The 144,179-nt window shown below is 40.0% G+C and overlaps 3 protein-coding genes across 4 annotated transcripts; 2 read left to right on the forward strand and 1 right to left on the reverse strand.

Annotated features, from left to right (window-relative positions):
* The first annotated feature begins 845 nt into the window (after positions 1-845).
* On the forward strand, positions 846-20,538 carry LOC134043769 (ankyrin repeat domain-containing protein 26-like). The gene is made up of 21 exons (XM_062492501.1): positions 846-1,093; positions 1,258-1,372; positions 1,625-1,798; positions 1,887-1,993; positions 2,708-2,885; positions 3,794-3,969; positions 4,157-4,250; positions 4,685-4,825; positions 5,670-5,845; positions 6,033-6,126; positions 6,561-6,701; positions 7,546-7,712; positions 7,919-8,012; positions 8,447-8,587; positions 9,433-9,599; positions 9,806-9,899; positions 10,350-10,582; positions 11,313-11,559; positions 13,283-13,384; positions 14,347-14,392; positions 20,321-20,538. The coding sequence occupies exons 1-21, from the start codon at positions 846-848 to the stop codon at positions 20,536-20,538; spliced, it is 3,153 nt and encodes a 1,050-aa protein (XP_062348485.1).
* Positions 20,539-20,916: 378 nt separating this feature from the next.
* Positions 20,917-69,654, forward strand: LOC134043054 (ankyrin repeat domain-containing protein 26-like). Its single transcript, XM_062491069.1, is given in 39 exon segments — positions 20,917-21,119; positions 22,846-22,960; positions 23,203-23,376; positions 23,495-23,601; positions 24,106-24,243; positions 24,983-25,134; positions 28,101-28,151; positions 30,865-30,898; positions 30,978-31,050; positions 32,325-32,385; positions 32,764-33,779; positions 34,301-34,469; positions 35,977-36,038; positions 37,168-37,270; positions 38,851-38,879; positions 38,976-39,042; positions 39,127-39,171; positions 41,278-41,363; positions 43,044-44,024; positions 44,856-45,121; positions 45,628-45,777; positions 46,707-46,740; positions 46,894-47,032; positions 47,461-47,674; positions 49,918-50,101; positions 50,482-50,628; positions 51,824-52,777; positions 54,302-54,454; positions 55,427-55,602; positions 55,806-55,899; positions 56,987-57,061; positions 58,213-58,347; positions 59,269-59,381; positions 59,809-59,950; positions 61,160-61,441; positions 62,133-62,365; positions 63,096-63,342; positions 67,788-67,833; positions 68,910-69,654. Coding segments are annotated over 39 exon segments (7,572 nt in total). The 3' UTR covers positions 69,032-69,654.
* Positions 69,655-78,292: 8,638 nt separating this feature from the next.
* LSM8 (LSM8 homolog, U6 small nuclear RNA associated) lies at positions 78,293-82,546 on the reverse strand. 2 transcript variants are annotated; one of them, XM_062491072.1, is made up of 4 exons: positions 82,487-82,546; positions 81,618-81,658; positions 80,141-80,268; positions 78,293-78,547 (listed from the first exon to the last, which is right to left on the reverse strand). In XM_062491072.1, the coding sequence occupies exons 1-4, from the start codon at positions 82,515-82,517 to the stop codon at positions 78,457-78,459; spliced, it is 291 nt and encodes a 96-aa protein (XP_062347056.1). In that variant the 5' UTR covers positions 82,518-82,546; the 3' UTR covers positions 78,293-78,456. The 2 variants fall into 2 exon arrangements, with proteins under 2 accessions (XP_062347056.1, XP_062347054.1); XM_062491070.1 differs by lacking the exon at positions 82,487-82,546 and having other exon boundaries at positions 81,618-82,173.
* Between the last annotated feature and the right edge of the window lie 61,633 nt (positions 82,547-144,179).

The following is a 144,179-nucleotide window of genomic DNA, read 5'->3' on the forward strand; positions in this document are numbered from 1 at the left end:
GTATCCATGCCCGTGCCCGTGCCCGTATGTGTGTCAGTATCCATGCCCGTGCCCGTGCCGTATGTGTGTCAGTATCCACGCCCGTGCCCGTGCCGTATGTGTGTCAGTATCCATGCCCGTGCCCGTGCCGTAAGTGTGTCAGTATCCACGCCCGTGCCCGTGCCGTATGTTTAGGCCCCGGTCAGTCCCCGCGCGTGCCGCCGGCCATCGTGTCGCCGCAGGCGGGCGGTGCCGCGGTTCCGTTGTTGCCCGGAGCCGGAGCTCTGAGCTGCCCAGCCCGTTCCGGGAGCACTGCGCGTCCCTGCCGCCGTCTCGGAGGCTTCTGGCCGCAGCCGCTGCGCGGGGCGACTTCGTCTGCCTCGTGTCTAGTGCCTGTCCTCGTCCTCTTTGTTTCCCTGTCCCTCATTCCCATCCACACCCGGAGCCAAGCAGCCCGCGGGGTGTTTCCTGCTTCTGGATCGCCCCCAGCAGGGCCATGTCGTGGCACGCCCTGCAGAAGAGAGTCAGGGGGCTCTTCAGCCGCAGGCGACAGCCGTCGCCGTCTAGTAGCCCGTCTGGGCAGCCCCGTGCCGCCGCCACCGGTGCCTCCGAGCTCAGTGAGAAGGTCCAGCACAGGTTGCACCGAGCGGCTGCCCGCGGCGACCTGGCCTGGCTGAGACGGTGGCGCTGGTATTTCAAGAGAGTCGGCATGGACCTGCCAGACCGGCAGAGGCGGTCAGTTCTATGGGCCACTGAGGGGACACCGTGGCTGCTTCTGGACAGGCGCTGCCGCGGCATTTTCCGAGCCAAGCTCCACTAGCCCTCGGCAGCTCCTCGCAAGGAAAAGGCGGAACGAGAGCATAAGCATGGTGCGACCAACCCCCCTGGCAGCTCTGGATGCCATGTGGAAGCACCGCTCTTCAGGTCGTGTGTGGGATCGCGTTCAAGCTAATGGCTTGAAAAGCGAGATTTGTCCTGTCAGCTGGACAGGAGTGAACTCCAGAGCTTTTCGCGGCTTTGGAGCTGCCTGGTTGGCTCAAGCACTGTTGGCTCGAGCATTCCAGCCTGCCGCTTTGCCGTGGTCTCTCTGCAACGCTGTTTCACAGCTGCTCAGGCATGCCTCACCCATTCTCTTCTGCCCTGTGGCTGATCAGCACAGGATTGCAGCAGCAGCAGCAAGTGGGAGAAAGAGAGGCCGGGCAGGGTCCCCAAGGCTGTGTAAAGACATAGATTTTATCATCTTTTTTTCTGTATTGAGACCATCTGTTTCATGTTTAGGACGCCTCTGCATCTTGCTTCTGCAAATGGCCATGCAGATGTCATTAGATATCTAGCAGGAAAGAACTGCAAGCTGAATCTGGCTGATGACTTAAAAAGAACTCCACTGATGAGGGTGAGCAGACTGCTTTTCTGATCTTGAAAGGGGAGCTTATTGACAGTGCATTACAGGAGAGGTGTCTGGCATGATTCCTTACACACAAGGACCATAGAAGCATACATGTTGCTACCAGCATGGCTTAGGCCTCTGTTAGCTAAATCTTTGAAGATGTCCCTCAATTCCAACATTCAGGAGATGAGCGAGTTGTGACAAGAGTGACACAAAAATGTTGAAAGTCTTCCCCCCTTCTCTGTGTGTTGTTCCCAGGCAGTACAGTGCCAGCAAGAAGAATGTGTGGCTATTCTGCTAGAACATGGTGCCGACCCAAATCTGGCAGATGCTGACGGCAACACTGCCCTTCACCTGGCTGTCCTGTCTGGTAATGCTACTGTAGCAGGGCTGTTACTTGAGCATAATGCCAGTATTGATGCTCAGAACCAGGTAACTTTAGCATGTGGGTAAAGCTTCTCTTTTGAAGAGGTGCCGAGCTTGCCTCTGTTTTTCTAATGGAGATTCTCTCTTCTTTCAGGGGGGATATACCCCCTTAAATCTTGCAATCTCCAAACAGCACAAAGAGATGCTGGAGTGTCTCCTAAAAAAAGCAGCTGGTGGGAATGCTGCAGAGCAGTGTGAAAGGTGAGGGACTGTCTAAACAGCACACAGGCCTCCTCAGTTGTCAGCAAGTGTGACTGAGGAGAGGTGTGGGAATGAGCTTAGAAGAAGAAGGAAGAGCCACATGGAAGGAGTTACCCGTGTGACTGGTGTATGCAGGTCTGCTCTTGGCTGCTCTCCAACCTTCAGGACTCTTGTACTTTGTCCACTGAAGACTGTCAGAAAATGTCTGTGGTATGCTCTCCCCACAGATAACCAGAACTCACTGGGAAGCTTGCCATTAGCTCAGCAGCAAGGCTGCTCTGCAGGAGAGGGGGATTTAAGCAAAGGAACAGTTGGTGCATTAAGTGGTATGAATGGGAGTATTGGGAGAAAGAGAAGCAACTTGCCCAAGGGGAAATGATGGCTTTCAGCCACATAAAAAGACAAAACATCTTGCTGTGTAGATGGTCAGGCAGTTGAACAGCTTGCCCCAGGAGTTTGTGCAGGTGCATTGGGGGGATTTTGAAGAGCAGCAGAAGAAGCCCTAAACAGCATGGCCTTACATCATAGTCAAGGCTGCACTGCCAAGGCAGTGGGACCAGAGACATCCTGAGGCCCCTTCTAAGATGAATTCTCCAAACTTGCATGTAGTTGGCTATCCCTTCCCTGTGCTTATAGGAAAGGAGGAAAGAGTTGATTTTGGAGCAAGCAGGGAAAAACTATGCCAAACTGGACATGTTTCCTATCAAATTTTAGATGCTTTAGGACTGCTCTTGCGGTTACTACAAGCCACGAGGCTGATGTAGAGCAAGACAAACTGTGCTTGAAGGAAGAGTGGGAGAAGGTTAAAGCGCAGGTATGGAAAACCTGTCCCTACACAAGTAAATCGGGGGTGCGGGCTGTTTCCCTGTTCATCGTGAAAATGGACAAAAGAGTATGCTCGGAGCCAGAAGGAGAGAGACCTAAGGAAGTGGTGGTTATATCTGGCTTTGATCTGCCTCTGTCCCTTCTGCCTCTGTGGTTGTCTTTCTCCCCCCTCCACCCCCCCCCCCCCCCCCCCCCATGCTGAGGTAGAGCAGCCTCTCCTCAGGGATTCCCCACTTCATGGTCAGGTTCCCCACTTCACGGTGGGATTCCTCTCTCTACTCTACATTCGAGGTCTTTCTAGTTTAAGAACACTCCCCAGGCAGCCCAGTGTGATTCCCAACTCCAGAGTAGGTCTGACAGCACAGTTCACCTGGGAGACTTTGTTGAAATGGTGCTCACTGGGATACAACTGCTGCTGTCCCTTCTGGCCCCACTACGCTGAGGCAAAGCTGCCATTCCCCAGGGATCCACCACTTCCCACTCAGTGGGGAGCTGGGCACCTCTCAGCGCTGCATTTGATGTCTCTGCCACTTGAGAAAACTCCCCATGCTCCCCTGGCACCATGCTATGCGCCAGAGCAGGTCCACTGGAGCAGTTTCCCTCTGACACTTCCAAGACTCCTTCCTTCGTTAGGAATAAAAGCATGTCCGTTCATGCTTTCATGCAGTAGCAAATAAAGTGAATACAAAGACCATCATCACAGGTCCCCAAAAGGCTTGGAGCAGCAGTGTCAGTGCTTAGAACCGTGCTCTAGGAAATCTGTGGAGGGATGGGAGAGGCTGCTGTAGAACAATAGCAAGTAACACAGCCTGTGTTCATTTGCTCGTAGAAGCAAACCTTTGAAGGTACTTGAGACAATTCCAGTTCTTTGGGCAGAGCGTATGGGCAGATATCTGTAGCTTCTGAATCCTTGGGCAGTAGATGACTCTGTATTAAAGCTCACCTGACAACTGAATTCTTTCTGTGACTTTACAGTTGCGGGAGGTGGAAGAAAAATACCTAAATGCTGAGAAGTACGTTCAGAACTTGATGGCTTCCATGGATGAGAAGGACAGAGAAGAGCTAGCTGCTGCTGAGGAACTGCAGGACCAGCTGTTGGCATATTTTAAGAACCACACTACTGTGAAACAACTGGAAGAACATGTGCAACGGTGAGAGGACAACACAGTGAGACGAGGTGTCTCTTGCTTTCAGGAATTGGGTGGAAATGGCAGCACAGATAGTCTGATTTTGAGTGACACTCTTGCTTTTGGTTCTGTTTGTTCACACTACTGGAAATCTGGAATTGGTGCTCTCCCTGGAGAATTTTGTTTAATAAGACCTGTATTTCTTTTTAAGGCTTGAAATTCAAAATACCAAATTGGAAGCCACTGTCCACCAACAAAGTGACAGAATTGAAGCTCTGCTGAGAGACCTGCAAGCCTCTGCCTCAGTAAGATGCTCATAAATTTCACTTTTCATGACTCCTGAGCCTAGTTATGAGTTTCTGTGGGCACATTTTATGATGAGGTTTTTCCAGGAAAGCCAAGGGGAACTTGGATCCTGCATTCTCCTGAATACAGGCTTCTCAGAAATTAGCTGAGGACTTGCCTGGCTTTCATAGCAAATGGCCTTTGAGTGGCATTTCTAGTCTTCAATATAAGCAGTGAAGTGAAGGTTTCCCTGCTTCCCCCGGCAGCATGGGGCTGCTTAGCTGGAAAACGAGGAGAGGGAGTTCATTGGGTTTTTGGCTACCTGTTGGTAGCCAGCAGCATTTCTTAGTTTGAATTCACTCTCAAGACAGGCATCATTCTGCAACTGAAGAAGTAAAAGCACCCATAGTATGCTCAGCAAAAACTTCATGCCTGTGGAACACCGTTTCCCTAGCACTCAGTGCCACAGCTGCAGCAGAAGGTTGCCAATGCCATTGTAGAGCAATCCACATCCAAAGCTTCACTGGCAGTTACTACGAGCCACAAGGCTGACCTTGAGAAAGTCAACCTGTACTTCCATAAGGAGTTAGCTAGGGTTTGAGCAGAAGGAGAGGGACCTAAGGAAGTGGTGGTTATATCTGGCTTTGATCTGCCTCTGTCCCTTCTGCCTCTGCCTACCCCACCATGCTGAGGCAGAGCTGCCTCAGGGGTTCCCCACTTCACGGTGGGATTCCTCTCTCTACTCTACATTCGAGGTCTTTCTAGTTTAAGAACACTCCCCAGGCAGCCCAGTGTGATTCCCAACTCCAGAGTAGGTCTGACAGCACAGTTCACCTGGGAGACTTTGTTGAAATGGTGCTCACTGGGATACAACTGCTGCTGTCCCTTCTGGCCCCACTACGCTGAGGCAAAGCTGCCATTCCCCAGGGATCCACTGCTTCCCACTCAGTGGGGAGCTGGGCACATCTCAGTGCTGCATTTGATGTCTCTGCCACTTGAGAAAACTCCCCATGCTCCCCTGGCACCATGCTATGCACCCGAGCAGGTCCACTGGAGCAGTTTCCCTCTGACACTTCCAAGACTCCTTCCTTCGTTAGGAATAAAAGCATGTCCGTTCATGCTTTCATGCAGTAGCAAATAAAGTGAATACGAAGACCATCATCACAGGTCCCCAAAAGGCTTGGAGCAGCAGTGTCAGTGCTTAGAACCGTGCTCTAGGAAATCTGTGGAGGGATGGGAGAGGCTGCTGTAGATCAATAGCAAGTAACACAGCCTGTGTTCATTTGCTCGTAGAAGCAAACCTTTGAAGGTACTTGAGACAATTCCAGTTCTTTGGGCAGAGCGTATGGGCAGATATCTGTAGCTTCTGAATCCTTGGGCAGTAGATGACTCTGTATTAAAGCTCACCTGACAACTGAATTCTTTCTGTGACTTTACAGTTGCGGGAGGTGGAAGAAAAATACCTAAATGCTGAGAAGTACGTTCAGAACTTGATGGCTTCCATGGATGAGAAGGACAGAGAAGAGCTAGCTGCTGCTGAGGAACTGCAGGACCAGCTGTTGGCATATTTTAAGAACCACACTACTGTGAAACAACTGGAAGAACATGTGCAACGGTGAGAGGACAACACAGTGAGACGAGGTGTCTCTTGCTTTCAGGAATTGGGTGGAAATGGCAGCACAGATAGTCTGATTTTGAGTGACACTCTTGCTTTTGGTTCTGTTTGTTCACACTACTGGAAATCTGGAATTGGTGCTCTCCCTGGAGAATTTTGTTTAATAAGACCTGTATTTCTTTTTAAGGCTTGAAATTCAAAATACCAAATTGGAAGCCACTGTCCACCAACAAAGTGACAGAATTGAAGCTCTGCTGAGAGACCTGCAAGCCTCTGCCTCAGTAAGATGCTCATAAATTTCACTTTTCATGACTCCTGAGCCTAGTTATGAGTTTCTGTGGGCACATTTTATGATGAGGTTTTTCCAGGAAAGCCAAGGGGAACTTGGATCCTGCATTCTCCTGAATACAGGCTTCTCAGAAATTAGCTGAGGACTTGCCTGGCTTTCATAGCAAATGGCCTTTGAGTGGCATTTCTAGTCTTCAATATAAGCAGTGAAGTGAAGGTTTCCCTGCTTCCCCCGGCAGCATGGGGCTGCTTAGCTGGAAAACGAGGAGAGGGAGTTCATTGGGTTTTTGGCTACCTGTTGGTAGCCAGCAGCCTTTCTTAGTTTGAATTCACTCTCAAGACAGGCATCATTCTGCAACTGAAGAAGTAAAAGCACCCATAGTATGCTCAGCAAAAACTTCATGCCTGTGGAACACCGTTTCCCTAGCACTCAGTGCCACAGCTGCAGCAGAAGGTTGCCAATGCCATTGTAGAGCAATCCACATCCAAAGCTTCACTGGCAGTTACTACGAGCCACAAGGCTGACCTTGAGAAAGTCAACCTGTACTTCCATAAGGAGTTAGCTAGGGTTTGAGCAGAAGGAGAGGGACCTAAGGAAGTGGTGGTTATATCTGGCTTTGATCTGCCTCTGTCCCTTCTGCCTCTGCCTACCCCACCATGCTGAGGCAGAGCTGCCTCAGGGGTTCCCCACTTCACGGTGGGATTCCTCTCTCTACTCTACATTCGAGGTCTTTCTAGTTTAAGAACACTCCCCAGGCAGCCCAGTGTGATTCCCAACTCCAGAGTAGGTCTGACAGCACAGTTCACCTGGGAGACTTTGTTGAAATGGTGCTCACTGGGATACAACTGCTGCTGTCCCTTCTGGCCCCACTACGCTGAGGCAAAGCTGCCATTCCCCAGGGATCCACCGCTTCCCACTCAGTGGGGAGCTGGGCACCTCTCAGCGCTGCATTTGATGTCTCTGCCACTTGAGAAAACTCCCCATGCTCCCCTGGCACCATGCTATGCACCCGAGCAGGTCCACTGGAGCAGTTTCCCTCTGACACTTCCAAGACTCCTTCCTTCGTTAGGAATAAAAGCATGTCCGTTCATGCTTTCATGCAGTAGCAAATAAAGTGAATACGAAGACCATCATCACAGGTCCCCAAAAGGCTTGGAGCAGCAGTGTCAGTGCTTAGAACCGTGCTCTAGGAAATCTGTGGAGGGATGGGAGAGGCTGCTGTAGATCAATAGCAAGTAACACAGCCTGTGTTCATTTGCTCGTAGAAGCAAACCTTTGAAGGTACTTGAGACGATTCCAGTTCTTTGGGCAGAGCGTATGGGCAGATATCTGTAGCTTCTGAATCCTTGGGCAGTAGATGACTCTGTATTAAAGCTCACCTGACAACTGAATTCTTTCTGTGACTTTTCAGTTCCAGGAGGTGGAAAAAAAATACCTAAATTCTGAGCGTTGTGTTCAGAACTTAATTGCTGCCTTGGATGAGAAGGAAAGAGAAACAACAGCTCTTGCTCTGAAACTGCAGGACCAGGTGTCGGAATATTTGGAGACTGTGAAACAATTGGAAGAACACGTTCAACGGTAAGAGAACAACACAGTGGGACCAACCGTCTGTTGCTTGCCAAGGCTGGTTGGAAGGCACACCACTGATCGGTAGATAGCCTTGTTGTATCACATCAAATCTTTATGGTTTCTAATGATGCTTTTGGTTTTGAATGTTTTGCACTGTTCTTTTGGAAATGGTGCTCTAGCAGATTTTTGTAATAAAACCTGTATTTTTTCTTAAGCCTTGGATTTGAAAAGACCTGTTTGGAGGCAACTGTCCAGCAACAAAGCAACAGGATTGAAACCCTGCAGAGAGACCTGCAAGCCTCTGCCTCAGTAAGATGCTCATAAATTTCACTTTTCATGACTCCTGAGCCTAGTTATGAGTTTCTGTGGGCACATTTTATGATGAGGTTTTTCCAGGAAAGCCAAGGGGAACTTGGATCCTGCATTCTCCTGAATACAGGCTTCTCAGAAATTAGCTGAGGACTTGCCTGGCTTTCATAGCAAATGGCCTTTGAGTGGCATTTCTAGTCTTCAATATAAGCAGTGAAGTGAAGGTTTCCCTGCTTCCCCCGGCAGCATGGGGCTGCTTAGCTGGAAAACGAGGAGAGGGAGTTCATTGGGTTTTTGGCTACCTGTTGGTAGCCAGCAGCATTTCTTAGTTTGAATTCACTCTCAAGACAGGCATCATTCTGCAACTGAAGAAGTAAAAGCACCCATAGTATGCTCAGCAAAAACTTCATGCCTGTGGAACACCGTTTCCCTAGCACTCAGTGCCACAGCTGCAGCAGAAGGTTGCCAATGCCATTGTAGAGCAATCCACATCCAAAGCTTCACTGGCAGTTACTACGAGCCACAAGGCTGACCTTGAGAAAGTCAACCTGTACTTCCATAAGGAGTTAGCTAGGGTTTGAGCAGAAGGAGAGGGACCTAAGGAAGTGGTGGTTATATCTGGCTTTGATCTGCCTCTGTCCCTTCTGCCTCTGCCTACCCCACCATGCTGAGGCAGAGCTGCCTCAGGGGTTCCCCACTTCACGGTGGGATTCCTCTCTCTACTCTACATTCGAGGTCTTTCTAGTTTAAGAACACTCCCCAGGCAGCCCAGTGTGATTCCCAACTCCAGAGTAGGTCTGACAGCACAGTTCACCTGGGAGACTTTGTTGAAATGGTGCTCACTGGGATACAACTGCTGCTGTCCCTTCTGGCCCCACTACGCTGAGGCAAAGCTGCCATTCCCCAGGGATCCACCGCTTCCCACTCAGTGGGGAGCTGGGCACCTCTCAGCGCTGCATTTGATGTCTCTGCCACTTGAGAAAACTCCCCATGCTCCCCTGGCACCATGCTATGCGCCAGAGCAGGTCCACTGGAGCAGTTTCCCTCTGACACTTCCAAGACTCCTTCCTTCGTTAGGAATAAAAGCATGTCCGTTCATGCTTTCATGCAGTAGCAAATAAAGTGAATACGAAGACCATCATCACAGGTCCCCAAAAGGCTTGGAGCAGCAGTGTCAGTGCTTAGAACTGTGCTCTAGGAAATCTGTGGAGGGATGGGAGAGGCTGCTGTAGAACAATAGCAAGTAACACAGCCTGTGTTCATTTGCTCGTAGAAGCAAACCTTTGAAGGTACTTGAGACGATTCCAGTTCTTTGGGCAGAGCGTATGGGCAGATATCTGTAGCTTCTGAATCCTTTGGCAGTAAGATGACTCTGTATTAAAGCTCACCTGACAACTGAATTCTTTCTGTGACTTTTCAGTTGCAGGAGGTGGAAGAAAAATACCTAAATTCTGAGCGTTGTGTTCAGAACTTAATTGCTGCCTTGGATGAGAAGGAAAGAGAAACAACAGCTCTTGCTCTGAAACTGCAGGACCAGGTGTCGGAATATTTGGAGACTGTGAAACAATTGGAAGAACACGTTCAACGGTAAGAGAACAACACAGTGGGACCAACCGTCTGTTGCTTGCCAAGGCTGGTTGGAAGGCACACCACTGATCGGTAGATAGCCTTGTTGTATCACATCAAATCTTTATGGTTTCTAATGATGCTTTTGGTTTTGAATGTTTTGCACTGTTCTTTTGGAAATGGTGCTCTAGCAGATTTTTGTAATAAAACCTGTATTTTTTCTTAAGCCTTGGATTTGAAAAGACCTGTTTGGAGGCAACTGTCCAGCAACAAAGCAACAGGATTGAAACCCTGCAGAGAGACCTGCAAGCCTCTGCCTCAGTAAGATGCTCATAAATTTCACTTTTCATGACTCCTGAGCCTAGTTACCTATTTCTATAGGGAAATGTTATGGTATGGTTTTCCCAGAGAGCCGAGGGAAGATCAGTTCCTGCTCTATTCTGCTGAATTGATGCTGCTCAGAAAGCAACTAAGGACCTACCTGGCTTTCACAGCAAGTGGTCTTAGAGTTTTCTCCATGCCCTGTCCTACAGAGATAGTGCCCTTTCATTAGTAGCTTTGAATTGCAGTACTGATTTGGGCTTTGTCCTGAGTCAAAAGAATTACTTACAGTAGTAGCTCCAGGGTTCTGCCTTGATTGCTGATGGTAGTGAGGAGGCACAGCTGCCTCTCTGAGCCAAGCTTGGCCCTTGAACTTGGGTACATGGAATTGACAGGTGGAGAGAGTTCTCTTTTTCTTTGTGGTGGTTGAAGGTGCACTGTCTCTCTCAGGCACAGGCAGCCTCCCAGGACAGACTAGAACACATCAGAGCAAGTCATCATGCTTCTCTGAGAAACCAGCTAAAAGACAGAATTAGAGAACTTGAATGTGAGTTGGACAAGATAAAAAATACTCAAGACAGTACTTTTCCAAAAGAATGTACACAGGCAGAAATGGAAAAGTACAAGGAGCTGTATCTGGAGGAAGTGAAAACTAGAAGATGTCTAGCAAAGAAACTGGAAAGGTAAGTCTCTGCTTTGTTTGAACTAGTAATAAGAAACTCCTTTTTCCTCATGCATATTTCTTGTTAATTCCTGTTCTGCACCTAGCCAGCATTTGAAAGCCTATGTTGGCATGTTTGTGGGAAAAGATCCTTCCTGTTCAGCAGGCCTTCATTTCTCTTTAGTGTTTCAGCAGAAACACAACTGATAATGGCATTAACAGGATACTTTTCAAGTTGATGTTGGTTTAACTGGCAGCTTTATTTGCCAGTCTCTATAATATCATCCTCTGTGCAACAGAAAAAATTAATTTCATGTCCTTTATTGTTGAATAAGGGTAGACCTCTCAGAGAACAGGTTTCTGTTCTGTGAAGGAAAAATAGAAATCATCTTTTTTGGCTTCTGCTTAAGCAGTGGCTCTGAGCTTTGAGCTTCCCTTGGGAAGGGGGGCCAGCCCAGAGTTGTTACAGAGGTGACTTGCCTTCCAGAAAAAGCTATGTAAACACATGGCTTTCACAGAAGGCTTTGAAGCCCTCATGCTGAGCAGTCCTAAGCGTTGCTGACACTTGCTGCTCCTTGCATCTGGTGAGACATCTTAGAAACAGGCCCTCCACAAAAGCTCAAATCAAGTGATGTTCTATTTTTCAAGGCTCTTCACCTCAGAAGTCAAAATAATAGTCAACCACCTGGGGAGTAACTTTGAGAAAGTGTTACTACCAAAGGTAACTGTTTGTGTGCTTTGGAATGTTTCAGAGCTAACGAGAGACTTGAAGAAGCCAACACTAAGCTCCTCCGGGAGCGCCACAAAAGCAAATCGTTAATCACAAGCAGCATTGTCAGTGGAGGTCTGGCTGCAACTCCAGTTCTGTATTCAACTGCACTGGGACATTCTGGCAACCATTTGGGACTGAACAGAAGTCTCAGTCTAGGTGAGGGCTTCCTCAGACAATGTGAGAACGTCTTATCATCGAGAAAGAGGCTTGTAACCTCTGTAGTCAAGGTAAGCATTTGGAAATACCATTCTCAACTGCTACTGAAGAGTGGCTGTATGCAAGGTTCTCCCTCTTAGCCTGAAGTTAAAATCCATTTATTGTTGAATGCAATATTGTCTAATAGGCCAAAGCAACTGTTAATCCTCAGAACAGTGCACAGCTGTACTTTGTAAGGCTGAAGACATTTGGTCATCAGAGTTGTTAAAATTTTCAGGTCCGAGTCATACACAGGAATAACTGTTAGTGGTCTGTGTACCAGAATTTGAAAGATGGGTCTTTAATGCATAGCCCAAGGCAGGGGATGTCTGACTGCTGCATGCATTGCCAGAAGATTTTGGGACTCAAGGCAGCTTCTTTTATTTGCAAACTGTCAAGCTGCAATCCTAACAACTGTGCCACAGGCTTGTGCAAATGAATGTGGGCGTCTTGACATGGAAAATAACGTGAACTCTGCTAGCTGCAACCAGTGTGAATTGGTGGATTTATGAAACCAGTTTCCCTACAGAATGTGAGAAAGGGAATGTCGGCTCCCTACACTCTCTCTCAACTTCTGTTCCTTTCCTGGTTTCACTTTCCATCTGCCCTCTTGTATTTTAGTGGTCTTTCTAGTGTGAGCTTTTTTCCTTGCCTCATGTACAGGCAGGCCATGTTCTTGTGTCTCAGTGAAGATCTTTGAACTTCAGGCCCTTTTTCTTTCTTCTTCAGCTCCTTAATCAAAATTCTTCTCTCTCTTCTCTGCAGCCAGATATGTGACAAGGTTTGTAGCCTGTAGTGTTTAACCTTGAGTGCTACTGGAAATGTTTTGGTTTTTATGCTGCTAGGATTTGATTCAAACTTACTGATGCATTCATATGGGACTAAAGCTGGAAGTGCTTTGAAGTTGCTGGTTTCTCTGAGTGAAAGAGCGACTTGCTGCTGAGTAGTTCTGTGCTTTCTGTATTTGTGAAGTTATGGCTTCTGTGGTAGTTCCGCTTCTGTAAGATGGTACCGTATGTATGGATTTCATCTCTTCTCATGGAGCTTGTTTGAACTAGAGTAGAAGGCTCTTTACTGCCCTTGCCTGTTCTGGCAGTCAGAAAGTTCTGGGTTGCAACAGTGGTTGTGTGTACAGTAGCACTACTGCTCTGAAGTTGAGTTCCCAGACCGTGAGTATCATCTCATGGAGTCTTAGAGGATCCTGCTTACTCTGTGCACAAGAAGCTCTGTGGGTAAGTAGTTAAAGTCAACATCACTTCCTGAAACAGAATTACTGAGATGGTGTCTGCTGCAAGTGACCCAGTGTGTTAGTGCCTGAAGAGCTGAGCAGTGAGAGGTACCTGCTCAGGACACAGCCACCAACTTGAGGAATACTGGAATTTACTACAGGGAATTCTGGAAGGATATGCTAAGCTAAGCAAAGCATATAATCATTAGCAAAGAATTATAAAGGACAAACTAAGCAATGCACCTAATGATTGCTACAAAAGAATGCCTATAGTGATAACGAAAGATACATCACCAGTTATTCCAATACTTTGCCATCATCCAAGCCTGAGACACCTCAGCTGTGGGGGAAGGTGTCACAGTGAAGGACTGGAGAACCAAGGTAACTGGGAACTCCTGTGCTGTGTCCACCTTGAGGCCACCAGGCTCTCCCAGCTTTGCTGTGACAGTAGCCCAGCTTTTATACTGTTAAACAAACAAGCTGACATAATGTGTAATAATTTCATCCTCCTGTTGGCTTTTTCCCAGAGCCTGGCCAGGGCTCAAGGAGGAACCAAGGGACTTATCTTTGATCCTATACCACCCTGGTTAGGCCACATGTGGCCTCATCCAGTTTCTAGATGTGGAAAGGTAAATACATGTTCCACCAATAAATGCACACATGCTTTGTTCATGAGCAAATACATGTAGATAACATATAACATAGGTTGGAAGGTTCAACTATAGGTCAGCTTTGGCTCTGGGCCTCTTGTTCAGGCCTCAGGCAGGGGCTGTTGTTCAGGCCTTGGTACTTCATGCCTTCTCCAGAGGGGCAGGAGGACAATGGAGACTCTGTCAGAGTCCTCAAAGCCTTTCATCCAAAGGCCTTTTCATTCCTTTTCAGAGAAGTCCATGTGTTGGCTTTTTTTCCACCTATTTCTCTTTCCTCGGAAGGGGGTGAGAGTCACAAAAAGGTTACTGGGATAAATAAGAGGCAAACAAGACCTTTTTCTTCTCTTGATTCATCTGCACATGTTGCAGAGGGTCCTGTGGACCTTCTGCTTGTTGTGAAAGCTTCATAAACTGGGGAAAGTACTTTCTTCCAACAGCTCAACTACTGCAACTTTGCTTAGGATTAGTGCTGCTTTAGGTCATCTTTTGGTCTCAGCTTTAGATGTCCTGCTTTCTTCCACTACCCATGTCTCATTTTGTGTTCTAGGGGGGTCCCTTTTCCCCAGGATTTTACTGCTGCTTGTCCACACTTGAAAAGAACTTGATGCTTGGGGAGAGTTGTTCTTTTGGCACCACTGAGAAGAGTTTGGCTCCATCTCTTCTACTCCACCCTCCTGGTAGTTAATACACATAGACAAGGTCGCCTGAGCTTTGTCTACTCCAGGAAAGAAACAGCCACAGCTCTCTCAGCCTTTCCACATAGCTCATGTGGTCCAAGGCCTTGAGCATCTTCTTGGCCATCACTGACCATCATCTCCATTTGCCATGATATTTTTAGGTTTTATCACATTGTCTGTGAGCTGTAGGAATGTTTTAGGAGGTTTAGTAGTTATAGTTGTGTCATTTTATATCTTAACTGTGTATTTTATGTATAATTCTAGGTACGTCAGGAACTGGATGAAAAAATCACTAAGGAACTAAAAGAAGGTAATGTGCCATTACATTAGGAGTGTTTTTAAGAAAAAAGGTGACTGTTTCTATGTCTTGACAGCTTTCAAGCCATTATTTTCAACTCCCTCTGCTAAGCATAGATTTTTTTTTTTCTGCTAGCTCTCTATTTTAGACTTCAATGTGAAAAAATCCTGCTTCCCAAAATACTGCATAGAATGTTATGCACTTGCTAGGAAAAAAAAAAAGAAAATAAAAAGAAAATGCATCCACTGGCTCACATAGAAACACTTGGTTTCAGATGAAGTTGCCCTTCACTAGGGTTAATTTCCAGCAAAAACATCAAAGAAACCCCCAGAGTTGTATTGATTTTTATAGATCTTTATAGACTTCAGCCATCCCTTCCTTCCCTGAACATGGATTGCATTCAGTACTAAACCATACCATACATGTTCTCTGCTGTTAGATCTTGATTTTTCTTGCTGTGATTCATGGCTTGTCTTTGTAGCCTAGGTGTTGGCAGTCTTGTTTTGAATAAGTAAGAAGCACATGATCAGGGACAAAAGAAAACATTTCTTCAGGAAGAGATTGTACACTAGTGTTTAGGCAAACATGAGTTCAGTGCTTGCAACATGGAATATAAAACACGCTCTACAATTTGAGGCCTGGCATCCAAAGAGGAAACCCACCTGCTTCATGATAGCTGGTCCTCCAGAGTCACTGCTTTGCAGGGACTGCAGGTATGTAGTTGTAGTGCTCCAATAAAGCACAGCTTTGAGCATTTAAGGAAAGCAAAGACTTCAGGCTGAAGAGCTCTGCAGGGGCTATGTTAAGAAGCACTGTTAAGGGCCACTGGAGTTGTGTCGAGTTCTGGGAGATGTTCAGTGTCTAGCCTCCAGAATGTCTGCCACTAGCTTTACAAACGATGTTGACTGATAAGCAAATGTGCACAAAATGTGTTTCTTCCTTTTTGCCCAGCTCCTCCCTTGTTAGGTGTCCTTGGAAATTTTAAAGTCTCGTACATATCTCAAGTTATGTACGATCTTCTTACAGTGCTTTATTTCTTCCTGCATGCTGTAAAAGTAACATAAGAATCTTGCCACTTTTCCCCACAGCCACTGCTGAACTTGAAACTGGATGTGCTGGATCTTCAAAAAACCTTCATGTGGACCAGGATCCCCTTTGTAGAGCAATAGAGGAGTTTTTTTTTTAACCATGATGTTTTAACCAAAAATTATATATTTTGAATGAAATGCTGTGGAAAGGCTCTGGACATTTTTTTGCTTTAATACAGCATCTATGGTTTCCCTTCTCCCCACTTCAGATGTGAAAACTTGTTTATAAACTCTAAGTCTATTAAATGGATGTCACGCAGAGTGTTGCCAGGATTCAGAGATGGGACTTCAATATTGGAAAGGGGTGCAAAATTAATCCAAGCAAAAAAACAAAGCCTGAGCAAAAGGAGTCCAACTTGAAGTTTTATTGAAGTTAAAGCAGCTTGAAGTCCACAGTCAGAGCAGAAGTAGTTTACTGAAATTATTGCAGTCCTCACAGTTCAACCTTATATACTGTGAGAGTTCCAAGCAGTTACAGCTGTAAGCAGTTACATCTCTAAGCAGCATTTTTCCCACTAGTACAGCATCAGCCTCTTGACTGCATTACTGGGTAGCCTTACAAAACCACAGTTTCAAAGACCGCTCTAGCTGGTCTTTTCATATCTAACAGTTCCTGTTCCAGGCCTTATATCTTGTTCTGCTGTGCTCTGTTTCATCTTCCATTTGTTTTCCAACACAGTGCACTCATCTGTTGCGTTTTTTCTGCACACATAGCTTCTTTTGCACTCACATTAAGAGCCACATACATTTTTTTTGATCATCAGATTGACTGATCTGTATTCTTGAGCTTGATACAACCATCAGAAATGTTTCCTATTACAATATCTTCATTACCTTGTGTCACTCATGTTCTGTGTTTTTACAGAAGTGTTCTCTTTATTTTTTCTCATCCTTTCACTTAATATGTTTGGAATGTTTCCATTCCTATTTTCATGCTTCGAGATGTTTGAGACCTCAAAGTAGACAGGAAACATTCCCAGGTCTTGCCCTCACTGCTGCCATAAATAAAAGTTTCTACTTCCTTGTTTGTGATTGTTCTGCCTAATTTAGCCCAGAGGTGTCCCAAATATCAGCTGAGTAGGCAGTCCAGGACTGTGCTCTTGGGACCTGACATTTTGTGGCTATCCCAGAGCAGGTGGCCCAGGACTGCACTCTTGAGACCCAACAGCACTGTTTAACAATAGCAAAAACACTTCTGTATTATCATCACTGTGTCCAGAACAAATAAAAACCAGCCCCATACGAGTCACTATGAAGAAAATTACTACAGCCCAAACCAGCACAATAACACACTTTGGCTGTTGCTGAGCAGTGCTTATCAGAAGTCATGGAGCTCTCCGTGTGTCATGTCTCAGCTAGTGGGAAAGAGGCACAAAAAAACTGGGAGGAGGCATAGTTGGGACAGCTTACCCAACTGGCCAAAGGGGTATTCCACACCACAGAAACTGGGTTGAGTTAGTGAGTCAGGGTGGGCATCAACCAGTGGGTGGTGAGAACTGTATTGTACTGTGGAACACTTGGTTCTTCTGGGTTTAATTTTTTTCTTTTTTAAAAATTAAAATTCTTACCTTTTTGTTCACATCAGTTATGAAACTTATCTGAATGCACAAGTCGGGGTTTTTTGTTACTATTGTCTTAATTCCCTTTCCCATCCCACTGGGGTGGGGGGATGCTGGTGAGTAAGGAGATAGTGATCACACAGCTGCGCAGTACCTCAGTTTCTGTCTGGGGTTGAACCACAGCATCTGGGAATTTAAATAATTTCTCAATGCACTGCAATTGCAGTCCTACTATCAGCAGACATTTCTCCCTTCCTTATGGTATAAATTTCCAAGTAGTTTAAAAAAAAAAAAGAAGGAAGACAAAGGTCTTATTTTGCATTTTTCTGAACTCAAATGAACCAAACCTAACAAATCCAATTGCAACCTACCTCACCCCATAACAACAGTTTATTTCCATGGCAACTGTACATTGGTAGCCCAGAAAGTGTGAGCCAGTGAATTTGTGTGGTTCTGAATATGCCAAGTAAGCCTCTTCTGAATCACAGTATCACAAAAGATTCTGAGTTGGAAGGGACACACAAGGATGGATCATCCAAGTCCAACTCCTAAGGAAATGGTCCATTAAGGGACTGAACCCATAATCTTGGTGGTGTTAGCACCAATCTCATGAAGTAAATCTTTCACTGTATTGAAAAGAAAATAACATTTCTCGTTCATCACTTAGAGGAAGCCAAAAGAAATCCCTTGTACGTTCTGAATGGAAAACTAGCTGTTAATCCTACTGTATGCATGGGATATGGTGTGTCAGGCTGGACTGGAGCAAGTAAAACTGCCCTCACTTGACTCAGCAACTACCCAAGGCTCCAGAGGCAGCGCACTTAAGCACCCCCACAGTTGCAGCACTCCACTTACAGCAAAAGCTGCTGAAGTCACTGTCTGCAGGATGTGTGCTAACTACCCTGTCCCCTTCAAAGCCTCACAGTCAGCACTATTGAGACATGTGATCCTCCCAGGCAGCTTTTCTAAGTTGTACCACTCCTATAAATACAGCAGTTGCAAAGCAGGTGTACCAAACCAGATACTTAGCAGCATCTTGTTATCAGTCTGAGTCTTTACTGGCACTTCTTCCTGGTAGACAAAATACACCAGGTGGTCTAATAGGGGAATTAGCCATATTGACAAAGGGGAATTTCAGACTCCCATTTTATACCTCACCTGTACAAAGACTGTGAGCTAAATTATCCAGCTACAGTGAATCGTTGAAGGAAAGGTATACCTATAGCAGACTAATCCAAATACCAGTGCTTATGCAACACTTAAGTCACACTTAAGCCCTGTTTGGAAATCTTCCTGTGGTACACAAGTCTTGTAATGAAACAAGTATTCAGGAACAGCAATGAAACATTTCATGCAGACAGGAAAAAAAACAGCTGCTATTAGATGATACTGAGAAAACTACAGATAAGCACAGGGAGCACTGAACAGAAAAAGCAACAGAATAGCAAATACCAAAATTATAAAAAAAAAACCAAAAAACAAGCCTAAATCCAAAAAGGAACTATAAAAATTAAATTTAAAATAGAAATGGATCAAAACTAAAACCAAACACTTTGATGTCTTCAACAGCACCCTGAGCCAACACAATTAAAGAAATAGTAGGAACAAAGACTGATACAAACAGCTGACAGTTGCTTTAGTGACAGCTGTTTCTTTTGCATCTTTTTTGACTGGTAAGGAATCAACAGCTCCTGTTGTACCCCTATGATTCTATGACCCCATCAGCATCCCCTTACCTTTAAAAGCATGAAGGTGAATTTTAGCCCATTCAGCTATCAAAGTCACTAACTAAAGCTGACACTGTAATCACAGAGGTTTTTATTAGTACCATTCTAAAACATTTGACATGGAATTAGGGTCTCATGGTCTTAGCTAGGGAGTGATCTGTAAAAACAAAACTATTTGTGGCTGAGCATGTGTTCACTTGAAAAGTTGAGATTAAATAGTTCCTCCTGAAGAGCATAGAAATGACTGATATTTACCCAATGTTGCCACATTGTAAATAAAAGCTTGCCTTTCCTCTAAGATGGCTGCAAAAAAACAAATATATCCAGTTAAAAATGCATTTTACTCTCAATTTTTCCATTAAATGGTCAGACAGACTACAGAGACACTCTCAAAATGGTTACTAATAGTAATTTCCTAATACTCACAGAAATTTAGGTTTTGCAACCTGCACCTACTTAGCTGTGGTTTCAGCAAGAGTATTTTTCCATCTTTCAAAATTATTATTATTTTGGCTCTTCTTTCTAGAGATCAAAAAAACAGAATACTGCTAATACACTGAGAATCACCTAATGAAAGTGACTGTACATCAGTCGCGTCAGTACAAGAGAGTACTGCCAGAAGCAAACATTTGCTAAAGCTGTGAAGATGTATTCTGGAAAGGAAAATAAAGACTTTATTACATGTACCATTCTTAGTGATGAAGGAAAAGAAAATATTTCAAAGGGCTGAATCACCTCCCTGAATGGTGGTACTATATTCCTGTCCCATTGCAATAAATGTTTTTACTGCTAGTCATAGTGAAATGCATTCCTCTGTTTGAATTAGGTGTTGTTTGCTGCCTGTTTTTCAGAAATTCATATGCAACAAGTAGTTTCTAAAAATAGGAAGAAGTGTTCTGGCAGGGTGTTCCATTAGCCTAATACCTTAGGGTATACTGTACCATGGCATCACTCCCAAATTACATGGTATCTGAACTACCCAGCGGCATCACTGTAGCAGCACAACATTGAGAATTATTCCAAACTTACCAAATGTTTTGCTTTCTATACTACGTTTTCATACAGGCCGTCCGCATGCATGTTTGTATTCCTCTGCATCGGTGCCAACTTAGCCCCATCTACCAGAAAGTAACTTTCTGAATCTGTCATGGGTGTTACAGAAACTTCCCAGGCTGACCATTCACAAAACTGACAGTCACACACTCAGGGCCAAAGGCTTTCCCTGCTGGAAGCGCAGCCCTCGCACGGCGGGCGGCTCCAGTGAGGGGAGGGGCGGCTGGCTTGGCACAGCTCCCCACACCCCCTACTCTCACACACGCACTCTGACCAGGCCTCCCTGCCGCTCCGACCCCGCCTTTCCCACAGCACAGTCTGAGAGATCGCGTTCCGTAATTCCTGTGCAGTAACCCAGAAACAGCTCGAGCTGGTGCCTCTGAGGAGAGCACCTACATAAAGAACCTCTGGCCTCCCAGTCGCCCGCTGAGCCAGTCTTACTCTTCCGCCCCCTCTCCATGTCCAACAACTTCGCCGGTATCACCGGTCTTTTCCTCCTTTGTTACCCAAAAGGTCGGCAGTTCCGGGCTCTCGCTGTGTCTCTCAGTCTGTTCACCAGACTGGCGTCACTCATCTTCACGTCCTTGGATATCCCGAAGGTTGGCAGTTCACGGCATCTCGTCTCGGGCTCCCGCCCAAAGCTTAACCTAGATCTCAGTCGGCAGCTTGCGAGCCCAGCTACCCGGACCAGACGTATTCCTCAGCATCTGGTCAAGCACCTAACCGGGTGATAGCTGAAGCTCCGCTCCATCCCCTTTACTCCTGTATTAATCCTTGCTGTCTGTTCTTGTCACCCATTCGCCCTAGCCTGACAACACCACGCACGCAGCACTAAATGCCCCGGGACGATAATTCCATCCCAGAGCTATTCCGTCCCCAGCTGCCCCGCGCCTGCGCGGGCCTGCCCGCCGCTGCCCTCCCGCGCCTGCGCGGGGTCGGGGCTGCCGGGGGCAGCGGGCGCGGGTCCTGCCCGGAGCTGCCGATGCTGCAGGAGCTGCATGGAGTTGAGGTCGCTGCCAGGGGCTCTCCTCCCCTGTCCCTTCGTGAGGCACGATACAGCCCGCCGTCGCTCTCCCTAGACGGGACTGTGCCCGAGGTCCGGCTGCGGGATGAAGCGGATCTTCGGGTTCGGGAGGAAGAAGAAGGGGCAGCCGCCGCCCGGCAGCGCCTCCCTTCCCTGCCCCGCTGGTGCCTACGAGCTTCGGCAGAAGGACCTGGGCAAACTACACCGTGCGGCCGCCAGCGGCGACTTGGCCCAGTTGCGACAGGGACTGAAGAAATACGGCATCGACGGGCGGGACAAGGCGGAGCGGTAAGGGCGGGAGCGCCGGGATGGCCCCGGGAGCCCCAGGTGCAGCTGTAGCAGCCCCGGAGCTCCCCGGCTCAGGAGTGGACTGGCAGCGTCGCTGTGAGGAGTGGGAGTGCGGGCGCCGCAGCCCTTGGCTGCCTATGGGAATCAGGCTTGTGCTGCCAAAAACCCCTTGAATTCGGCCAACTGTCGCCTTGCCATTTTTGTCCCGGCCTCCTCAGTGCCCTCATTCCCGGAGTTATATATCCTTGCCCAGGGGCTCCGGAGTGGAAGCGAGCTCTTAGCTTGGCAAAGGGGAGTTGCAAGAGGAGCCTTGTGGCCATTCTCCAGCCAGGGTTTGAAGTTTGAGTGTAATCAGACTCGAGGCTCAGCGTGGAGGTTCAGTGGTTGAGCCCGAAGGACGCAGTCTCAGCTGGGAGCAACTTCAAGAAAGGTGGACACTGCAGTTAGGAAGGATTTATAATGCAAAATAAACATGCTATGTATTGATGTTGCATGCATAGTTGCCCTTTGTGAGCGTAATGTGGCAGCCTAAGCCACAGTGTGGTTTTAGGTGGCAGTTTTTTGCTCTGAGGCTTTGGTACAGCTAATCAGTGCCTTGGACTAGAAGATCTGGTCAGTGACCTGGAAGGAGAAGCTGTTGCTTCTGATAGTTGTTGTTGTGTAGGGGTTGGAGTCAAACACAGCAAGCACATAACAGTTCTAACTTGAAGAGAAGCCCTGGGCTGCAGCATAGTTCCTAATGATCTGTCATAAACAAAAGGGAATCACCTTTTCTGAAAAGGGTCAGAGTCAAATCCTTTGTGGTATTCTGAAGAGATGCTGGCTTTAGCAGAGCAGCTCGGCTTCCTAGGCTGGCTGTCCAGAAGGGTGAACTTCTGGCAGCAATAAAACTCATCTGGTTCTAGTGCCCTAAAACCACCTAGATTTGTAGGAGGAAACACGTGCAAGGACTTCTCGGTGATAGTGTCTTTATGTACAAGTAAACTGTTAAGTGACATTAGACCTAACATGTGGTTTGAAGGACTGCTTTTCTTTCTGGCACGGCTTTAAATGGAAGAAAAAAGTTCCATTTTACTGTGCTGGTTATATATTGTGAAAAGACAGTATTAACCCCTTGGAGAGAACTTCCTCTGTAGTAGGCTTTTTAGGACTATTATATTTTAATATTACAGGAAAGTCAAAAACTACTTTCCTGTATTCAGGATGAGAGTGTTCTGCTCTCTGGTTTGCTACATGCTGTTTGAGGATCTTTGGTGCAAATGTGTTCTTGGTTTTGCTTCAGTAGTAAAAAAGCTAGAGGAAAAGGGAGAAATTCTCGAAGTGCAGGGAAACTAATATTCTTGCAATTAAACCCATCTCCTACATCTCCCATACACTTCTGACCCACAAATTATCAAAGAAAAACTTAGAAGCTGACTTGCCATATCCTCAGATTCCCTAGCTTTGGTCCCTTTGCTGTGCCATGGTTGTAGTCCCACTGAGGGCAGTACCCAACACCTGGGCACAGGAATCTCTCAAGATTCAGTTCTATGGTGAAGGAAATGTCCCCTTACTAAGCAGATGCTGGGAAGGACTTTTGCTAGCAAGTCCCAAGCATTTGGTGTGCAGCTTCTGGTAATGGAGTGGGTTCTTAAGCTTGAGATTTGCAAAGTGAAACTTGTGGTTGTTTAACAAAAAAGCCTGAAATTATCCCTGTGTGTGCTAATTCCGTTTATTTGATTTTTAGGACAGCTCTGCATCTTGCTTGTGCAAATGGCCATGTGGATATAGTCATGTGTCTGGTAGAAAACAAGTGTAAGCTAAATCTTCTTGACAATGATAACAGATCACCACTGATGAAGGTATGTTTTGGTTTTTTTATGGTCTATTCCTTCAAGTGAGACTTACTGATTTTGAACTAAATGATGCATTTTTCAGTATTCTTTATGTGGACCATTGTAAAACCATGCATATTGTGGTTGTGTGGAATGGACATATGTTAGCTAATCACTGGAGGCGCTCATAATTCCCAGTATTAGGAAGATGGGGGGATTGCAACAAAGTGAAATGTAAATGCTGGAAGTTTATTGTGTTTTGTTTCCAGGCAGTACAGTGCCAGCAAGAAAAATGTGTGGCTATTCTGCTGGAACATGGTGCTGACCCAAATCTGGCAGATGCTGATGGCAACACTGCCCTTCACCTGGCTGTCCTGTCTGGTAATGCTACTGTAGCAGGGCTGTTACTTGAGCATAATGCCAGTATTGATGCCCAAAATAAGGTAATTTTTAATATTTGTTTATGAAGTTCTTTCCAAAAGTTGCATTCATATTTTTCTTAAAGTTCTGTTTGTTTGGGTTTATTTTTAACTTTGATTTTTAACTTCATCTACCTTTTAGGAGGGATATACCCCTCTTATTCTTGCTGTCTCCGAACGTCATGAAGAAATAATGGAGTTTCTCCTTAAAAATGGAGCTGATGTGCATGCTCGAGATCAATGTGAAAGGTGAGGGGCTGTCAAAACTTTACATTGGTCTCTTTAACACTCGACATTTTGGCTTGAGAGGACCATGGGAATGAGCTCTGAAAATATACAAAACAAGGAGCCACACAGAAGCAGTTATTTCTTTGTGACTTGTGAAAGATAGTCATACCTCAGTGACTTGCTGTCATATCTCATTCAATGCTTTCTACACTGAAGATTGCAAAATGTTATTGTCTGTGATGGCCTTTCTGCCAGGAAGCCTGTCACTAGCTCAGTGGCATTCCCTCAAATTGAAAAGCGATCTCCTCCATAGTAGTAGAATTTGTAAGTGTTGTCTGTGTGGAAGCTTTGTTTTGAGACCCTCTCCCAGTTTATTGTTTATCTTAATGGAAAATGCTTTTTCTGTTTCATTTTTCGTTTTAAAGTAATGGAGAGAATACTTTTTTGAGGGCAAACAGAAACAATAAAATAATTACAGTGACTGTAAAACAATCGATTCCATATCATATTTCTTGGATCCTTCAGAACCCCACTTATGACTGCTGCTTCTGGTGGAGAGCTTAGTCTCATAAAGATTCTTCTTCGGTATGGTGCTGATGTTTCCCATAAAGACACTAATGGATGGACAGCTGAGGATTATGCTGTTATTCATGGATATTCTAGGTAAATTTTAAACCATATGATTAGAGTAAGTTGTCACTTATCAGTGTGGTTTTTGATAATTTTTGGTAACAGCCCCAAGGTTTAATACTATGCTGAGACTTGTGATGAAAGTGTGCTCAGTGATGTCTTCATAGAATCATTTAGATTGAAAAAGGCCTCTAAGAATCAACCTAGCACTGCAAGCCCACCACTAAACCACACCCCTGAGTGCCAGTCTACAATGTCTTTCAAATATCTCTGGAGCTGGTGACTCAACAGCTTCAATGGTCAGTCTGTTCTAATGCCTGACAACCCTTTCACTGAAGTAATTTTTCCTAATATCCAGTTTAACATTCCCTGGCACAACTTGCGGCCATTTCGTCTTCTGGTATGTATCATTGCAGTGTCTTGTGTGTATTTGGAAGTTGAGGAAAATTTTTACCCAGAGTTCTCTTGTTAGATTTCAGTTTTTATTGCTAAGCTCACATTTGCTCAATATAAACTCTAAAATATGTTTGTGTCCAGTTATCTAGAGGTGAAACTTGGCAGGTACCAAGCAGGAGTTAATACTTTTGTAGGTTTGAATATGACTATAGAGTGAACATGACTAGTGAATATTCAAATGTGTAATAGTCATGTAGTAAGGGTGTATATAAATCTATACAGCTAAGGATAGGATAAGAGTAGGCTGGATAAGAAGTGGCTGTTAACTCTTCTATTAAATAGTATATGCAGGTATTTCCTCTTTTTCTCTGTACAGTCTTAGTAAACAACTGGCAGAATATGCAGACTGGGAAAACACAGGAGAAGCTTCTACAGGTGGTGGTGCACGAGGCATCACAGCACTTGGCACTCCACACCGGGCTGCAGCTGCTGGCTTTACATTGGGTGCACCTGCTGTGGACAGAGGAGGTAAGACCCTTCATCATGGAGTAGCTCATGAGGAGAATCAGTGTGGCCTTCTCTTAGTGGGTTTGTGTTGTCAGCACTTACTGTGTTCACTGTTGGCTTTAGTGGAGGCATCAGATGGAGTAGCACAAGCTTTGTGAATGTGATTATTTGATGATAGTTGAAACTGTTGCTTGTCAGCCTATGAAAGCATTTGTTTTGCATTCTGTGTTCACTTCTTGGAGTTGTTATTTTCTGTCTGTGAGATTGCCCATCTATATGGATTTTCCTTGAGAGAGAGAGAGAGAATAGGGAAGGAACTAGGCAAAAGTGTTTTTACTTTTCAAGTGTGTACTTCTACCTCGAGATGGCAACTCAGATTGTGAAAATTCAATTACAAGAGCAGTGGGTTCCACCTGAGTAGTTGTTCCTCTTTCTGTAGTTGGGGAGCAACAGAGAAATGACAGAAAGGTACGTGTCTTGTTGATTTTCATGGAGTTTGTGTCTTCATTTTAATATTAATAGTTCAATTTGCACTGAGGTCCTTTTTGCATGTCCTGTTTCTCAGAATCAATTGTAACTGTTTCCATGTAGCAAATACTTTCCATACTTAGCAAATACTATATTGGAAAAGTAACTTTGTTGGCAATAACATTGCAGTGTCTAGTGTTTGCTAGAACATAGTTTGATTTACAATAAAGACAATGCTTTTCTTCCACATTCAGTAATTTCTATTAATTTTTTTTTAGAAAATAATTATTACCTTGTGATCACGAAAAACAATTAAATTGCCTTGTGATCAAAAAATTAGCTCCTTCAGTAAGTTTTAAAAATCCAAGTCCTAGAGGAATTTTAGAATTCCTAGAATGAGCTAAGAGTCCTACAGGGATCTTAGAAAATAAATACCATAGTATAAATGAAATAGTTTGCCTTGTACTTTACATCTCAAGCCCTACAAGGGGGATATTTTATTCCTTCCAAATTTTTAAGGGTGTTACTTTGGAACTATGTGGCAAATAGGCAAAAGACAGTGGTCAAACACAGTTAATTATTCCTTTTAAATACAGTTCCTTATTCCACTTTTAAATATGTCAAGAAAAGTTAGCAAAATATGGAATATTTTTCCTCACTGACTTTTCCTAGATACAGGAATTTAATTCAGAGTCAGAGTTTTTGCTTTGATGTAGGAACACTTAATTTGACCTAGTGAGTGATTTGGAAAGTTTATTGATAGATTGCAGTAATTTTTTCTTTTTTACAGGTTTTGGTACAGGTGGTTTAATCAGGAAAATGTTAATTTTGCCCAAACTGTGCACAGTTACTGTCTCAGAGAGATTACTGACATATAGGGAATATTTACCTGCATTAATTCTGCAGTCTCTGGCTTGCACACAGAAAGTACAGGTTCTGTATCATGAGAGTCCTTCTGATATGCTGCAGCAACAGACTTTGAAGCCTCCATTAGATGAGAATTTGGATTGATCTTGGGAGAACAGAAAAACACGTTTTGGAATTACCTTCATTTCTGTTGCTCTTCTGTGCAGTTTTTCTGGGATCTTCAGTGTTGTCCTTGTTTCTTTTGCTGCTTTTGCACTTGTTAAATATTTTTCAAAATACTCTCTTCTAATGAGCAATTCAGCCTACTTCAAAAGTTGGCTTTTGTTTATTTAAATATTTACTGTGTGATGCATTGTTCCTTTTGTGTTCCCGGGTCCCTATGGAAACTGTTAGGTTTCCATCATAGGGCTCTTAGAAAATAATTAAGTGCTTCAGTGATTTCTATCTCCCAAGGTCAGTAAAAAACTGTCCTGTATTATCTCTTCAGAAAACTCAGAAATGTAGAAGGGATGAAAAACCATAATGAGGTCCTTCCTTAACTTTTGAAATGTATTTTGTTTTGCTACAAGTAATTTTGCCATATTGATTCCATGTGGTAAAATCCATATAAGCAGGACTCTGTTCTATTCAGAGATAAATGTTACATCATGAAGACATTTGGAGTCAGCTGCAATAACAGAATGATTTGTTGCCTTAAAATACAGAATTTTACAAAGTGGAATGGGTAGAGCCGTTGCGTAGTGATTTATATTTTGGACTTATGTTCCACAGCACATAGATCAGTACCCACACAAACACATATGCACAATACACCAGTCAGAGCACCCATTTCAGTCCAGTTGTGGACTGCTCTATAGCCCTGGTGCAGCTTGCTGCCTTCTTGTCCTGTGCTCTGGCTGGTGACATACCTTTGTACATGAATGATGTAGCATCGTCAAATGAACGTAAGCAGGACTCTAAAAACTGAGGTAGAAGTGGCCTGTATTTGTATCAGGGACCAACCGACACAACTTTTAATATGAGCTGGCTTAAGGCAACAAGTTTCTGGGTTCCTTTTTTAGCCAGGGATAACTGAAAACGGTGCTAAAACTGTAACTTAAGATGAGTGTGTGTAAATAACATAATGTCTCAAAGTTGCATGCTGGTCTGAGTACAGAGAGCTAAGATTTCCTTGAAACCTCCGGATAGTCTCCAAAGTTTGGTTCTTGACACACACAGATTTTGAGATGCTTAGAATAAGGAATTTTGTGTGCTGTATGTGTAATGCACTCTACAACCATGAAGGAATTTAATTTGCATCTCTGCTAAACAAGAAGTAGTCGAGGGAAATAGAAAATTGTTACGAGAGTATATTTCTGATAATACCTTTCAGTGTTTCAAAATACTGAAATATGGATATTCTACGTGGAGCAAGTTAAGTTACATTAAGTTACTGTTTGACACAGTCCCTTCAGAACAGAGTTCTGTAGCTTGTGTTTGGGTTGTTTCCAGCACTTCTAACTGTAGAATAGGCTGATAGTCACACTACGTTCTCCCGTTGTTGTAGCTGTTTTGACGTACTGCTTATGTTTTCCAAATTTCTGGAAGTTCCAGTTTATTCTGATGTCATTATTCCATCTGTCCTTTACATGCCTTTTCCTAAATGGATATAGGAATGCAACAATCTCCTAACCAGACATCAAGAACAGAAAAATCAAGGAAAGGTATTTTATACAGTAGCATTTAAAATATGAAACGTTGTACAGTATACAAATAACAACACATCTATGATATTTATTATCCTGGAGGTCCCTGTTTTGATGGTACTGGTGTTACGAACTATATTTGAGGGCAGGCTTTGTGTGATTTTTGTTTGTTTGCATGTTCTGCCTTGGTTCTTTATTATTGAATTTAGTGTTCGCTTTATGTCATTGGTGATAGTAAATAATTTTTTAAATAAGCTCTTCTGTTACTCTGAAATTGAAATGGGCTTGAGTTAAGGTAAAAACAAGCAATCCCCAGAGACTGCGTTTCTAGATCCCATTTCTATTGTAATCAGAGTTCTGTCTGAAAGGTAGCTCATAAACTTTCTCTCTTGCCTTCTAAAGGATAATGTGACCTGGTCTTGATCATTGCTTAAAGTTATGATTCACAGATGGCTGAATATTCAGCGTTAGAAGGGGCCCACAAAGATCATCAGGTCCAGCTCTTAAGTGAATGGCCCATACAGGGATTGAACCCACAAACTTGGTATTATTAGCACCATGCTCTACCCAGCTGACCCAATCTATTCATTGGAATCAAAATGTCAAAAATTTACTCAGCTCTTTTGATTACTTATAACTGTACTAATTGAAAGTGTAACTGAAGTCACCCATCAGGAATGGTAACTGACTGCTCCACATTGGTGGAGAAATTTTTATTGGACTTGGGACATCAGCAGGTAGGTTAGACTGCTGGTACTGAATGAGTTTACAGGAAACTGTGGTATGTACAGCTAACTAATATTATTTAAATATTGTCTCTTTACAGTAGGAAACAAATTAGAGACTGTGTTGGTGTTTTAGCTGTTAGCTTGTCCTTGTTTCAGTTTCCAGGTTTTCTCTACGTTACATACACTCTATTTCATTGTCCAAAAGCCCAGTGCAGGTCAGGAGAGGTACTCACCAAAATTCCCATATGTACTCTGTCTTTAGAACAGACAAAATTTCCATGCTCTTATGTTTTTAATGCTAACAGAGGAGATGTCTTCAGGCATGTTATGCCTTTGTTTTCTTTTCCCTTTAATGATTCTGCCAAAGACCTTGGATTGGTTGTTCTGATAGTTAGCAAGAATTAGTTATCAAAAGCTTGAGGAATGCTGAAATAGCTGCTATGTAGAAGTTGTGTTTGTTTTCCCCTTCTGTTTTTGGAATTGAAGAGCCTTTTTATTTCATCTTAACTGTTGATAATTGAGAGGTTCTAGCACTTTTGAAACTGGATTCATAGAGTTCAGGTTTCTTTGGTAGATCAGCGATGTGCTAGAGTGCGCTCTCATCAAGTTTGCAAATAGCCTAAGGTGGGAGAATCAGTAGATGCACTTCAAGACAGTGCTGTCTTCCAGAGGCTTTTACTCTGACAAGCTGTGAAAATGAACTGTCAGGCCTGCCTAGCAAAATTCAGCCAGGGCAAATGCAAAGTCTGCACACAGAGGTACAACCCCTTGCTACAAAGCATGCTGGCACTGCCTGGCAGGAGAGATGCCTTGCTGAGAAAGCCTGATGGGTCTTGGCAGAGTGAGCTGAGAGTGAGCCAGCAGCAGGGTGCCCTCACAACAGTGTCCTGAGTTGTATTAAGAGCAGCATAGCCAAGAGATTGAGGAAAGTGATTATCCAGCTCTCCTTGGCACTCTCTGGACTGTGTCCTGTGCTCTGAGTGAAATTTGAGCCTCCAGTGCAAGAGATCCATCTTTCAATAGTGAGCAAGTTCAGCAGAAGGCCATCATATTCATCAAGGACAGGAATATTTGGCTTTTGAGGACAGGTGGAGAAAATTGGGATTTTTTTCAGCCTAGAGAAGTGAATTTGCAGGGGCCCTAGCAGCAGCTTCTAGTACATGTGAGAAGACAAAGCCAGGTGCTTTCCAGTGGTACATGATAGAAGGCAGAGATATAAGAGGCATAAATGGCAGCAAAGTAGTTTCTAATTGAATGTGGGAACAGTAAAACAGAGAGGTTGTACAGTCTCCCTCCTTGGAGGTGTTTAAGACCAGACTGGATAAATCCCTGAACAACCTTATCTGACCTCATAACTGAGCCCGCTTTGAGGAGGCTGGCTAAGATACTTCCTGAGGTTCCTTCTGTCATGATTTATCCTATTATCCTACATGCAAGTCACATTTGTAACACTGATGAAAACTTGGAGTGTGCTACAGAATGCCCTGGGTTTGCCACTTTTGTCTGCTGAATTCCCTTTTTGATGCAGTCTACAGAACTGTTGGTGATTCTTCTGCTTGAGCTTTAGAGCTTGATTATGCTTTTTAATTTTCATTACCTTGGCAAAATAATCTGCACCAAGTAGACCAGCAGATAGTGTAATGTTGTACATAATGCTGCATAAAATAATAAATCTCTGCACGTGATGTGTACTTGTGTGTAAGTTGAGTACTTTGGAAGTTCTTAATGTCTTGCTAAACCACCACCATTTTGTTAACTGTTTACTAGTGTAGGATATTAAGGATATATAGCTCTGATCTTATTATTTCCTTTTTTTTTTTTCTAAATTCAGTGTTGTTTGTTTTGGAAATGCGGTCATTTATGCCCCCTTGTACTGAATTTACTACCCAAAGCATCATTCTGTTATGGTGTGTAGAGTTGTCCATGTTCAATGTTTAATTTTTAAATGGTTAATTTTTAGCATGCTAAATTTAATTTCAACATGTTGATTAATGTTTGAACAGCAATAGATGACTTCTCCCAAGGAGACTCAATAAGGTGAGACTTTAAAAGTACCTAACATTTACCTGAGGAATGACTTGAGAGACATGGTATTCATTTTGCTTTGCTTTTAAAGAAGCTCTGAGAAAGAGGGGAACGATGACAGTTGGCATACCTCTGACGAAGAGGAACTTGATTTTACCCCCAAGGTATGGTGCATATACAGGAAAAATATCCTGCAAAAATAAGGGGTTTGAAGGCAGATTTTCTTTGGAGCAGAAAGAAACTGCAGCTCCAGCCAATGTTGTTTTCTGTTTAAAGCAATCTTTGGCCTACCAGCCTTCCTTCTGCTGTGAGTTTTTCCTAAAGAACCTGTAGCTATGACAGAGTATGCAGTAGATTTGTAATTTGGAGCCAAAAAGCAGTAGGTGACAAGATAACCACATAGTTTTATTTTTTCTTGTTCATGTGAGTCAGATTTGAAGACTTCAAAAATGTGCAAGTTCTTGAATAATAATAATATAATAATAGGTTATAATTAACCTATCCTGTTCTTCTCCAATCATTGCTATTGTTTTCTGTAAATTTGGAGATAGTCCTAAGTGATAAAGGACATTTATTTATCAAGATCTAAAAAAATCCTTCATCACCTAGTTCTCCTTTCCTCAGCAGGTTCTTCAAGAGTGCTCAATGAAGGGATGAGTTACTCAAATGGGTCATCTATTTTCTTCTATAAGATGACATTCAGTACTTGCATGTGATCTCACACTGCATGTTTTTCTTTTTTTTTGGGTTTTGCTTTATTTATTTTTTTTTTGTGTAATGCTTGGGTAGTACTCTTAGTTACAAGCTATCATGCCTACTTTTTTTACTAATGATCTGTAGGATTAACAGCTTCTGAGGGATGTCTGGAGCATCAGCTCTGTTGCACTGGCATTGTACAGTGATGTCGAACCTGAGTGTGGTAGTTCAACCCACTCTGTAATGCTGGACATGCAGGCATGTTTAGATTTGACTTGATTTCATTTTCTTGCACTGATTTAAATAGAAATGGTACATTTTTCTGCCATGATTTTGAAATATAGCGGTATTTTTTTTAGTGTACTTGCAGGGACTAAATTTATGCATTAAGTATGGGGATCTTAATAGTTACTTAGCTTGCACACATTTGCAAGTAAGCATCCTGAAAATGCGTTTTTTAAATATAATTGAATTTGACTTAAGTATTATAAGTGTTAGAAACAGATTTTTAGAACGGTTGTGCACATGAGCATTTTTGGAAACGATTTGCAGAAAGGTGCCTGCACATTGTGAAATGCTTACTGAATTGGATATGAGAGGAGTGTTTGTGTAGTAGTATAGGATAGAGCCAGCACTGTCATAAGGACAGTCTGATTATATTTACTGTTCAAGATTTGATGTGAACAAAGGATTTGTTGTTGTTACTGTAAAAAAAAAATCTTAAATAAATCTTTATTTACAGAAGCTGCAGAAGCCAAACCTGACACTATTAATGAACGCTTCACAGCAGTTCAGGAAAAACAGTAAGTTATTTGCAAAAGGTTGCGTGATATACTGATATATAAAGTAGACTCCAGGAGACTAAAGTTAGACTGCTAAGTAGGTTTTTTGGTTGGTTTCATGTTTTGTTTTTTTTTTAAATAGTAAATGAGAAAAGTAGCATTTTGTAAACATGGCACTTAATAATTCAGAATAAAATAAGTCATTCAAATGAAGATATTAATCCCCTCTTAAGCCCTTTTCCTTCATCAAGTCCATCCCCATCCTGCCCAACCTCACCTCTCCATTTCTAAATCTTCCCAAATGGCTCTTCTCCTGTACATTAATCTGATAACATGCCAGTTACTGTCTACATAATTCCTTCTGTTCACATGCATTTTTCTTTTTTTTTGTACTTTAAGATGATGGTGGTGGTTCTAGAATTGAAAGTCCTAAGTCGCCAAAGAAAAGTCTCAAACAAAGAATCCCATCAGGCACAAATGTGAACAAAGGAGACAGTGAAGAATTGTTTAATCAAGATGTCTTAGTTGCAGGCAACCTAGATGAAGAAGAATTGGAGGAGGAAGAGGAGGAGGAAGAGGATGAACATGACAGTGGAGATGGTGATGAAGATTATGAGGAGGAAGAGGAGGAGGAGGAGGAAGAGGAGGAGGATGAAGACTTTACTGAAGATGAAAAGGAGGAGGAAGAGCTGGAAGATGAAGAAACTCAGTCTAATGAAATACTGGAAGAAGAGCAAACAGAATCTAAAGGGGAAATAAATCAGAAATTAGAGTATTTCAGTAAAGTAAAGTATGAGGGGGATGCTCATTGTGGAACTGGAGATGTCTATGATGATGATGAAGTAACTAAAGAACATGATGAAAAAGTGATGGAATCTGTTGATACTCCTGTGTCTTTCATAGCTGGGTCCTGTGAAATGTTTCAAGAAAATAAAACAGCAGTGTCTCCTAAGATCATGAATAATGAAGTATCTTGCAGGTCAGTACCAAAACAACCTGTCTTTCAAAATCTAAATAATCTGCAGGATATGCAAGAAAGCTGGAACAGGAAAAGCATGATTGAGGAGACATTTCACAGAAAGGCTGAATCCTGTTTTGCAGACTCTGAAATGACAGACTGGAAAAAAGAGATACCTCAGCCTCTCTTAGATAGTTGTGGTGTTAAGGAGAAAAAGTCAAACTTCAGTGATAGCTTTGAAAGTTGCAATAATTCTTGGTTAGCAGAAAAAACTCCAGGACCTGAAAGTAAAAGACCAAGCTCTGTCATACTTGAACATGTGGAGAGTGAAGATACTGAAGAAGAATATGAAGGAGTAGATGACAAAGTCTGTAAACCACTGAAACAAGAAAGTGAAAACTTGCACTTAAATATGCAGGAAGAAAATTTGAGAGCAGCATTTCATTCAAGCACCGAAGTAAGTATATAAGGATGATTCAATCATAAGGGTATTTTCTAAGGGTCATATAAGTAAGAAACACATAGTAAACTGGATTTTTTTAACGCTTATCTTTCACATATTTCCATCTTTTCATCATCTGTTTTTGATGTTAGTGTCTTACTTGGAGTCAAAAGAGTTTCTTTTCTATGGTATGGTAATATAGTATGGAAAAAGAATAGGCAGTAGACTCTGGAATCTGTTAGATTTTTATCAGTTTTATGTTACAGTTTTTATCCATGAAGTTTTACTGCCATTTAGGAAAATTCATGGTGTGATAGCTGGAAGTGAGGAAACAAAAAGAATTTTGCCTAAGATTGAGAGCAGGAAGTTAATGATTTTCTGTGGAGCAAAGTAGAGGGGAAAAAAGAAATATGCTCTGGAATATTGTAACTTAACTGAAGCTGGAGTTAGAGTGACATGAGGAATTGCTTATGGAGGAACAGCAAAGATGATGTTTGTTACTATTCTTTTCAGCTGTTTTGGTTGATCTCTTTTAGGAAGAATCCTCTGACCACAAAGAAGAGGAGGAGAAGAGAGCTGGCAAAAAGCTACAAACTACAGTTGTTGAGGATGTGAAAAATTCTGTTTGTGATGATAGTCATGAAGTCCACAAAGCTTCAAAGGACAACTGTGGTGAGAGAAATTACTTTGTAAATCCTGAGCAAAGTTCTTCATCTACAAATATTAATGCATAGAAAATGAAATAGGAATCAATCACCATTTTATGATGGCAAAATTTTCTCTTGCCTGTGAGTCCTAATGAGCATTGGCAGAGCAGGAAAGCAGATTATATTGCTTTTCATTCATTCTTAAAAGAACTGAAATTGTAGCATTGTATACCAAACAATGCAATATGAAGCAAGAGCCATTCTTGATTTGTTGTTGCATTCTCCCTGAAGTGACCTGAACAAAATGCACAGATGAAAAAGGAGGACTAGAATGTCTCGAGTGACAACAGTATTCCCTTTTATGACAAGTACTGTCACGTCGAAAGGCTGTGATTGATCTTGGCTGAAGCCAGGGAAGGATTTGAGTCAAGCTGAGAGAAAGCTGTTTCAGTGCCTCACCTTGTCCAGTTTTAAAATGTAGGTGGTCTCTCCAGCCCCACATATGTGTGCTTGGAAACATTACCAGCCTAGTCAGAGTAGAGCACTTTGATACTTACCTGAGGTCTGACAGTAGGAAGAGAAAGCACCATTTCCATTGTCTGTCTCCAGAGAGCAGCTTTGTTGCAGTAGATGCTACTAAAGCATGTATAGCTGCTGCTCACATGCTGTGCAGGAGGCACTGGCAGAACCTGCTGTATCCTAGCGTTGTGCCTATACCTGCTCATCTGTGTGTATGTGCTTACCATAAATATGTATTTAGTATAGAGTAAGTAGTCACCGTTCAGATTGGAATGAGCAGTTGCCTCTTGTGGGGTGGGTGTCCTCACAGGCATTCGGCTCCTTCCCCCTTCTTTGTGTATCTGTCCACACAATTGAATACTGCATCATTTATTCCTAATGGAGTAGCTTAAAATAGAAATACGATAGTAAAATCTGACTAGGAGCCCTCTGAGAGTGAATCTTAAAATTGTCTGATAGAGAAGAAGTTTGAATTTTAAACACAACCCCTCTCCCCAAGGCAGAAATGGCTTTTCTGTGTTGGGGTTAAGTGTTTGAGCCCCTATTTTTAAATGGCAATACTTAGGTGTCTAGCATCTGGGAAGAGGCTGGGTAACAACTTTGTCAGGGAAGATCTTTCCTAGTAGTACAACAAAGGGAGCATTGTTTCTTGGTGACTTCGTGGTTGTTAGTGTGAAAAGGTTTTGGATAGTATTTCTGTGGTACCCCCTGTACAGTGGAAAGTGATAGTAAATGCCAAATTTTGGAGCTGTAGGCTGGGGAGACTTTAACTCTCTGTACAACAGAACTGCAGGATACTGGAGTATCTTCCTTAATGTTACCCAAGCATGTTGGATATTGCCTGTAGCTTTGTCAGCTGTTGTGCATAGCCATCTTCTGATAGAAAGGAAGCAGAAGGAGCTGGAAGTGTAAAGGAGATGATGTGATGTGTCTGGGTGGGAAGAAATGCTTGAATGAAACTTGCTTCTTAGTTTGTCCTCATCCATGGAACTTGCATCTTTGGATGTACAAATACTCAAGTATCTCACTTCTTACCTTATTTGTAGGTGCCCTTCCAGCAGTGGGAGCGGAGCAAGAGGAAGATGCTGAATCTCCCTGGGATTCAGAGGTACATTTTGTGAAGGACACAAGAGTTTCCACTGCAGGAAGTAGGAGTAAGATCCAGAATCACTTGAGAGCTACCTTTTGATTTGGATGCTGCTGTTGATAAGGCTTAGTTCCTCTTTTTTTCTTTTTGCCATATGTTTGTGACTGGGGGCCCTTTAAATACTTCTGCTCTAGCCAGCTGCTGGGTTAGGATTGGGATGAAGTTAAGATGAGCTAATGGCTTGGGTCTCAGCAATTGGCCTTTGAGTTTGGTTTCTAGTATAGTAGTGAAACAGTGAAGTTCCTTGCTGCTTAAAACTATTCTGACCTTTTCACAGAGACTGGCAGGATTGTTGCTTTTCCACCATACAGTCCTAGTCTGCTGACCTGATAAGCTGTTGCCCTTGGGGTCTACAACCTAGATGTAGTCTAGCTGCTTCTGCACAGATCCTCTCTGCCTTTTGTAGGTGTACTGTGGCCCTCTTTAAAGTCATGTTCAATAGAGACACTGCACATACTGGCCTTGTTTGCCTTTTTTGCTCTTTCTGTCTGTTGCGATCAGCAAAGTCTGTAGATAAGTTCCTCTGGTTCTTCTTTTGAGAAGAATTCTTCCCATCCTCTTCTTAAAAATACAAGGTTAAAATGTTGTTAGTTTTAAGGGTAGTTGTAAGCTCTGCCTTGCTAATCTTCGTTCAATCCAAATGGCTCTTGCAATTGGGAGCAGCAGTGTGTTCATTCACCACCACAGGTTATATGCCTAGGAAATATCAGTACCAACTCAAATGTCAGATACAAGATCAGTACAAATGTTGGACCACTGCAGACCAGCAGCTGTTGGTTCACAACCTGTATCTTGAGCTACCATTGAGTTAATTCTTGTTTGTGGTCATCTATTTTGTCAAGGTTTGTCAATGTGGAAGAATAGGGGTGTGAAGTTTTTGCCTAAGATCTGAAAGCAAGCATAATTGCTGTGATTTTCCAATACACTTGTGTTTTGATGGATTTTTGTCAAGGACCTTAAAAAACAATTTTGTCTCTTGAATATACTTGATACCATGCTACATGAATTGGTTTAGCAGCAACTTTTCGTATAGAAATGAGTTGAAAATGCATTTGTGCCAATTCTCATTAATGTGTTTTAGGTTACACAGGCAGATTCTGAAATGCCAAGAAGAGTATCATGTGGTGTGCTGCTGCCAGCTGCAGAGAGACATGGACCATGCTCCCAGCTTGTTTCAGGGGAAAGTGACAATGGTAACTTCCTGGTGGGCTAATGTTTGTAAACGTTTATAGGCTAAAGTAAACTTTCAGCAATGTCTGTCTTAGAAATGCTGTCATTGTGAGAGTACAAACCGTACCAATGAAGTGCTTACTGTTTGTTAATTAATGCCAGTAATCACAGCACTTGCTGGCCAGTTTGTAAAGGAAATTTTTTGCATTATTCGTGTTCTTCAGGTGAGTATCTAGTTTTTTTGATTCAGATTCTTGTTTCATAGCCAAGACAGCATATGTCTATTAGGGCTGACCTTTCTCAACATTTAACATTCTTAGATGATAATGCAGAAGAAGACAGCTATGATCTGGCCTAGCATTTTTGGCCCCCCTAGCTTAACTTTTGATAGCATTTTGATAGCTTTATGTTGTGCTTTGCCTAGGAGCTAAAATAGTACCCCTACAAATACAGGGATTTTTGGTACAGGATTTCTTCCTGTAGTTTGTGACTCTGTCTCTTGGGCATCTTGAGCAAAACTTTACAAGCTTCCAGGAGCTTCAAATGTAGTTGTTAACAATTTGTCATGGAATTCTGCTTAGACAAGAGTTCTACAAAGACAAGTTTAGGATCAGTGTGAAAAGACAGTAAAAGGTGGTTATAGTAGTCTTTCTAAGGTCTTTGCATACTGTTGGACCACCACATTTACTGAAATTGAATACTGCTTGTTTTTTAATGTTCTTTGACGTTCTTTTTAATATAAAAAACTGTATCTAAGTACAAAATTTTTGCCCTGGAGCCGTTCTTAGTAATTCTAAGCATTCTTTCTTAATATACTTATTCTATACTAATTATATAGTATTATTCTTAATATACTTATTTAATAAGAGGACTCAAACTGAAAGATTACTTAAGCAGAGAATTTGAGAAATGTAGGTGGGATTTGTGAGTTTTGAAGTGATTTGGTGTTGGACAAAATTTTTAAAAGTATTTGGAGCTGTCTTATAAATGTAGATTAAAAACCAAACAACATTTGTTTCTGTTGTTCCTGTGCCAGCTAAACCACAGCAATTTGATGAACACTGCCTAGATTTTACCTTGTTAGACATATATGAGGTTTCTGTGTCTGCACCCATGCTTTCTTAGCTCCATCAGTTGAAAGAAAAATGCTCCTCAATATTAAGCACTTGCAGAATAATCGCAGTCATAACGCTGTTTTATGATCATTCATTACACTAGACTAGCTTTGGCTTTTGAAATAATCCTGGATAAAAAATAAGCAGGATTCAGCTCCTCAGAAGGACTAAATATTTTAGTCTTGTTCTGTTAGCAAGCATGACCTTACTGCTTCATGACCTTACTACCTATATTGTTCTAGTTCTGTGATGATTATTTTTTAAATTTGAAGTGCATGGTGGGAAGTATGCATTGTTCTTTTGTTGGATACTATGACATATACTGCATGATGAGGTATATTGAATGTTCAGTATTGTACTCTTGATGAAGTAATGCTTGTGACTAATACTTAGTTGTAGAAACTACAACTTGATGTTGTATGTTGAATGGAGTAAAAGGTACCACAATTTTAAAAAGTAACATTTCCCAAAATATTTTTCACTTCTAGACTTTTTGGAGAAACTCAACAATTCACAGGTAAGTATTTGTGTCAGACTGACTACTTACTCTGCTCATTAAATAGTTTGTAGTTACTTTGAATTTGATGTTTTATCTTTGAATTTTCTTTCATAGCTGAAGCATCCCATATCTGCTTTGAAAGTGAATGAAACTTCTCCTAAAAACAGGCAGCAGAAATCAGGTAATATTTGCATTAAGTGGCTTTGAGTTTAGCTTCATAATCTTTTTGGAGTATTTGATAAGGCATCTGTTACATGTTTTGCAGATCTGTTGCAGAAATTTGATATGGAAGATGTCGAGGATATTGAAGGTATTCATGATCATCTCTTTGTCCTGTTCTTTCTTGGGCAAACACATTGTAATTGCAAATTTTTTCCTAATTTTAAATTAATGGTTCTAACAAAGTGTTCTGGAAACAGAAGGACTTCTGAAATATGCACCTGTACATGTTTGCTCCCTCCTGTCGTCTACCTTCCCATGATGTTGGCTTGCTCCAGAGTACATGTTGTGCTCTCCCCTTTTCAGGCAGTCCTGAAGATGGAAGAACATTGTTGCCTTGTTTCTTTTCTGCCTTTTCCCTTGTTCTCTGCCAGTTACACAGGAATTTCAAGATTGATTAAGCACTATGTGAAACAGATCTTACAGGCTCCAAAGATCTTAAATCTTACTTGAAGACTGAGACTTCAAACTCAGCATAGCTGCTGTTGAAAACTTCTCTGATGGGCAACACTAAACAGTTGCTTTTGATTACAGCAGTCTTGGTAGTGATGACTTTGGACACTCTGCAGTAATTTCTGTGATGCTTCTTGCAAGTGTTCCTCAACCACCAGCACGTCTGTCTGTTTTTACTGCTGGCTGGAGCTTTCATTTGCACCAGCAAAGGGCTTGGTATTGGGATATCTATAAGCATAAGTCTAAAGCTCCTTTTGTTGAAAAAAAAGGAAAAGGGAAAAATGTCTGTGTTCCTTGTAGAACATTATTCTTAGATAATCCCTAATTATTGCTGTTATTACTGTGTTTAGTATTTATCAGACTATCTGAAATGCATCAGAGTTATCAAAAGATCATCATAACAACCCTGTGAAATAAGTGCAGTCAATCCACTAATGACTGTTATTTGTTGTGAAATGCCTTGTGCTCAAATACCCACCAATCAAATCTATGAAAAAATCTCAGAAGTTTTACCCAGCAGTGAGGTGGGAGGAAAAGGTTGTTACTTCACACTGTGTAACTTGGGGTCAGAACTGACCTCTGGAGACCTTTATGACTGACTGAGGAGCTCAGACTCCAGTTCAGACATGAAGTTTTAACTCTTGAGTTTGTATCAAATGTTAAGAACCCTTCAAGGAATGAAGGCTTGCAAAAGTACTCACCTAAAGCAGAAAATGCCAAGTGTGAGGTTGTGCCCTTTTGTATTTTTATGATGGTACCTATCTATTTTTCTCAGTCTTGCTCATTTTTCTTGTAGGAAGGATATCGTGTCCCTCTTTAGCAGTGAAACTTGGCGCATAGAAAGGCTGTTGTGTAGAATCCATGGCATTATGGAGCAAGACAGGATGTGCAGAGTGATAAGGATGAAAAGCCTCCATCTCTTGTTTTTAGATTCCCCACTTGAGTTACTAAGACTTGTTTCTTTCTGAAAACTTGTCACTTGGGAGTGTACAACCTGTCTTCTACAAGATCAATGGTGACAAGACAGTGAGGTGCTGCTACTAGATTTTATCTGGGATTATCTAGAATCCAGTTCTCAGGTGTAACAGAGATTCAGGGTAGCTGCCGGTCTGAGTGAGTGCTTCTGAGAAGTTTGTGACCTGCCCATATTATATAGAAATTCTGAGAGAGGGAAGAGTGGAATCTGGTTTTCAACAGTATGAGTGAAGTGTTCAGATCATGGATTGTTTCTCAGCATTATACAAGTCTGTCTTGAAGTTCCCATCTGTGTCTTTTGCAACAGATAAGGTAGCAGTTTGAAATACTCAGTCCAGATCCATGTCTAGACACAGATTTGTTTCATACATAAAGCTGTGATTTTTTTTTTTCATGATTTTTTGTGCACTGCACATATGCACATAGCTCCAGCAACTGTAATTTCCCTATGTATCTAGTTACCGTATGGCACACGGCATTTCAAAGAGAGAGGTTGAGATAACACACCTTTAAGGCACAGGATTGTTTGATTTGTGACCACTTACAGCGATTTTCAGCAAATTTCCTTTAAATGCCCTGTAAGAAGTGTGCACAGCTGTATGTCCAGTCTGTTTTATGGTAGTTTTTGTATCTAAGACCTCACAAATTAGAGGGGATGCATTATTTTGTGTTAAAGTGTTTCTCACAAATATGATTCAAGATGCGCTCTAAATGTAAATAAGTAGTAATAGGTGTTGCTGGTTATCAAAATACAGTTTTCTCACTGTAGGTGAGCACTCAGTATCTTCGTTTCATATGTCATCAGCAGCTGAAAAAGAAGATGATAAGGATGCTATTGGAAACTATGGAGTATGGGTATGTAACACCTAAGATTTCGAATTAAGAATCTTAATCAGACTTAAAAACTGTATTATACACTGTAAAGTAAAGAATTATGTATTATACACGTGCTAAGTAAACTTAGCAGTCAGTGAATAATTCTGGAGAATCCTGTAGATAAAGGTTGTATAACAGCCTGAAGTAAAGTGGGATGCAGAGTTCTTATGGTGGGAAAAAATGCTTATCGTTTTATTGGATACTTGCTGTTACAGTAATTTGTTTCTGGCCTGTATGCTTAGACTTCGTTCAGAGTTTTTCCTTTTGCGTGGTACTGAGAAACAGTGCAGTCAAATTCATTTTTCCCTATGCAAAAAGCACATTCAGTAAAGAAGGAAACTTGTCTTCATAGTATACTGATCTATTCAATTAAGTATGCCTGGTCTTCCACTTCGTAAAAGAAGAAACAAAAAGTTAAATTTTTTTATCTTCTCAGTGCTTTCCCTCCCTCTGAAAAATATGTGCTTGTTTGGCCATGTTAGTAAGTGTTTGAAAAGGCTTTTTCAGAGGGCATTTTAGACAGGAATAAGGCAGGCATCCTGTTTGTGTTGGGCCTACAACAGGAGAGGGAGAGGCCTGGTTAGAGGGATCTGGAACCTTCTGTATCAGCTCAAGGAGCAGTGCAGCAAATTGTTTCTTCCCCACACCCAGATACGATGAAATATTAACAGAGCATGGAACTTAGGCCTACTGGAAGGTGATAGTGGTTGTGCAGTGCACTTAGGGAATGGAGAGGCTGAGACAGGTAGGCAGATGGTAGCTGGCTGAGGTACTCCTTCCCTGTTCTGAAAGCAGGAATTTCTGCAGAGAGAGGAGGGCTTGGCTAACAAGGAGAGAGAGGAGTTGGATGGGCTTAGCCCGTTGGGACTGAGGCTGCCGGCCTGTATGGAAGGCTCTAGGAAGCATATGGGGAAAGAGCATTTTGGGAGAAATGTAAACATGATGGAAGCTGCCAGAGCTGTTGAGGAACAGGGTGTGGGGTGAGGGATGCAGGAAGACTGGGGGGAGTAGAGTGAGGCATGGTATGGTTTTCACGTAAGTTTGGGTTCGTGACTTTTGGGATGAGGGAAGGAATGGACAGGTTTCCCTAATAAATGCTTTTTCTTTGGAGCTCAGGATGGAATTTAACATTTTGGCACCTTGGGTGAAGAAATAGGCCCAGTTCTCCATGTGGTGGACAATAAAAAGGTTGTCATGTTCATTAACACTGTATTAGCTTACCTGGCAGGGATTTGTGAAATGGTAGACAGTAGAATAATGGAGGAAGGAAGGTGAGGAAACATTGGCAGTTCCAAAGAAAAATTGTATTAAAGCAATAAAACATGAAAAAATAAATTGCTTTCTAACAAAGGCCACTGGTTGCAGGACACAGGCAGGCCTGAAGGGAAAAGTAACCCTTGTCTAGACAACTCTGATTCTAGAAAAACTGTTGTCTCTCAAAGTCCTAGTAGCTAGTAACTCCTTTATGTATAAGGAGAAGGTGAGTCAGTGAACCTTTAATTTAGTATCCCTTGATTTATATTATAAACATTGCTTTTAAAATATCTAGATGTTCTTATTTCTATTACATGATAGGATGAGTTTGCAATGGAAATTACCTAGATTAACTGTAACTTTCTTTTTCTTGGTAATCTTTTTGTCTGTACTTGTTTACTTAAGGCTAAATATATTTTAGAAACTGCCAACTTGATAGAACAAGCAGCACATGAAAATCAGACTGACAAAGCAGAAGTTTCATATCAGAAAGCCCTGACAAAAAATGAGGAATCGCACAGTCCTCACAAGGAGTTAAATCTAAAACCTTGGGAAGAAAGATATGAAAGAATGTGGGTTGAAAATGAGAAAAGGGAATTGAAAACAAATTTTAAAAACATTACAGCAGAGCTGAAGCAGTTGTTCGGTGAAAATGAAGCTGGGAAAACTGCTTCCCTTGTGGAAGAAATACCAGAAGATGGCTTTGGTGAAGAATTGAAGACTTCTCACATTATTTCATCTTCTGTGACTGAATCAAGTAATAAGTTAGAAAGCCAAGGTGAATTTGGAGATAGTAAACTTACACTGGGTGGAAAAGTACCCAAAATGGAAATTGTACTTCCAATTCTTCCTGATCATAATAGCTTAAAGACAAATGTAGAAGATACCTGGAATACAGATGAAGAAGCTGGCATTAACAGTGTAGATAACAGAAAGGTGTCTCTAGCAAAAGAAGAGAAAAAGAAAATGCCTACTATGGAAACAGAAGGGTATGGTAATGGAAGTAGTAAAAATGCAGAGGAAGGTCCTGCGTACTCCCTAAGACACAGCTTAAAATCAAGTATTTTGGGTGGAATTTCTAATATTTTTCCTAAAATAAGACCTGTTTGTACAAGTGATGAAAATGCACATTCTGTAACAGAAATTAAACTTAAAAAATACTCTGGATTTAATGATGATGTTCCCAAGGACTACCTTTTCAACAGTAATGCAGGAGAAACAGAAACTGAAAGTCCTTTCGCTAGTGCTCAGGAGTGGTGTGGCGTGCTGGAAAGGAGTCTTGATGAAGAGCTAAAACGAGATATGGAAAGATTTAAGAGTAAGGTTGGAATGCTGCAAACAGTATTCCTGGCTTTGGAGAAAGAGAAGGTACAGCTGCAAAAAGAGGTAGTTGACCTGCTACTCCCTATTCTTTAGTCTTTCTCCATATCAGTGGTCCTGTTCACTTCAGCTATTCATCATTAAATGAAGATGCTTTGTGCAAATTAGTTGTTTGAACGAAAATGCAATACTTATGAATAAAGAGAGCAGCGGAGAGTTGCCTTTTCCCCCTTTTTCAGAAAACACAGAATGCACTGTTTTTCCAGTTTAGCGCTATGTGGCACTCAGTTCCAGTGTAAGAAGTTATCTCTTTATTGACATAAAAAAAGTACACACAATTAAATCAGTTTTGATTCCGAAACAAAGAATGAAAATAGCTTTTGAACAGGGTCTTGACTGAACTTTCCATTTGCTGTGATTTCTGCATGGTGTGTCTTCACTGCCCTTCACTTGAATTCCTGTTAGCTGTGGGTGGAGTTGTTTCTGCTTGGGGGTTTGGAATCTTCCCTGCTACCCTACCTACCCTCCATGGGGGAAGCAGTAACCAAAGACACTTCCACTTGATTTTTTTTAATTTCTGTTTTTACAACTGACATTGTGCAGTCCTTCTAACTCTTTAATCCATCAGTAATGCTTCTGTATTTTTGTTGTTCATGTTTTGAGATACACTGTTGCTTTCTTTCTAAGGACTATACTTCTGTTATATAACAGAATCAAGAGTGAATTTGAAGTACTTTCAATGACAATATTCTTTGTATTTGTGAAAATACTTGTAAAATGAAAAAAAAAAATAGACACTTTTTCAGAGGTAAACCCTGAATTATTCAATCTTGGATATTGTGTTTCTCTTTTATGGAAATACTGATTAATACTTGAAACTTAACTTTCTTTTTGTAGGTTGAGAAGGAAAAAAGCAAGGAAAGGTGTTTCAGTATGCAGACAATGGCAAAAGAGGAAAATGTTGATAAAGTAAATACACCACCAGGCAGCATTACTAATCAGCAAATGAAGGAAAAGCTTATACGAAGCAAGGATGACTGTCTGAAAATGGAGGATGAAAACCTTACAGAGGAAAAAGTCAGAAAGAATTTTTCACCTGAGGAGAGGTCAGAAATTATTAAAATGAAAGTTTAAACTAAAGACATCATCTCTAATTCTGATTCGTAGGATTACTTAAGTATCTTTTAGGTTTTGTAGTATTTTACTAGTTGAAGTACTTTCTTTAATGCTGAAAGCAATACTGAGTAGTCCACTGCTTCATAAACATTTAAGAAAAATACATTTATTTTTTTTTAGGGAGAGGAAAAAGATATTACCAAATTAATCTCAAAAATTTGAAGGAGGCATTGATATTCTTATGAAGTCCTAAGCAGGAATGATTTTCTGTCTGTCCTTCAAAGGAATCTCTGCTCTTAATACTTCCATTCTAATGTGGACATAAGTTACTGCCTGAATCTAGTTCAGGTTCCACATTCCCCCATCATTCCTAGGGCAAGGTTTTTTAAATACTTTTAAATACTCTACAATCCTTGGAATTAAGTCTGTGTTTTATCAGAGATATTTTTCTTCTCAGTTGCTTCTGGGCATCATCTTAAGTATGTCTCTTTCAAATAAATATTTTCTGTAAACTTACTCAGTTGGTAATTTTTTTCCTTTCTGTTTAATGTAGTGAATTTGCCCTGAATCCTGACATTATAAAGAAAAATAAAGGATGGACTTCAAAGCAGAAGGCTAATCAGCAGAGGAGTTCTTCCAGTGGGAATAATTTTCAAGTACCAGATGACAGCACTTTCAGTGAAACATCTCAAGAGGAAGGAAGGTACTGAATATAAGGAATGTTATAACTAAAACTTACTTTATGATAAAAATTGACCTAAAACTACAGGTAAGATTTTGTAAACCTGATGTACACAGTGGTTCCTTCATGTGACAAAATGACCAGATGCCTTTTGTGTTCCAAAACACATCTTTTTTGCTTAATGTGCTTTGAACATCTTAGCCAAGTTCATCATAAAGACAATGCGCACAAGTACTGAAAAACTACCTGAAGGTCAGTGTATATGTAAACATAAATTTTATCTTTTTAAAAAGGGAGAGATTTATACAAGAACGAAGTTGCTATTTCATCATATGCATCTTAGGGTTTGAGCTTTTTCCTTTTAATTTTTTTTTCAGCTGTATGTTCTCTTGATTTCTTGCCTACCTGAAACTTAACTGTAGGGGGCAAAATGAGAAGCAGAAATTGCTGACAGGGTACAAGCTGTACTGTTCAGCAGTAGGTAAAACACTGGTGTGTTGTCAACACTGTTTTGGTCAGAAATCTAACACACAGCATTGTGTGGGCTGCTCTGAAGAAAATTAGTTCCATTCCAGTCAGCCTAAGTGCAATAGAGAATCCAAAATTATGGTTATTTGACCTGTAATGGAAGGAGTCTAAATTCTGAAGATAACTAAACCTCTAGTATTAAACAGGGAGTGCACATAACTATGTATATCTCCATGTCTGTAGCTGTATGATTCCTATCACTTTGAGTGAAGAGTTATTTCAACTATTTGCTTAATATCTTGTGGAAAAAATCATCTTCTGATAATGGTAATTTTTTTCCAGTATTCACATACATCTAAAAAAAATACTGTATTAAATTTTACTTTAATTCCCTACTGAAATTAGATTTTCAGAGTAACTTCAGATATTGTTCTTAATGCAAGATAAATATTCCAGAACTGAAATTTATTTCTGTTTTCCAGACCTGCAGCAAAAACAGCGAGTAAAAAGAATAAGGTACTGTAAAACTAGTTTCTTGACAAGTAGTTTTATCAGTTTTTAATCACTCAGATGGGATCTATCAGACAGGGACTGTGAATGGAAGAATGAGTCATTTATGCATCTGTAATATTACATACTTGTATACAGAAAATACTGTATTGTTTCCAGGTCAGCATACAGATGGATGTAACTGATGATCTTGATTTAACTCATTCATCTGAAACAACGTCAGAGGATGTCAAATTACCAACGTCCACCTACAAAGAGGCTCTGTTGCTCTTAGAACAGCTTACTGTGGATCATACAGGTATGCTCTAAAGTCACTTTTTCCTCAGACGTTACAAGTTTCTCTTTTAAAACATGGTTTCCTTGTGTGCACTCCTAGGTGTCTTGGTTCATTCATATTTAAGATACCTTCCCACCATGCCCTTTGTCACTGACCTGTGTTTACACAGAGCAGCTGTTCTTACTATTTATTTCCTTTTCCTTTGCCAGAGTGGTGGTTTTGTCTTCTCCTAAATACATTTTTTCTGAGGTGCCCACCAGCATGGCTGAAAGGCTGAGCTGTGCCCTGCAGTGGGTCCATTGCCTCTGTCTGGCACGGTGCAACCCCTGGCCTCTTCTCAGAGAGAACTCCCACTATCTAAACTTTATCACCTGCACCAAATGAAATAATTTACACATTTGAAAGTATTTATGCATATGTGCATCTTTGTCTTTTCTATCTCAAAACAGGTTCTGCTATTTTACTGAAAATTCAAAACATACTTCTTAAATATGAACAAATAATAGAACATGAAAAAAATCGGTACGCAGCGGTTTGGAGAGAAGTAAGAAAGTTAGAAAGTGAAAAGGAGGAATCAAAACTAATAGCAGAAGAGACTCAAGATTTGAAATCCATATTGGCTCATCAAGAAGTGGAATGGAAGAGTGATATCCAAAGCCTTAAGTATGTAATTTTGTGTTCTGATAATATGTTACCTTGTCAGTGTTAATGTGCCAGAAGGTGCTGATTGTACATGTGATGGATGAGAAGCTTTGTAGTCTTTTGATTTTCTGTATTTTGAATCCCATGGGCAAGTTATGCTATAAAGGAAGGATGTAATGTCAAGAAAAAACACCTGGATGATATTAGTGCCATCTAAAATTGTCTGGATGTTTTCACTTTGTTTTTTTAATAGCGAGAGAAGAGAACAGGAGAGTTGGTATAGGAAAATTAGATTTATGAGAGAGGAAATATATATGAAATGTGTGTGTTTTCGTCTTTGCGGTTTCTGTTAATGTGTATTAGAAATCCGGTCAGGCAGCAGGAACACCAGCCCTGTGAGGAGAGGCTGAGAGGACTGAGCTTTGAGTTGTGCCTCCTGGTATGTGAAAGAGGATTATGAGGAACACAGAGCCAGTCCCAGCTTTGCCTGAATTGGACTCTAGCAGTTTATCATGGTTTAAACCCAGCTGGCAACTACAGCCCATGCAACTGCTCACTCACTTCCCCACCAGTGGGATAGCAAGAAGAGAATCAGAATGGTAAAATTGAGAAAGCTTGTGGGTTGAGATAAAGACAGTGTAATAAAGAAGTCAAAAGCCGTGCACACAAGCAAAGCAAAACAAGGAATCCATTCGCCACTACCCATGGACAGGCAGGTATTCATCCATCCCTAGGAGAGCAGGGTTCCATCACAGGTAACAGTTACTTAGGAAGACAAATTCCATCACTCTTAATATCCCTGCCTTCCTCTTTCTTCTGTCCACTATATATACTGAGCATGATGTCATATGGTTTGGAAAATCCCTTTGTCAGTTGGGTCACCTGTCCCAGCTGCCTCCCCTCCCAGCGTCTTGTGCACCCACAGCCCCCTCGCTAGTAGGGCAGTAGGAGAAGCAGAAAATGCCTTCATGTGCAGAAGTTGCTCAGCAATAACAAAACCATCTATATTATCAGCTGTTTTCAGCACAAATTCAAAACACAGCCCTATGTGAAGAAAATTAACTTTACCCTAGCTGCTATTTTTCAAAATTCCAAAGTATCTAACAAGTGTGAATAATTATTATTATTATTAATTATTATTATTAATCTTAATAAATTATGAAAGCAATTGCATTGTTTGCCTTACACTTATACAAGCTTTATTCACAGAAGCTTTATTTTTTTGTTCAATTACCCTAAAATGTATATGTAAATCTTTCTTTCTTTCTTGCAATATAAACCATTGAAACACAAATCTTACTGTCAGTCTTTCAAACAATTTCTTAATGGCTGCTGCCACTTTTTTTTAATAATTTCTAAAGTAGATTTGCACTTGCCTGCTCTGTCCTTATGTTAATACTATTTTTTTCTTGTTGACTGTTGCAAGAATATGAGAAAAATACTCAAAATAATTTTGAAACACAAAACTGTTTTTTTGTTTGAGTACCATGGGCATGCTGTGGACCACTTCTTACCATGTTGATGCTTACTGCTATTTGTTTCAGTTAGTAAAGAAGTTAATATTCCTCAAGGGTTTCTCTGTAGATTGTCTTCAAAATCAAATTGCCATTGTTTCTTCCAGATGTGGATCCTTAGGGATTTAAAATTATTTCTAATCACATGAAACTTAAACCCTCTGCATTTCTAAATAAGTTTTTGAAAATTGATCTCATTCCTGAGCAAATACAAACTGTGTGCTTTTCCTATGGTGAGCTGTTGTTTAAGCCTTAGGCTTGTTAGAGAACTGGTGTGTGGGTCAGAGAGAAGTGATGTACTGTTTCATCAGCATTACTTGCACTCACTAAATCCATAGTATGCAGGCAGTGCTCACCATGTTAAGAAAATGTATATTAATCATAGCCAAAAGTTGATGTTGCTTTGATTGCTGAGACGACAAACTCCTCTTGATTGAAGTGTCTGTAATATGAAGATGACTTCTTCAAAAGTAACAGAAATATATATAGTATATTTACAGAAATATATTCAGTATATTTCCCTCGATAAACTTACAAGTGATTAAACAGTCAATGGTGTATTTCCATATATTGTAAAACTGATACCATGGATAAAGGAATAACGTACGAACTCTTTAAATAAAGTGAAAATACAAAGTCTGAAAATATTTAACATTCTTATGTTTTGAATTGTTTCTGCAAATTCATAGTGTAGAATATCTAATTTTAATATCATTGCTTTAGTTTCTCAATTATACTGTTAAATCCCAGGTTTACTTTGAAACAACAAGAAGAAGAGAGGCTCAGAGTAGAAACACTATATGAGAAAACAAGAGAAAAACTCAGAAGGAAAGAAGAGCAATATTGTAAAGAGATGGAGGAGAAACAGCAGCTTGAGTTACAATCAAGGAATTTAGAAATGGAGTTAGTAGCACTGAGAAAGCTCCTCAAACAGGTATATTAGATAATGACTTAAACACCTTCTTTTCTGCTTCTTTCTAATTGGTGTTGTATTCCAGTATGCCTGAAGAAGAGGTACTTTGTTCATGGAAGAGGCATTGGGTAACTATTGCCGGAGTTTTCAAACAGCTGGTTTCCAAGTAGTCTGTTCCTTTTTTTCTGTTTGTACATCAAAGTCTGACTTTGAGTTATTTTTCTCAGTTATTACAAAACATTCTGTATTTTGTCTTATTTTTTTCAGAAGAAAATTAAAATTTATAGATGAATTATCGTAGTGGAAAGCAAAAATACTTACAAGAATAAAAGGGAGAGTGGGACAATATTGCTAGCTTTGACTTTTCTGAATGTGCAAGTAGTGTAATTTTATTACTGTAGGTTGAAGACGAGCGTGATGAAACACAGAGACAGCTATCTCAGGAAAAGAGTGCCAGAGCCCTGCAAGAAGGCATTTTGAACAACCACCTTTGGAGACAAAAGGAACTAGAAGAAGAAACAAGAAGAACTATAGGAAAAAGTTCAGATGTAAGCAGATTTTTTTTCCTAATTAATTACATTTCACCATGTTTGTTCTAAAGTTGCAATAAAACGTACATATTTTTTTCTGCTTCTTGATGGATTATTTGCAGTTTACCAGTGTAATTTTACTGTGCAAATACCTCTTCTGTTTTCCCTTATATCTTTGAAAGTTCTGGAAAGCAGTATCAGTGCTGTATGTACTTACACTGCAGATACAAGTAGAAAGCTAAAAGAAAACACTATTTACGCCATTTTTTAAACTGCCTTGTTTTTATTTCCTTGACATTTTATCATCACTTTTTAAGGTTTCTCAAAGTGAAACACCTAGCTACCTACATCTAGACTGATTAGGAAAGAATTTGTTTGACACTCACTCTGCCTTCCCATTACTTGGGTTTTTTGAAATTATTTATTCTGTTATCAAACTCGAAGTATGAAGTTCTTTTCCACCTCCACATATTAAACTTCTATGAAGGAAGATCAGCAGTGAATTAAACTTTCAATACTAATCAGAGTAATGGAAGGATAATAAGCAGTCATTAACACTATTAAATAAAAAAAGAAGTATTGAAAAGTTTACTGAATTTACTAAGAATGTAAAATTCTTGGAAAAATTATTTGTTCTTGGTTGTGCTGCCTGATAAATATAGGGTGAATATGTTTACATGAAAAAAATTTGTGTACTAGACAGGTACTATACAAGACTCTTGCATTCCAGGGATGATTCACCTGTATAGAGAATTCTCAGTAATGCTGAAAAAAGTTTTAAGAACACATTTAAAAATGAAAATACCCTTTTTTAGCCTGGTAAACAGAGCTTTTACCGGATCGGTAACACAGCTAAATTAATGTAAAAGGGAATATTTTAAGGGTATGCACACACAAGGAAGCACTGTCATTTTATAATATTATACTTTATACATGAAGTATTTTAAGTAATTTTATTACTTAGTTGCTAGTTTATGAAAAAAAGGCTTTATGTATTTGGCATGTTTATTTATGGATGTGTTACGCTTTCATTCTGTGCGTGCATTGGACACATGAACTGGTTCATAGAGTAGCTAATGTCTTATCTGAAATTTCACTCTCATCTTTGAAGTCATGTTGTAATGTTAGAAATGTTAAAATCCAGTTTAATGCTGAAGTGCATTTGTAGATGTATTTCCGACCCAGATATTTATTTATGTTCCCTGTCATTCAGGAATCCGACACAGAGAGAGAAAAGGATCTGTTGTACAAAAATCAGTTACTGCAAGATGAGATTGCCATGCTAAGACTAGAACTTGATCAAATAAAACTTAGGCACCAGGAGGAAGAAGGAAAATACTTAGAGGAAAATGAGACCTTGAAAGAAAAAAATGAAGATCTCCAAAAAGAACTTAAGCTGAATGAGGAGGCCTTAACACAAACAGTTTTTCAGTACAATGGACAACTGAACTTACTCAAGACGGAATCTGCAATGCTAACTTCCAAACTTGAGCAGACAAAAGAAAGCAAAGACAGACTAGAAACAGAAATTGAATCATTTCGTTCCCGCTTGAACACTACTGTTCAAGAACTTGAACGTCACCAGTCATCAAAAAGCGATGTCGAACGAACATTTCAGAGAGAACGTGATGAATGGCTTCGCTTACAAGACAAGCTCCATCATGACCTCTCAGATATGCGAGAAACCAGCAAGAGCTTGTCTCAGCAGCTGAGTAAAGCTGAAAGCAAAGCTAACAGTCTAGAAAATGAGCTTCACCAGTTAAAACAAACACTCAGAGAAAAAACATTGTTTTTAGAAATGACACAAAAAGAATTAAGTCAAACCCAGTGTCAGGCAAAGGAATACGATCATGCTCGACAACTTGAGAAAGACCAAGTAAACAAACTTACAATAAAGCAGGAATCCATGCAGGAGCGGTTAGCCCAGCTCCAGAGTGAAAACCTTTTGCTTCGTCAGCAGCTGGAAGATCTGCAGAACAAAGGGATCATCAAAGAAAAAGTAGTGAATGATGTGCAAGATCGGTTTAATGATATTTTCAACAAACTCAGAGCTGATACTGAAAAGCAAGTTTACCTAGTGGAAGAGAGAAACAAGGAATTAAATGCCAAGTGTATTGATTTAAGAGAACAAGTCTTCAGATATGAGACTGACAAAATAGAGAGAGAGGTAAAATATGGACTTAAAGCAATTTAAATTTTCCATGTCTTTAAATTATTTTGTTTCTAAAGTGGATTAGTTGTAAGCCATATGCACGGGACCAGATAATGACAATTTCTTCTGGTTTCTTGTGTTTCTCTTGAAATTGTGGAAAGGTTTTGGTAAATGAGATGTTACTACTCAGATCCAAGCAGAGAGCAGATAAAAGGTATCCAAGTCTGCTTTGATCAATAAAGATGATTTTTCTCTAGAACTTCTTTCATCTCTTTTCCTTAGTCCATTTTTTGCTCTATAGAATTGGTTAGGTATTTGATGATTTTTTAAAGTATTGCACTGATGACACAAGAGTGATGTAAAAGGAAGAATGTGGCAGTTGAGAAATTGAAGATGCAGATGAATGAATTGTGTGAGATGGACTTACATTAAGTTCTTACAGAGGAAAAATGTTGCTTCTCCCTAAGTTGCTACAAAATTAAAGAATATTATAGTGTCCAGGTGTTAATTCATGAATATTCTGGGGGCTTTAGGGGTCTGCCTGGGAAATGTATCATTATCTGTGCTCCTAGGAGTAGGTGGGGTATTCTGTAAGGATAGCATATTCTGGCCAATTTCAGGTAGAGTAATGACTTAAAATTTGCCTTACCTATTTTGTTTAATCTCCCTTACTCGCTAGACAACAGGAATTAATAAAAGTCAATATTTAGACACACTACAGTTGTACAGTTTGTCTCCTGTAATGATTTGAATAGTGGTTGTAAAATACACTTCCTTCTTTCTAACAAGTCCAGAATCTTGGCGTGAGATAAATATAGGCACTTGTGGCATAACTGCTTTATTCTTCATCAGTTACTGTAAGGTGTGTGTGGAGAGAGAACTCCAGCAATACTGTCAAGTCATTTTAATCTGTGAATTGCTGTGTATTCTTCATACCAAAACAGGTTCCCTCTGAAAACTATGTTTATGTAACTGCATGAACTATCCAGATTTTAGTAAACTTAACATGTCAGTATAAAGGCAGTTGTTATTCTAAAACATTAAGCCAGCTGTAAGAGGATGTGATTCAACATATTCTTAGAATATATCTAAAAAGAGCTTTTAGATATAGGTATTAATTTAATTATATTTGTAAAATGTAGGCATAGAACAAAGAATGATGTGATACCAAGTCCTGCCTTTGGTCAACAAAGTAGTATCTGCAGCCAGATTATGGCTCTTGCATCATAACAGATTTATTTGAATTTTGTTAGAAAATGCCCATGATTGCAGTGTGTGCTTATGCATAGCTTAAGTAGAAAAATACTTGGGTCGTTTTTATGTATTAGGAAACTGAAATCCTCATGAACAGCTGCTGACAGTTTAGGGGTGCTCAGCTGAGAAAGATGGAGAGGCGATTGTGCACATGCCTGCTGGTGACAGGCAATTTCATTTGAGTTCAATCCAAGGACAAGTCTAACTCTATATCAAATAAGTGAAAGAAAAAGCATTTTTCATGTTCTTATAACTTTATTCATGCTCATTTATTTGTTTCATTAGGGTGTGATCAGACAGCTGCAGCAGGAGCTTGCTGATGCTCTGAAAAAGCAATCCATGTCAGAAGCTTCACTGGAAGTTACTACGCGCTACCGCAGTGACCTGGAGGAAGACAAGCTGCGCTTGCAGAAGGAATTGGAAAAGGCTAAAACCAAGGTACATAATGTCTGCAATTATATAAATAAACCTTAGGGTGGTTATTAAAAGTAGGATTGGATGTTGTCCTAAAACCCCAGGAAAAAAAGACAACAGGATAGATTTAATGATGTGGTAATCAACTGCATTGTTTTATAAACTTGGTGTCCTTGTCTTTGACATGCGGACATTATGCCCTTGGACAAAATTTTTATTTGTGAAAGTGCTTTTTGCCATAAATTTGTGTCTATATTTTTTTGTCTTGTTGCCTTTGGTTTAGCCAAGTAGATTGTATGAAGAACAGACAGATTTCTGAAGAACAGTAGACATACTGGACTGCTGTGTTTGGACATTTTTATGCTGTCTTGCTTTCCCCCTCCCCTCACTCCCCCCACCCTGACACCTCTACCAGGTAACACGTCAAATTCTGAATGTTTTTGTAACTTATTCTGTATTTCCCCCATTTCTTTAGCACTGTTATAATTTGCCATCCTTAAGTGGTTTTCCTGCAAGGGAAGTATAAGCTGTTTCTGAGTTAGGGACCACCTTTCATCATCTTTTTCCAAGGTATGGTTGTATGGAGGCCTTGGAGTTCTAAAAGGAAAAAAAAAATTAAAATCTGATCCTTATGAGAGACTTTTGAAGCCACTACAGACAGATGAACTTCTTAATTCATGTTTTCACAGAGGAGCAAATGAATGAATACAAAGAGCATCCTAAGTCACCAAAAGGGTTGGAGCAGCAGTGTCAGTGCTTAGAATTCTGCTCTAGGAAATCCATAGAGGAATGTGAGAGGCCACTGTAAAAGATGGTGAAGCAACATTAGCATGTGTTCATTTTCTAATCGAAGCAAAGCTTTCAAAGTAATTGAGATAATTACAGTTCTTTGGGCAGAGCGTATGGGCAGATATCTGCAGCATGTGAATCCTTGGGCAGTAGCTGACTCTATGAAAGCTCACCTGACAACTGTGGGTTCTTTCTATGACTTCACAGTTGCGGGAGGTGGAAGAAAAATACCTAAATTCTGAGCGTTGTGTTCGTGATTTGAAGACTGCCTTGGATGATAAGGAAAGAGAAGCAACAGCTTCTGCCCAGAAACTGCAGGACCAGCTGTTGGCATCTTCTGAGACTAACACTACTGTAAAACAACTGGAAGAACATGTGCAACAGTAAGAGAAAACAGTGTGGGGCAACGTATCTGTCACTTGGAGGGATTGGCTGGAAACCACAGCATAGATATGTAGTCTTGTTGCATCACAGCAGATTATTAAGATTTTGAAGGATGTTCTTGTATTTTATTATTTTGCACTGTTCTTCTGGAATTTGTGCTCTGGCAGATTTTTATAATAAGAGACCTGTATTTCTTTTTAAGCCTTGAAATTGAAAACACCAGATTGGAAGCCACTGTCCAGCAACAAAGCAACAGGATTGAAACCCTGCAGAGAGACCTGCAAGCCTCTGCCTCAGTAAGATGCTCATAAATTTCCCTTTTGCTGACTTCTGAGCCTAGTTACCTATTTCTGTGGGGAAATGTTATGGTGAGGTTTTTCTAGAGAGCCAAGGGGAGCTCAGTTCCTGCATTTTTCTAGAGACTGCTCAGAAAGCAGCCTGCTCTACTTCCCAGCCATCTGGTTTTGAAAATTTTCCTGTGCTACAGCAAACACTCTAAAAGGTAAGGATTTGACAGCAATACACTGGTGTAACTATTGTCTGCTTTAGACCCTTCATAACATCAGATGGCTGCTTTGGGAACTGCAATATGTTTCATTTAAGGTATTCGAGTTAACTGGGTATATTATGCCACAACCACAGGGTATATTGTTGCCAAGCCCTTTATGCCGGAGACCCAACTGACATCATATGACTTAAACAAAATTACATGTCCCAGAGCTTTTGCTGTGCAGAATTGCTTTTGCTTCGGCTACTTGCTGTGTGTTCTCATGAAACAGTGAAGAGGACTGCTTGTGGTATCTGCAAAACTCAGTATGAGCCTTGGAATTCACCACTGCTTCTACACAGTGGTTAATTTTAACTCAGATAAGGACCGCATCTGTGGCGTGATTTAAGAGATATTTTTTGTTGTTGCTGTTTTTTGTATTGTAGCCAGTGAACTAGGGTTCTTGTTACGACTAGTTGTCAGTTACAGCTGAAGGTATTTAGAAAATCACTACATGTGATATTTTGTGATGTACTGATACTGTTAAGAGAAGTGGGAAGACAGTCACAAATCCTTCCGCTTTGGTAATATGGCATGATTTTCAAGTGTTCTGGAGATGAGAAAAGCTTCTCCTGCCTGTTTTCACTGAAGATTCTTTATAATCCACATGGGCTTTTGTCTCTCTCTCTCTTTTTCTGTGCACCAAATGGCAGAGGTGATGATTGCTAACTTTTTTACAGTGGCATCAAACTAAGGCTGTTTTGATCATTGTTGCTGGGTGTAAATAGTGTAGGAATAAGTAGGTGAAGAGGCTGTGTAATATTTTTGTCAGTGAGGTGTAACTTCAGTCTAGAAAGTCATAGTATGCCTTCTTGCTTCTTGTAATGTTTCTTTAGGTTCATAACCGGCTGGAAGACTTGATAATGAGCTTACAGACAGCACAGGCAGCTGCAGAGGACCACCACAAGCAGGTAGATGACAGGCTTCTGTGAATGACTGTTTTAGTCTTTGAATTTTTTGTGTGTAGGTAATTGATGAAAAGATCATATGGGGTGTGTAAGCACACAGCTGTTAAATACCCCTCTGGCTTTAGGGCAAGGCGCACCCTCAAGGGAAAAGGTTGTAAATTTCCTCATTTTCCTACTGCTGTGTTTTGTATGTTTTGTGGTGTGCAAGATAGTTGTGTTCATCAGTGTGATTAATCTGATTAATTCTCTTCCCCATCCCACTGGCAGGGAGTGAGAAAGTGGCTGTGTAATTCTTAGCTGCCTATCGGGTTAAGCCACAACAATGACTGATAGAGTGGATGTTGTGGACAGCATGAAGGTCTGTGGTCGAAAGCTGAGAGAGGAGACTGAACTTGACAGATGCATATTATCTTTTCAATTTTGTCAGAGCTTGTCTTGAGGCCATGTGAATTTTTGTTGTGAGACCCAGTTTTTTACCTCCTCTGTAAGGACTTGAGAAAGTCATACCCCCTAGGAATTTTTTCATCTGAGACTTTGTGTTTTGTCACTTTCTGTAGCCAGTAAACATCTCTTGTTTTTTCCTTTTTTCCTTTTGTGCTCTTTTTTTTTTTTCTTCCTTAAAATGCCACCAAAAGCATCTAGTCAACTTCCAGTCTTTATACTTGAACCGAATCAGCAAGTTCTGTTCAACTCAAATGCATCTGTTAGGCAAATCTTTGTCCATTTAGATAGAGCCATCAATACTGCTGTCAATTTCAAAACATTTTCTTGCTCTCAGGAGATGTACAGCTGTTACAGAAGCCACAAGGGTAGGGTATATTCTGTGGTGGGCACTAGAAATGAATTCACTAAAAAGTATGTCATGAACTCTGGAGAACCTTTGGAAGAAAGCTACAGGGTGATTTTGTGTCTGAGTTTGTTATTCTCCAAAGTTCAACCTCATCTCACCATCCTTATAGCATTCATTCTTTTTACCATCTTCACTTTCTCTTCTTGGTTATGTTTCCCGAACTGTGTTTTGCATTCCACATTAACATTAACCATAGACATCGAATGGGGTGAGGAGAGAGTTTCCATTTTAGTTACAGCTTTCTGTTGCAGTGTTTTCTTTATGGTCACCTTAATTTCTTCTTTTGCCATTGTTACTTTTACAGGTGCAAAAGCAGAATATGCTATCTCTGACATCAAAGGACTTGCAGAGCATGTGGGAAGAGCAGTTTAAGTCAAGATCCAACCTTGAAGAGCGTGTTGCTCAACTTGACAGGGAAAAGGCAGACCTCTTTGAACAGGTAAATCCAGAAAATTCTCCAGAGTCCTAAGCCAGTACCTGAGAGAACCACATGAACCTTTTGGCCAAGTTTGTACATAAAGAGCATTTTTTTTTTTTTTAATTACCCCTGCCATTCAGGCTCTGCATATGTTGTGATTTGTGGATCATCCAGGAAGCAAATGAAAGCTGTATGGTTATCTTTTGTAAGTTCTCAAGTGATTTTCTTTGAAAGAGTTTCCTGGTATGGTTTCCATCAGTTGAGCACATGAAGCAGGGCTGCAGTTCCCCAGCTCTTTCTTGAATTCCTTCTGGCCATCTTCTGACCCCTTTGTTTTTTGGTTGAAGTATTTCATTTTCCAGTGCAGTGCATGGAGTAGCAGCAGTATGTTTTCTGGGCAGTGGGTGCTTAAAAGCCTTGCAGAAAAACATACTCAGAGAATTCTGGGGGAATGAAGTAGTTCTTGGGGAACAAGAAATGACTGACAGTCTCAAAAGGGCAGTCTTTCCCTCCTCAACTGTAGAGGAATAAAGGAAGTATAAAGCAACTAGCACATAAGTAGGTAGCCACAAAGAAGAGGTGGAAGGGAATGGTATATTGGAAAAATTCCCAAAGATGAAATTCCTCTTCCAGCTGATTAATAAAGATCTTGCAAAAACTTCAGACTTACCTGTATTCTTCCATGATAAGCATACCTACATAATCCATGCTATGAGTTGAGAACTCTTAAAAGTTGTCCAGCATCTTTTCCACCTTTGTTTCAGTGGAGGCATCTATTTTAGTTCTTCGATATTGGCCAGTTTGCTGTGAAGCCTAACGTGGAACTTGGCTAACAGATGGAGATGACTGCAGCTTCTCTGTGGAGAATGCTAGACAATGGATTTGCACGTAGCTATTTTTCTTACATTTTGTGTGTTATATGTGTCTTTTCTGTTTTGCAAGTGTGAAAGTGAAAGAAAGAAAGTGAAGAAACTGATAGAGTTAAAACGCCCAGTTGAACTCCGTCTGGACCAAGAAATGAGAAGAAACTTAGAATTGCAGAAAGACTTTAAGAGGTATGGCTTATTGACATGGTGAAGAGATATCCATGAATAGAAGTCCAGTTTTATTGAACTGTAAGGTAAGACTAGGCATACCTACTCTGTGAGCCAACCGAAGTCTTGTGTTAGTTCCTGCAAGGTACATCTGTGCATGAGCCTATAGTTACTTAGAGCTGCAAGAGGAATTGCCAATCCAGGTTGCCCTGCAACTGGGCAACAGTTCACCAGGGGTAGGGAAGGAAGTCTTCATCTTTTCAGCTGAAATTTGGATGTGCCAGGTGATTTGTGACACAGAAAGAGCAGGTCTTTACTCAGCAATTCCTGGTACTGCCAAGTATGTTAAAGATCAACAAAGCTATGTCTGCACTCCTTACTTGAGAGAATATAGAAAAGGTTGCTTATTCCTGTGTTTCATTGTTTTCTGAACTGATCTTCTGTATAGGTTGAAGAGACTTCTCAGTAGAGCTACGAAGAAAATAAGGGTATATGAGGAGAGAGAAATGGAGTCCCAGCTTAATTTGAAAGGAGAAATGAAGAGCAGATATTCTGAAATGGTCAGTGAAGTTGATAGATTGAGAACAAAGGTGAGCTCTGCTTAATTTGGGGTTTGTTTGGTTGAGTGTTACTTTTGAAACCTGTGCGAAGCTTTCTCTGTGAAAGCGAAGCTTTCATGTCATGTTGATGATTTTCTTTCCTTGACTGTATTTTAGATTTGATCGATCTCTCTCAGTGCTTTTTCTACTGTTAGAGAAGCAGGTGACTATAACTAATACTGATGTAGTTGTTAGTATGGGTAAAGATGCAATCCTTAAGTGCAAAGCAGCATCTGCAATGGCACAGGAAGGGCAGACTGTCCTGCAGAGGGAGGACAAGCCAAGAGTGCAGCAAGGCTGGCAGGGTCTGTAACCTCATGGGCCAAGGAGCTGTCCCACAGGCACTCACCAAGAAGAGCAGAGCAGGGCTGGTGATAGCTAGCAGGGTCAGCCAAAAGTGCAGATCCTCAGGCTGGGCCTTAGGGACGGGCAGTTCTGCCATCCTACCAGGATGTCATGTCCAAGGCTGAGGGTCAGAGCTTAGAACAGTGGGCCTCAGCTCAGGCCTAGCTGCAGTGTGAGGCTGTGGCAGCATCACCTAGGTCTGACAGACAGGTTCCTTCTCTGGAAGAGAGGGGAGGAACGCTGCTGCTGTGCACACAGCAAGAACGGCCCTTGAGCCCTGTCTCGGGCACAAGTTCAGCCAGAGGCAGTTGGGACTTGCCTTTTCTGAAAAGTGTTGTTGCTGCACAGGGTATGATGAGGAGAGGTGACATAGGAGAAATGCTGTAACTTCCTGCTCACAGGGAGCTGTTTCAGCCCATCTTGTATTGTTGAAGTATTGTTGCCAGAAATGTTTTTGAGGTTGCTCTGGCTGTTCAGTAGTAGCATGTAAACTTTATATACTTCTCCACTCATTACTCAGATTCGTTGCTAGAGAAGCCGCATTTCACAGTTCAACTCGGCTTTAGAAGGAATCATTGTAAAATCGGTTACTTCCTTTGCAGTGACTCATTTTTAGTCCAGAAGCTAATAACACTTTTGCATGAAGAACTGCAAAAGGATTCCTCAGATTCCCATCCTATCAAAAATTTGAAGGTTGATCTTGTTGGAAAAGAAAAGCCCAGTTACATTAAGTTTCTAAGACTGAGTATGCAGATGATAAATAGAGTCTCCATGGACAACCCCTTTAGTGATTTTAACAGAATTCACTACCTTTAGATGCCTCTGAGTTGTTTCGTTTTTTTCTCCCGTGTACAGGTTGCTGAACTTTCCCAGCAGCTGGATTTGGAGTCTAAAAAAAGCATACAGCTAGAAGCACAAAACCAGGAGTTGCGAGAAGAGCTATCTACCCTGCATGGAAACTGTGAAAAACTGGAGAAGAGCAAATGCCAGCTGAAAGAAGAGGTGGCAAAACTCCAACATCACTTGGAGACTAACATGGTGGATCACAGCCAAATAGAACAGTATAAAAAAGAAGTTGATGAACGAGCAGGCCAAGAAATAAGACAAAAACTACAAGAAGTCAATCTCTTTTTGCAAGTGAGTGACTTTCTGACATGTTTGTAGGCACTCTGTAGTCTGTGGCCACCATTTTTTAGTGTTTTGCTTTGGGTGCCTGATTCTGTGTGTTAGTGCTGTACCTGTGTCTCTGCTGAAGGGCAGTGGGAGAAGGGCATATGGTTGGGCAGGAGTGCTCTTACGGTGTGCAGTGTGTCAGCAGGTCCCTGAATCAAAAGCTTGCCCAAGGTAGGTTTCCATTTTGCAGTGCTTGGGGCTGTCTCTGTCTGCTGGTCTGCTTTCCACTGTTCATGCTTGAAGAGGTTTTGCACCTTCCAGCTATCACAGACAGACCTACAGGTCTTGTTTTGTCCTTGTACAGGGGAGGGTGCTCAGAAAATAAGTGACTGAAGTTGCAGGTTAGAAAATCAGGAGGAGATGAGGCATCCTGCTAAGATCTTTGAGGAATCCTGTTCTCCATGCCCTGTCCTACAGAGATAGTGCCCTTTCATTAGTAGCTTTGAATTGCAGTACTGATTTGGGCTTTGTCCTGAGTCAAAAGAATTACTTACAGTAGTAGCTCCAGGGTTCTGCCTTGATTGCTGATGGTAGTGAGGAGGCACAGCTGCCTCTCTGAGCCAAGCTTGGCCCTTGAACTTGGGTACATGGAATTGACAGGTGGAGAGAGTTCTCTTTTTCTTTGTGGTGGTTGAAGGTGCACTGTCTCTCTCAGGCACAGGCAGCCTCCCAGGACAGACTAGAACACATCAGAGCAAGTCATCATGCTTCTCTGAGAAACCAGCTAAAAGACAGAATTAGAGAACTTGAATGTGAGTTGGACAAGATAAAAAATACTCAAGACAGTACTTTTCCAAAAGAATGTACACAGGCAGAAATGGAAAAGTACAAGGAGCTGTATCTGGAGGAAGTGAAAACTAGAAGATGTCTAGCAAAGAAACTGGAAAGGTAAGTCTCTGCTTTGTTTGGACTAGTAATAAGAAACTCCTTTTTCCTCATGCATATTTCTTGTTAATTCCTGTTCTGCACCTAGCCAGCGTTTGAAAGCCTATGTTGGCATGTTTGTGGGAAAAGATCCTTCCTGTTCAGCAGGCCTTCATTTCTCTTTAGTGTTTCAGCAGAAACACAACTGATAATGGCATTAACAGGATACTTTTCAAGTTGATGTTGGTTTAACTGGCAGCTTTATTTGCCAGTCTCTATAATATCATCCTCTGTGCAACAGAAAAAATTAATTTCATGTCCTTTATTGTTGAATAAGGGTAGACCTCTCAGAGAACAGGTTTCTGTTCTGTGAAGGAAAAATAGAAATCATCTTTTTTGGCTTCTGCTTAAGCAGTGGCTCTGAGCTTTGAGCTTCCCTTGGGAAGGGGGGCCAGCCCAGAGTTGTTACAGAGGTGACTTGCCTTCCAGAAAAAGCTATGTAAACACATGGCTTTCACAGAAGGCTTTGAAGCCCTCATGCTGAGCAGTCCTAAGCGTTGCTGACACTTGCTGCTCCTTGCATCTGGTGAGACATCTTAGAAACAGGCCCTCCACAAAAGCTCAAATCAAGTGATGTTCTATTTTTCAAGGCTCTTCACCTCAGAAGTCAAAATAATAGTCAACCACCTGGGGAGTAACTTTGAGAAAGTGTTACTACCAAAGGTAACTGTTTGTGTGCTTTGGAATGTTTCAGAGCTAACGAGAGACTTGAAGAAGCCAACGCTAAGCTCCTCCGGGAGCGCCACAAAAGCAAATCGTTAATCACAAGCAGCATTGTCAGTGGAGGTCTGGCTGCAACTCCAGTTCTGTATTCAACTGCACTGGGACATCTTGGCAACCATTTGGGACTGAACAGAAGTCTCAGTCTAGGAGAGAGCTTCCTCAGTCCAACTGAGAACACATTATCCTCAAGAAACAGGGTTGCAGCCTTTGTGGCCAAGGTAAGCATTTGGAAATACCATTCTCAGCTGCTGCTGAAGAGTGGCTGTATGCAAGGTTCTCCCTCTTAGCCTGAAGTTAAAATCCATTTATTGGTCTGTATTGTCTAATAGGCCAAAACAACTGCTAATCCTTAGAACAGTGCACAGCTGTACATTGCAAGGCTGAAGACTTTTGGTCATCAGGTTTGCAAAAATTTTCAAGAGGGCCCAAAGGCCATAAAGTGTTTAAGTCCAAGCAGTGAACTGTGTCATGACATTCTTTTGCAAGAGATACTGTGACACAGGGAGTTCCCAGCTAAACTCAAAATGAACTTCCAGTGTATGGTTTTGCTAACTTGCTTAAAATGGCTAACATCATGTTGAATGACAAATCCAGTCAGACATCTGAGACATTTTTTTCTTCTTCCTTAATCTTCAGCCCAGCAGTTTCTTCACAGAGCTTGCTTTAGTATGTTAATACCAACAAAAGTTTGCTTCAAAAATAGGATGATACGAATGGGATGGCATAATTTAGCTCTTAGACTTCAGTGTAGAACACAGAGGAAGGAAAATTCAGGGACCCACTGTGAAAGGGAAATAAAGAGGAGACTGGGAGGGGTAGGGAGCACAGAACAAGAGAGGGAAAGAAAGGACCAAGAGATGAGAGCAAGATGCTAAGAAAAAGGCAAAAGAGGAAATCACTCCTCTTCTGGAGGAAAAAAAAAAAGCTGCCTAGTTTAAAAGGAAGGGCTTAACAGTTGTGCCTTTTCTGGAGAAGAAGGAGGAAAACAGACAGCAAAGGGAAAGAAAGTGGGAGTACTCAGTGCTTCTTAAAAGTCATAGTGTTCAGGTAGTGCTTTGCATTTTCATTTTCCAGAAGACATTGGAGCTCCCTGAGAATCTCAAAGTTTTGTCAGTATAAAGACAGACACCTTTAGGGGTTTGCTGTCTTCCCTTAAGTAGAGAAATTTAATTGCAGAAATTAAATGTTTCTCCAAGCAATTTCATGGCTCATTGTTTCATACAGCTGCCAATAAATACAGATGTAAAGTTCAAACTGCTATATAGGCATCCTCAGTGTTTTGTGAAAAATGCTTCCAAATCCACTTGTTAAAAACATCTGAGCTGATTATAAGACAAGTCTGCATTAGATCTGAAAATGGTGATACTGCTCCCTCTTGGTGTCCTGACTTCAACAGCACCCATAGAGTTTTCTTTCCAGAGCATGTGTGTCTCACAACCTTGACCATACTTTCAAGGAAGTTGTTGAACAGTTATGTATGACATGTTCCCACTCTTCAATTACTTCAATTACAATGTCCAGAGAGAATTTGCTTCTTAATTTGGGGGCTTTCTTCTGTACTAACATTTTTCCTTCCCAGTACAGTTTTGTTGATAGGACCTAGTACCCAGAAGTTCTCTCTGCTCTTGACCACAACCTGTGGAGACTTTTAGTTTGTTGTCGCCAGAGGAGCTGACGATAATTCACTCTCATAATATACGCATTTGTCTTCTGAGGATTTCCTTTGAACTCTAATAATGTATCAAACTCTGAAGTTTTCTTCCTTGAATAAGGGTGAGTCAAACAACTGCTATACCCACAGAAAACTTAGCTATTTCTTACCAATTCAACCAGGTTCTCTTAAGAGAAACATGGGAATCTCAGCATGCCAGATTTCTCTCAATCAAAGCAGAAGTCTGGTGAGTGGGACTAAGATGACTTGCTGTGAATTTATCCTTCCTTATACTAAATTGAGCTGCTCATTCTGTTGTGGTAAGTCTTCTGGAAATTACCAGTTAGGGAGCAGCCAAGACTGACATGGCACAACCTGTAGCCTCAAGTACCTCAATGTTCGGTGTTTTCAGGAAAGTCTTAAAACCTGATCTTCCTTCTCCAAGTCATACACAGGAATAACTGTCTGTGTACCAGAATTTGAAAGATGGGTCTTTAATGCATAGCCCAAGGCAGGGGATGTCTGACTGCTGCATGTATTGCCAGAAGATTTTGGGACTCAAGGCAGCTTCTTTTATTTGCAAACTGTCAAGCTGCAATCCTAACAACTGTGCCACAGGCTTGTGCAAATGAATGTGGGCGTCTTGACATGGAAAATAACGTGAACTCTGCTAGCTGCAACCAGTGTGAATTGGTGGATTTATGAAACCAGTTTCCCTACAGAATGTGAGAAAGGGAATGTCGGCTCCCTACACTCTCTCTCAACTTCTGTTCCTTTCCTGGTTTCACTTTCCATCTGCCCTCTTGTATTTTAGTGGTCTTTCTAGTGTGAGCTTTTTTCCTTGCCTCATGTACAGGCAGGCCATGTTCTTGTGTCTCAGTGAAGATCTTTGAACTTCAGGCCCTTTTTCTTTCTTCTTCAGCTCCTTAATCAAAATTCTTCTCTCTCTTCTCTGCAGCCAGATATGTGACAAGGTTTGTAGCCTGTAGTGTTTAACCTTGAGTGCTACTGGAAATGTTTTGGTTTTTATGCTGCTAGGATTTGATTCAAACTTACTGATGCATTCATATGGGCCTAAAGCTGGAAGTGCTTTGAAGTTGCTGGTTTCTCTGAGTGAAAGAGCGACTTGCTGCTGAGTAGTTCTGTGCTTTCTGTATTTGTGAAGTTATGGCTTCTGTGGTAGTTCAGCTTCTGTAAGATGGTACCGTATGTATGGATTTCATCTCTTCTCATGGAGCTTGTTTGAACTAGAGTAGAAGGCTCTTTACTGCCCTTGCCTGTTCTGGCAGTCAGAAAGTTCTGGGTTGCAACAGTGGTTGTGTGTACAGTAGCACTACTGCTCTGAAGTTGAGTTCCCAGACCCTGAGTATCATCTCATGGAGTCTTAGAGGATCCTGCTTACTCTGTGCACAAGAAGCTCTGTGGGTAAGTAGTTAAAGTCAACATCACTTCCTGAAACAGAATTACTGAGATGGTGTCTGCTGCAAGTGACCCAGTGTGTTAGTGCCTGAAGAGCTGAGCAGTGAGAGGTACCTGCTCAGGACACAGCCACCAACTTGAGGAATACTGGAATTTACTACAGGGAATTCTGGAAGGATATGCTAAGCTAAGCAAAGCATATAATCATTAGCAAAGAATTATAAAGGACAAACTAAGCAATGCACCTAATGATTGCTACAAAAGAATGCCTATAGTGATAACGAAAGATACATCACCAGTTATTCCAATACTTTGCCATCATCCAAGCCTGAGACACCTCAGCTGTGGGGGAAGGTGTCACAGTGAAGGACTGGAGAACCAAGGTAACTGGGAACTCCTGTGCTGTGTCCACCTTGAGGCCACCAGGCTCTCCCAGCTTTGCTGTGACAGTAGCCCAGCTTTTATACTGTTAAACAAACAAGCTGACATAATGTGTAATAATTTCATCCTCCTGTTGGCTTTCTCCCAGAGCCTGGCCAGGGCTCAAGGAGGAACCAAGGGACTTATCTTTGATCCTATACCACCCTGGTTAGGCCACATGTGGCCTCATCCAGTTTCTAGATGTGGAAAGGTAAATACATGTTCCGCCAATAAATGCACACATGCTTTGTTCATGAGCAAATACATGTAGATAACATATAACATAGGTTGGAAGGTTCAACTATAGGTCAGCTTTGGCTCTGGGCCTCTTGTTCAGGCCTCAGGCAGGGGCTGTTGTTCAGGCCTTGGTACTTCATGCCTTCTCCAGAGGGGCAGGAGGACAATGGAGACTCTGTCAGAGTCCTCAAAGCCTTTCATCCAAAGGCCTTTTCATTCCTTTTCAGAGAAGTCCATGTGTTGGCTTTTTTTCCACCTATTTCTCTTTCCTCAGAAGGGGGTGAGAGTCACAAAAAGGTTACTGGGATAAATAAGAGGCAAACAAGACCTTTTTCTTCTCTTGATTCATCTGCACATGTTGCAGAGGGTCCTGTGGACCTTCTGCTTGTTGTGAAAGCTTCATAAACTGGGGAAAGTACTTTCTTCCAACAGCTCAACTACTGCAACTTTGCTTAGGATTAGTGCTGCTTTAGGTCATCTTTTGGTCTCAGCTTTAGATGTCCTGCTTTCTTCCACTACCCATGTCTCATTTTGTGTTCTAGGGGGGTCCCTTTTCCCCAGGATTTTACTGCTGCTTGTCCACGCTTGAAAAGAACTTGATGCTTGGGGAGAGTTGTTCTTTTGGCACCACTGAGAAGAGTTTGGCTCCATCTCTTCTACTCCACCCTCCTGGTAGTTAATACACATAGACAAGGTCGCCTGAGCTTTGTCTACTCCAGGAAAGAAACAGCCACAGCTCTCTCAGCCTTTCCACATAGCTCATGTGGTCCAAGGCCTTCAGCATCTTCTTGGCCATCACTGACCATCATCTCCATTTGCTATGATATTTTTAGGTTTTATCACATTGTCTGTGAGCTGTAGGAATGTTTTAGGAGGTTTAGTAGTTATAGTTGTGTCATTTTATATCTTAACTGTGTATTTTATGTATAATTCTAGGTACGTCAGGAACTGGATGAAAAAATCACTAAGGAACTAAAAGAAGGTAATGTGCCATTACATTAGGAGTGTTTTTAAGAAAAAAGGTGACTGTTTTTATGTCTTGACAGCTTTCAAGCCATTATTTTCAACTCCCTCTGCTAAGCATAGATTTTTTTTTCTGCTAGCTCTCTATTTTAGACTTCAATGTGAAAAAAATCCTGCTTCCCAAAATACTGCATAGAATGTTATGCACTTGCTAGGAAAAAAAAAAAAGAAAATAAAAAGAAAATGCATCCACTGGCTCACATAGAAACACTTGGTTTCAGATGAAGTTGCCCTTCACTAGGGTTAATTTCCAGCAAAAACATCAAAGAAACCCCCAGAGTTGTATTGATTTTTATAGATCTTTATAGACTTCAGCCATCCCTTCCTTCCCTGAACATGGATTGCATTCAGTACTAAACCATACCATACATGTTCTCTGCTGTTAGATCTTGATTTTTCTTGCTGTGATTCATGGCTTGTCTTTGTAGCCTAGGTGTTGGCAGTCTTGTTTTGAATAAGTAAGAAGCACATGATCAGGGACAAAAGAAAACATTTCTTCAGGAAGAGATTGTACACTAGTGTTTAGGCAAACATGAGTTCAGTGCTTGCAACATGGAATATAAAACACGCTCTACAATTTGAGGCCTGGCATCCAAAGAGGAAACCCACCTGCTTCATGATAGCTGGTCCTCCAGAGTCACTGCTTTGCAGGGACTGCAGGTATGTAGTTGTAGTGCTCCAATAAAGCACAGCTTTGAGCATTTAAGGAAAGCAAAGACTTCAGGCTGAAGAGCTCTGCAGGGGCTATGTTAAGAAGCACTGTTAAGGGCCACTGGAGTTGTGTCGAGTTCTGGGAGATGTTCAGTGTCTAGCCTCCAGAATGTCTGCCACTAGCTTTACAAATGATGTTGACTGATAAGCAAATGTGCACAAAATGTGTTTCTTCCTTTTTGCCCAGCTCCTCCCTTGTTAGGTGTCCTTGGAAATTTTAAAGTCTCGTACATATCTCAAGTTATGTACGATCTTCTTACAGTGCTTTATTTCTTCCTGCATGCTGTAAAAGTAACATAAGAATCTTGCCACTTTTCCCCACAGCCACTGCTGAACTTGAAACTGGATGTGCTGGATCTTCAAAAAACCTTCATGTGGACCAGGATCCCCTTTGCAGAGCAATAGAGGAGTACTGTGATGTTTTAACCAAAAATTACATGATTTGAATGAAATGCTGTGGAAAGGCTCTGGACATTTTTTTGCTTTAATACAGCATCTATGGTTTCCCTTCTCCCCATTTCAGATGTGGAAACTTATTTTACTCTGAATATAAACTCTAAGTCTATTAAATGGATGTCAAGCACAGTGCACTCATCTGTTGGGTTTTTTCTGCATAGCTAGCTTCTTTTACAGTCACAATAAGAGCTACATCCTTATTTTTTTTCTGACCAGGAGATTGACTGATCTGGATTCTTGAGCTTGACAAAACTGTCAGAAATGTTTCCTCTTACAGTAGCTGTATTATTTTCCTCCACTCACGTTCTGTGATTTTACAAAAGCATTCCTTTTGTTCAGTTTAATCCTTTCACTCCATGTGTTTTTAAGTTCTCCAGTGTAATTTCAATGCTTAGGACGTTATTTGATGTGCTTTGAGCCCAGTGCTTCAGTCCTGATGCAGTGACTAATTTCTGCTAAGTAACTTAGAATGGTCTTCAAGCTGGAGAAAAGGGCACTTTACATTGTTGTCACTTGATGCAATATAGGTTTAAAAATACTGTGAGTGTGCAGTAGTGCCAAGACTTGTTTTATGGTCTTTGATATTTTTATTTTGTATCACAGAATAATTGAGGTGGGAAGGAACTTCTGGAGGCTACTTGTTCTATCTCTTCTGCTCCAAGAGGACCACCTTTAGGTAGTTTCCCAGATCTGTGTTGGGTTTTGAATTACTTAAAATTGGAAGCTCCAGAACCTCCATGGGCAACCTGCCCATCAGTCACTGTCACAATACACTTGAATATCATAAGGGATTGTCAAACTTAGTACCTCTCATGGTATTAGTGTTGATTTCTGTATTAAAAATTGCTGCAGCTTCAGACTTGTGCAGCTCTTGCTTAAACACTTGTGGTACACCTGAAAACACTTCCAGTGAGAGGGGGAAAAAAAGAACTTTAATATTATCAGCTTTCCTCAGTCCTCTCCAGAACCTGTGTGATTGGATACCCAATCTTTTTGTTGCTGCTAGCAGTTGAGGATGGTGTCTGTAGCCCAGATGTGGTGAAAAACTGATAGCAACCATATAAGCAATTTTACTTATTTCAGGGAGTTACCAGTTTTTAATTAAGATATGAGTTGTCATTTCCCATCTGAAAAAGTCACCAGCAGAGTATGGAACAAAGTCCAGTTTTGGAAAAGTAAGAATGATTGTACTGAGATGAATCAAGACTGACAGAATTTTAGGGGTTTGCCCATTATTTCAAGGACTCGAGGTGACAGATAGTGAGAAATGCATTCAATGCTGTTGTGACACTTCCTTTTTATGAGAGTACATTTTTGTGAAGCTATTACACTGTATTTAATTGGACTTGATATTTAATAAACTTTGTAATCTAGAACATGGCTTTGTTTTATTGTTCCCTTTCTTGGCACTGCTTTCCACCCCTTCCCTGCTCATAAAACTCTCCGAAGCTCTCCTGTGCTCACAGATGTACCTTGCCTGTTCCCCTGTGAGAGACTGGCCTGCAGCAGATGAATGACTCAAACACTCGACCATTTGCAGTAACTGCCCAGGTGCTGCAAGAGACTGGACTGGCTCAAACAATCGGCTGGCTAGTGCTTGACTAAAGCAAGCTGAAAGCCAGTGTTACATCTAGTGTATCAATAAGGGAAAGTCTAATCAGTTCATTAACTTGAAAGACAATTTGTTTGTTTTCTTGTATAGAAAAACCTCTTCTAAAAAGTGGATGGTTGATTCTTGGTGTTTGTTAAAAACAACACTCTGAAAGTGGTGCTGCTACCACATTACATGATAATGCACAGGGTTACTTTTTACCCCAAAACTCCTCTAACTTTAAGCAGTACTTTAGCTGAAGTTATTACATACTGCCTATGATGAGTTATGGATCTTTAATCATTACTTTGACCTAATCACTGCTATTGGCACTTCTCCATGTCTAGATTATCTTCACTGATTAGGCCTTTTTAAATTCTGTAGTAGAAGCTTTGTCATCTTAGAAGTTTCTCGCTTCATTAAGTTACTAAGGCTCAGGTAGCTCATGGCAGAGAGCATGGAAACTTCAGTACTTTCAGTACATTCATAACTAATGCTTAAAGGCCTAAGACAGTGGAGGGCATTTCTCAGACACGCCTGTGTGTTGAAGAGTGGCATTAAGGGTAGGGTAGCTTGGTAATTCCCTTTTGGCTAAGGACTTTGCTGTTGTAACTCAGAAAAAGCGTAATTAAAAATAAAATAAAAATAAAATAAAAAACTCAAAACTATTTACATGTATAGTGTAGCTATAAAACATTGTACATGTCTTATCCATAAATGAAATGGATGCATACAAACATATTAATGTTTGCCTTTCCCACTGCTTTCTGCATTGGCTGGACTTCCATAAAACGGTGAAATCAGAAGTTGCAGCATAAAACTCAGAATTGCTTGATGTACATTATAAAAGATGCAAGAAGTTAAACCAGTCTCTAAACAAATTAAGAAGCTGTCCCCTTCACTCACATACTGATCATCACTTAAATTACAATTGCTCTGTTCCATTTCTTATCAGAGACTGTTTCCACTTGGATCCTGCAATTTTAACTGAATATGAGCTGATGACTATTCACAGAAGCTGTCTTGAAAATCAGAAGTGCAATTCCAGAGAGTGATCCTACCTGGTTATAGTTACACAAAATAATCTTAAGCCTTTCTTTTCTGAGTCCTTGACCATTTGCACTTCCTAGATTTAAGCTGCACTTACACCTGACTCTTGTATCCAGGATGAGTTGGGACAACCTGTAGAAGAAACATGGCAAAAAGCAAGAAGGCTGTTTCCGTTCAGCTTTGATGAGCACACATGTTCATAGATTTTGCACTTGCATTTTAATCATGGACATGATTCTGCATACTCCTGCTGCTAATGATCTGATTGTTAGGAGAAAGGCTGGCACCAGTCCTATTGACTGTTTACATCCTAATGTGCTGTTTTTTAAATCTGTTTCCAAACTGACTGAGGTTCTATTGTCTGATATTTCCTCCACAGCATCACACATTTTCAATCAGCATCAGCTCCTTAGCCATAATCACTTCCTGCCTTGGCTTCTGTCCAGTCCTGTAACTCAGTGCAAAACAGAACTCCTGTACATTTGGTCTGTATGCATGAAATGGTACAGATGAGGTGATATTTATGTGGCAGATGGTTTTTTTTATTAATTTTTATTAATTTTATTTATTTTTAATTGGAAATTTTTATTAATTGGAAGTGCTAGAAACCAAATTTGAAACGGTTAGAGATAGCTCGGGTGTTTATTGCTGCATGTTTTTTCCTGGTGTTTTGCATGCATGCTGCTTGGAAGACAAGCTTGACAACCTGTCCCTTGTATCCAAGGGCTCTACATCACACACACGTTCATCGATGTGAATGCTGCAAATCCCAGCCATACACCAGCAGCAGCTCTGGCCAGTTTGCGGAAACATGGCAACCTTTTTGTGCATACAGGTTTCCATTTGCATCATAAACAGAGTTGAAGTCTGAAAATGACACAAGTAAGAATTACCAAAAATTTAAGCACAAAAATACAAAGCAATAACCATAATTAAAAAGTAACATTTTAGGACAGGAAGCTTCCATATAAAATTCTAGTGCCTTAAAATATTTCTGAGTAGAAGATGTTTTCTCACAATTTCTCAGTATTTCTTAAAGATGAATTATTTATACAAATACAATAACTGTATCTGTGTTTAAGAGAATTTTGCTACAATGACCACTGCTGTAAAGCCCAATTTCTTCACATTCAACAGGTTTCCATCCTAGTTGTTTCTAGTTTTTATGCATTAGAGCACTTCAGATCTAGCTTCTTCAATTTCTGCACCTGAATAACTTCCACTCCCATTTCTATGCAGAGCACTGTAATTATCACTGCTGGATTTGATACTAAAGATAAAATAAACCTAGAGTATAAAACAAGATGGCAGGAAAGGCATTAAAGAGGTTTTAGCAGACAAAAGCAGTAAATGCACACGTGCTTGTCTTTCCCAAAGTAATGAAAGCCTGTCATCTAAAAGTGCAAGTAGCAGGAAAGAAGTTGAGCACTGAGTGAATTTTTTTGGCATCCAGTGGCACGATTACTGATGTAAGGCTGAATAGCAACAGCACATTGTTCCAAGCAAGTTCCAGAGCTCCTGGAACGTGCACAAGGCTCCAGGAAGGAACATTAACAAGTAGACAAGTCCTGCTTTTAGGGTGAGCAAGCATGTTTTGGCAGAAGTCTGAATGCTGTTGTGTTTTCAGCTTTGATTTTCACTTGCGTCAGTGGAGCTTTTATTTCCTTCAGGGAAATGCTACTGATATAAGAAATAACAGCATTTCTACTATTGCTGTAAAAATTACAGAAAAAAAAGCCCCTAAAAAGGATCCTAAGGCAAAATATTGCACACTGAGAGAAGCTAGCAGGAACAGGATTTGCCTGGCTGTTTACTATCTTCTGTCATGTATTTTTAACCTAAGTCTGGTAGAAGTTTTCCCTCCCAAACCTCAAGTATCCTAAACTTCTGGCACATCTGGGTTTCATAGTTATTTGTCCATGAATAGGTATTACTATACTTATAGTATAGGTATAGATACTTGAAGCTATAATGCCTTATTATTTAAGCAACAAAGAAGCTAAAAATTAACTGACATAGCTACTGCAAGTTCCACTTAATCCACCAAATTATTTTCATTATTCTTATCAATAAGATGCAGTTCTCTCAACTGGAAAATAGAAATAAGAATCCATTAGTAAAAATTAGTAGAGTAGCATACACAGGTGCCACAAATGTGGCAAATATACCAAATATAAAAAATAGACCAAATACAACTAGCAAAGACATCTTGCTGTTTTAACTGGCATAACTCACATTCAGTTTCCCAGTCTCTTCAGCTGAGGCTTCTTCTTGGTAGTTGCTGTAATTTAATTCCTAAAAGAGCAATAGCACGACCTAGTATTTGTCATGTTAACTATGGAAGAAATTAAATCCTTTCATACCAATGCATGGAGAACATAACCCTGGTATTTAAGGACAATTTCTCTATTACTCTGCAGAATAAAATCCTTAGCAGAGTGCGGCAGCATGCAGCAGAGGCTAATTGGTGGAATTATGCTGCCATGGTACAAAATACCTACTCAGGCACACAGATCTGGTACATTTGCTATGAAAGTAGTATGGCAATGGCCATGAGATAAATACCATTGACCTGCACTTTATCTTCAGCTCTAGCACAGAGTGTTTGATGTGTATCTCAGCTGTTTACTTTTAAAATGAAGAATGAACACCACCTTCAGGGCTAAGGACAACAGACTATAGTTGAAGCAAAGGTCAAGTTGTACAGAAATTGTCCACTGTTGGATTACATCCTCAAAACAGTACCTGTGCTCTTTCAATCCAGTACAGCCAGTAACCTGCGTGTAGGCCACACAGGATTTGAAACACTTTGACTCCAAGTATGTGAAAGGGACAGGGAGGTACTTAATGTGGATTGCAGTTAAGAGAAATTGACATTGGACCACAGAAGTAGTTTCTGTGTTTCTTCACGCACACCAAATTAATTTACTTTATAAACCAGCTCATTAATTTCAGTGGAGGAATTCTTTCCCACTACTAGTCAAGAGTTGTCCTTTCATCCAAGATCTCTACTAACCAAACAAAAGGAGGAAGTGACCAACCTCTGACAATGCAGGAAATGTCATAGGACAATTACTTCCAATTCAGCATTTATTCCTTTTGGCCTTAGTATCACCTCTTTTTGCCCTTCTTATTTTTGTATAGTATGTTCATTACTCTGCAAAGACTCACTGGATTTTACTGAGTATCACCTGCTATTTACTGAATCTTTAATCTCAGCTCATTGCAGGAAGACAGTTTCAGAAAAAAATCTATCTATGATCTCAGAAGGGCTCTTCATGTACCCCATGGAACCAGCTGACAGTCATAAGGTACCAGCAGGCAGAACTCATAGGAAGCCCCTTCAGTTCCAGGAGAGTTACTCTTTTTTTTGTTGAGAGCACTTTTCTTTCCAGGAAGAATAAAGCAAAGGCTTTTTGCAGACAATACTACTTATCTCCCAGGAAAATTTTGCTTTGCTACATCTCTGCAATCAGCATTAAACAGGAGAACCTGCAACCCAGCCAGCCAGCACACTGTTCAGCACAGAACTATTATCTGTGGTGCTCTTTTCTCATTCCATCCAGTCCTCTTTCATACCTCTTGAGCAGCTGAGTCAAGTTTTCCTCTCAGAAATTCAGCTCTTTATTTGCTCTTTTGTACCTTTTTACTACCTTCAATGTACTTACAACACTGACTGCAGAGCTCCCCTATTGTGAAGACACAGGCTTTTTATGTGCTGAGCTTCCACCCTACTCTTCCTCTGGGGACTAACACTCTAGCTTTCTTCCAAATCACTAATACTAGGCCATCACTCTATGCCTACTTTATGGTTTCAATCCCATTGATTTTTCCCATCTTTCCTCATTTATGAAAACAATGACATGAACTACTCTCATTGGTGATCTTTTTTTTTTTTTAGCCCAGACTGCGCTATGGGCTTGATTCAATAAAAGCACTCTTTCAGACTGGTTATGATTCAACTTGTTGCATAAAATACTATTTTACTGAATGATTTCTCTACACCATATACTTACAGTACCTAGTTAGCCACTATAGCTTAGAGCCCCTTAAAGTTCACAAAGCTTTAATTGCACCATAGAATTTTTAAAAGAATTATCAAGTCCTAGATTTGATTTTAAGAAACCCCTTCTGACCAGGTCTGGCTTTGATCCCTTCACCATTACATCCAGAAGAGGCTTTAGTCAAATCCAGAACAAAAATCAGTGACATCAAATTGAAAGAAATGTTGGAGATTTCAGAAACTGAAACAAAACATGAGTGTAAGCCAAAACTCACAACCCTGATAAGCTTTACATTGCTGCTAAGCATGAAGGTAAGCAACCTCCAAAGAGTCAATTTTTAGGTTTTAGAGAGAACTTTGCTTCTGAGCAGGCTCCATCTTAGCAGACGTGGAGATAATCCCAATCAGACCTGAGCTGGCCATCCTTTGCCCATCTCATTGCAGAACAATCAATTTTACAATCAACTGCATATCATCAACCCATTCGGGCTTTGCACAGTCAGCTTTTATCTGGATCCTTTTCTAAAATGGAGTTTATCTATCTTTCTCAGTAATCACTTGGAGAATGCCCTAGGTTTAGGTCAGCCTGTAAGTGCAGACACATCTTATTTTCTTCAAGCTGTAGCTTCCCACTACCATAAAAACAGGTTCACAGGCTTAGAAAAGAAAATGCAACAACTGAGGTCACCCACTGGAAAGGAAAAAGACAGGATTAGTTTTTAACACCTTACTCAGCAAAACTATCACTTTCCAGATCATGATTTTCCAGCTTCAGCAACTGGAATTCTCATGTGGTCAGTCCCTTGATCTTACTGATCAATTTCACTGCCATTGTTCCACAGCCTTGCATCTGAGATCAGCACTTCGAGGTCAGAGAAAGTAGTTTCAACTCACATCAGCAGCTTGCAATTTAAATTCTCAAGCAAACACAGGACCAAGGAGTTGCACTGCAAATGAAGTGTTTGAGGTAGATGATCTCCATATGCATTAGCATTCCATGATTAATCTTCAAACATAATTTCTCAACTATAAGACAATTTCCATAGTTTTTCCAGTGCTTCTGGAAGTATTCAATCCCTGTGTTTCAACTGTAACTCTCCTAATACATCCAACAATAAGTAGTACATTAAAAATCTGCTCATCCTGACTCCACTCTGCCCCTGCACTTTTTTGCTGAGCTCTAAAATACCTAATTTAATAATCTGCTTTTTCTTTATCAACACAATTCAGTTCCTCTACTGTCTTTTCTCCTGTGCAGGTATCAGCATTTGAGTAGCAAAACCAACTTTTTTGTTGACTGTTTAATGAAACTGATTCTTTTGACATTATGAATTATAGCCAGTTAGTACTGACTTCTGGTAATCACAGGAAAATCCTATTTTGAATTAGTCAATGTCTGCTCAGCAGTTTCCAGAAGAAATGTGGACAGAATACAACACGTTACTAGATCACAAGATGGATAAAAGCAAAAGAAGGTTTGCTGGGCTTCACATGCTCCACCAAGAACAATCTTAGAAAACAAGCTGGAAGCTACAAGAATTGAGAGGCACATTTTATGGAGAACAAGTATTTTCACTTCAATGTATTTGGTTTCCAAATAGTGAACTTGCAATGAAAAGAACCAAATCCTACTTAGTATTAAAATCAGTATAAAACTCCCCAATATGCACATTAAAATTCCTTTTTTGTTTGACAGCACATTTATATACAGGGAAAATACTGGACCTGTGGGACTTCAGAGAATAACAAAAACAGCTTTGTTCAAGAGCAGACTTCTTCATGCTGATGTGGCCTCAAATGCACTATGCTGCATAGAGCTTGTCCCACTTAGCTTGGCTGTGGCTGATGTATATAAGATATATATAAGACATATACATATAGACATATAAGATATATGTCTATATGTGATCATTATTACATGGGACCTTTATATTCAATATTAAGACAAATTTATTTCAAAATAAATAATTTACCGACCTAAAGTACTTCTGCATCTAGAAGACACAGAACTACATTCTAAGACAATGGTTACATATTAGCAAACACACAATTCTCTTTCTGTAGATCTTACCCAAATTTTGAGCAACATGACAGCTGCTGAAAGGTGAAGATAGAGAATGAGTTGGCCTGGAATTTAATTAGCTTCAAATAAATGCATGCATTTGGGTTTTTTGCTCCTGCTCAAAAGTCTGTTTCTCCAATTTGTCTGCAAGGATTAAGGCATTACAAACTTCCACACCTCCAATATAGTCTTGGGGAACAACAAAGTCTGACAGCACAAAAAACCGATTATGTGCACAACACACTAATTTGCTGTGAAAGCTTTTAACATTCTTCCTTTCTACACTACACACATACACAAAAAAATTAAAAAGAACAGTTTTCTCCTTACAGCTACAACTACATTTAGAGATGGTTAAACTGACTGTTACACATCCACCTTTAAATAATCTTGGGTTAAAATGAAAAACCTTGGTTTACCTTTAGGAATGAGATCTTATTTTAAGAACAAGGTATACACACAATCAGGGCCATCACTGATACTGATTGCATTTCCCAGTGAAATTACGCAGCATGAAATCCCAAAAGAAATCCCATGAAAGTATCTTTAGCAAAATGTAGAAACTTTAATTTACATGCAAAACTACACCATATTCATAATAAAAAACTGGTGACTAAACAAATTAAACACAATTCGTAGAAACTGTCCGCACTGCTAAACAGGTCTGTACAACCAAAGATTTACAAAGTCCCTGTGCATGTTCATCTTTTTAGTGCACAACTGAGTTTAAAGGTTCTGCTCGAATATTCCCCAAGTCAAGAGCTGAATCTGTCTCTTCATCAATTTCACCAATCACAGCACTGCAATTAAAAAAAAATCATGTTATTCTTTGTTGAAATCAAATCACACAGTTCTAAAACAGAAGCTGTATTTTATCTTCTAGCAACACTTACTTGCTGTTGCACAATACCAACTTCTTCTGATTGATACTGTTTATTCCATGAAAGCTTCTAATGATGCACACTAGAATGCTCAAAGTATTTTATACCATGACTGTTTCTTTCCTTTGATTTTTCAACAGCTTCCCTATTTCATAAGTCCCCCATTTTTAAGTTACTGTTACTTAGCTATTGATTCTTTTTACTTCTTCCCATAAGGATGCTGAATTGCAGCATGTTGAAGAGTTGCATCATTACTAGTAATAAATATATTTAAGATGGCAAAAATTGTATTTCACAGAAGCATATTTTGAATATATTTGAGTAATGGCTGTATGATGATGTCTTTCATCATACAATTCAAATGTCTAATGAAAAAGTGAAATAATACACCATTATTTGCTGTTTTATACATATTTTATTATCTGAACTGAAAGCTACTGGTAGAGGGGCTTTGTATACCTTTCTCCATACGTCAAATTACTTTTTCTTAAAAGTTTAAGCTGAAAGTGATTAAAGTATTCAGAACGGTCCACTTTCTCCATGATGTTAGATAAATGCACCTTGATATCAATTTAAGTCTTGGCATTTTGTTGTACAGAAGTATCCATTAGAATCAGAAGATGAAAATTCCTATCCAGGCTCACAAGTTGGTCATTGCAACAAACTTTTTCCAGCTGTGATAAAAAATCATCTTATTTTTGCCATCAGCTTCAGAATGCTGCTGCAAAAGTACTCTTCCTAGCTGGCCCACTTACCAGGCCTTCTTTTCACTTCTCCTGCAACCCTCCCATGGGTTTGGCATACCAGCTACTTTTCTCTGCACTCAATGAGCTTTCACCCTCCTTTTGTAAGGGAATTTTACACTGAATACCAACTCGTACATTTGACATGTCCCCCCCTACACTGGTTTAAACACTTCCTATACAGTTCAGTCAGAACCTTCAAGGATTTTCCCGATTATAAAGTGCTCTCTGTGAACATCTGCTCTAAAGGAAAAACAAAAACAAAAAAAACTGTTCTATACCAGATTGCTGACGTTTTGTACTCAAGTTCTATATCATTTTTAGTGATTATTTTATCTTTTCCTTCATCATTCCTCAGTCTGTCCTTGTAGAAGAGATGCCCCAGCCCTCGATCATCTTCAATCTCAACATTGCAATGCAATCACTTCCGTAAAATGTTTGCTATTTAATACAGAATCACAGTCATTCGTTTGGAAAGACCTGCAAGATCAAGTCCAACCACTAACCTAACACTGCCAAGTCCACCACTAAACCATGTCCCTAAGTGTCACTGCTACTCATCTTTTTAATACCATCAGGGATGGAGACTCAGCTTTGACAATACTTTCAGTGCTAAAAGATACTAAATACTTCAATGCACAAAGATGCAAGATGTCTGGGGCTATCAAGATAATCATATACACACACACACACAGAGACACACACAAACCCATGTGCATACATACAAAGTTTGTATGAAAAGATTTAAACAAGAACATGCTATACTTACACATTATCACCTCTTACAATGTATAAGCCCAGCACTACTTGCTCAACTCCTTGTGAAGAACTGAACACTCGTTCATGGCTTTCATCCAGAATCAAGTTTATGGTCTGATCAAAACCTTTGAGTGTACCCTGAAAAAAAAAACACACATACCAAAAAAAAAAAAAAAAAAATCACACTCCCATTGTCCTTAAAATTTCTCTTCTCTGCTGTCAAGAATATCTTAAACAGTGGCCAAATAAAGGTACTAGAGAACAGATGTTTTATTCAGATTTTATTCTTTGGCTTAAAAACCAATTTAAGAAAAGCACACATGTACTACTGTGTGTTCATGCTAACAGAAGTTTAAGTATTAAAAAAGCAAATTTTTCATTTTATCAATGATTTTCCTCTAGACTACTAATTTTTACTATTTCTACACTGGTTTTCTGTATGGACATTTCCAGAAATTAAATAAATTATTTAATAAGACGAAGAATGGAAAAGTTGGATTCTTGAGGTCAACAACATTGAAACCATGGCTAACAACCAATTTTAAGTGGTATCTCTGAAAAAAGATTCATTTGTGTTTACTAAATTATTCTTAAAAAATAAATTTAAAAATACAGGATTTTGTGGCACTTCAATACGTATTCGGAAAATTGATCATCAATTAGTGATGGTAAATTCATGTTAAGAAATTCAAACTCACATAAAACAGCCCTTCAAACAGCCTTAATATGCATTTACATCATCTAACAATGAGTGACATATACCAACTCTATTCAGACCTTTATTGATAGGAAGTATCTTGTAGCACAGACACAAATCTCTACCAGACTGACTTCAGCCAAGCAGATTTGGTGAAGCCAACAGATTTGTTTTCTCTTTCCCCGAGGCTGCACATAGCTAAGTAGAGACAGAAAGATACAATCCTCCTGTAACAATCACACTATTTACTATCAAAACACAAGAGAACAAAAGTTGGGGGGAAGAAATGGAAGAAAAAAAGCCCCAAAACACAGAAGCAATAAACTCAAAAATATTATACTGTCTAATATATTAAGTTGGCCTTTCCTCAGGCTTTCAGGTATTAACAGAAACCCACAATTCTCCAGCTGATGTTTTTCTACAGCCATAGGGAAGAAATGGTTTTAGCATGAAAGCTGACGGGCTTCTAGAACAAAGTGGACATTTTAGATGGAAATTAAATTACTGAACAGAAAAGGAATGCATTTTTGGTGCGTTTCCACATAAAAAGCCATTTGAAAAAAAGGCCAGAGCATCTGCACACACAAATTTATCAATGGAAAGAGTTGACATGACACGCAAGAAACAGTAAGTGTTCATAAAATTCTTCTTTTAAACTTTATGGCAATTATTCTACAGTATAGAATTTATTAGTTTGAATATTTGAGATTATCCTAACAGAGCTTCTTTACTGCCACGATGGAAAGTCTTCATGGAGGAAAATAAAAATACTAAAAAATGTAAGACTTACCACAATCATTCTTCCATCAGAAGTAATTACTGCAACAGTACCTGATATTTCATTAAGGAAACATTTAGTCATACCTGAAATAGAGCCATTAGCATTTTCTAAAACGTTCATATGTAATACAGGTTTTATAAGCCTTTTAGAGCCTAAAAAGCCTATCAGCACTTTTTTAAAGCAGCATGGTTGACAATAAAGTAATTTTCATTAACATCTCCTTAAAAGTTTCTCTTCACCCAACCATGGACAGTCATACCCAAACATGAAAAGCTTTAAAACAGAATAAAGATTTGAGGTAACCTCTCTTCCCATTACTAAGTGCACTGCCTCAAAATTGAAACAAATTTCATAAACACTTTAAGTCCTTAAAAACAGCTCTGCAAGTGGTGCTAGCATTCTACATTCCTTCTTTCTGAAGATCTGATTATCCCAACTCGATGATGATATATTCATCATCTTGACTAATTCTGGTTTATTAGCTTACTGTTTAGCTTACAAAACTAAAAATGTCCATGGGTTACAAGGAGTACAAAAAAACGAGCACCAAAAGCATCCCAAGAACCCCAACTCACGCGTTTTGAGTAAGTGATGCAAAGCTGCTATGTAAACGCGTGTTACCAGCCCTCTAAGAGAACAGACCCACCGCGAATCTCTCTCATCACGGGAAAAGCCCAGCTGGGCAGCACTGGGCGCTGTAGGGGACCCTATTCTCCGGGTAACCTCCAGTCGGCCAGGCCAAACTCCTTTAAGGAGAAACCGACACCGCCAACAGGGACGAGCAAAGCACCAAAACTGCGGTGCCGCTAGCGGGCCCACCGTCAGGGCCGCGCTCAGGAGGGGAGGCCGGTGCCGCCGGCCCGTGCGGCGGAGGATACGGTTGATGTAGTTCTCCAGCGCGGAGGTCATGGCGGCAGACTCTCTGCGCGGAGCCCGCCACGGCCGGCGCGCGCCGCTGACGTGCGGGCCGGTGCGCAGGCGCACAGCCCGGGGGCGGGGCCGGGCTGCGAGAGCAGGGAGCGCGCATGCGCAGGGGGCAGGAAGCGGCAAGGAGGGGCGAGAGGGCCGTACCAAGAAGCGAGAGCCGCGCGGGGGGGCTGTGGCGCCCCCTCCGCGGCGCATGGCACCGCCCGCACGGAAGGTTCCTTCCCCCCTGCCGAGGGTCGGGCTTCGGGCCTTGGTGCCTGGTGTAGCGTTCATTTTCTCGGAGGCCAGGGATGGTCTCTCCATTAGTGGTGTCCCTCCAGGGGCCGGTACTGGGGCCAACACTGTTCATCTTTATAGACGACATGGACTATTGGGATCGAGTTCACTCTCATCAAAATTGCTGACGACACCAAGCTGTGTGGTGCCATCGACACGCTGGATGGAAGGGATGCCATCCAGAGGGATCTGGATAGGCTTGAGACATGGCTCCGTGTGAATCTCACGAGGTTCAACAAGGCCAAATGCAAGGTCTTGCACCTGGTTCAGGGCAGTCCCAGACACACCTACAGGCTGAGTGGAGAGGTGATTGAGAGCAGCCCTGCAGAGAAAGATGTGGGGGATGATGGTTAATTAAAAACTCAGCACAGCAGCCAGCAGTGTGCACTTGCAGCCCAGAAAGCCAACCATACCCTGGGCTGCCTCTACTGGAAGGCATCCCTGCCCATTGTAGGAGAGGTTGAGATTAGATGATCTTTAAGATCCCTTCCAACCTGTAAATTCATGAGTCTTGCTAGTATAGGAGCCATGTAATCCTTCCTTGGTTTTGTGTGGGCCGCTGATATGAGGTGGGCAGGAAGGAGGCCTGACTGCTGCCCTTCCACACAGCCACCAAGTCCCACACAGCTGCTTGCTCATTTTCCAGTCAGTGGGATGGGGGAAGGAACTGGAAGGATAAAAGCTGGAAAACTCGTGGATTAAGATAAAGACAGTTTCATAGGGAAGGTAAAAGCTTTGCACACAAGCAAAGCAAACCAAGGATTAAGTTCCTGCTTCCTATGGGCAAGCAGGGGTTCCACCATCTCCAGGAAAGCAGAACCCCATTGCGTGTAATGGTGATTTAGGATGTCAAATGCCATCACTCCAAACATCCTCCCCTCTCCTTACCCCCAGTTCATGTACAGAGGATGATGTCGTGTGCTATAGAATATACCTTTGGTCAGTTTGGGTCACCTGTCCTGGCTGTGTCTCCACCCAACCTCCCAGTTTAGATTGTCCCTGTCAGTATAAGTCCAACTTCCTTTTATTTCAATAAAAGAGACAAATTGGCAAGAGGTCCTAACTAGGACTTGGTGTCCAGCCTGGGGTTTAATTCCTGCAGGGAATATAGTTTCCGGAAAGGAGAATGCTATTGTTTATTCTCCAAGTGTGCCAATTGTTTTCTTGCACACTATAGCCATCTCAACCCCAGGGAAAGTAAAATTAAATTTTTAAGGCAAATTTGCCAGGAAAAAAAAAAAGAAAGAAAATTAAAAAAATGTGTTTGGCACCTCTGGAGGGACCTACACCAAAGTAGTCTCTGAAGTATTTGTCTAATGGCTCAGCCTTTATCAGAAACATGACAAGAGATGTCAGAGAACAAAATACTTTTGGAATTGGGCTTTACATAATTCTCATCCTCTTAAGCTTTTATTATAAGAAGCTTAACAACTTTCACTAAAGGTTTACAGCAGGACTGAAATAATTATTCCATATTTCATTTTCAAGACTTTTTTTTTTTTGGGGGGGGGGGTGGGGGGGGTGACATTTTCCTTTCCATACTCTTCTTTCTCTTTGTAGAGAGACATTCTAAAAGGCCAAGAACATGATATCATTGGGATACAAGGATGCAGGATGAAATATTAAAATACTTGCAGGACATTGCCACAACACCTGATGCCAAGGATGTCTGATCCATCTGTTTATATTAAGTGTCCCTAAAAACCAGAGAAGGGCTTTTTTTTAAAAAAAAAAAATATTTTATAAAGGAGGATTAAAACCCTAAGAGTAAGGCTAGACTCTTGAAGTCCAGTGCCCATGCTTAGACTGGGCAAAACCAGGTGCTCAAAAACACTTAGTACCCTCGGTATAAAGGAACTCTGGAAAGGGAATTCCTGGCTTTATCTACTCTTAGGTTCTTCCTGAAGGCAGGCAGCTAAACTCTTCTCACAGCCATAACTGAGGTTCGGTCTTCTGTTTGAAGCCACCCCTGCTCTCTCTTATTACAAAACACGCCCATACACAGGAAATTGAGAACTCTAATTTAAACACGTATTATTTGGGTGGGAAAAAATATATATTTCCTGCATCTCCCCTTCAGAAGCAAGGTTTGGCAGGCTAAGTTGCAACCTGGGGGCACAGTTTGTGTAATTCCGTGGAAGTTGTGCCCGGCGCGGAGAGGACGCGGACGCACGAAGGGAAGGCCCGGAGCTGCGCTTGGGCCGCGTGCCCAGCAGGGGGCGGCCCGCGCTGCTGCCGCAGCCCGTGCGCTGAGGGGAGGGGAGGGGAGGGGAGGGGAGGGGAGGGGAGGGGAGGGGAGGGGAGGGGAGGGGAGGGGAGGGGAGGGGAGGGGAGGGGAGGGGAGGGGAGGGGAGGGGAGGGGAGGGGAGGGGAGGGGAGGGGAGGGGAGGGGAGGGGAGGGACGGACGGAGCTCGCGGCCCTGCGCCTCGGAATTGGCCCTCTGAGGCCTCAGCTGGGCGCCTTGGCCTCCCTCCCACAGGAAAACTGTTTCCTACCGGACAATGAGATGCGTTTCCCACTAAAGATGCCCGTTTCTCCAGTGCTTACAAAGCGAGCCTAGTGTGACTAACGCAGACACGGGCATTTCACAGGTTCACACTTGTATTAGGCCGGGCATATTTTATTTCTGGTGACCGTATAACACTGGCAACATTTGGGATCACAAAACTCTAGCTAGCCACCCTTTGCCCATTCTTTCAGTTGCTGCAGAGTTGCCCTTGGGGACGTGATTAGTAATAATAATGCCCATTATTATTATTATTATTACTAGTTGAAGAAACAGAAGACCCTTTTAAAAAAGCTTCCTCTTCTCTTACGTTGTTTACATATAGCTTACTTGCTAATTACATTTGCTCCTGTAATTAAAATCAGTTTATTTCTGCAATTCTCCATAAGTTAAGGTTGCTATGACAAGTGATTGCTCTGTGTTATGCTTTCTGCAGAATATGTGACCAGCTCATCATGCCCTGCAGTGTCTGCACACTTTCCAGCTTCCCTAAAGTCTTCCAGGGCAGGAAGGAAACCCTGCAATGGTAGCTGTAAGGTGTGTGTGCAAGCAGTTGTGTACAAAATTGTTATCTAGCCTAAGGCTGGTAGAACGGCTGAGTAAATGCTTTATTGCTAGTCACTGTATATTGCTTATCAGTTTTACATCTCCTAAACCATGCCAGCTGCTGGCAGCTGTGCTTCTCTTAGTTACTCAGAAGTATCCAGGTTTTATAGTGGCAGCCTTGCTGAAGAGTGAAATGACTTTGTGATACTCTCCTGAGAAGAGGAGCCTGACTGCCACTGCTATGCCATGGCATGTCAAGCCGTGTCCCGTCAGATCAGATCAAGAAAGCTGCAAGACACTCCTCTAGCTTCCTTGGAAGCTGGAAATCTCATATAATCACCTGATGACTGTTGGGACAGAGGCTTTATAGAATTTAATATAACAAAACTTCCCAAATTTGTAACATATGTCAGCCTGCTCAAAAAGAATTGCATCCCTTGGATGCTTCTCAAAGGAAAGATAGCACCTGAGGTAGGGAGAAATGGAGTAGTACATACTAAAGAAGAATCAGGCAGTATGTACTCCACAAGAAAACTAGGCATCCCCAAATCCCACACATTTAATTTACTTATTCTGATAGCCTTTCTAATACTTTCTGGGACTCAAAGTTTTAAATCTCTCAGATTGTCATCTACATGCCCAGAATATCACTTCATAGAAAGAGCTTAGCCCTTTAGCTTGTCTTTAGTTAATACACAACCAAGCTGGCTAAACATGATTGATTATGTGTTCAGGAAAAACAGAAACATCCTTTCACCTCTGCTTTATTCCTCTGAATCTGTAGAGACTTTAAGGCCCATTATCAGCAATGCAAGGACAGTGATTTTTTTTTCTGGTATATGGACAAAAGTAGCAAGCTCTCGCTCATATACATGTCTAGCTGCAGTCTAAGCTGAGATGTGTTTCTTGTATATTATTGTATCAAATGACAGGGGTTTTCAATGAAATAACTGAAAAATATCGTAGAAAGTTACCAGTCTGGAAAGGGTTGGTAGATTGTGAATGTGTTACAATGCATTAGAAACAAATCTGTAGCATGAGGTCTCAAAATATTTTTATTTATCTTTAGAAATTCATTAACAAACACCTGATCTAAATTTTGTTATGATAGCACCTGCTGCTATGGGAACCATTAAAAAATATTATACTCAAAGAGGTCCTTTTAAATGAGAAAGTGCATATTTTCCCCAGCAATTTTTGCTAAAATATGCAAAATACCATTGCAATCTTAATGAGAATATCCCTGCTTAATGTGTTAGCATTAAAAAAATAAATTTGCATGTTTCTGTTGGAAGGAAAGCAAACTCTATTTCTTCATTTTTTTTTTTACTGAAGAAACTGATAACAGCTATAGGAGTTCAGTACCATTATCCTCTAAACTAATAATTTTAGGGGATGTTAAGAACTATTGGTAGGAAAAATGCCATTGGTAATGGGTCATGTACAGAATAACAGAGCGAATGGATTCTTGTTTTCAATTGCTCTAAGCAGAGCATAAAGACAATTCTGTTGAAACTAGAATAAATAATAGTCTTCAAGTAACTGACATTTACTAGTGTGTCATGGAATCGTTTTTACAGTCATAGCTGAAAGTGCATTTTCTAAATTGCTTTCATGAAGCAGGCTTTTCCTTCTGATAGATTCCCTACTTCTCGTATGGTATGATTTGTCTTCCTGTAAAAGCACTGATCCTAATCTTTAGTCTGCGTTAAGATGACTAGATCTTCCAGTTTTAATTATAAACTCCTTTGTCTTAATACTCTGCAGAGATTCCTATTTGACCTCATTCCACTTCTTGTTTCATATGCTCTGTGGCACATAATCACCATGTAAAAGGAGCAGCACATGGTCAAAGGGCTCTGTTCAGAGGTGACTTACATTTTGCCTGCTGCCAGATATAGTGTAGACTGCACTAAAAAAATCAATATATTTCTGTTTTATAATTTATATGGCATCATTATTTTTTGAAGTAGGTTATCCATTGTACCACAGAGCAGTCTTTTGGCACCAGGACCATTAAACCAATTATAGAAACTACACTGCAGATCTTGTCCTGCCCAGAAGTGGTGTTGGAATCCTTGTTGGAGTGTCAATGAAAAATGATCAGCAGGAGAAGAAGATAAATAGAGCTACCTGCTTTCTTTTAATAGGCACTGTGTTTTTTCTGATAAAAGGCATAAGGCCAAAGGGCAGCAGGAAGCTATTTTTCTTATCAGTAGGCTATGCTGTGTAAAGTAAAATTTGAAGCACTAGAAACAGAATTGAAACAACAGAATGAAGAGAGGTGGTACACGAGGATGGCAGATGCTGTTCTTTCTTCAGAGCCTTGAAGCAGGCTGTTTTTTCATTATTTCTAGCCTATGATTTTGCAAGCTGCTGCTTCAACTGGCTATTTTCTCTTACTACTTCGAGGATGTCCTTGGTAGTCACAGCCAGCATCCTTGTTCACTGCCAGAGTACGTGCTTGTACCTGCAGGCACTTTCTGCATGTCCTCTGGTTCATGTTTCTTCCGGCACTTGACATACCTTCTAGTGATGAGTCTTTTTAGCTGTTATTGTTGAGATGCTGAGGTTGGTTAACGTATGGGGAGAAAAAAACAGCTTCAGTGGGATATTTTGAGCTTTACTGAGGGCCTTGCTTGTCCCAGCTGTGGTAGCTCATGATTCACTCAGGTGGGCTGCTTATGCCAATGGCAGTCTCAGCACTGAGGCCTTTGGTGTGAAGATGATAACTCTATATGTTGCACCCTGGAATCTGTGCTGCAGCCAGCACAGGGGTATCTGGAGGGGAAGGAGGAATTCTGATTACAGAAATTAACAGATGTAGGAGCAAGTGACAGCAGGAGAAAGCCTTTTGGTTGGCTTTCCATTTGTCCAGTTGGTCTAAATCAAGGAACACCTTTGTAAATAAACAAAAAACCCAAACAAAAAAATAAAACCCAAAACAAACAAACAAACAACCCAAGGCTTTGGATCATGATGATAAGATGGAATTTTGTTGTAACTTCTTGTTTGAAGAAATACTGTCAAGGGTAAAGCTTTCTGTTTGAGGCAGATCAGCTTCATAGCAACTTCCACAGTGCTTAGGGTTTTTCCCCCTTTTAATTGCAGAAAAAAATTTGTTCTTAGATTACCATGATCATGTGTCCAAGGCCCAATTGTTACTCTGGAGTGATAGATGGCATGGATAAACTGTGAAATTTCTGGCCTATTTTAATTGGTACATGTAATTCCTGATGTGAAAGTAATAGTTTTGCAGCTCTACAGTGCTGTAGTAGCTGAGGGTGGCAGTGATAAAAGGCATTGAGAAGTGTCCTTCTGTTGGAGTCTTAGGTGCTTACCTGGCTCTGGTGTAGAAAGGTTACCATCACTGCACAGTATCTCACATGGGAGAAGAGCAGTGTCTCAGAGAGCACAGTGCTAACCACTGGTAACTTCTGCCTTTTCATTCTCATCCGCTGTGTTATTGCATTATTGATTAATGCTGTTGAAAGCCATCCATGCTTTGTTTTTATGTTCTTACTGAAAAACATTTAATATATCAGCCATATCTAATTGAATAGCAAGAGGAATGAGTGAAATACTATTCATAAGCTCTGTCTTTATAGTTATTGACAAAAATATATGTCACTGAATACTGAACCTATCCTGAAGGCATAATATTTCCAAATATAATGCTTTTTTCAAAATTTTTTTGCTCAATTTCTGCTGGGTATGGTGCTGCTATTAATGTTCTGGAGAGTCCCATGCTTCATTTTTGTAGAGACTAAAAGTATTCTTTCCATTTAATTAAGCCTTACCATGTCTCAGAATGATTGGTAAATATTATTCTAATAATGTACTAAATCTAAATCTGCAGTTTGAACTGCATAGATGTTCACCAAAATAGCAGAATTTCTTTTGAATTCAGTGGTGGAAGTATACATAGAAATTAGCTGATTTTTAAATATTGGTATTACAATGACTCCAGAAGGTGTCAGTCGATATTGCGGCCTCATTATGGTAAAATCTCTACACACATGTGAAGAGAAAGAAAAAAGTTCTGGCTACAAGTACTTTGCATAGTGAATAGTCAAGAAAAAGTGCAGAGGGAAGAAGGTACTAATGTCTCCATTTCAAAGCCCTTAATAATATGCCTTAACTTCTGTTCAGCCCAGAAGTGGTTGACTTCTGACTACATGATCATTAAAGCTCCCTTCCACTTTTCCCTTCCTGAAAATAATCTATTCTGTTTTATTCTATAGTGTTTTACAGACAGAATGCAAAGAAAAATAATTTGTCTAGGGCTGCTATGTTCTACCAGTAGAAAAAGAAAAATCAGATTTCTAAACTGTATTCTAGGCAATTTCTAATAGTTTATTTTACAACACCCTTTTGGTCTTTGAGGAAGGCTCCCCTGCTTCCCCCTCAGCATGTAATTTGACACAGAATATGTAAGATCATTCCCCATCTTGTCCCTTCTCAAGTCCTTTCCAGAGACTTCAGTACTTTGCTATTCACCTTCATTCTCTTTCAGCCTCAGAAGGAGAAGTTCCAGAGTGGAATATGGGTGCCACATATGACATAAGTGACTATTATCATCTGCCTCACCTACTTGTCCAACTTTAAATAATTGAACAAACAAGCAAAAAGATAATTACAGGCATCTGAAAGAAATAATTAGAAAGGAAATAATATTCATCGCCATTCCTGGTGATACTGATGTGACATATTAGGGTGTTTATACATCTTTCAAAAATGGTTTTCAATTATTTTATGTCAAATAAGTGATGGGGCAGGTATGACTCTTAAGCAAAAAAGGCCACTGCAAATTAAATCACAGTATCAAGATAAGATTGTCACTGCGCAACTCTCTGCTGCCCTGAAGCTAATGTGCACAATCTGTTTTTGCAAGTGCTTTCATTTTTTTTTGTTCTTTATTATGAACATATACAGCATGTAAGTGTTTTTAGTATTGGCTGACTCTGGTATTTTGGAGTCACGATTGTGGTATTTAAACAGGAGATGATCTGTTCTGCACATGGAAAAGGGGCTGTGTTAAAGAGGAAATAATTTTTAAAAGCATTGCTATGTTTTGGCAAGAGGATGTTATGTTTATTTCTCAAGGAACATACTTGGTGTTCATTATGTTCATGTAAAAACCCATGATGATTTGAATCTGATTTCTATTCCGTACCTAGGAAGCATTATCACTGTGTTAGAAATGCAGGTATGCTATTAAATTGCAAAGTTCTTACGTGTATATAGCCTCATCTATTTCACATGTTGTATAATATTACTTTCCAATTTCACTCTAGGAGCTGTGATTACTTAGGGTAAATGAGCAATGTCACTTGAATAGCAATTTCCATAAATAATGTGGATCTTTTTATAAAACTTCATTATATTGTTAATATCTGAAATGCATTTGGTATGGTAAAACAGCACATTGCCTTTGGCTAAGAAAATTCCTTTCAAAGAATTTGCCAGGCAGTGATTTTTAAAACACACTTCAAGACTTTCTGAAAATCTTGAAATGCAAACACAACATGGTTGTGTTTTGATGATGTGTTTGATGAGGTGAAAGCAATGAAGATTTGAGGCGAGTGAATATTGATTATCTCCTGAATAAATTAAGAATCAATAAGTTTCTTGATGGAGAGAAAGAGTCAAGGTGAAGGTGAGAAGGACAAAACAAAAGATGCTGTAGAGGTGAGAATTAATCCAAACAGATGCTAAGTCAAAGAGGAAATACTTGCTCTCTGGCTGAGATCTTCTTTAGATTTGCTTCCATAGGATATGATGGAATTGCATAAGAACCTAATTCTGAGCTCCATGGTCAAGGCATTGGTTTGACATGACAGTAAAGGAAGCACTCTGCATGTGATTTAAACATAGGTAAGTAAAACCAGTAATCTTTTGTTTCTGTTCAGCCATTTTGTTAACTTCTGTTTCTATTCAGCAACTTTAAGTGAGAAACGTAGTGTCCAAGGCACAATTTCCTACCAGCAGATGGATCCTCTGGGAGGGTGGTGTGGATATCAGGAGGTGTGATAAGTTAGGTAGGATGACTGGACCCTGAAGGAATCTTAACACTTCCTTTCACTTCTCCCTGCCCACTAACTTAAATAAACTAGTGTACAAAAGCTGTTTGGAAAACAGCCAATTAAAAACAAAACTTTATTTGTGGCACTGTAATTATATGAATGCTAAGCAACACCTACAATGAAGCAAACTGCGGAGAAGCTCTTGAGTGCTTTCAGAAACATTTCATAGAGTTCCATTAAAAAAAAAGTAAAAAGTCTTTGGTAACAACTCTAGCTGTTAGCACAGCAGCTGCCCATGATGGTTTCAGAGTAATTTATGTTGAAATTCAAATATCAGAAGAAACTCTGACTTCCATAGGTATAAAGTGACTCAGTGGGATATCATACTGAGATACTGTGGTGAAAAAACACATAAGGAACTTCTGTTACACTTGTGTGAATAGGTGTGCAGAACAAAAAAAAACCTCACTGAATGTCAAAGATGTGATTCTGTCAGAGGTATTAGCCCATCTGGCTGAGATGATAAGGTAAAATTTGACATCATATTTTGACTTATTAAGTCTTTCATAGCTGATGCTTTCTGAAGCTGTGTGCCAGAGTATCACTGTCTTTCAGTTCATTTGAAGTGGCAGATAGGGAAGACCTGTCACCCTTCTTGTGTGTTGTGGCCCAAGCTTGTCCTGGAGAAGACAGTGAAATGTGTGCACATTGGCTATCATATCACCCCAGGAGGCACAACTCCAAGGCTAGACTGTAATCTTTATCACATGTACATTAGTAATTCCTTTCTCTTCAGTGGAGTTTCACTGCTGTTGTGAGGAACATCAGCTACAATTCCTGACTGTTGGAAAGCAACCAGAAATTTGGTTTCTATAGATGAAACAGTAGGTTAAAACAGCAGATTCACTAGGTCTTTGAATATCAACAGGAAACTTTACATATAAGCCTAGATTTTTGGCTTTAAACTTTATAATTTTAATGTAGCCTGATTTCTAAAATGGAATTCATTCATGTTGCCACTGTGTAGTAATGATTTCAGGCACTGTTAATTCCTATCCAGAATTACAAATATACCTAAGAATGGAATGGAAGTAGATGTTATGGTATTAATTTATGTATTTTTTGAAAACATCAAAGTCACATAACCTTATGACTAATGATTTCATTTAAATATACAGTTCTACATTTTCATCTTCAAAGAAATTGCAAATAATGACTAATTAATCCTTGCAGTAGCTCTTAGAAATAGGTAGATAGATGTAGTTAATTCCATCTAACCAATTCCTTGTCCAAGGCAATACATTGAATCAATATTTAAACTAAGATTAGAGGTCATTCTTACTCTACTCTTACACTAAACTAGCAGTTCCCAAGTTTGCTTGCTGTGATATGCTTTGGCCTGTGCCAGATCTTCAGTCTCTCTCTTCCACCTCTCGGCCAAAATGCTTCTTATCCTCTTCCCCTCTGAAATTACTTCCTCCCCAGTCAAGCCACATGTGGAATATCCTACTTTTCACCTTGAGAATCCTGTGCCTGGCTTTTCCTTGCTTATTCATTAAGCCTCCTTAACCAACTCCTTGAACCCACAGTCCTCCTCCCACAAGTTTCATGTCTTCCAGGTGCTGTTGCCCCTCTCTGGTGAATCCTTGCTTCTGTGCTTGGAGTGCATGTAACATCCCCTAGTGAAATAACCATCTCTCTTCACCTGCCCCTGGCTCCCCCCTCAGCAGCCATGAGGAAGCTCTGCTGGTGTAGCTGCTTTTACTTTTTAGCTGGCTCACTCTTGTATGGTGAGGAGAGAGAAGATTGAAGGCAAGCCTTTCACCATTAAATAGCTCAAGCTGTTCTCATAGGCCGTGGCCCATACCAAGGTGCAGCCTGAAGTTCACGTGCCACTGTTCTGGGTGGAGGTTCCTGAAAGGCTTTGTAGCACATTGTGAGTCACAAAAGCAGTTGATGGGGTCAAGGACAGGCATTGTCATTCAGGTAATATTGACGTCTTAGGAAGTCCATGACTGTGGAACCAAAGAGAATCTTATGTAGTAAAAAAGAATACTTCTTGAAAACAGACTAGTATAGTATTGACTGGAATGTGTCAAGTGTGAGCCCTATAATGCCCAGCAGGGATTGCAAAACGACAATAGTTATCTGTAGCAGACTGTAATAATGTCCTGATTTGACAGTAGAAACTAATTCTGCATTACATATAGTGATGGATGTGGTACAAGAAAAGAGGAAAAAACAATGGAAAAGGAGATTCCCATCTCATTTAATCAAAGATTGGCACAAAAACCTGAGAAACAGCACCAGAACCTGGACTTCCCACTGTGGTGGTGTTAAAGATCTGGTCAATCTTATTTGGCTATAGCTTTTCTTATCTGGTAGGAAATAAGACTTAATGTGGTGTATCCTGTAACTTTAGATAATACGTCCACATTTGTATTTGTGTTTTGATGTAATGTGTCAGACTCAAAAAGGTATTCACAGTGACTATACAGAGTCTGCTCCCCAACAAATTAGTCCATAAGTATTCCTGCAGGCAGCTGATCTGACATCCCTCAATTGACATGCCAAACTTTTTTTGTAGTCATAATTTCCTTTACTTTCTAGAAAATGTTACGTCTCCAAGTGACTGGAGGAGAGACAAAAGAGGATATACAGAGAGCTTGAAATTCTTCAGCAGCATTGCACAGTAACTAAGGATATATTCTGAAGCTGATGCACTATTGCATAAACTCTGACTTATCTCAGCATTCCTGAAAGTGTAATTTTCTATGGGTGAGACTGCATAGTTATGTCTTCTGCTTGTTCCACTTCCTTTAGAAAAATGTTTGATGCTCTGCCCCTTACTTTCAGGCTCTTTGCAGCTGACTAAAAGGGCAAATAGCTTTCTAAAATAGACAGCCTGACTCAGACACAAATTGACTGAGCTACGGCTACATAGAATTTTATGTAGTGCAGGAGGTCAGATAGGTGATCGTAATTGTCCTCCATGGCTTTAGATAACTGGATTTACTTGGGTACTAAGTCTCTCCATTCAACATGATTCAAGAGAGTAAACTCTACATCTATAAAATAAGAATTGTCCATTCAACCAAATGGAGAATGGCTGAGTATAGACATATGGCAAATTCATTTTTTGCAGTCTGTTGATAATCTCAAGGAACATGTAGTAACAGAACAAAATCAGAATGATGGTGGAGGTTCCCCCGCCACCCACAGTGGGTGATATTTTGGGGCATATAAACAGGAGAGAGTTACAATAACACATCCCTTTCAATCTGAGTAATTTTCACTGAAATCCGAGATGACTGGATGCACAAAGACATTATATTCTTTCTGGTTTAATATAATTATATACTGCAAATACATGCAGGAGAAGGCAAATCACTTAAAGATTTGCCTTGGAGGAAGTAACTCAGTGCAAATATGAATGACTATCAGTTTCCTGACATAGTTCAAATGTTAAATGACAGGTAACCTGAGATCACCCAAACTGGATGGCAAAGCTTTATTGTATGATGCTGTTAATGAAATCCTGCTTCTTGACAAATGAACTTTTTTTTTCACAGAGATTTTGAAGGTTGCTCTTCTGATATTTTGTCTTGCAATAACACGATTTTACATGAATTACATAGAACAAAGGTAGTGAGTGGTGAAGATCTGTTGTGTGAAGTCTTGAATGAAAATCTTCTAGTTTAGGGTGGTATTTTGGTTTTTTTTTTGTTTGTTTTTTTGTTTTTTTTTTTATTTCTGGAATTAAGGACCTGAGAGCAGCTGATGAGCACAAGGCAAAAGCCTAGCCCCACTGAAGTGTTACCAGGTACTTCCCCTGTAATGAACAGAATCCTTGAAGATGATGACTTGCTGGGATGTATTTGGTGTTCTCTGTCTCTCTTGAATGGAGAGGAGAAAATGAAATGTTCACTTTTCATTATGCAAATTTTGTGGGCAGTTTACTGTGTTTAATGAACTCTTACAGTATATGCAGACGAACATTTCCCACCCTCTCTCCACAGGTCTGGCACACAGTAATCAAATGTTCTGTGTTTCTGTGCTGTATAATGGCTACCTCTGTTTATAGAAACACAGCCCTCAAAACTGAAACAAAGGCCCCTAAAGGCTTCACTTTGCCAAAGGTTAGATCTGTCTACACCTCTTAGGCCAGGACATGAGAGACTGACTGGTGGTGTCTTCTCAGCTTTAAACCAAGCCAAAGGTAAGCTGCTAAATAATAAAGTCTGCTGCCCTTTCTATCCTACAGCAAAGACCAAGAAAGACCATTATTCCATTTTGTGTAGGTTTTCACCTTCAGAGTCATAGAACTCACGGAGTTTTGAGCTCCATCTGATTAGAGTGACTCTGCTAGTATCCTACTGGAATTGAGGTAGTCCTACAGTACCAGTTCAGGTAAAAGGAAGCATATTAAGTACTTTCAGTTAAATTCAGCTCATTGCAGAGAAGAATCATCCATCCATCAGTAGGGTGCCTCTTAAAGTCATCTATGCATAACTGGAGACTTTGTTGATCTCCTTTTTGTTTCTCACGTATCAGGCATAGTACTTCCAATCCTTCCTTTTCTCTCTTTGTTAATACATAACTGTCCACATTTGTTTGTTCAAGAAAATTTGTTATTCAGAGCCTGTAGATAACTGCATGATAGCTTCCTGTCTCTTAGCATAAGTCGTACTGGTGCTGCTCGGGTTACATCAGAGTTTGAGCAAGAAACTTTGAGATCAAGTCAGTGGCTAAAGTGCCAGGTGGCAAATGCTTATGCTGGGGACTGTTTTTCTCCATTTTTATTGCTAGTCTCATCTTCATTGTGGGACTAGTATTTGAACCAGTCTTTGAAAATGTTTTAACTATCCTACCGTTACTTAGAAACAAAAGGTGAACCTGAACTTTCTAACAACTGAAGTGTCTTTCATTGTGACAATTTTTTTTATCTATCTATCTATCTATCTATCTATCTATCTATCTATCTATCTATCTATCTATATCATATATAGTATCTACATGTATACCTTATGCATAAAATAGGTATGCATGTACATCCACATATATATATAAAGTGCATACACTGGCATTGCTTCCAACAGTAACATACTTAAACTGTGGTCCAGACAAAACTGTAAAAGTATTTTAAGGAATGGTTCAATGGATTTAAGTTGCCAGCCTTGAGAATTGCTAAACATGTATGCTTAGTGCACTGGAGAGATCGGACTCTTTAACTATCTTAAGTTCAATCTATAAAAGTGAGAATGCCTTATGTGAGTAGACACTTGCAAGTTTAGTTCTCACAGACCTGCTAGATTTTGCAGTCAGTAGCTTTGCAGATGAAGCTGTTCAATGTTCAGATTTTCAGGGAAGCTTTTCCTTCTCTTAAACCAATCCCGTGACTTACCTGGTGAATTGAAGACTTGATTTAGTTATAAAGAAGTAATCTGCTCTTGTGCTGGGTTGGGCTGCAGTTAGATCAGTTCTCTAAAGTGTCTTCTCCACTCTGCTGGAGGTTTTGAATCTCAGCATTGTCTCTATGCATACTGTAAGCAAGCCAGACAGTTACCTGCAGAAAATCAAAGGCAGAAATTTTTGCAGTCAAGATTTTTTTTTTAACTTTTTTTAACTTTTGCTCCCAGTCCTTGAAAAACTACATGATATTTAGTGATCAAACTAGTCCATACCCCCTGCCCAGGAAATAAAATGGTAGTATATTCTTATCAGGGATGAAGGACGCTGAAATACTGGAGAAGAAGTTGAAAAAAATGGAGGTATTGTGTAACAACAAAATAAATCAAGCTACCTGAGTTGCCCAACCTACAATTTCAAACTTCCTTGTAAAGTTTTCAGAGTTTGTGTTGCAGCTTTATTTTTCCTGCTGTGCTGGGGAAAATTAGACTGGTTAGGCATTTTTATAGGTATTTGCTTCTCCAACAGCAATATAAGTTAATTTACATTTTTCATAACTATAAATACTGTTGTCCATCTGTTTTCTTCATTGGTGGTGGCTTTAAAGAAATACCACTAGAGGACAAGCTGACAGCTGTATGCCATCTGAATTTTGGGACTTCAGTCCTCCAGATGTTGAGGTTGATGGGAAATTATTAGCTCCAGTTGTGCTAAAATAAACCTTTAAAATCCATTTGCTTCCTCAAATTCTTAAAAGCTCCCCCAGAGTCCTTAAATATGGAAATGAAGCTATCTCATTTAAGCTAAGATGCTATGAAAGACCGTTAAACGTAGTTTTAAAAATTATATGTATCTTGTTGATCAGTTTTATAAAACAAGAATATACAAGTATCACATATCACATCAAATGTCCTTCTGAAGTTGTCTGGAGTTTTATAATGTAAATAAATGGCAGATCTTAGCAATTCTCTTATAGTTAAATAAGGTATTTCCACATACATACAACATATATATATACACACACATCTATCCATGCCTGCAAATAAATTTACCTCTACATTTACAGTATAGATGGAGTGCTGAAAAGCATGAAAAAGCTGAATTTGATTCCTAATACTGTTTTATTTTTCCCTAGAACTTCAAAAAGTGCTTTAAAAGTACCTAATGCAGTCCTACAGCCAGAGGCTTAGAGCTTGTTAGATGCTATAAACAAAGCTACAGTGGTCCTGGTCAGTGCTTGAGTGAGAGGCCTCAGAGGCAAGAAAGGAGTCTGTGGGATGCATGTATTTTTGCTTTCAATTCTGCTACTCCTTCAGTTTCCCACAGAAGTTCTTGTACTTCAGTTTGTTCTCATAATGAAACCTTTGTTTCCTTTTCTCATTATATGACAAAAAGAAAATTGTATACAGTTGGAAAAATTCTACATTACCAGCTGATATTCTAAACACTACGTGCATAAGGCTTCAAAGGAAATAATAGGCGGTGTTCATAGTAGTCTTTAGCATTTGGCTCATTATTTGGAGGATGCTGTGGATAACATCTCAATTAGCAAGTTACTGTGCCCTCATCCTAGAGCCTTTTCCCTCTAATTTTGTCCCACAAGTGTGCATAGCTGCAATAACACTTTTTTTTGTTACACTTTACAGTATCCTTTGCTTTACAAGTCCCTAAACAGACTTCATGAGGCATACAGCATGTTGATATAGTAAAGGAGTTTCCTCCAGCAAGAATTATACATGAAGCCTTGAAAAAAATAAGACTTTTAACAAAACTTTTGGAGGCTTCCTCATAGTGGAGCACCCTAAAACTTCAAGCTCATCTTGCATGACTGAGTGGGTCTGTAACTCGTGTCCCTACACCAACACCCTTTAAAGCCTGAACCTGGTGTGTCAGGTCCAAAAAAAAGTAGACTTTTGTGTCTGATAGGTCCTCATGGGAGATCCTGTTGGTCACAAATCCAGCTGAGAGGGCTGCCCTTCTTCTGCACAGCTCAGGTCTCAGAGGAGCTCCAGATGTGAGCCTTGAGGGCCAGCCACTTCCTTCACAGCACAGACCCAGCAACAACACCTCCTAGGAAGGTTGCATGAGGTCCCTTTCCTATGCAGGTAACAGCCCTGGAACTTGGGAAAATGAAATGATGGACTGTTGAAGTGGGGATGAAAAGTCAGACACTTCCTTTTAGGACAAAATGGGCTGTGCAGGTGTTATTTGTCTTGTTTGTCTTTTCTCTTGCTGTTGGTCCCTCAGCTAATCTGACCTGGTAACAGTGGAGCCATCAGAGGCACATGCAAAGGATGCAAACAGAAGCATCATCCTTATGATCCAAGAAGAAGGGGATCCCGTTCAAGGGATTGTTCTTTATGGAATCCTGAGAGATCCTCATTTGTTGATGGAATCCTGCAAGTAGTGATTGCAGTGCCTGTGGGGTATTAGTGGCACTGTGGACCAGGCAGCTCTTAGAAGCTAGCAAAAACTCCAGAGGAGCCCATTGGTTTTGGAAGCCTTCTGTAGGACTCCGTAATTTATTTGATGGATAGTTGCACAGCTAATATTTTTCTAAGGAGCTAGATCTGTAATATGTGGGGCATGGCACAATAATCTGGCTTGACTCTGCAGTGGATGAAATTTCTCAAGTTATTTGGTGTTTCTTTAGTTTCTGTGATCTGAAGTATTCTCTATAAAATTTTGCATCACCACTGTTAATCATGCCTGTATGAATATCTGTGTGCCCAGTACGTTAGGTGGCTACATGGGATAGTGTTATCTAATTATGATCTTTATAGCTAGTTGGGTAAAATACAGCTAGTCACATTTTCAAAAGAAGCATACACAGACACATACACACAAATAATCTGTGAGAGTTTTTCAGTGACTTATTATTTAATTTTGCAGGAATTAATAATTCTCTTTTTTTGTCCAGTTTCTCCATTTATCCTGTATCTGGTGGTCTGCCTACTGCTAAATAATGCTGATGACTGGAGTTCCTGACAACAGTGCATCAGTGGATTCACAGCATCCAATGCATCAGCATTCCAAGAAAAGACAGGGGATAATGAGACTCACAGGACACCTGGTTTTATTTCCAAACATAAAATTTTGAGGTTCAGAGAAAATGTTTTGTCTTTCAGGTTTTCATATTTCATAGAAAAATCAATGGAGCATGATAAACAGACTTTGGAAAATTAACCAAAGCCCTAATATTCAGCAAAAAGTCTGCTTTGGTAGAAATATTTTTATCAAGCTGTTAAAAGTATGAGCTCCCCTGCTGATATAGTGCTGTGCTCTGAATTGGAAAAATGAGCGTGGATTCTTAGACATTCGCATACATCCTAAAGACACAAGTCAGGTTCCAGCAGAAGTTTGTATTGATGCAAGATGTCAATTCCTTGAAAGCTCTTACTCCCAGGCAATACCTGGGAGATCTGCTTCCAGCTCTTAACTCTCCTTCTGCCTGATTTCTCTGAGTTAATAAGAAGCTATTTGCACTTCATGACCAAGATGCTCCTGTCAATATTAAACTATAATTGATCCTCAACTTCACCATTTATATCAGCAACAAAATGTACATATCTTTTTGTAACACTTTCTTGAATTGAGCAGTGGTTTCCATCAAACTTTTATGTTAATTATATTCTTGCAATTCCTTTTGTAGTAAAAAATAGTTAATTATCAATCTTGACAATCCCGCTATGGGTTTGGATAAAGTATTTAATACTTCTGTTTATTAACCCTGTTGTCAAACAGCAGACAAAATCTATGACTGGTCTCTCTTATTTCCTGTTGCTTTGGAAGCTAGTTACATGTCTTCATTCGTAAATTGGTAGTCCTTTCTTTAAAAAAAAAAAAAGAAAAAGAAATTTAAAAGACTCTTGGATGTTTTGTTGTTTTGTTTTTTTAAATCTTTCTTGCTTTCTTTCTGTATTATCATTAATATGCTATGTTTAAGAGCTCTGTTTCAAATTGGTAGGCTGCAGCTTCTGAGTCTTCTCAATCAGCCTTCTGAAAGCTAATTAACTCATAATTCAATTTAGAGCAGGACTTTATCAGGAGAAAGTCATAATCAGAGAGGAAGGATGGGGAATGACTAATGAAGTATTTTTCCAAGGTCTTTACCAGTCTTCCTTGGTGACCTTAGAAAATCTGTGCAAATACTCCTATTTTCTTTTCATGTGTCTGTTTTATGTAGAGAAGAAATATTTTGATCAAGGACTTTCACCGTACATGAGAATGACTTCAAAGTGCTGCTGTCCTGATAGTATTCTCCAAATATGTGTCATGTTTCCTTTAAGTCAGCCATGGGTCTTGGGAGCTTTTCCTAACATAACCAGGTTAGAAGGGTCCTCTGATACTTAAGGGCTTGCAAGTAAGAAAGTTGAAAGCATGGAAAAAATCTTTCAAAGTCCATGGTAATAAATTCTCCATTATAAAATTTCAATGGAGTATAATTGTGTTTATTTAATTGTAGCTTTTAAATGGCATTTTCATCTGTTTTAAGATGCATCTGTCTAGTTAATGAGACTGAGAATGAACTTACATGAATATCAATTAAGTCAGTGTAATTTTTAAAAATAGTTGTTTTGGGAGAAAAAGTGTAGAACAGGTGCACATCCATCCCATGACTTTTCTTCTAAGTACACTGTTAAAAACACATCTTTATCTAACATTACTTTTATTTTCTCAAGCAAGAAATATTTACTTCTGTTTAGGATCTATGTACTCACATATTTCACAGAAAATGTTTTGCTGGTCTTTGAACTACAAATTCCTCAGATCTCCATAGGAACATACATTAAAGGATGAAACTAAATGTTCTTGTTAAAGCTGAAATCTGCAGTATTTGAAAGATTTAGTACCTGAAAATGTGCCTGTTAATCTATTGTGAATCAGCTATCTCAGTCTATCCACTCCCTACTTAATGCATGAATAAAAACCCCCAAAATATTTCAAATCTATTAGAGACTTTTTCAACAGCATAACAGAGTGGACAGTGTTAAGTAATTCTCTTATAACCATTAAGTACAGAAACTTTGAAATTAGGAAAAATCTTACCTTCAGCTTAGTATTCCCAGCAGAAGTAATGAACAGCCTTCTGAGTATAAGAATAGATTGACCTCATCAGCATTTAAGGCCACTTATCACCTCAATGAGCTTGGAAGAGTAGTCAAGGGTTTTTGTAATATTATCTCATTTTGTTCCTCTTCCAAGGATTAGCATTTACTGTTCTGGGCCTAAATTCTGGCTTCCTCAGAAGAAAGGTAATGCTAAATTTTTTGAAAAATATTAAGAACATTATATGTGTTGTTACAAATGAAAAATATGCCTGGATATACCTAATCAGGTGAAATGTAGTTGTACACAAAATGTTTTTGCATGCTGATGGTGATACTATAACATGCTGAATGTCAGCAAAAAGGAAGAAAAGTGTTGCCTCAGGATAATTTTTGTCAAATTATAGGGAATGAATTATGTATCTCAGAATTTCTCTTTTGGTGTGCATTTAGTCAGAAGTCACTGGCTAGCAAAAGATGCTGAGTGACACAGAATCTGAAGGGAAAACCCCAAATGCTGAAAAGAGGAAGAAATCTTCTGGCAGCATGTTCTGGAATTTGTAAAAGTGCAATCAGAGCCTTTCTTCACTGTGGATAAAAGGATCTTTGAAAAGCATCTACTCTGGTTATATTTTGCTTCTTAACAATGCACTAGAACTACTTAATTGCTCCATCTGCCTATATACAAATTCTAAAACAGAAGGCCTAATGATTTTTGAACATACTAACTTTTCACATATCTTCAATTGTTTCTAGTAGAGATAAAAAACCCCAAACCACCTCTGTGAAGGGAGCTGTGATATCTGTTAAGATCCGTGTCCAGAAGTTTTGTACTTATTTAATGCCTAAAGAATGTTGCTGTGTCTCACAACATCATTATTAGAGCCATAGACAAAGAATACATTTCATTCTTGGAAAGCTTTCTGCAACAGCATCATACTGTTAAAATTGTAAATAAAGACATACAGAAACAATGTGCAAATGAAAAATATTATTATTTTCTGTATCTGGTGGAACATATTATTTTTGTTTATGCCTACAAGTAGTAGGCAGTGAAGTTCCACTCCCAGTGGGTGGAGACCAAGACAACACACAGTACTGAGACCAGAACCTTAGAAATATTTAGTTTCTCCTGCTGTTGTTTTTGGATGACAACAATATACTTTACTAACATTTAATGTTTTGCTTTTCTGACTGTAACTCCTTCTTCCATCTTTACCTCCTGGAACGTATTTTGAGTGTAATAGGGTGAAATAATATTGCTTCAAATTAAAAGGTGATGCTTAATTCTGAAATCCCTCTTAACAGAATTCTATTTGAGATGATGCATTTTTCTCAGGTTTAATTACACCACGTTTAGTTTGGTGCTTTGAAACATGATTCACATCACCTTTGTACTGTTAATATAAGACAGTTTGCTAGTTCATCCATCAGCAATTAGAAAAGAGAAGGCCAAAGGCCTATATTAACAAGTAATGCAAGTATGAAGTAATGTCACCATAGCAACTTGGCTTGCACACAGGATGCTGTATTTAACCTTGGGGAGCTCTTAAAAACTCTTGATACCTGAAATAAGTAAAGTCTATGTGGTAGGGGGCTGTGCCTTCAATGCTATAGCAGTAGATTTATCTTAGAAATGTGCAATTGCCTTGGCCCAATATAACTTGCAAGAAACCAATGGTGTATGAGCACTTAAAGACATGCCTCATGGAAATCTTGACTTGCAGTTAGAAATGTGCAAGATTGCTTGCTCTTTTTTTTTTTTTTTGAAATGGAAAGGAGTTAGAGCTCATTGCAATAAGGCAGAAGGATCTTAACAAAATATATTCACAGGAATTACTCTTAGAGTTTTATTTAATTTTTTGCTAGTCCACACACATCCTTCTATCTTCACAGTTACTGTGAACTTTGTCAGGTGAAGGGGGGAAAACACACATGCTTTTGTGTTTCTCTTGTGGGTTTGAATTTTCAAGCTCCTAAACTAGCTGTGTGGATGGTATTAATTAATAATGTGAATCTATATGTCCTTAAGTCAGGTAAAAGTCGTGTGAATTAGCTTTACTAGAGGGTCATGCTGCTGGTAAAATGAGCTCTAGGCAGTCAATTTGTGCAACCTTTGGTAGCGAATTCCTTTGGGAGTTCTAGAAGTGTGAGATCATAGGATCAAAATTAATTCTTAGAAGGCACAAACAGTGGCAGGTTTGAATGCTGTGTGATTGCTACTTCCCCTCAGCAGCCAGGCTGTAATGCTTCACCATTTCCCCATCTAGCTCAAGACTGGCCAAGAAGATAAAATAGCTGGGTCAAGGGGCCAGATTTGCTGGAGGGCTTATTACCTAACTGCCTTTCAGAGTGCCTAAACCACATATTATAAGAATTTCACAAACCCCTCTTGAGCTGCTTTGTATCAACAATCCCTTGCACCTCAGTTTCCAGTGGCAAGTTGCCCCAGATTCTTACATATCTGCAGAAATTACTCCTCTACCCCGTGTTTACCTCATACCTCCTGCTCTGGCAAGACTTGCAAATGAGGCCTTTCATGTCTGTATCTCACCTATAGGACAAAAGTGCTCATGCTTTTATATATAATTCTTTTCTGAGGAGAATCACCCATTTAGAACAAGGCAGTGTGAAGGTCTGTCAGTAGAAGAGACACCTTTATGGACACCTAATCCAAGGGAAGATTTAACAGAATAGTCCCCTTTAGCCTTTTAAAGAAGTTATCAGCAGGTTTACCAATAACTGAAAAAATACTGGTGTTCATAAATAAGAAAAGTAAGAGTCACTAATACAGCATTATATTATACCTGAGGTACTGTGTTTTTCAACTATATAATGAAGAAGTATGTATAGAAAGAGTTGTGTTAAATGTTTGGGGGTTTTTTTCTCACGCTCTGTTGCATTCTTGTTTAGGACATGTGCTTGTACTCTGTTTTAGTACCCTGTCTGAAGAGATAGTTTAAAACCCTCCATTATATTTAAGTGTATTCTACATTATTTTACAACCAGAAGTTGTCATGAAAGTAGAAAAGTGCTGAAAAACAATCTGTTAAATAAGAGAACAAAAAGTAACATGAATACTTTTAAAATTCCTGCCAAATATCAAAATCAGGTTACGAGACTAACTGAGAGTATTTTGTCCACCCCATCAGTTTCCAAGTCAGTAATTTGTAAAAGCTGTAGGTTCTTTTAAGAGTTAGGTCCCACGCCTAGTGAATTCAGATGCCAGAGATTCCCCATTGCAGCAGAAAAGAAAGGTAAACTCTTTTAGGCGGCATAAATGTTGAAAATTTCCTGCTTCAAGACAAATACATTTTGGCTCACCTCTTCAGTAAGGTACAATCCTATTATTTGCTGTGCTGCTCCAGTGACAAACTTCTCAGTGGATGACTGTGATTAGAGACTCTGTCCTGGGGCCAGAGACATCCATCTGCCCGTCTGACCATCCTGCTGGGACATGGGCTTCTTGACTAATTCAGAAACCTTAGGCACAGTGGAAAGACTGTTGAGGCATATCCAGTCCCTGACTGTGACTCATGCTATTCATGTTACTCATCCATGTGGGCACTAATGAAGTGACTGTGAGGTTCTGGGAACACAGGGGATCGAGTCCAGGTCACAAGTGATGCTTGCCAATACTCCCATTCGACTACAGAGGCCTACCCTGGGTCATATGAGTCATGAATTTGGATGCAGATCCTTACTAATAATGTCAGCACTGGGCTTCAATTTCCTTAAAAATAACAGGCTGCTTTTTAAAGGTGGAGTGGTGGGAAGAGGGCTACTGTGACAGGGAAACTGTTTAATACCAGTGCTCAAGCTGGGAGAAGGACTTTGATCTAGGGTTAAAAAGATGTGCTCTCAGTATCCAGAGGAGTCCACTAGAGAGTTTCAAATACTGTTTGAAATGTTACATGTCATTCACATCATATTGCAAAGACTAGCAAAGTGTCTAATCCGGTTCCCAGACTGACCTTCGGCTGCAGATGAGACCACGAGTTCAGGTTATTTAACATTGTTATGAAAAGTTCAGACTGCTTGCAAACATTCTCTGAATTCAAGGAAGGATATGCAAAACAAATAACACTATCTTATAAATTCACAGAATTGTGGAATGTTTGAGGCTAGAAGAGACCTCAGGAGATCTGTAATCCATGCCCCAGCTCAAGCAGAGTCAGCTTCAGCAGGTTGCTTATGTCCATGCCCATTAAGGTTTTGAGTGTCATCAAGCTGAAGATTTCACAAACTTTTTTTGGGAAACTTGTTAAAGTGTTTGGCCACTCTCATGAGAAAAAAGGAATAAAATTTTTCTGTGTTGGAGTGCAATTTCCTACATTTTGGCTTGTTATCATTACCTCGACCTGTCTGGAGATGACTGAGAAAGATCTGGATCCATCTTTATTACTTTCTCCCAGTGCATAACTTTTCTGGAAAGGTGGATGTTGGGAAAAGGTGTCATAATAGACAATAATGCTAGGCACTTCCACAGCTATGGTCGTGGTTTACCCATACCCAAGTAAAGTGAGTGCTGAACCCTCTCTTCGTACTTATTGAGTGACTGCCAAGAGCAACCTTCAATGATTCACATGAAGAATGTGAACCCTCATGTGGAGTCCCATTTCTTCTAAGTAGTTTTATTAATGATTGAATGATGAAGTTGAACTAATATGTTTAGAAAATCCACAGTCAGTATGAATGAAGAAGTTTCTCTGACTTTGATGACAGCATCAAAACTGGAAAATAATGTCTAAAAATCAGACATCCTCTGAAATTAAAAGCAGATGTACTTCAACAAAGACATGAGAATAGACATGTAACAGAAGTGACTTTACACAGAGAAGGATCTGAGGATTGTGGTGAATCATAAATTGATTATGAGTAACAACACTATTTTTTCCAAGAAAAAGTCTTGGTCAAAAATACTTTCCTAGGAATATTGTATGCAACCCTTGGGAAGTAACTGTTTTGCTCTGCTTGGGAGCCAACTGGATCTCAGACCAGGTGTCCACTTTGAGACACCACATTTTAAAAAAGATGACTTGGAAAAAACCCACAGTATGGTGCAAATAATGCTAAAGGATTTAGCAAATATAGTCCATAAAGAAAGGTAATCCCATTCCTTTAGGTCACAAAAGGGAACATTAAAAGGGGATATTTAAATCTTCTAGGATGGAAAAAATATCATTATAAATAGAATAATGGTCACTTGTTACTTAAGACCAGAAAGGAAGGACAAAAATAAACTATTGCAGCTAAATATTGTAACTTCTGAATTGCATTATTAGTGCAGTCTTTTAAGAAGGAGTATTTTGATGGTTGAAGTACTTAATACTGAAGTATTTAAGAATATGTGTGAATGTGGTTTTTTGGATGAGTTTAAGAACAGTTCATACCAGCACCTATTGGGGACAGTGCAGGGGAGGGATAGGGCAGCATCCTGTTGGCTTTCCCAGATCTGCATCTCTGTGGTTTTAGGACAATGAGTCTCAAAGTTAGTTAATAGGCAAATTTAAATTCTGGCTCTGACAAAGAACACACATTGGAGGGGAAAGGTTCACATTTACCACAGTCTATAGATAGGATAAGGCTTTATAAGCAGGAGCAAAGCCCCAGATATCTTTTCTCAAGTGTCCTGAAAAAATATAAACTAAACTTTTCCTACAAAGACCCCAGACCTGGTGTAAATCAATGTGTCTCCATTGGCTAGAATATGCACTTCGTGGAAGTTGAATGGCATAAAATTTTTGTAGGTAATTAAATTAAAGGTATCAAAGCAGTGTTCTGAATCTAGCAACAGTTCTTAGAGAGACAGAAATCTAACTCTAATTTAAAAATCTGCAGTGTAAAGACAAGGTTATTAATCTGGTACATTCAGTCTTTATTAGTAAAACTTAATTATTCAGCAAAGTTCTTGTTAAGGCAATGGCTGCTACTGCTCTCCCACAGAAAATGCAGTTCCATTTCAAACCAGCTGCATACATGCAAACAGAAGCAAACCTGCTGCTTTTTGTCAGCCAGAAGTTCTGAAATGAACTTTGACTAAACTGAAAAGACACGGACACCCATGTGCATTCCTTAGCTAAAACCTTGCTCTCTTTCCAGTTGGATGGGCTGCACTCAGAGCAGGAGGATCCTTCTCCTTAGTGGAGCAGTCACTGATCTCAGTCAGTATGAACTGGCCACTCATTCTTGTGGATGCTGTGTCATTCCTCACTAGAACTAAAAAAAAAACTAGGAATATAATGTTTAATTTTTTGAAGTATAATTTCAAATGGCCTAAGAGATAGTGCATGCAGATCCCATAAAGCATTTTTGCTGCTGAATCTTAAAACAGTGTTGCTCCCTTTTGTTAAATTCTATAGATTTTGTCCCTAAAAGAAGCCATTCCTAAGTGCCTTTCCATATAGCAAAGTCATTTCAGGTCAATATACAGAAATTTCTTTACCCATACAGTGCAACTTCATCAGCATCTCTCTTAATAATTTCATAATGAGCTTTGTGGGACAGATTCATTCCTGAGGAAAGCCAGCAGAAGCCAGTATAAACAGACTTAACATGAACACCCTTTTTACCACAGATAAATTTATCACCAACTCCACAGTTGGAAAGTTTGATCCAATAGTAAGGCATCTGAGAGTGAAAATGAAAACTTATCATAAGACAAAAATAGTATCACTACCTGATAAAACCTATGTTAAAAATACTAGTGTTCCTTCAAACCAAATTAATTCCAGTAATTACACAGTCATTAAAGCAACAGTCTAAAGGGGGAAATACTTTCATAGAAGAGTTCATGTGAACAGTTATTTAATCTGCTTTTTGGAATAGCTAGATGAATGACTTTTTGCAGAATATAGGACATTCTATTATCAGGTCTTTGCAGTCATTCTACTTAATTACTTCTCTGCCAGGATCATTTGTACTCCTAGATCTATATATAAGGCTAGTTTAGAAGGAGAAATTTTATTCCTGCAGCTCTAGGAGAAGCCTTTTCATCATTCTGTGAGTAGTTTCATGCTGTATTTTCCTCACATTAGCCAGCACTAAATAGACAACTATTAATTTCCAGGTAGCCTTTTCAGTAGCATATCTGAGGGCTGCTGGCACAATTAGATTAGAGCATTCAAATTCCATCTTATCTCCAGTATGAACATTTGAATCCCAAGATCATTAACACCGTGTCTGTGCTGCTGCTTAGCTAGGTATGCTTGCATATTTCAAAATAATGTTTCTTTCACCCACCTTCCCCACTAGGCACCCTAACAGCCCAGTTATAGACACATTTCTGCACTTTCATTCTCTCAGGAACCCGATGAATATTCATTCCATGCAAAATGGAACAGTTTGAACAGAAATAATGGGATGCCTCACCCCTGTGCCTTAAAATAGCCGACCTTTTGTGATCAGCGTATTCACCTCCAAGTGGGAGATACCAGGTCAGATTCCCTCAGGCAGCAAAAGAAATTTAACCCAAGCCTCCTATAGCCTTGCTAGAACAGGTGGGTATTATGATCCAAGCTTTTCTTGGCTTAGCTTGTGTCTACGTGTAACTTGATCCCTTAAATAATATTGGTCATTTATGAAATAAATATGATGGCCTCTGTGATGCACGGCTGGGCTTCCTTTCTGTGGAAACAGCGTGCTTAGAGCTGAGACCCCCAGCCCTATCTGAGCAGAATAGGTATGTGCTCAGACTGAGAAATGTGAAAGTGGTCACTCTTTACATGATCTGGACACTGTCATTAAACAACCTGACGTACTGGAATCTCTGGGAGATGCCTCTCTTTCCTCACACTGTATGAAAGGTAGAGCTTTGCAAACTTTTTAAACTGGAGAAACAGCTAACTCTTTGGAAAGAGGTCTGTCTTGTAGTGTTGCCACAAGTGTTCTAATTTATAAATGCCTATAGATAGTTTAGCCTGTAATGTTTCTTTATTCTTTTTGCTTTCTTCAACTCTCCTTGCTTGCGTGCTTGTGCATGTAACACTATATATACATGTAGGGGAAGATGTGGTTCAGTTTTGGCACTGGTTTTATGCAAAACCTTTTGATCTCTTGCAGAGTGCTAACTCAGAGATGTGTATCCTTTATATACTATGATGGCTATCTGTTCCACTGCCAGAATCTCTGCAGACTTACAGTGATTCACAACTGTTAGTGAACTTCACTGCATTCCTGTAGAAATGGTTTGTGCTAAAATCCCATTGTCAGAGATGTTTGCTGCTTTTAGGAAGCCACCTAGAAAGTCATGTTTCAGAGCACTCCTTAGTGAAGAGACATGGTCATGAAGTTTTATGCAATGGGAACCAGCCCCACCTGGAGTTGTGAGTATTCACTGTGCCTGCAAATTCATCCACAGCTGTTTCATATTAGATACACAGAAAATGAAGAAAGCATAACTTATGGCCACTTTTTGAAAACTGTGGTTTGGATGACCTTCTCAGCACCGTGCAGAGCTTGAGGAGAGATGCAGGGACACAATCCCAGCTCCGGATGCTAATACTCAGATTTGGAATGAAACAGACAGGTATTGGGGAGTGGCAGTATTTTCCTCTGGTTCATACCCTTCATTTGACATAGGACAACACAGACGGCATGCACTGACTGTGTCAGAATGCCTGTGAAAATAAATAGTATATGATCATTGAAATAAAGACTTCATTGTAACATATTTTATAAAATCAAAATACTCTTGAAAAGCAGTAGTAGTCCAGGAGCAGCCCATCTTGTTCCTTCTGAGTGCTGGTGTTTCCAGTCAGTGTGGGCAAAAGGAGCTCTGGTTACAGAACCAAATGTTGGCTTATCAACTGGTCAGGTAATGTAGCTTGGTTTATAAAGGTTTAGGGGATCCGAGAGATGAGCCTAGCCATGGATTAGTTTATGTAGCCTAAACCTAAGGAAGTGAAACAATTATAAAATGAATTAATTTGAAGGGTTTTTTTTTTCTTTTCTGGGAGGTGTAAGACTTTAACTTACAGGAGATTTTAATAGAAAAATAATACCAAGACTCACTCTAAAGCTTACTTCAGGCTCAATGAGAAGAGCAAGTAGATGTTGATAGACAGTAAACTGTGACTGTTATTACCTGCAGTAGTGGTCTCGTGGTAACTTAGGGTTAAACTTGATGGTAAACTGAATGGAACTAGAATGGCTTGTCCAGAGGAGCTTGTGTGTGTATACACAACATCCGTGTGCGCAGTGAGTCAGAGGCAATGCCAGGAAAGTACCTATAAACACGACCCAGAGAAGCAAAGCCTGAGACTTTCTGAGGCACTGAGGCAGGAAAACTTCTACATTTGCTTATTCTATGGCTGGCAAAGCAAAATTATGTTGGTTTTTTTTGTCCTCTTTTCCTAGATAAAATTGCAAAACAAATGTCCCTATTTTATCCTTCTTCCCCCCTGCTCCCTCTCTTTTGTTAAGTAAGACTGACTTTTATTTGAATGCTCCATAATTATTTGACCAAAGAAACAGCAAAGTTAAAACAGACTTCAGGCCTGAAACAGCCTTGCAAATGTCTTGGAAAGATATCACCTGAAAGTAGTAGTGGAATCAGAGAGCTCAACAGATAAACTTCTGAATTAAAATAATATGTTTTTTTCTGTGATTCTGATTATTTCTGGTCATTTTTGTTTCTATTTAGGCCTTTTCCCCCTCCCTTCTATTAGGAAGTACACTACAATATTAATGGAAATTTATTATCAAAATCATAAAATTTGGTTTGAATTTGCATTCTGCTTCAACTTCATGATTTTTAAGAAGCTACCATGTCTAGTGTAAACTATATAAATTTAAATTAGGTAGCATGGTTTCTAGAAGATTTAGAAGATAATAATTTTATTAGATGTGTTGAGATTATTAGATATGCCTAGACTTAATAAAAGCTAATTTTAGGTCTTTGTGAGTCATTGTGGTTTCATTGGAAACTTAACTAAATCAAACCTTGACCAAGGAAAGTCAATGTTGGAATAAAACATCTTTACAGATGCTACTTGATAAATAGGGGAATCGTGTGGTGATTTTATATATCACAGGCTAGTTCTGAGCCTACCAAAATAGCAGTAGCAGAAAATAGTTTCAGTAGAGGTGCTGAAAGCAGCTTTAGAGACTTGCTTCTGCTGGTTGTTCTATTTCAATGTCATTGCTTCAAAGTAGGGATTCCTGCAACACAAACTGAAGTGCAGCTAAGCCTCTTGTCCTTGTTTCTAGTGCAACTAACCCAGCAATGCAGAGTAAGAAGATGCTGCTGGTACAGCAGCTAAGTGAAAATGCACAAGTGTTATTCCAAAACTAATGACATCTGATGACTACTCTAGATTATGCAGAGAGAAGTAATGAAAAGTCAAAACCAGGTTGGATGGGGCTCTGAGCTACCTAATCTAGTGTTTAGGAATAGTGTTTCTTTTAATTTGTGGCCCAAAAAATTGCTGTAGTAAGTTTTTTGGACATGTTTGTATCACTTCTGTAAATAATTTCTGTTGCTTCTCTTGACATATAGCTGAACAGGACTATGTAGTTGATGCCTTTCACAGTACAACTTCATAAAAGGGTGGCTAGGCTTCTGCTGCAGCAATATTAGCTACCAGTGGGGCCTGCAAGAATAGGGGTCTAATCTCTTTAGGACAGGGGGCTTGTTCTTCATACCTGATTTAACTCATCTCAGGCAAATAAGAAATGTAGTTCAATCTGTAACAATAAAATAATAGCAAACATCAGACATGCGATACTTAATGTTATTATAGACTGGCTAAAACACAGACAGTAGGCTACACTACAACTATTTTCTGATAATTCCTACTCAAAGCTTGATCTTTATTGTGCTTAAGATGAAGGTCTGAGAAATCTAGAAGTCAGAATTGCAACTGGAAAATTTTTTGGGGAAAAAGGACAAGTACATCATTCACACAAATAACAAAAAGTCACTATTGCAAATAATTATAACAATTAGGCTGTGAAACATGACAAAGGGATGTGGTGCTCATCATCACATCATGGGCATTGCCTTGTTTTGCCATAGGTCATTACATACAGACTAAAAGGAAATGGGGCAGAACTTTAAGTAGCAAAACATATCCTTTAGATCCTGTACATACTACAGAGAACATCCTTTCATTGGCACCACTGTTAAAAGGTTTGTAAGATGATCTGCGAGTAGCTTTTGCTTACCCAAACAGAAGAGATTACTTACTTCTATGTTTTTTTTTGATGTTGATTTCCATTGATGAAGAAGAAACAGGCAATAACTCCACTAAAAATCTAAAATGTGCAGGAGAAGGTCCAGGATGCTTTGTCTTTGGTTTGCTCTGTGTAGAAACAGACTTGTATGGCACTCCATAAAGATGGAGAACAAGTATTTGCTTAAAAGAAAGGTATCTGTTGCTGAGTTTGCACAAATTTTAATTAGGTAGAAGATAAACCTTATTTTTATTTTGCCTTTTATGTAGCAAATAAATTCTTTTTGTAAATTATTTTCCATGGATAATCCCCAGCAGACATTGATGAAATTATTTGAAAAAAAGCAGAACAAGACTGAGCTTTCATCTTTCTTGTGGGAGTACCCAAGCAGTACTCATGAAAGATATGGACAAACTGGCAGGCCAAGAGATACTGGGAAACCTAGGCATAAAGGAATATGAAATATGTGGCAGGAGAGAGAGAATTTTTAAGTGGAATGCAAAATTATGCAGAAAACATGTGAGCTACGTTCTCTAAAAGCTGAAAATTACTCATCCTTTTCAAATGCAAATGTTGTAAAGATGTCTTCTATCTGAAAAGGTAAGAGTTCTCACTTACTAATGACACATAATATCAAACATATTTTAACTCAGTCTATTTGGAGTCTGCTAGTCAGGAAATTGATCTAGGCAGCAACAAAAGTCATTAGAGATATTTACAGAGTTTTCAAAAATAGGCTATACATCTTTACCAGAAGTCTGTATCCAAGAAGGTGGAAGCTAGAATTAACTTCAATTTCCTTGGTGACAGTAATGGCTGAATGAAAGTTTTCCTATAGTGTGGTAAAGCTGGTGCTATGGTGCAGCCTTGCAAATTTTTTTCCTTTTAACCCAGCGCTCAAGATTTTAAATGAAGTACTAGTGCAATTTCTTACACTGAAATGTTAAGTGAAGTGTTTATTTGTATATAAAATAATTGACTTACACTTGGGGGTTAGGGGGTAAATTGGAGTAACAATTTAATTAAAAGATAATTTACAAAATGTGAAAGTTTAAAAATTCAGTGTCTGACTTTATTTGTAACATTCTTCAATGAATAAAAAGTTTAATTCTCTCTGGCTAGAGAATTATTAAACCCCTCAATTTTATGTTGGAATATATTCAGAAGGGCGTCTAAATAGCTAATCTACATAATTGTTTGCAATTGTCAGAATGTTCAAGTAAGCTATAAATAGTCAGAAATAAAGTAAAACAGCTTGCTGCCTCCACAAAGTTGTATTATTTTCCCCTATGGTACTTCATGCATATCAGGAGATTGTTTTGTTACAATAAAGTCTCTGTTCCACATCAGTCAAAAATAACAGGGAAGAATTGGGTTGGAAGACTGTGTTGGGCAAACATGTCCCTGCCATGTCACGGCTGAAGTGCTGCCCCTGAGCCACCTCCACCCTCTGCTCCACCATCACCTCCAGCATGGATATCCTCAGCTTTGTCAGAACTCGTGATGGCAAACAGATACATGCATGTCAGGCTTTTCCATAAGCTTTCTTCTCAAAGGTTTCATCAGGTGTGCGAAAATTGTTCCGAGTTGACAAAATTTAAATGGCTTAAAAAATTGTCATCAACTGTAAGAGATCAGTGCTAAGAATGTGTGGATCTTGTCATCTGTAATAGAGCTTCCTAGGATAGAACAATCATAACAGATTTTGGTAATACCACATAGGTACCTGCTGCTGCATCTATTTTCCATTGAACCACAGGTCAGAAAGGGCAGTGGGGGAACAGGACACTTTCTCAGGAGCAGTGACATGCTGCCCAGCATTATTCCTCTCACTCTGCCTGGCTCCCATTGGCCACAAATCCTCCAGCTCAGAAATTCTAAAGTCTGATTGAAAGCCGCTGAGTTCAGAAGTAGTCAGTTTCCTTTGAGGGACAGAATGATAGCTTTTAGCACATCAGTAATATTTTCCTGCACTTAAAATTATCACATATTTTGCTAAGTATATTTCAGAGGCAAATGATCAACTTCTGGATCTGTAACCAAGACAAGTTCATTGGTAATGACACTAGGACAAATTTATTTTGCTTTATGCTTTTGGGGTGCTCCTAATGTTTGTCTACTGTGCATGCGTAAGTCAATGTCACAATGCATGTGTGTAGGATATAAAGACAACTCAGACTATTTGCCTATCTCAGTGAGACTGAGTCATGAAAGAAAAGGTTCCTTTCAGATCTTGCAGTATCATTTGTTATTTAACATGGTTCTGTATTTTGTTTTTTAACAAAAACAGTCTTTAATAGCTTTAAGTGGAAGTGATCTCTGTGTATGGAAAGGTGTGGAATACCATTTACTATACTGTGACTAATGCTGAGGGAAGCTGTTTTTGTTACTCTGTTTAAAGAGGATTATGCAGTAAAAATCTTTTATTTTAGCAGGAAATTTTAAAAGAAGCCATCTGATCATTGCAGCACTGCATCTCCCTGGAGTTATGATATCCAATGGTAAAACAGGCGTTGCTATAGCAATTAAGCATTTTTCAACATTTTGGGTTTTTTCAGATTTCTTCAGTTATTAATAATTTTCCTGAAACAGTTTGGAAAAAGAGTGGTACATTAAAATATCACTTGTTCCTCATAAATAGACTATTTAGAGTGTAATCCTTGCTTTTTAAAAGTCTGTGTCAAATATCCCACTGATTCTTATGGAAACATGGCTTGACCTTAAATATTTCAATTTCTGTATTACTTCCTTTGAGTATATGCTTTCTTTTCAGAAATATTGAAAATTCCATGGTTTCTGGCACACTAATTCCACCAGGGATTTTTCAGGCACCTTGCTTGTGGCAACACAGTTCAGCTAACTTGGGAAGCCCCAACGCCTGTTTCACATCCCCTGCCAATACACTGTTGTCCTTTGAGGTGCCACAGCACCGAAGCCTGGTCGTTCTCAGCACACTGTGCCCCTAAGGCTGAGAAACCAGAGCTTCTTGTATGAGCAAGACAACTTTGTAAGAAGGAAAAAATAAGAGATTATCATAGAATCACAGAATCATAGAAGAGCAACTTTGAAAGGACCTCAAGAGTTGTCTAGTCCAAACTTTCTTGTCAAAGGCACAGTCTAGACAAGATGGCCCAGAACTGTGTCAGATGAATCTTAAAAGTGTCCAATGTTAGGTCATCCACCACTTCCCTGGGAGATTATTTCAATGCCTCATTGGTCTCATTTTAACAGGCAAAAAAATGCTGTAGTCTGCAGCTTTCACCAGTGACATTTACACCCAAGCCAACTCTGCCTCAGGGTGCCTTCCCTCATAACTGACTGGCCAGATGGAATGGAGAAATTCCTCTACATGGAGGTCCTGGAGGCAACTCCCAGACTGGAGCTGAAGGCTATGTCATCCATCTCTGCAGCACCTAAAGTGAATGTCTCTGCTTCTGGGGGAGATCAGAGACCCCAGAGGCTGCCTGGGCACCACCAGGCAGCTCAAAACAAAAGTCATAGTAGTCAGGCACTGCATGAGGAGATTCCTGCCTGTGCTTAGCTCAGACTGTGCTTTTGGATGTCCACCTTTTCAGATGTATCAGGTGGCTCAATCCTGTGAAAAGACAAGCTGGGCTGTCTTCCATCTCGTTGAGAACATTTGAGTGATTAAAAGTATCTTTGGCCTCCTCTTTACTTGGCAACTGCCCTGATAGCTAAGGTATTGTATAAACAGTGATCAGTCACTGCTGCCACTGCTGTTAACAGCATTTGCTGTTGTCATTTCATTAAATTCAGTGTGTGTGCAGTATGTGCAGATCAGGCCTCCAGATGGGTCTCCTATGAAGCATAACTATTTTGTGAATGTTAGGGTGGAGATGGAATCTTAGGTGGGATATGAGATTATATAATATATTCAGGTCAAGTAAGAAAATCATTTCTGGCCATTTGTGCAAACACAGAATTTGGCACCCCAGTAAGTTTTCTTTGGAAAAGGCTTAGTTACAGATGGACTTTCAGGCATCAGAAGAGAGGTCAGTATTCTTTGGTTTTGAATCACTGTCTTGAACCTTCATATCTTCTGTTTCAGAAGTGCTGTAGATGGCCAAATGTGGTTTTTGGAACTTGACCTTAAGGAATTATGAGACTACTTGTCATGTCTGTTTTGCCAAATACGTAGTTCTATGTCCTGTATACAGTACTGGAATCTTTACAAGACTTCTGCCATAAGATGAGACCAGTATAGACAAAGTTTTCTGTCTTCTTTTTACTAATTGGAATTCCTATCTCTTTATTAAGAGCTCAGGGGGAAAAAGCAAATGGTTTGGTGCAAGATCATTCCTCAAGTTGAAATAAACATCTTTTCCCTACTGGAGTCATAGGATCTGGAGCGCATCAACCTTGAAGAGACTTCAGCCCAACATGATCTTTCCAGGCTGTTTTATTTAACCAAAGACAAAAATTGTTCCTTGACACACTATTCAATCTTGCATTTTCAGTGCTCTGATGTTTAATGTAGGGTTCCTGCAGTATTCTGAAATTACTTTTTTCTGAAATAATGTGTACAGGTAACTTGGGCAAATACCAGCATAGGTCTTCTCAGCTTCTCCTCTCTTCTCCCTTCTTCAGAATAGTAGTTTACATTCCTTTGATGTAGTGTGCCTTACAGTATATTTCCTTGTTAGCTTGCTCCATAGTCAAGGATCTACATCTTTAATTACTTACAACTTGAAGGTAATCAATTATAGCTTTCAAGATTCCCAAATGATCACTCTTAGTTCAGCTTGTAACAGGAAAAGCATAAACAAACATGTTTTCACTGAAATGCTGCAGGAAATCTGACCTCAGAGCTCAGACAAGGAGCTGGCCTCCATATATTGCTGGGTCTGTCCCCAGTGCTTTGGATTCTCCCCTCAGGTTGTTGATGAAAAGTGTGGTAAACCAAAGTTTCTATGGCAGGGATAGCTAAATCAGTAGATGACAACTTCAGAGAAAAGGACATCTCATTGTCTGGTCCGTGAGTATATGTCAATGACGCAGACTGACTGGCTCAGAGTTCAGGAAATTATTGCATTTTTTCTGTTTTGGTCTCAATGATTTCATTCCTTTTCTAGCAAAGTGTTGTCTGTAATGGTATTGATTACAGCTGTTGTTCACAGGTATCACTACTTTAAGTGGGATGAAACCAGTACAAGAAATGTAGCCAAAGAATTTGCCAATACCAGGTCAACAGTCATTGTCTTGTTTGTCTTCTGCATTTTCAGTGAAGTCATCTGTCTCTGGTTAGATAGAGCTCCACCAGATACACTTAATGCAAACCAAAAAATCAGCAAACCCCACAAAGATTAGTATGCCTTTTCATGAGTTATCTGAAACTGAAGGTATTTCATGTGCTTGATTAATGTTCATTTGTGGTCTTTTGAACTAGCCAGGTTTGCAAAGTGGTCAGACACTAGTGGTAACACTGACCGCTTCAATTAACAGAGGTCAGATCCTGCCAAGGCCTTTCACTGAAAGTGTTCACTGCAAGCAGTTAAGGTTTTCAGGAATGAAGCAATGCATATAGCATGTAACAGTGAATAAAAGAACAAAGTCTGGTTACTTGCCTGCTTAGACTTGACAGCAGCTTCTGGAGATTTGTACCAGAGTAAATTGTAATTCTCAAGGTAGCTTCTTGAGCTGTACAAAAGATGTAATAAGATGGTTTCTGAATGAGAACGATTTGCTCTAACCCTGAGCTGGCAGTGTCTTGAGCAAACATGGCTCAGAGTTTTGATAAATATTTCTCCTTCAGGAAGAATGCAAAGGGTGCACACTCATTTTCAGAGTTCCAGAATCTCAAAAGGACTCAGGCAGTTAGATGTGTATCTCTGCAAGATGGTTTTGCCACAATGACCATGGTTAGCACCACTTGGCAGGTTGTTACAAGGTCATTTTTTGGTAGTATTCCTGAAAGCAAACTGTTCAGTAAGCAGAAGGAGCCCATTGCCCCTCAAGCATATAAGCCCAGTTTCCCCAACCCAATAAACACTTTGGGAATTCTAGAATTCTTTTGAACACTATAGCTTGAGATTTGACTTTCGTCAGCTTTTGATCAATGAATAAATTTTTATTTCCACAGTAGTTCAGCAGCTTTCACTCAAGGTCTTTGATCTTTACAGATAAGGTCCCATTTTTGTACTGCAGCTGTTCACTTACCATTCATGTGGTGTTTAGGGACTCTTACTCAGATCAGCGGGCAAAGATTGACATGAGCCAGAACAGGCTTGCAGGAATTTTATGAGGAAGAATGACAACAACCCTAATGTGACTGTTAAACATAACTGAGTGTCCAATGACTCACTTAAGCATCATTTGCAAGTACATGTACTGGAAGAGATGTGTCATTGGGGCAAGACTAAACCACTCACAATATAGATTTTCACAGAATTTTTTTAAACAAAAACTGCTACATGTAAGATTCATCATTGTAGATACTTCCATCTTAGAGGCAGGGAGTGGATTGCTAAGGACAAATTGGACATTTTTAGGAGGTTCACTGTGATCTGGTGACAATGTCTGTTATTTAATGATGGCATCAAGTAATAACATAATCATTGTCATTTGGCTTAGTGATACTTTGCCAACTCTCTTGTTCCTCTGTGTGTGCTCTGTTTCAAACCAGGTGTCATGTGTTCACAAGTGTCAGACTAACAGTTTAGGAGGAGTATTTAAGGAGGAGATAAAATATTTATCAAACTTCCTAACAAAGCATTGGGTATTCTCTTAGCTTCCATTGTTTCTGCTCATAGAGTTACAATGCCAGTCCATTTATTTTTCATGCTGCTTCTAATTGAAGTAAGTGGAAAATCAAATCTAAGGGGTTTGGGTGAGCATAAAAACTGAAAAAATAAGCCAGAAAAGGATCTGACTAGCTCTCTGCCATTGACTCAGAAGCCCAAAATATTATCCAGTCCTTAAAAAAAGTCTGAAGAAGAAAAGAGCTTACTTTTTACTCAACTCTTCCATTGATAATGTAAAAATTACTGTTAGCAGAGCTTCCACTATTGCCCCATGGTAATACCACACAAGAGGTTTATTGTATTAAAGGCACCTTCTATGGAGCTGCTTGATGTAGTGTATCTTTTTTCGGGGGCTGCTTCTTGGAAGAAGAAAGGATTGTTGCAAATAGGAGAGGGGATGGTCTGTAATTTATTTATCTATTTCAAAAGAAAACAAAATCTTTCCACATAACCTCAACAGAGAAGAAAGACTTAACTTAATAGATTAACTTACTCTATTTATAATTCATTCAAAAAAAGATATACTGAACATGCTGGTGGTGTTACATAGAGTTTAGCTTGTATAGTCTAAACTTTGTGTAGATCTTGTGTGAGGCTCTGACATTTCCTTTCTAATGATTTTTAATATCTTCCAGTTCATGCTGCTGGAGCATTTAAAAACTCCTGCACCTCATATTTATTATTCTCTATTTTGCTCTAGGGTAAATTCCTCTCTAAAGGGCTTTCAGCATTACCCAAAGGACAAGTTGCTTAATGCTTCTCTTCAGTATATATGTATATCTTTAACAGCAAAATGTGGTGGATGCTCAGGGATTACTCTTCTCTGGAACAAGGAGTTCCAGGATGCAGCTGGGTGTTACTCAGGATGAGAACTAGAAAAGGCTCTTGGGACAGTTGCCCCACTGCCATAGGTCTAAGTGAGAAGAAGCAAGCAGAGTCACAGAATGGTTGGGGTGGGAAGGGATCTCTGGAGATCAGTGTCACCTAGAGCAGGTAAGTGGATGTCTGTGGCTGTTTAGGCCTCAAGTACTGTGGAAATGCAACAAAACAGGCAAACTTTGGGCTTTCAAAGCTCCCAGACACTTTCCTGGCCAGAAATAGTCAGACAAATGAAGACTATTAATAATATAAATAATCATGTGTGAATTACAGAACCTGCTCTTTTTTCACTTGAAGGCCTGATATGCTAGAGCAGCAGCCACTCAAGTACTCACCAATGTAGGCTGTTTAAAGCTCAGTCTTTCTGAATAATTATTACAGTCAATACATCAGACATAATTTTTGCTGCTGCTACCTTACTTGGCCAGCTACATTATTTTGGGCAAAGTCTGCTGCATGATGCATTGCCTGTGAAATGTAGGAACATCAGACAGTGGGAAAAAAAGAGTAAAATAGTTTCTGATTAGCTAAAAACTCAGGTTTAAATCATGTCACACCATGTAATGACAAGTAAAAGAGTTGCTGTATCAGAATTACTGATTTTCGTGGCTGGTGGTATTTCATATCCACTGCTTGACATTTGGAAGGAATAATTGCAAGTAAAGGTATGTAGGGTCCCAGTAAATTGTATTTCCAACCCAAGTTTTAGAACTGAACTGAAAATTACAGACAGTCCTCAGTGTTTTTCTCTTTAAAAGTCTCTAAATATTTTTATTTAGATATACACTGTGTATTTCTAAACTGGTCTCACAGAAACACTGAATTTCATCTCAAAAACTGAGAACTGGAATTGCATCTCTTTCTGTACCTTGAGCTGATTGTGACTTATTGCAATTCCTGAAAGGCTAAGGCCTACAGGCATGATTTTTTTCTGATGGTGACACTGTATATCACATCAATACATATAAACAGGCATGAAGAATTAGCAAATTGTAGACCAAAAAACCATTTAACAATTCTGTGTTATGAAAGAAAGAGCTCCCTGGATTGTGACAGGCAAGGAGGATCAGAAAACCCCACCTGTATTTCATGCAACAGGACTGCTTGTGAGTAGGTCAAAGAAGTAAAAATACATTGAGCTGACATTGACTCAGTCATCAGCTAAATTAGAGAAGGAGAGATAGATAGAAGATAGTAAAAATAAAACATGTCAATTGAAATGCACATGAGGGAAGATAGTCCACTCTGCAGGATGAGAGCAGAAGTGAGGGAAACAAGTATCAGAGTTGGAAGGGAGGGTCTTATGATCAAACAGGACAAGTGAACCAAAGCTGAAGACTGAATCTTAATTAATCAGTGATGTATCAGCACATTTGTCAGAGATTTGTCAGAATCAGAAGGTGAGAGAGAAGAACAGGAGAGAAATCATTAAAAATTCTGTCTGAGAAACTATAGGGAGATGAAATTATGTAGCACAGAGGGAGGAAGAGGAAATATGAAGTTGAACTAGAGAAAGGAATAAGAGAAGGGCCAGTGCCGGCCAAGTCTGTGAACAAGAGCATCGAACTGCGACTACCTTTTCCAGGGTATCTTTTCTTAACTATATAAAAGCTGCATTGTGAAGATCTGCTTTTGTGAAAGGGGACATCCAGTGCTTAGCTCGTCACACTCTCTTTTTTATCCTTCTGTCACTTCCAGAGGTATTGTGTTTGTCCTCTGGAAATCATCCTTCTCCTGTAAGATACTAGGCAGCACACTTTTCTTAGTGTCTGATAAAGAGCTGAAACAAGATTTTTCAGACTAAGTTATTTTTAGTACCTCACCACTCACTCCTTTAATAGGCTTTTATGGCTCAGCACGAACTCCCTGCAGGTAGATACTGAAAGCCTAATCCAAAACCACATAAAGACAACTAAAAGAAGTAGCATAATATTTGCTAGCAGATCTACAATTCCTTTGTCCTGAAAGAATGTGATCAGAGGCCTAAGCTAAAAATACACTTATTTAATATGCTTATCTTAGCCCTTTGAGAGAAAAAAAAGAAAGTAACAAAAAATATAAAAATAGATATAAAATAGTGGAAACAAAAAATATGGGGTATTAGAGCTCTTGCTACCTAGTATAAAGTAAAGCAGAAGGATGTCAGGCTCTGCTGAATGTATCTCCATTCCTCAATAGTTTATGTATGACAATTTCTTTTCAGGCAGCAAATCCAATGATTCTAAAGCTTCAGTCTTAATTTTTGTCTTTGCCCACATTTGGACAGTTAATAGCATCAGGAAAAAGTTCACCTTAAATCTTGAGGTGTCCAGGTGTATCTGATCTAATTTAAAAAGAGCTACATGACCAGACAAATAGTCATCTCCTTTTTCTTCAGCAAACAACTGTTCCATTGAAACTTTCAGAGGCTGCTACCAGCTGTGTAATAACTCTTCCAGAACATATCAGGTTCCTAATGAACAAAACTGTTCACCCCAGCTTTATAACTCATCAAACCATGATGATGTTACTGTTGACTAGTTACTTCACTAATAAGAGAGCGCAGGCAGTTTCAGATCCCTGCTCCAAGAGACCTTGCACACCCCACCGCCCACGTCTGCTTTCTGTGGTAGGTTCTTGGCCACTGAACAGCTGGTGGGTTCTGGCACAGCGATGCTCCCTGAAACTAATCAAAGCTCATTTTCCCCTTAAAAGTACATGTGTTAAGCCTATCACTCAGCCTGAGTGTATTTAACCCCTCAGGTTATGGGGGTGATCAAGAGCTTCCTCATGAAAATTTCCATTGAGAAATGAGTTTGTTGGAAAATAATTCCTCAAGCCAGGTCTTCTGCCAGTCTGGCCTTCTCTTTGATTTTATTAAAAGTCTGCTTGTTTCTGGTGACCTGGAAGTAGGCTGGGGTTTCCAAGTCCCCAGCTGGTGGTTGCAAGGAAATGGTAACTGTTGTCTGAGCAGTACATAACTCAAGTTGTCACCCAAGCTGGGGTTCCTGGGCTCTCTTGGCTGGCTGTCGCTGCAAATCTCATCCCAAATGCTGGCCTTTCTGGTGGCAGCAGCCTCTTGGTCACCATGAAAGTAGTTTGCTGGTTAGCTACGTACCTACTGCCCAGGATCTCCATATCAGCCCAGTGAAGGAGAGAGCAGCAGTCTCTTGGTCAGTCTCTCTTGGTAGTCAGCAGGTTTCAGGGTGTATTGCTCATGCTCTCTACCCATCCCTCTCTGCAGGCTTTCAGCTCTTTGGGAGCCCACCTACATAGCAAGCAGCCAGAGGAGCTGGGCAGCCCAGGCAACAAGCTGAAAAAATGCCTGCTTCCTTCCAAGGCTTTTCCCTCCCACAAAAACGTTCTGATTGTTACCTTTTATGTCCCAGCTCAGCACAGCTTTGCTTTTCTTTCAAATATAAAGCAATTTGGAACAATACAGTCTTCTGACCAGCTCTGGTTATTTTATTTCCCATTTTGGGCCATACCTGGATAGTCACCAGAATACCCTGACTGGGGAGCCAGAAGCAATAGGCTCTCATGGAAACTAAGCCTGAGATTTCCATCTCTGGATAGAAAGCCAACCTGCTGAGCATTAAAATAACCTCTGGATCACAGTGAAAGCTTGGACTAGTGGCTCTATGGCTCTACATGAAAGGAGAAGCCTACGATGGGCAATACTTGAGGTGTAGCATAAAGCTCTTTTGGCCACACACTTTTTTAGCTAATCTAATGATGTTTGGAACAGATAATTACTTCAGCTATTGTTGTGAGAATAGGTACTTCATGCTCTTAAACTCAGAGAGGAAGGGAGAGAATGAGAAACAATGAGACACTTAAATAGCAGAGCTTTAACTGGTTATTGTCAGTATGCAGGCAGAACCTGTGTAAGTGGAGCTCACTGATAATACTCAGCAGCAGTAGCAATTCAGAAAGCCTCTAACAAGCTTTAGACGCATATAAAAGTCATGCTGACACTGTAGAGTTTTGGAAATTAGGTTCTTTCCTTTTTCTTTCTTTTGTTTGTTAGCTTATTTGTTTTTGGTTTGGTTTTGTGGTCTGTTTGTTTAGGGGTTTTTTTGTCATTGCTTTTGGGTTTGGATATATTATTTATCTGTGGGGATTATTACATGATGGGTGCTGTAAGGAGATGTTTGGGTGTTAAATGTTTAAGATTGCACTTTTAAGATTCGTCATGGCAGAAAGAATTAAGTTCATGTTGTTACAAATGAAGACTGACTAGAAAATATTACATGACAGATGTATCACATGTATTGTTTTTTCTGAGGTTTGCTCTTCTATCATTATGATTTTTTAAACTTGATCACCTTAAAATTGTGTTGAACCCATTCCTTGTATGTTATTTTTCATAAATACAGATAAATACAGCATTAAAATGTTTGTAATGGCTCTTCAATAATCAGACATCAGCAATGGAAAGGAAGTTCAAGGAAATGTTTTGATAAGTTGATAAGTCCCTGGGCTGAAAAATGCCTTATTCGACTAAGTAGGGAGGAAATTGAATATTGTAAAAAAAAAAAATAAAAAAATAAAATATATATTTAAATTCTTGCTATAGAAATTTTAAAAACATACCAAGCAAACAATCTTCAGTGATCTTTGTCAAATATTTAACATTCTTCTGCATTAAATATATGTGCCAGTATTGCAAAACATAGAAGAAGTAGTAGCTCATTTGATTTGAAAAGTAGTTGTCAAGCACCTTGCATCCACTTTCTAGATGGTTCATAAAATCAGCAATCTGTCCCACATTTCAGTAGAGAATCACATTGGATGTCTTCTATGGGCTGCCTATTGAGGTGTCATTTCTTATAAAATATACCCTAAATGTATTTTGATGACTAATTAACAACTCCAAAGTATTTGAAATGACATTAAGCAAAAGTTATCAAATGAAAATAAGTATGGTTTCCAAGCATTAATTTCTACTTTCATTGATTTCATGCTCATGGGTTCAAAAAACTTAGCAGGTTCCAGTGAGTCACCCAGTTTTTAGTGTAAAATAGGCAAGGTTCAACTGTATTTGAAGAATTAATTACTTTTTTACTTGAGTAAACTTGAAAGAAGAGAACAAAATACCAGTCTGCATGTAATTCTTTTAGTATTAAATCAGACTTTACAGTAGTCTGAAAAGCTTTGACTTTTCACAGTGAAGTCTTTCCACTCGACCCGAAAATGAAAAGTGCAATCTTGTGTTTCTCACAGAACCTAGCAGCGTAGCAATGAATGCCACTAATTCATCCCAAGATCTCGTAGGAGGAGAAGTGGGCTTACTCCTCAGCCATCTTATTTATATAAATTATAATGCTGCCTTGTTTTTCTCATGGTGTTTTTTTTTTCTTTTCAATCTGAATTATTTGGCAAGAAACTGAGCAATCTACACCTTGCAGCCAAGAAGAGGTATAAGGAGGAAAAATAGTGTCCTGTGCATCTTGCTGTCTGTGGTATGAAGGCTCTCCTTTGTTGCTCCTTGGTGGGCACCCACCACCCACCTTTGGGCTCCTATTCATCACCTTCTCCCTTGTGCCTCACATCCTTAGCCCCTGCTTATATTCATGACATGAATTGCTTGTAAAATGTCTGTGCTGAAGCACTACATGTACAGATAAGACAAAAAACAGCTGCCTTCTCCAAGCCCGTAAATCCACAAGTCTGATAGAATCAGACCTCTTTTTCCTCATCTTAGAATCTTGCTTCCATCTCTAATTAGACATAATAATTCAGTGCCGTCACTGGCATAATTGGCCATCTGTGTACTTTCATATGTGTGAAATGAAGACTGGGAAAGGTTACACAGGCTGGTGCCACTAATGCTCAGAAAGGATTATAGAGACTACACTTAGGAGCTGAATTTGAGCTGAAATTCTTTTTGGAAATGAAATGTGATTTTTCTTGTTGTCTTTGAGGGTTTTGAAAGCACAACACAGTACAACAGCAGAGCCTGATGGCTGGTAGAAAAGCAAGGGTGGGACCAGAAGGCTTGCAATTTTTTCCAGGGGAAAAGATAATTGCGTTTTTCATACTTGTTGCTCAAGTTTTGATTTACTCCCGGACAGCTTCTATTATTAATGAAAAGAACAGTATTTCAAAAACACTGTCTTCAAAGCTACCTCTCTGAGAAACTCCAGTAACAGCCTTACTACCTATAATACCTTTTTTCCAAGCTTTCAAAAAATATAAAAATATTATGGAGAGAGTGAACAGAGAGGGGAGAATCCTCATCTGTATTTCAAGAGTTCACTGTAATAAGAAATCACCGCACAAGGCTGCCAGGCTTGAAAAGGTTATAATGGAAAAGTGATACTTTTCTTGTGAGATAATACCTGATGAATATAAAGTGTCAATAATCATGTCAGAGCTTCATCTCCATCCACAAAACCAGGCATAAGCTCCTGGTCAAAAAAAGAAGCCTTCTCTCAGCAAAAGAAAAAAAGTCATATAAAGGAGTCCACTTTCTCTTTTAACACATAGAGGAATATTGCTCAGGTATAGAGATAATAGAGCATGAGCAGCTGAGGTGGTTTTTGTAGTTCTGCAGCAGAATGAAGATAAAATTTTGAAGAGCTGCTTCTTAGCATCCTCTGCTTGTAGTTTGCTAGTCTGCACTCCCAGGACCCCAGCTCAACTCTACCAAAGGTTTAGAGGGTTCTCCATCCAGTGAGGAAGGTCTCCAAAACGTTATTAAATGGCACAGAAAATGGTGGCCAGGAGAAAACTGCTACTATAAAGAAAACTGCTGCTATAAAGCAATATGCACACCGGTATCATGCACCAACTATGTGTGTCTCTATTGTGGTCCCGCTTTTATCATGATCTCTCAAAGCTTATATAAGCATTACATGTATTTGGATATCTATAAACATTTACTATATCTCACTTGTCTTTGAACTGTGAAGTCAGAAAGGCATTTTGATATTGAAGTCCAGCCAGTGAACACATGCTCACATGGACATATGAGCCAGCTTCACACATAGAAACATTGTCTTACCAGCACCCACATAAGCACACAGCACTCACAAAAAGCACAGGCTTCCCACTGCTGTTCCTCCTCCCCAACTGATTAGGACTGAAGTCCACAAGTGGAAAATACACATGTGTATTTTACATATATTATATATATATTATATATATAAAAACACCTTCTGGATCATTATGGATAGCCAGTCAGAGGTTTCCTGGTCTCTCCACATGCTGGTGCCCAGATATACTAGGTGTGGAGTTTCACCTTCTTGTTCTTATTGCTGATACATCCACCTCTTATCCTGCTTTTCTGCAAGTCCATCTTGAAGCTCACTAGCATTCACACATTTCTACTAAGAACAGAAGATCATTGTAAGTAGGATTAAACCAGAGTATCAATGAGGTTGTGGTGAGGAAGCACAGAGCTCAGTTGGGCAAGTGCACTAACAACTTGTTTACACATTATCAGATACTTTTGTACCCATTTATCTCAATTTTCACTTGCTTGCTCCTTCCCAATCTAACTTGAAGCCTTTCCTTTATTTCATCCTCTAAATATCCCTAAGTGTCATACATTCCCATGGTCTCCTTAAGCCCTGACACAGTAAGGTGCATACACCCCCTAAATGCCTTTCCCAGTGTCCCATAGTAAGTCCTGTGTCCTTGTGGTCAATAACCCCTGGCAGCCTGTAAGGTCTTCTGGGGAGATAGCTTCTTCAGTTAAATCGTCTTGGTGGGTTTCATACTGGGTGTGATGGGTGGATGCTTCTCCTTGGATAGTTTTCAGAGCAGCCATTCAGCACGCACCTTTATTGCCTTTCTAGGGCTCCTGTGCTCCATTGTTCATCTGCTCTTTGCCAGGCCTTTGTTATTCTGGTGATTAGCCTTTAATCACATGAGTAACAACCGTCTTCTCTCTGTGCCAGAAAGGCCTGGAGTGTCTGATTAGGAACCGGATGTGAAGATGAAAGCAATCCCTTGGAGCTGTAGGAAGATGTGCAGAACCTGAGAATGCTGGTCTTCTTTTAAAATTCCTTTTGATATTATGCCCAAGTATGGTGCTGGGGGAATACTGTTCTCTTGAGGGATTATCCTCTGGAGCTGCAGGATGGGGTGAAAAAGACAGCGTAATGTGACAACAGTATCATTGTCCTAGCAAGTCCTGGGACAAACTTGTGTTAGTGGGCATGTCCAACCCCAATTCCAAATTGAATCAAAATATTATGCCAATTAAATATCTTCTGTTGTCTCATTGGTAAAAAAAAAAAAAAACAAAACAACTAGATCTCCTTTTCTAGATGCTAGCATAGGAAATTATTAGCCATCTCTCACATTTTACATATGCTGTTGGGAGATCCTGGGGGTAGAGCCAGGGACTCCATCACGTTCCTGAAGGTCAAGCCGGGAGACCAAGGAGACAAGGCTCAGGATGGACAAATAAGACTGGGCTGCCTGGAGGCCACCTCCTGTAGCTTAAAGCTATCCCACAGAGGGCCATAGTGGTAATGCTACAGTAATGTGTTTAGCAAGATGTCAAGTCCCAAGCTACCCTCTGAAAACCACAGGGATAATGAAAGAATGGAAAAGCACTGCTATCTTTCTTGAGGCAGAAGCAGCTATATGCATTCTTAGACAAATCTCTTCTATTTGAGTACAACTACTACATTTGTCTCTATACCAAGCTGCAGTAAAAACTTCTGTGAATGTGCAAATATCATACTGGCAGAATGTTCTTTTCCATGCTAATGTGTAATACTGGGATATGAAAGCAAATTATTAGTTAGAAATTTGTGAGGCAGAAGTGACAATGGTCTTCCCATTCCAAGCAATGTCAGGCCTTCCAAGTAATAGATGGAGCTTGTAAACCAGAACAGATTTTCAAAAGATCTTTTGGCAATAATTCCAAAACTGAGTGTTTTAGTGACTCAGTAGAAGTCAGGTTAGAGACACTGACAAAAATGGTTCTTAAAACACTAAACAACTTAGCTGGGAGAGAGCTTTCTTCTTAAGAAGCACTACAGAATTTAATATTTGAGATTATTGCTTCACTATAAACTGTTTATCTTGGACAGATGTCCCTGCCCACAATACAGGAGTTTGAACTAAATGGTCTTTGATGTCCCTTCCAACTCAAATCATGCTCAGTTTCTATGATTCTATGGCCTATATTTGCATTTTAAATATAATTATTGCAGTACTTATTTAATGTATCTTAATTTTATACATTTTAGGCTCTAAGTCTTTAATACGTGTGAGCCATTTCAAGTATTTTTTTCATAAATGCCCCCCCACAGCTTGACCAAGGGAAATTATAGAAGTATATGGCCAGTGTTTGTGGATCTCTGAATGTCCTTTGACTATGGAGGAAATGGCTTTCAACTGCCTGCACAACAGTTTGTGCTAAGGCTGTGCTTGGCCTAGCTCCTGGCAATCATGAGACACTGTAGGTACATGGACTGCAAGCATGTGCTCACACCCACTAATGTGGAAAGTAAGAATTCAGTTTAATTTTTAAAATTTCAGTTTACAGAGAGGTAAACTGAAATCTGTTCTACTCTTCTACCAGTACTTGGCATAGGTAACTCTGTGAGAGGGCTTCAGCAGCTTGCACTGAAACATCATGTCTTAGATGGTAGTCGTTCATGCATGTGCCTTTCCCAGATTCAAGAGAGAGTCTGAGAGACTCTTTATCCTGAATTATGTCCAGGTTTTCTGTGCAGTCAGCTCCACTCCAGACCACTCATTACCTTTTCCATTAGAATAATACAACAGTTTCATTTGGAAGGGACCTCTAAAGGTCCTCCAGTCCAACTCTCCTGCAATGAGCAGGGACATCTTCAGCTAGACCAGTCCAGCATGACCTTGGATGTTTCCAGGCATGGGACATCCATCACCTATTTGGACAACATATTCTAGTGTTTTACCACTCTCATTGTGAAAAACTTCTTCTTTGCATGTAGCATAACTCAAACCTCAAAATTTGCCCTGTCTTTCTTATAGGTCCCCTTTAACTTTGTCCCCATATTTCCTATGGGCTCCCTTTAAGTACTGAAAGGTTGCAAATGCCACTTTCTTATTTTAGAATGTTACTTAACATTGTGCCAGCTGGAGTTTTAAATATTTCTCTAGAAACTAGATCAAGAAATCAATGCACCTTGTGATGAATAAATTAAGACTGCAGAGCTGCCACATTGCCACATGCATTGTCACCTAACTAAACGAGTGCACAGATGCACCACCAGAGCTGAGTGAACCGTCTAAACACATCTCTATAAATAATTATCTGAAAACCAAGTTATGAGTTCATGACACTCTCACATTCACATCTAAATGAAGACAGGCTATTAAATAGCACATTTGGTCTACAGGGATGTTTGACATTAAACTTCCAATGGTATATGTGATGATGGCAATGAGTGCTTGCCATTTGCCTCTACTGTGCTCTCTAATTCTGAGGCAAACCCAGCAATGCATGAGTTACTCAGCCAAAAATGTCCAGATAACCAGTGCTTTTCTGCAAAACACTCAGAGGCTCTGCGCTTGGGAAATTTTCTGCAAACCAATTTGAAAATAATTTTGAATAATGAGCATATCTGAAGATGTTGAAATCTGCCTGCACACATTTCTCAAACAGAGGAAGAAGTGAAAGGCAGCTGTTTATCCATGATGGATTAACAAGGGAAGTGTTAGGATTTATCTTGCCTGGTGATGAGTATGTCTGTATACTCTTAGGTAGGTTTCTGCTGCTAACTTTGTGCGCTGACATCCTTGTGAAAGGATTTGTGCTGTTTTTCCTGTCCTTGAGGCAGGCATATGTAATCTGCTTTCTGAATCAACTCTTGGACTGATAAAGCTTCCTGAGCCATGCATGAGAATTAAACAAAATAAGTACATGTTTACCTTCATTGCTCAAAACTGCAACAGATGAGAAGCTCCTGCCTCGGGAGCAACAATGGCCATGAGAGAGGGAGAGATGAGGGTAAAGCACTTTGACTTGACCCTGCTGCTTCAAGTACAATTGGGGGCCTTTTCTTTCTCAGCTCTTGCCCCTGCTCTTCCACTCACCCACCGAGGAGTGAGTTTCACTTGGTAGCACAATGTATGTATGACCTTGAGGCCAAGAATTGCTTTTCCTTGGACTGATTATTCTCCCATGTTGCAGCTACAGACTAAGTCAGAGAGGTGCTGTTAAGCCCCTGCCTGCCTTCCCACAAATCTCTTTGTACACAGAAAGACAGGCAAGTTCATTGTAAGAGTGCTATGAAGAAAAAGCTCTCTTTATGGCTGTAGAAGGAAGAGCAGACCAGTCCAAGTACTGCCCTTCTTGGAGAGGGCACAGGGTCTGAGATGTGGAAATTATCCCAGTGATTCTGGTGTAACCCAAGAGCTCAGAGCTGGACGTCCTCTTGACCATGCAGTGAAGAAGCCCCTGAACATGGGCATTATCTGTCTGAAGGCCCTCCCTCTCTGTGCAGAAGGGACTGTGGTAAGTGCCTTTGGGTATTGCCCTTTCTGAGCAGGGGAGACTGCTGACACCTAGTAAAGCTGCCTCAGTGAGAAATGTCCTGCCCTTCTTCCCTGGTCTCCAGAGGCCAGTGGCTGATGTGCAGACATCTCCAGCTTGTAACTCAGGTGTCCCAGGGGTACTGAATTGTCTTCTGGTGACATCTTCATCTCACTGACATGGGGACGCTGAGCAGGTATCTTAGGTGCCACAGTTGGTGCCTAAACTTGGGTGACATTGATCTCCCAGTGCTCTGTCCCTTCTAATCCCCAGCTGCCATTAGTCATGTCTTTACACATATATCGTGATTCTGTAACAAAACAGTGACATACAGACAGTAAGAAAAAATAAATCAGGCTGAAAACGCTTTTGTTAACTAACACTCCCACAGAGAGGTAAGAACAAAAGAAGAAAGGCCAAAGACAAAATATCTTCAGGTGGTGCCAGGGAGATGGAGGAGGGAGTCATATGCCGATTTTTTATTGCCAAGCAACCAGGAGAAAACCCATATGATATATCACTGGTATAAGGGATTTAGGCTTTTCAGCTTTTTTGTTTTACTTTGGATATAAAGCTTGCAAAGTAGCAACACATTTGCAGGGAACTTGACAGCTATGGCAAAGACCTACAGAAGAAATAGGTAATTTAGGAAGATAATTTTAAAAAACCTTGGTGAAAAAAGTTAAGAAAATTATCTATTGGGCAAGAGAAAAGAGATGAATATACAAAGATTGGAAATCATGAGGAACAGGCAGACAATCCTTTGAGTTATTAATTTACAAAATCATTTACTAATATAATCCAGATTTCTCTCTCATCAAACAGTGTTGGTAAGTGACATTCCACTTTGTACAGCTCAGAAAAATCCCAGATTGCAATCGCTGTAAGAGGAAGAGCTAGCTGCCTTTTACCAAGAACATGTTTGATCTCCTCTATTTCTTTCTCTCTGTTTTTCATTGATAGATAGTGTCTGAAAAGAGAGTAAATTATCTGCATGTACTCAATAGTAGATGTAGGGGTTTTCTTTTCCTAGTGTGTCATGTCAGTGCATAATTTGTGCAGCATAATTTATGTTATTTATTACTCCTGAAACCTGGGCCAGAAGTATATCTATATATCAGTGAGGTTTTTTGCATATCTGTGCAACATAAGAAGACCAAATGTATTTATATAGGGCATGTCTCATGTCTGAACTATTCTTCAACCTTTCCAGTGAGAGAGACTGCTCAGACAGTATTTTCTAGACAGTATTTTTCCAGGCTCCACAGGCCCTCAATACCTTTTTTGCCCCTAAGTGTGAGTGATCAATTGCAGCTTTATAATTTCTACCAGAGGGCAGTTTATATATCCATCTTTTCAATTGTTATTATGTATTTCTGCAACTCATCTTAATTTTCTTCCTTTTATCTCACACATCAAACTTTCTATCCACTTTAATATCATTGATTGTCTTGAGTGAGACTACTTGAAGAGTGGAACCTGTTGTGAGAGAGTTGAACTGCCCAATTCAGGACTTTTCAAAGCAGAAGAGAATATTATTCCCTGCTTTTTGCAGCTTCTGTGCCAGTTTCACATTCTCAATATGGTGTTTTCCCACTTCTCAACAATGACTTTTTTTTATATACATCTGCTGACCATGATGAGCTATTAAATGATATCTTTAAACTGCAGAATATAACAGAAGGGCTGACTACCACGAAGAGTAATCCTCACAGCTAACTTGGAGAACTTGGCATAGTAGTCACAAAGACTTGCAGAATACATTGTGACCCTGAATGTCATATATTTGTCAGGAGAGAAAATCAACCAAACAAACTGATGTTCAGCTTTTTTTCTGCCTTAGATTATGGTACTTTGAGCTACTAATGCTTTTGATGTTGATTTTAACATTAAAAGTATTGAAATAAGGTGAGGTAGGTTAGAAAATTAATCCACTTTTTTTATTTCAGTGGGTATTTAAAGGTATATAAAGGTAAACAAAATCAATGGCGATAGAGGTGGCCTTTCCAGAACTCTTTCAATATGAATCCACCACATCAGTGTACCTGATTTTTGTAAAACCAGAAAAGCGCTCACTATTTTTGTCTCACACTTTTCCTTATGCTTTCATTTTTTTTGCCTTCTACTCTCTTCCAAAGCAGCTCCCCTGTTAGCCTTCCCTTTACTGTGCTGTCACCCTCTGACCTTCCTGCTGTGAAGATCACTTTCCACTAAACACCTCAGCTGCTTTTATGCTCTCTCTCTCCTAATGCTACATTCCTTCTCCAGTCAAGCTTTTACCTCTTCTCCAAGCCATCCATATGACTGACTTTATAGTTGTTCAAGATCTCCCCCAGCTTGCTCTCATACAGCTGCAATTCCACTGCCTTTGAGGCCCTGGCACCTTCTGCCATGCTACCTGCCAGGTGTGATATCTGGATTTCTCTGCCCATGGGCTGGAAGAAAGATTCTGATTGAAATAACTGTGTCCATGCACTTTCCGTTGTAACATACATTATTCTTCAAAGCAGCAAGAATGAATAGCAAAAAGCCAAATAAGATGCAAATTTGGTGAAAAATTATTTTTATATAATATATATATATAACTCTAAGATCTTAGGGTGGAAAACAGAAGAGGGATGCTTAACTCTCTCTGTGGTATTGTTCTTAGAAACCTGAACACTAGGGTAAGGAAACCAGTCCCATGGCTGTACTTTCTTTGCTCAGTGTCTCTGAAAATCAAACCAAACAGTAGTGTTTTCCTTCAACCTATATCCCTGCTAGCAAACAGAATGCTGCTTAGTGTCAATAACCTCACACCTGAAACTGGTCAACATATGTTATAAATAATATCTCTGTAAATAAGAAAAAGGCTCAAAGACAAATCAGAAAATAGATTTTTAATCTTTCCTGGAAAGCCCAAAGATGAAAAAGTAAAAAGTAAGAAGGATTCAATACCTTGGATAGATCATTAAAAGGGTAAAAGTAAGAGACACAACTGCATTTGCAGTGCATGCAGCTATTCCCACCCCAGAGGCTGTTTGCACATATACATTCCCTAAGATGTTGCAGAGGCATCTTGCCACAGAGTTAGCTGGCACTCAACAGCTGTGCCTTTGCTGACACAGATTAAGTGATTTGGAACAGGAGAGAGTCTGATTCACAAAAAGTCTGATGAATTAGAATTTTGTAAAGCACGACCATTCAAAACTCATTCATGACAAAGGATTTTTATCAATCTCTGTCATGGTGATGGGGTCAGGGTTAAAAGGAAATTGTCAGTCTAGAAGTATAACAAGATCCTACTGAAGAATAGAGAAGTGTTGAAAAAGATTTGTAGGGGCATGACTGTGGGATATATAAATTATGATATTTGCAGTATAAAATATGTGCTTTCCTCAAACACGTTTTAGACAGGGCATATTCAATTTGGGCTGTCATGTGCAGGACCAGGAGTTGGACTTAATGGTCCTTGTGGATGATTTCCAGCTCCAGGATATTCTGCATTTCTATGATCCTAATCCAAATCAGCACCAAGATAAAACTGAAAATATATTGTTTTGAGACATTTGTCAAACAACAGATTGTATTCAAACTTATGTAACATGCATAAATTTTGCTTTGCACATCTGCAAAGCAGAGGCCCAATGTAGCAAACAAACAGCATGGTGACTTGGGTGAGAGCATGTATAACAAAAGGTCAAAATGTACTGCTCTTGCACTGGAATTCTAGGTCAAAATAACTGCCTCATGACACAGTACTTCCACTGTATTGCAATAATGTAGTCATGTGTATTATTAAGAACTTCAGGTCATGTGTCATTTTCATTTCAACCCCCAGTCCTTTGGCCATATTAGGCCCTCTACTTTCTCTTTCTAATCAGCTTGCTCCTGAAGTTTCATCAGTTTTTCCAGTCAGAGTCTAGATGTTTTAAGCAGTATCATTGTAATGAATTGAATGTTTTCATTCTTTTTTTTCCTCCTTGCCTCCATTTTCTTTCTCCATTTTCCTATTCCACAGTTTCATTTTATGGCCAGGATTTCAAATGATGAAAAGGCAAACGACAAGGTTGTTACAGAAATTAAACATAAAAATGACTGTTTTGCTCAGTCTTCCTTTGCAAATGCATTTTAATTTGTCCAAAGGCAAAGAAGGCACTTACAGTTCTAGGCATTTATTTTTTAAGCTTAAAGTGAGTTTTATGTTCAAGGGAAATTTATGTTATATTTTACAACTGCAAAAATTAAGCACACTCCAACAAAACTTTCACAAAACATTTCACAAAAATGTTTCGATTGAAAGTTTCAAAGACTAGAAAGCACCTCTAGAGCCACAGGTATAAAACAGATGCAAGTGCTTGGAAGAAGGAAGTGTTTCTTGTTACCTACAGTCACAGTGTACGTGTATGGAAAAAAATGCTTTATCAGGCATTGTGCAGTAGACAAAACTGTTCTAAGTGGTCTTTCTTCACAGCTTTGCTGGTCTGAATTTTCAATACACTTAATGTGTTTTTATCAGAGGTATCATACCCTGACATATGAAACAGCTTGGATTTGCATTTCAGTTCACAACTACACTGGTGAAAGGAGGTCACATGTTTTTGCGTTTGCTTATTTGGGATCTCGTCTGTGCTTTGTAGGTTAATGGATGTCTCTTCCAATACACAAATTTGTCAATCAGGAATTCCTTCATTACCCAGAGACTGCTTCCCCATTAATGTTTATTTTCGAAAAGGTGAATAATTGCTATAATATTAGCTGAAATCTACTTTTTCACTTTTCTGATGACCTGTGATACTGCAGAAAGCATATTGACAATTTAATTTGGAAAGTATGTCTTACAGGCTGCTTAACAAAGTGCTCAGCTTCAGTTAACACTAAACCTTTATTTCTGACTGACTTACATTATTGGACACTCCAGCTCTTCATCACCTGTTGAACTAGTTCATCTAGTTTTTCTTTTATCTTCCTTTTGGCTAAATAAAAACATCTGCTTCTTTATTTGCTTATAGCAGACTATTTGCTGTGTAGTTTTGAGCTGCTGTCAATTTTGCGTAGCAGAATAAGAGTACAGAGAAGCAAATCCATACAAATTATGTATAACATAGTCAGCAAAAAGTAATTTTTATACTATAAAACGTTCCTTTATTAATTTTTTAGTCCTGATCTAACTAGAGGTTATGGTTGGTGGGAAACCAGTGAAGCATTAGAAAAAAACCTTAGAGTAAAGAGTGAGGAGGCAGTATTTTACCACACCTACTGGAGGTCCTGCCCTAAGCCAGAGAGCTGGTAGGCCTGGAAATTAAAACTTCAGAGAATTACTCTAACAATAACAACCAGTAATAACACACAAAAAAAGGAGGGGCCAGGGTTTGCTGGCTTAGGGAAAGTAACACAGGGAGACTGTACAAGAGTGCTTTGAGGCCATCCTGAGCAACAGCTGAGATAGCAGAGTATATATAACCTATTTTGAGACCTGTTTTCTCAAGAAATAATACTTGGAGACAGTTGGCTGGTTTTAATTGCTCTTGTAATTACACCTGGAGGGAACAGAATTGCAGGCACTGAAAATAACTCACTCCTGCCAAGGTAATCACTCTTAGTGCTGCTCTGTGGGTTAATCAGGTGACTGTGTGGAGGTGTGTGATGATGAGGGGGATTAAGGTCTGATGAGAGTCATACTCAGAGGTGAGTTTGTAGTATCTGCAGGGTAGACTGGACCATGGGGATGTCTGGGGCATCCCTATTACAGCAGCATGGACCCTTGCAATTCAATTTCCAAAATTGAAAGAGACTGCTCCTAGTTTGTCTTTATATGCCAGGACTAAGGCATGGCAAAAAGTCTGGCATGCTTCTACCTGTCTCAGCATGTCAAGAGCACCTTGAGCACACTGTACACCCATCACTGCATTGGGTGACATCAGTATTCGCCCAAGTAACAACACTGAAGTCAGGGTAGGAAATGTTGAGCTTGCTGTCCTATCTGCCTCTAGACAGTCACTAGGTGTGTACTGTGGCTTGACTGCATGACATTTTCTTGAGTTTTCTCAGGAAATTCAGAACTGTCAAAAGTCACCACTAACCAGTGTCGAGCTGCACATTTTGCACCACCACAATGTTGCATCAACAAAAGGTGGTTTATTCTTGCTACTTGGAATGGAAAGGAGCTTGAGTGTGCTGAGATGGACAACATAAGGCCTTTCTAGAAACACCTCAGAGTGACTCCGCTGTGCATTATCAGCCATGTGAAATTTCTGAGTCATTTGACAGCCACAGTCATCTGTGGTATTTCCAGACTGCAGGGAGTGATGAAGCTTAATATGCACTAACAATTATGAAAACAAGTCCCTCCTGCTCCTCCTTCCGTGGTGTTGTGGAACTCATGCTGGAAAAAGGCTGATGTCCAGATGGGATAGAGATTTATTGGAACTGGGGCTAAGTAAGGATTGGCCTGTTTTTGGAAAAAATTAGAGGAGTGAGAAGTATGACTGACCTGATAATTGTGACAGAAACTACTTGTTACAGGGCTTCTTCCGCAGACATTTTGTAGGATTTTGACTAAAGTGAATAGTCTGCAATTACAGTAATTTGCCTGCCGCTCTACCCAGAATCAGCAAGTTCCCACTTAACTGGGACTCCAACTGACTTGATTCCCCTTGCAAAATTCAGTTTCATTAGAAACAAACACATTCTGAAACTGTCAGTTTTGAAGGAAAAATTCTCAGGTGTTATTCGTCATTACAAACCATTCCAATTCATAATTTCAGAATTATCTTTTAGACAAGGTCATTTCTCTGAGCATAAGTAAAGCCTTCCATGGCATTTTCCACAGCAGTATCTGTCCCTGGAGACACTGCCTGCTCATAGCTTGGATGGGCACTGGGTGAAAAACTGGTGGATGTTTGGGCCCAGAGAGTGGTGCTGATTGGAATGAAATCCACACTAATGCTTCTTCCTGGGGCTCAGTACTGGCCACAGCTCTGTTTATTATCTTTTTCAATAACCTGTAAGAGGGGAGCGATGGCACACTTCGTCAGGCTGCAGATTGCTCCAAACTGGGCAGGAGCATTGATCTGCTGGAGGGTAGAAAGACTCTGCAGAGAGATCTAGACAGGTGGTATTCACCCAGGTGATATTCACAGTATTAAGTATGGGATTATCAGATGGGCTGAGGCTAATTGTATGAGGTTCAATGAGGCAAAGTGATGAGTCCTGCTCTTGGGTCACAGCAACCCCATGAATTGCTATAAGCTTGGAAATGAGTGACTGGAAAGTGACCCAGTGGGAAGGGACCTGGGGGTGCTGGTCAATGGCAGGAGAACATGAGCCAGTGTGTGTGCCCAAATGGCCAAAAAGGCCAATGGCATCCTGACTTGGATCAGAAAGAATGTGGCCAGCAGGACTAGGGCAATGATCATCCCTCTGTACTTGGCATTGGTGAAGCTACACCTCAAATCCTGTGTTTGGTTCTGGATCCCTCACTGCAAGAAAGACATTGAGGTTCTGGAACAGGTCTAGAGAAGGGGAAGAAAGCTGTGGAAGGGTCTGGAGCACAGGCCTGATGAGGAGCAGCTGAGGGAACAATGAGTCTTTAGCCTGGAAAAGAGGAGACTGAGGGGAGACATCATATCACTCTCTACAATTATCTGAAAAGAGGTTGTGGCCAGTTGGGGTCAGTCTTTTCTCCCAGGTAACAAGCAATAGGACAATAGGAAATGGCCTCAAGCTGCACCAGGGGAGGTTTATATTGGAAATTAGGAAAAAGTTTTTTTACAGAAAGGGTTGCCAAGCTCTGGAACAGTCTGTACAGGAAAGTGGTGTAGTCACCATTCCTGGGGGCATTTAAAAGATGTGGCACTTCAGGACATGGTTTAGTGGTGGACTTGGCAGTACTGGGTTAATGGTTGAACTTGGTGATCTTAAAAGTCTTTTCCAATCTAAATGATAATTTCAAAAGTACACAAACATTAACATGCAGTTCCTGCAGACTGTTGGATCTACTTACCAAGCTATCAGTACCGAGAAGCTGAAATTGGAGCAGAACAGTGATCCTCTGAGATGATTAATGTTTTGCATAAATTTCCTCCAGGAAGGATTTCAATTTTTTTGAAGGGAGGAAGCGTTTCTAATTCAGAAATAAGTAAAATTTCAGAATTTCAAATTTCTTCATGTCTCAGGCTTTGTAGTCTTGCTAGAACATTTATCTCAGATGTGAAGCACAAACGTGTACTTAAGTGGAATAGGATCCACAAGATAGTCCCTTTCTGATGTACCTGCTTGATACTGTACAACAAAGATTGCTGGTCTGACTTTGCTTCACTAGCTATCTAGAAGTTGATCTTATTAGTAATTGCCTGATTAGCCACATCTCACAAAGCAGATCTCCATGGAACTTTTCATGACTGTCAGGACAAAAATAATCCTAAGGAAGGAGAATGGCATGAATGAGAGCATCTTGGTCCATAAAGTGCAGTAGCCTGGGAAGTGCATATGCCTTGGATTGCAGACTAGATCTTAGGCTCCTTTAAGAATCACAGTGATAGAGTTACACTTGATTTCTTTGTGCAAAGCACTGTATAGCAAAGCACTATATCCAAACCAATATTTTTAAGCCCCATAAAACTATGCCATGTTAAACAAGGAAAAACTTGCCTGAGCTATCAAATGCCACCATACATATTGACATGTAAGCCTGATGAAGCTTTTCACTGGGAAGTTTTGCATTTACAGCAGCTCTAAAGAAAAGAAATCATAAAGGTGTTCTCAGAAAAGAATGAGGTTTCAGCTCCTCATTTTGTCTCTGCCTAGGTGCTACACACACAGTGGCACTGTCTCTATCTATGTCTTTTTTTATTATTATCAAGCATGAACTAGATATCTATATGTCTTCATAGAAAAATCAGGTTGGACTAAGAACAATCCCTTAAATAACATTTATTTTATGTTCAGGATGGTGTCTGAGCAAGAAGATTGCATTAATAGACTCAGCATAAACAGGGTATGTTTACTTCCCTCTCCATTTGTAGAGCATCTAGCAGCAAAATTAACTGACCTTCTGTGATTCCTGTGCATTGTCAGCAAGCACAGTTCCAGTCAGTCACTTCCTTTATGCCTTCTGAAAGCCAAACAGACCTACTTATTTGCTTTTAAGTAGAAGGCAGAAGGTAACAATAAGATGATATTCACAGTATTCAACATTTTATTATCAGATTTCTGCAAACTAAGTTAAGTTTAATGATTCTTCTTTCAAGAAGAAATGTGGTATGAGAAGGCATTATTGTCCCATGAGAATCTGAGCTTGTTTCTCAGCAGCAATAACATAATATACAGTAGTTCTGTAGCCAGTTTTAAAGAAATGTCCTCATCTAAAATTTTTACCAGAACAACAAACATTTAATAGAATGATTTCTTTGTAAATTACTTTGAAAAGTGATCTATTGGCTCTGTTGAAGTCTCCTGTGGGAAATCATCAAAGAGGTTTTCTTATGGTTCTTATTTACAAATATACATGTATATCAGTCAGGTAGGCAAATGGTCCCAAGTCATTCTAACCACATAAAACCATGAAGTAACTGGATGAATAATTTTCATTAAAGCTGATAAAAAGCATTACTGTGGAAAAAAAAAAAAATTGTGCCTGGCTTCCAGAAACTGGATTAAAATAAAGCACTAACACGTTTACAGGGCTGGTAGGATTCACAGACTTGTTCTTTGGAGCACTGGGCAAACTCAGAGGTTCAGTCCCCAACCTGAGACATAGAAGAAGCTGATGTATTTCTGGGTAATGCTTATATGAGCCCAGAAAACAGACAGAAACTATTTCCAAATGAAAATTAAACTTTCAAGCCTTAAAACTTTGCCATGTGCAATCACTTTATAGCTGTCAAAAAAGAATCTGCTTCTCTCTTATTTCTGGAAGACAAACATGTCTCTGAACTGTTAACTTTTGTGGTCATCTGGCCTTGAGATGCCAACTTTTCCTTTGTCTCAAACACTGTTTATTTGTTTATATTTTTTCCTGAAAAAAAAAAATGTGTGTGTGTGTGTGTGTGTGTGTGTGTGTGTGTGTGTGTGTACGTACCTGTCACTTTCACTTAAATACAGGCCCTCAATTTGGCCCTCATTCTCCTACTAGTGACACTAGCATGGATCAGGGTTTCCCTAGCTTGCTTCAATGCAACTTGTTTTATTTCAGTATAGAACTGGTGAAACTGAAGAGAGATCAGAACTCTGTTCAGGTGAGAGCTTCATGGATCAGGATTGTTCCTTTAACAGCTCTGATGTTAAAATTGGAATGTAACATCTTCCAAACTTTGGGTTAAATAATAATCAATTTTAATGAACCTTTTTTCATAACTGTAGATTTCTCAGGCTCTAGGTTCCATCTTTTTCATATTTTCAAAGTGTGCTGTTTTGCTGGAAGGGAGCATTTAGATCTAGATTTCTTTTTCTTGTGGGTTTGTTTTTCTTGCCTGGTTTTCTTCTTTTTCTTTCTTCTTTCTTCTGTCTTTCATTCTTAAATGAGAACGGTATGCAGTTCCTTAGTTTAAGCATCTGATATTTTTATAAAGATATCTACAGCTGTGAAACTCAACAAAATAGTAGCAGGCAGCCCTACTATTAGTGACAGTAAGGAAGGCATGAGTACCAAGACATCAGAAACAAAACTGGGGGCAGACAAAATTGGGAAGGGTAAATTGTGTGGGGGAGTAGCAGGATTGGATCTTGGTGAAAGAAACTGAGACCATAACAATTTTAAAGATCCTCAGAGCCTTTCTCTGAGGCCAAATGGAACAGAAGAGCCTCCATTCATCTTATTAAACTCTTCCTCTCAAAACAGGATAGCAATATGCATATTATTGGTTGCAGGTAATTCCTGCCTTCTTCTGGTTTCCAAACCACATCTGTGAGGATATTGAAATCCTTGAAATGTTTGTGAGTTGTAGTTCACACAGACCAACCTGTGCAAGTGACTGCTCTAAAGAATTGTCAACATGGTCATCCAGGTCTCTGGGTTCACCTCCTATACTGATGCAGCAGAAATTATGGGGCTAAGAAGGCATCTGATGGCAAATGACCATATTCCTGTTTCCATCTACTAATACATGTCCACCTACCTAAGACCAGGGAGGGTGGACCCAAGTGACGGATGAGAGGTGTTTAGCTTTTAACACCAAGTCTGGACCCTGAATATGCACTGAATTCTTTCAGAGGACCATTTTGAGTACAAAATGAGAGATGCAAAGTCTCCAATATCCTCTCCTTCCATAACAATTCCTTCCATAGCAAATCCTTCCAGTCACCAAGGTTGAGCACATCCAATCAGCAAGCAACCACACAGCCATCACAGATGTGTTCCCACAAGATGGACTGATGAGTCACTTTTAAGAAACTTGCCAGATATTACAGGAAGGTATCATGTTCACACCATAGCATGGTGGTAAAAACCACTAAGGTTTGTAAAAAGGCACCGACAATGGCATGAAAAGTGACAGACTGAAGGTGGCTGCTGCCCTAGGTAGGGGAGTGAGGCTGTGGTTTCATGATACAGCACTTGTCCTTAGTGCAAGCTGT

This window comes from Cinclus cinclus, chromosome 4 (genome assembly GCF_963662255.1).
Source record: "Cinclus cinclus chromosome 4, bCinCin1.1, whole genome shotgun sequence".
In the NCBI taxonomy this organism is placed as follows: domain Eukaryota; kingdom Metazoa; phylum Chordata; class Aves; order Passeriformes; family Cinclidae; genus Cinclus; species Cinclus cinclus.

Coding starts and splice junctions, on each gene's coding strand:
- LSM8 (XM_062491070.1), bottom strand. CDS start 81,728: ATGAACGTTTTAGAAAATGCTAATGGCTCTATTTCAGGTATGACTAAA. Junction 80,269..81,617: donor CTGATGGAAGAATGATTGTG/GTAAGTCTTACA, acceptor TTTTTTTTTCAG/GGTACACTCAAAGGTTTTGA. Junction 78,548..80,140: donor ATTGTAAGAGGTGATAATGT/GTAAGTATAGCA, acceptor TTTTAATTGCAG/TGCTGTGATTGGTGAAATTG.
- LOC134043769 (XM_062492501.1), top strand. CDS start 846: ATGGTGCGACCAACCCCCCTGGCAGCTCTGGATGCCATGTGGAAGCAC. Junction 1,994..2,707: donor GCTGCAGAGCAGTGTGAAAG/GTGAGGGACTGT, acceptor ATCAAATTTTAG/ATGCTTTAGGACTGCTCTTG. Junction 10,583..11,312: donor CTAGCAAAGAAACTGGAAAG/GTAAGTCTCTGC, acceptor GGAATGTTTCAG/AGCTAACGAGAGACTTGAAG.